The sequence below is a fragment of the Adiantum capillus-veneris genome, chromosome 22, assembly GCF_014529385.1.
Source record: "Adiantum capillus-veneris isolate H3 chromosome 22, ASM1452938v2, whole genome shotgun sequence".
Lineage (NCBI taxonomy): Eukaryota > Viridiplantae > Streptophyta > Polypodiopsida > Polypodiales > Pteridaceae > Adiantum > Adiantum capillus-veneris.
Window position 1 is genome coordinate 146,823,193 of NC_140952.1, and position 128,307 is coordinate 146,951,499.

Sequence of the window (128,307 nt, forward strand, 5' to 3'; positions counted from 1 at the left end):
GAGGTACACACCTGGAACATACACAACATGCCTCTCTATAGCCCAGGATAATCATAGCACCCCTAACCACTGGAGTTCACCTTCAAAACTCACACGACTCACCAGCAAACCACCATTTGCAACCACCGTACACACATACTCTATGTGACAACACAAACAAATCCCACCATCTGCACAACTCAATTCAAGCCCTTCACCGCACACACAACCTCTATCAATCTCTCTATGCACAATAGACCATCGGGGGGGCACAACTGCCTACCCACGCCCAAAAAGGCACGCACACAACAAATAAGAGAAGGGGTAGGGGAAATCGACGCCAAATGCACAATAATGATGGCTTCCTTTCAACAAATCCGACCATATAGAGCTCTAACTCCTAGCCGTCACAAGCATCGGCGAGCCTAACACAAAAATCTAGCAGCCCTTCGGCTCCGCATCATCTCCATAGCCGCACCTCAATAGCGTACTATCCGGCTCGATGCTCGATAGTGGAGCAAAGTGGCTCAATTCTCAATGCTCGATAGCGGAGCAAAGTGGCTCTTCAAACCACAAAATGGCAAAAAGTCCTTGTAAATGCACGTGAACTCCCTTTTATAGGGTCTTTTTACAAAGCAAAAAGACTAAAAATGTTTTTTTCATGGCTTGTCATGTCAACCTCGAGCACTTTTTGGCATTTTTTGCATTTCCAACACATGTCATACTCTCGTTTTAGCATCTATGCATGGCTCGGACACTTGGCCGACTTTTTGAGTTTCATCTCCCTCTTCCTCTGCATGTGAACCACCTCACGGATCTTGGCACCTTGCTCTCCTCAACTCAGCACATGAAGCTACCCTAGAGGAGGCACCGACGGCGCCATCGGTGCTCTCCCTCTCTCTCTCTCTCTCTCTCTCTCTCTCTCTCTCTCTCTCTCTCTCTCTCTCTCTCTCTCTCTCTCTCTTCAAAAGTGGACGGCGCGGGATAGGCCCCTACTAAGTGCCACAGCAGCACCTGCCTTGCGAACCACTATCGCTTATGGGCGCCCACTACCACCACCAGCCATGCTACCGTACACTTCCAAAACCACCCATGCCTACCAACTAGCGCCATTGATGTCGTCCTCAACCGGCACAACAACGCCCCAAGAAGACACCCCAAGAAGGATGCCATAGCCACCAAGGCATGGAGCTCCACGTGCTCCCTTGTGATGCATAAAGGAGTGTACACAGTGTAGGCTAATATCCTCGCTTTCACGCTCTTGCCATTTATATGGGATAACGCGATAACACGTGGCATCACCACAGTGGTCCGGTCTCCTAAGCTCCAAAAAAACCCCATATCTTTAAAAAACTTCTTTTTTTGCTCCCATTTCCATCCTTTGTTGTCTGATGCCCGAGGATCGATTTTCTGAGCCGAAAAAACCCTTTGAAAGCCACCGTTCGTGACTCTGAGCTCTTCCATCTCCATGAAACTTTGACTTCGTCGAGCCACTCAACTGATCCAATCAAAACTGGTAAAAATTAATCTGCTACCAATTGATCGGCTACAACCAATATTTTCAACTTCAATATTCGATCGACCCCATGCCCAATTGACGAGCCATAAACTCCCATGGCCTTTACTTGTTGCATAGAATGCATACAAAACCGAACAAAACTCCAAAAAACTTAGATGGCACATCTACCAAGGCACCCAACTCGACACAAACCTAGCCCCGGTGAAACTTCAACTGCTAATATTTCTCTCATCTTGACTCTGATTGCCGATCTAAAAAGACCAACAGCCTCCATAAACCAAGCACTACACATCCGTAGCTCCGAATTGGTTTGAACTACTTGGCATCACCTGCCCTATCCGGCTAGAATCTGCAAAAATCCCCAACTTCAAACTGCCATAACTTGGGCACCGTGGCTCTGTTTGACGGGCTGTCTGGACCTGCTCCTTTGGCACCTCAGCCTCTACATCCCCAAGAAAAAAACCAGCATAGGGAACCTCCGTCACTTACCACCCTATTTGGACCAATCCATAGCCCATCTGGTCTAGGAAACCACTTAAAGCATACGTCTCCGTTGCCAACAATGTGCCCAGGCTTTTTGTAGCTACCCCAGCCCTTTGCCATGTACCTGCTAGCCTGTATATACCTGCTTGTGTCATCTTTTATGGTCAACACACTTTGCTTGCACCATCATTACCCACCCCCTCGTTGAACAGTTATGTTCAACCACACTTTCTATTGCCAACTGCACAAACCTGCTAACACTATTAGCAAACCCAAAAACCATATGTACAATTTTATTATGTCCTACTGCCAAACCTTCAAGTGGGTTGCCCCACCCCCTGCATTGCATAGATCCCACATGGATCAAAAACCTACCATTGGCCTCTTCCATCCACTTGTAACACCACACCATAGTGATGTTCCCCAGCACCTAGCTCCTTATGCTTGTAGACCGCCCATGGCCTACTTCCATCACTCCGAGCATCCACCGGCATACTATCCATTCCATATCAAGTAGCATCAAGCATATTGTCACCCAAAGTGAACGTACCTGACCAATCTGACAACATATCTGACCCTCCCTCCCATCCAAAAAAAGTAGGGACCTCTCCCAAGGATTTTTGCACATGCTGGATCATCCATTGCATAGTGGTATCTACCACCATAGCCATCACCCAAAACTCACATACCTCTAGGGGAAGCAAAGCAACTGCTTGGAATTCTCCTTTTTCCACCATAGACACCGTCTGCTGCACTGGAAGCATCACAATATTTGACTCCATGCTCTCTCCTTCATCAGCAATGCCCTTGATCTTTGCACCATCAAGCACTTTTTCTTCAACCTGCTACTCTTCAAAGTTGGTTTACTCCATTGGCTTGTCAGTTCCAGCTGCCTGCACTTCAACCACCTCTTACTATCGCTGCATCATGTTCTACCAAAGTGGAGAGAAACTCTCCTCACACCGCATCATCCTGGTCTCCATCAAGCATACCATCTTGTATTGCTCCCTACTCTTCACACATGTCCATCATAACTTCAAGCACTTGCAAAAGACCGAACTCTTCATACCTTGACTAGGTTGACTCTGTCTCCCAACTTGTATCTACATCTGTAGAAATCACTTGGCACATCCTCGTCCTCGATCTCAAGCTCAAGAATTTCCTCCAGCTTCATAGCTTCGGCTTCATCTACAAACTATACTCTCTGCTCTCTAGCATTCCTCAAAGGAGATTGACCATCCATACCTTGGCTTGACAGCACTTCTCTTGCTTGATCTGGAACCTTCTTCATCTCTTGCATAATTGGAGCCACTCTCATTGGCATTCTCGGCATGGGAACAACCCCATCTCTCTGCAGCCACAACACCCTTGGTTCTTCTCGGACATGCATCTCCCTTTGCACCGTTTTTGGCTCAACTCTGACAGGTTCAATTTGCTTTGGCATCACCGCATCTAGCAAACACTGCCTCGCATGTCGTTTCTTCAATATCTTCTTGGTCCGCCCTTTTGCTAGAGCCACCGCTTCATCATATGACATCAAGTCATCCAACTCCACCTTGTTTCGCACTTCCTCATGCAAGCAATCCAAAAATTTGCTCATCTTTAGAAAATCCACATTTTCAGTAGCAGTTACCTTGATTAGCTTCACCCAAAGGGCCTTGAACTCCCATGTGAACGCTTGGAAATTTGCTTCTAGACTCTGCTTCAAGCCATCCAACCTTCTCTTTACCTTGTTTGACCGCACATCTACTACAAACTTGCTTCAAAAAGCCTCTTCCAGTGCTTCATGATTGGTCTTTACTTCATCAGGAAGTTCATCAAACCACCACTTTGCTTTTCCATGTCCCAGGAGCGAGCACCGCACCGTCTTCTCTCAACACACCGCTTTCCAGCAGAAACAATCCATAGTCCTGCAACCATACCTCCGCGTCTTCAACACCTATAAAGATCGGAAATTTTGACCATGCCATGCTAGCAACACCTGCTCTCCAAATCTTGTACTATCAACATCAGCCAAACCGCCACTTCACCTTTAATTAGGAGCATCAGCCAGCTCCTCAGTGGAGGCACCAGAAGATGGGAAGGGGGAAGGGGGTACACACTCGGAACATACACAATATGCCTCTCTATAGCCTAGGATAATCACAGCACCCCTAACCACTAGAGTTCACCTTCAAAACTCCCACAACTCATCGGTAAACCACCGTTTGCACACCACCGTACACACATACTCTATGTGACAACACAAACAAAGCCCACCATCTGCACAACTTGATTCAAGCCCTTCATTGCACACACAACCTCTCTCAATCTCTATGTGCACAACATACCATCAAGGAGGCACAACTACCTACACACGCCCATAAATACACGCACACAACAAAGAAGAGAAAGGGTAGGGGAAATTGACACCAAATGCACAATAATGATCTCTTCCTTTCAACAAATCCAACCGTATACAGCTCCAGCTCCTAGCCGACACAAGTATCGACAAGCTCAACACAAAAATCTGGCAACCCTCTGGCTCCAGACCATCTCCATAGCCGCACCTCGACAACGTACTATCCGGCTCGACGCTCAATAGCGAAGCAAAGTGGCTCTACAATCCGCAAAATGGCAAAAATCCCTTGTAAATGCACGTGAACTCCCTTTTCTAGAGACTTTTTTACAAAGCAAAAAAACTAAAAATGTTTTTTTCCTGGCTTGTCATGTCCAACTGGAGCCCTATTTGGCATTTTTTGCATTTTCCAACACATGTCATACTCTCTTTTTAGCATCTATGCATGGCTCGGACACTTGGCCAATTCATCTTACTCTTCCTCTGCATGTGAACCACCTCAAGGATCTCGACACCTTGCTCTCCTCAACTCATCACACGAAGCTACCCTAGAGGTGCCTTTAGTGCTCTCCCTCTCTCTCTTCAAAAGTGGATGGTGAGGGATAGGCCCCTATTTGGTGTCACATCAGCACCTGCCTCACGAATCACCGTCGCTCGTGGGCGCCCATTACTGCCACTAGCCATGCTACCATACGCTTCCAAAACCGCCCAGGCCCACCCATTGGTGCCATCGATGTTGTCCTCAACCAGCACAGCAGTGCCCCAAGAAGGATGCCACAACCACCAAGGCATGGAGCTCCACGAGCTCCCTTGTGATGCATAGAGGAGTGTACACGGTGTAGGCTATATATCATTGCTTCCATGCTCTTGCCATCGTATATGGGATAACGCAATGACATGTGGCATCACCACAGTGCTCCAATCTCCTAAGCTCCAAAAAAACCCCATATCTCTTTTTCCATTTCCATCTTCTCCTATTTGATGCTCGAGGATCGGTTTTTCGAGCTGACAAAACCCCTTGGAAGCCACCGTCCACTACTCTCAGCTCTTCCATCTCCATGACACTTTGACTTCGTCGAGCCACTCCACCGATGCGATCAAAACTGGCAAAAATTCATCAGCTACCACCTGATTGGCTACTACCAACATTTTCAAACTTTAACATCCGACCAACCCGATGCCTAATTGACAAGCCGTAAACTCCCATGGCCTTTACTTGCTGCATAGAATGCATACAAAACCTGGAAAACTCTAAAAAATTCAGATGGCACATCTACAAAGGCGACCAACTCGGCACAAACGTGGCCCCCTGGTGAAACTTCAACTACTAATCTCTCTCATCCTGGCTCTGATTTCCAATCTGAAAAGACCAGAAGCCTCCATAAACCAAGCACTATGCATTCATAGCTTCAAACTGGCTCGGACTACCTAGCATCACCTACCCTGTCCGGCTAGAATCTGCAAACATCCACAAATTCAAACTGCCCATAACTTGGGCACCGTGGCTCTATTTGATGAGCCGTCTGGACCTGTTCCTTCAGCACCTTGGGCTCTACATCCCCAAACAAAAAACTAGCATCAAGAACCTCCTTCACTTAACACCTTGTTTGGACCAATCTAGAGCCCATCTGGTCTAGAAAACCACATAAAGCATACGTCTCCCACTGCCACCAATGTGCCCAGGCTCTTTGTAGCTGCTCCAACCTTTGCCATGTACCTTCTAGCCCGTATATACCTGCTCGTGGCATCTTTTATGGTCAACACACTTTGCTTGCACCAATGTTAGTTAACAAGAGCTGCTAAAGATTGAAGCCTTATGAATGCACATCAAAGATGAATATGAAGAAGCAGTGAAGATTGGAGTTACACACTTTTCACATTTTCTCAAAATGGCCATGTATTGTAGTTTCCCAATTAATTTAGTCATTGTGATAATTGTAACATGTTAGGGGATCAATGAGAGTTCCAAGATGTAAATAATAGGTCATTAGTGTGCCTAAGCTGCAGATAAAGTAAGTTGTGGAGCCTCAAAGGTCTTGGGCGCGTGGACATTACACATTTTAAACCTTGGCTAAGGTATAAAAGCCAATTTTTGTAACTTTGGACCTAAGTTTTGGATAATAAAAGTGAGTGTATGCTGCAGTATAGTCCTGTGAGCTCTCTGCTATTTCAATCTTTCGTGTCTCCCTCGTGTGGTGTTGCATTGAAAATCCAAGCATACCAACGCACTTGCAGGTGAAAGCTCTCTCTTTTTTTTGGTATTGTTGGTTTGATCATGTTTTCTGGATTCTTAACGTGGTGTTTAAGAAGGTGATTCCATCTACAACTGTCAAAAAACCCACGGATTTTGTTTAGTTCACCTGTGTTGTTTTCCTCAAGCGTGGTACTTACTCAGGCTATAGTAGAGCTTGAGTGGTATCTATAAGCTTTTTGCACATCTCCATTTGTTTGGATTTCATTTCAGGGTCCAGATAGGTTAGCACTCTTTTTTCCAAAGTTTGGTTTCTCTTCAGCCTCTCCTTGTAGTCTTGCAACATAGCATCAAATTACTCGTTTACTTTTTCTGCTAAGACTAATCTATCTGACACAATGTTTGAATCTTCCAACCACCTTGCATTTTCTATGCTCTCTTGTTCACGTCTAAGCTGTTACTTTGTTTGGATTAATTCCGTCTCCAAGGTTTTCTTTTCCTTTAGCCTCCTCACTTTCTTTCTTTTTTTGTTTGGATTTCCATGATTTCATTGAGTCCTTATCAACCCATTTTCAAATTCGGTTTATTCTAGAAGTTTCAACTCATTTGCCACCATTGGCTGGTTTTTTGCTTCTTTCTGAACTTGAGCTCTAGTCACCACTTTGATGAGAACTGCTGGCTCTGACTTGGATCCTCTTGAGCACGGTAAAATTCCAATGACATTGACAGCCGCTTTTCCTAGGTTGCCAAGATTCTTAGCACAGTGTTGAAGTAAGTGGTCTCTTCCACACCCCTCACGGAATCCAAAGATTTTTTTTCATTGACCCTTGTGTGGAAATCATCGTGCCCAATGGTTACCTCCATATTCAAGGCATGGGCCTTCTGGTTGGGCAGTTGTTGGTTCCCCCATTAGCTGGTCTATCCTAAGTGGGTATCCTCTAGGCTTATAGTCTTGGTTTGCTATAAATATAAGCATATTTTCATCCATCGTGAGTTGATTTTTGGCAGTTTAAACCACATATGAAAGTTCCATAGATTCATCGATGCTAGCCTAAAATGGACTATCCTCAATAGCATAAGCTACACCCTATGGTTCTCTCACATATGTTTTTGTAGGTTCCTCGTAGTTAACAATTGGTGGCATCATTTGCTGTGACTAGTGAGTGACTCAACTTGTTGTACGTACTGCACAATGGCTCAATTATCATGAGACAAAGGTGGTTGTTGGCCTCACAGGGGTTGTGGTTTTTTCCCTCCTTATACTATGTTATCGGGTCCAATCTGGTACCTCAGAGGTGGTGGCAATTGTTGCACTGTTGAAGGTCTAGATGGTCTTTCACTTACATAATTCCGGTTGTAAAAGCACTCATAATTATCATGATTGGTGTGTTTCTACTTAATGGCACACCACTTAAACACTCTTGGAGCATTAACTATTGGTGGTTATTGTGGTCTCAAATTGGAATTTTGTTGGTACATTTGAATCATTTTTCAGATCACTTCTTTGACAAGTTGATCCACATTTTGTATGATTGAAGTAGGAGCGTTACGTTTTGTGGTTGACTCACTAGTTGTAGAAGAGTCACTACTCGTGTTCGTATCTACATTCTCCGTTACCTCTCCATACATCGTATAGTTATCAACTAGGTACAATGCTTCCTTAGTGACTTGTTCAAATGTTGTGCGTGCTTTCATGTTTAAGTCCTTTTTAAGAGTTTCATTTCTCAAGCCCTCTAAGAGGAGAACTAATAAACAATCATCTTGCTGTAACTATGACACTAGGTATCTTTCAATGTATTGCTTTAAGCGAATAAAAGCTTCCTTCACCTTTTCATTCTCTTCTGCTTAAAAGCATAGATTTAGAAAACCTTTTTGAGAATTCCTCGGCAAGCTCCTCCAAAAGTTGATCAATGTTTAGGAAGTCTTTGCTATTTACTGGCTAGAACCAATTCAATGGCGTCCCTTCCAATGTCATCCCAAATCCTTTATACTATGTATGGAAATCCACGACTTGTTCCGCTCTTAAGACTTGCTTAAAAATGAAAACATATGCGTATAGATCCCCTGATCTGATGTACTTCTTTGGCACACACTTAGCTAGTTGAGAAGGTCACATTCTTTGAGCTTCTGCTACCATTCTCATCATCCTAGGCTCTCTTGCCACTACATCTCTTGGCTCATATCCACTGACAGATGGCCTTGAGGGAGTTCAATCAGTTAACCTCTCCTCTCCTCTTTTGTCTCTACCATCAGTTCTAGTATCAGGCTCCCTTGTGCTGAAAATCATGCCTAGAATGTCACTACCTTGATGTGTGTACATAGGGACTTTGGAATCTAAAGATTCCATCGGTCTAGGCTCAAAGAGATATGGTCGACTGAAAAAATCTTTCACACATGCTCTCAAAGAACTCAGTCTCGTAGTTTTTGGTCTTGTCACCACCACTTATTTTTGTATGTGGAAAATATTTCTTTATCAAAAGCCAATTTTGTGTCTTCCCTGCGGTTTTTGACTTGCAATTGGTATTTTGGTGATTTGGTCAACCTTTGGTTGTTTTTTACTAGGGCCCCCTTTACAAAAGTTTTCCCAATCATTATCAGCTACTCACCGCTCAAAGATTAGCTTCACATGTCTCATGGGGTCATGGATCGCAATCCATGTTCCTACACATCTAAACATGAAATTTGGTCAATTGTATGTCTCTACCCTATAGATGTTAGATTTCCACTTATTTTTTAATTTGGATTCCAAAAAGTAAAAAAAACCCCATTTTCTTATCTATTTTCAAGTTTTTTGTGCTTTTTGTCCAATTTCTTGATTTGGATGAGTTTTATGTGTCAAATTTTCACCAAAAGTGTACATCTAGTGGCAAGGAACCTCACAGGATCCTTTAATAATCAATGTCTGCCTAAAACGTTTCAGGTCATGGATCGCAATCCATGTTCCTGCACCTTTTGGCCTAAAACTTTTCAAATCAGCTCTTCCTGGTTTGGTTTACTCCTTTTTGCACTTATTTTTGGGTTTGTATCAGCTTTTGAGCTCTGACCATTCCTTTTTGCACTTATTTTTGGGTTTGTATCAGCTTTTGAGCTCTGACCATCAAAATTTCCAAATTTTAGAGCTTATGGTCTCAGTTACCAAATTATGGTTTTGATAGTTTTTCCCTAATCTCTTTTGCCCAATTGATGGTTGTAAATATTACTAACCTACTCCTAAATACTAAAATGAATCCTATGAATAGAAGCCAACAAATGGTGAAAATTGGAAGAAAAACGGTGGATAACGGAACAGTACTTTCAAAGCATCAAAAAATATGTATAATGAAATGCTCTCCTATATCACTCACAACTCCCAATACTATGATTGTTAATGATATTTGATTAGCTTGATCTTAACTAATTAGTAGTGAATTGCACTCTAATCTTGTGTGATTGTCCTCTATTCTTTGTGTGTGCATGTAGGTTTGATTGGAGTGTGGATGCTCAATGAATCTATGTGTGTGCACTTGTGATTAGTGTGTTTCATGATGGGATTACTGATGTGTGCATTGTTGCAATTAGTGTGTGTGATTGGGTTAATTTGAGGTGAAGTAAAGTGGATGTGGAGATTGCCAGACATTGTGGCTTAGCTCCTCCAAGGCCAAGAAGCTCACCTCATAGAGTGGCCATTCATGCTGCCATGATTAGCTCACTAATTGGGTGAGTGTTTCCATGCCCTAGTCGGGTAGCTCATCTCTTCGGATTGACAATTATTGTTGGTCATCGGAGCTATGCTATGATAATATCCCCAACATTTGGCACTGTTGTCGAGGAAGGATGGCCTACGCTAGTGTAATTATGGCATAAATGGATAGGTTTCCTCACTAATTTCTTCCCTATTTTCCCACAAAGTAAATGCATTTATTATTCTTGGAGACGGTCTTTGAGAGGTACAAAGAGAAAATATTATGTCTGAATCCTTGTTCATGGTCTGGAAAGGACAACCCCTAGGACATATTGTTTCCAAAAATGGTATTGAAATGGCCAATGACAAGGTTAAGTGTGTTTGTCAAGCTAGAACACCAATGACAGTGTCTAAATTGAGTTTTTTTTTGGAGTACACATTTGCATATGCTTGCAGCCAAAGCACTTTCTTTAAATAAATTAACCAAGAAAGGAAATAAGTTCATTTGGACCGAGGAATGCGAGCAAAGTTTCCAGTGTCTAAAGGATGCAATCAATAGGAAGCCAGTTCTTTGTGAGCCAGATTGGGATGTGATCTTTCATGTCCATGTTGTGCATTTGGAATGGCAATGGGAGACATACTGGCCCAGAGCCTGATGGAAAGGCAGACCACCCAGTCTACTTTGCCAGTCACAGTTTTAGTGTGGCTAAACAAGAATACTCTACTACTAAGAGAGAAGCATTGGGAATGGTGTTCAGTGCCATCAAATTCAGACATCATCTACAAGGAAAATTGTTTCAATTTTGCATGCATCATTAGGCTTTGCTTTGTCTGATCAACAAGGTCATTATTCAGGGAAGATTGATAAGATGGATGATGTTTTTAATGGAATTTGAATTCAATATCTTCCATAAGCCAGAGAAAACCCATTGAGGTGCTGACTTTCTTTCTAGAAGCACATCAGGGTGCTCAAAAGCATCATAAAGAGATGAACTAGTGGACATTGAACTATTCTAGAATCCAAAATGGAAAGAAGTCTATGACTTCCTTCAAAAGGGAGGATAGACCAAATTCGGAATAGTTGAGGATGGACCAGATCCAGATTGGCAAGAAGTCTATGATTTCCTTCAAAAAGGAGGATTTCCAGAGGTCTCAATCCAAGAAAGAGGAACTAATTATAAAGAGTCTTAAGTTTACCATTATTAGAGGAGCTCTTTATAGATTGGGTATTGATGGTGTGCTTTGAATGTTTGTGCCAATGCAAGGAAGGATGCAAGTCATCATTGATGCTCATAGTGGTGATGCAGTTGGACATTTCTCCATTGACATCACTAATAAGAAAATTTTACAAGCAAGCCTCTGTTGGCAAACTATGATGGCAAATGTCAGATCGTTCTACAAGACCTCTGAAACTTGTCAAAGGATGGGAAGGCCAACAATAGCTGACATGACACCTCTCACCCCTGTTCGGCCTCTCAAAGTATTTATGGAGTGGGGTTTTAGACTTTATGGGGCCATTGAATAAAGTCACTCCTAGAAAGAAGAGGTGCATCATTATGGCTACTTGTTATGTCAGCAAGTGGGTGGAAGCTAAAGCCTTACCAGATAACATTTCCAAATCAATACTTGTTTTCTCGTATGAGAATATCATTTGCAAGTATGGATATCCCATTGATATTGTCACAGATCACGGAACAAATTTCATAAATAAAATAATCCAGATAGCGACTGAGATCTTCTCAATTCAGCATAGGAAATCAATGCCATATTATCCAAGTGCAATGGCCATGCAAAAAGTAGCAATAAGACCATTAAGGCTATTCTCACAAAGATTGTTTAGAAAGAGCCACATCAGTGGGATGCCAAACTTTAGACATCATTATGGGCCTACAGGACTTCCTACAAGGTTACCACTGGCATGACACTCTTTAGAATGGTGTATCAAACAAAGGTATTAGCTCCAATGGAGTTTGCAATTCCCAGTCTCAGACTAGCAGTAGAACATAGAAGGGATTCAATCAGAATCTGAAATAGAGGTTGGATGAGTTGTTATCACTGGATGAACTCAAACAACGAGACATGTTGGAACAGGAGGTAGAAGGAAACACTGGCATGCCAGTAAAATCAGCATCAGGGAGTTCAAGAAAGGTGATCTGGTACTATTATATCATTCAAATTTGGGACCAAAGAAACCTAACTTAAAAATAGCTTGGTCTGGACCCTATGAGGTTGATTGGTATTTTCTAATGGAATAGTAAGATTAAGTTACTTATCTAGATTATTTTTATTTAGAGTGTAAGATGGGGCCAAGATCAAACTATATAATGCGAGATCAAAAGAAATCTCAATAGCCCCAGAACCAAAAAACCATTCTAAATCAGACAGTGAACCACTGAACTTGTTCCACATCAGGCTAGCTCAGGAGGTGTGCCAACAATGATAAGTAAAATGAGGTGGTGCTCAAAGCCACCACCTCATTGATAAGTACAATGAGGTGGTGCTCAAAGCCACCAAAATGGACTTTGATGCAGAGCTCCATCAAGTAAGTAGTAGATACTTTTGATCCTGAGCATGGAACTACAAAAATTAATCGTGGAGAAGTCTAGGCCACAATAGCAGCTCTAGGAAATGTTCTCAAAATTTCATACCGTATCAAGGCCAAGTCGTGCTCAACTGAGGAATTCAACAACACTTGAATGAAGATGCTAAATCCACAAAGAAATGGAAAAGGGGAGCTCAGGGAGTCCGAGTAACAATTCTAGAATTTGGGCCAATGTACAAGTTTATTGTTGAGACACTCAATCTGGAAAACAACACCACATATGTTGTCAATAAGTTTTTTGGCATATTGCTACATAGATTGAAGAATTCCAATGCAAAATTCAACCTAGCTCCATTTTTACACATAAGCCTAATTTAGCAAATTGCCAAAGTCAAAACCCACCGGCATGTATTCAAGGCATGGTATGCTTGGCAATTTTTATACTGGGTGACTTGTATCCCAACACACTTACATGCATAAAGATAGAAACAATAGGAGATTAAGAAGTTCGCATACCTCATTCATTTGATTGATTGATGTAATAGGGATAATCTTTAATGATTTTTTTATGTAGGTTGCTTAGTGAAGTAGATAAATCTTCTTGCGTGTCGTTGTAAACTTGTTTGCTTTGTTTGCAAATGGATACTCAAGTAGCTTTGTTTGCAAATGGATGTAAGAGTAGATTTGTCTGCAAATGGATTGTGATTAGAATAGAAAAAGAAATAGGTTAAAGTAAATAGAAGAGGAAAAAACTTGAGAAATGAAAGAGGGGGAGTAGAGAAAGAAATAGAGTTTTTTAAAAATAGATAAAAATAGTAAAATGAAAAGAGAAAAGTAGAGGGAGAGAGAGATTGAAGAAAGATAGAAGAGTTATGAAAAATAAATCATCTTTGGTTTACATAGATAAAATAAAGAGGGAAAAAGGGATAGAGAGAAAAAAAAATGTTGGAGAGGGAAAAAGAGGGAGAAAGAGAGAGAGAGGGAGGGAGAGGGAGATAGAAAAAGAAAGAGAGAGAGAGAGAGAGAGAGAGAGAGTGTTGGGGTCGGCTGCCAAGCCTCACCATATCAATGCTAGCAAAGCAAGAACCACAGATATAAAATGTCAATCCGTGGGACATAGCTAGTGCATGGAGGCTACAAGAGATAGCTCATCTCTCGGAAAATCCAAGTCTAGTGTGCTCTCACCTAGATCGGTCTCAGGTAGTGTCAGACACCAAAAGCCACTTTCCTTACTGCAAGATTGATTGATGAATTTGTATATCTATGGTGCTCCGAATGCAACAAAACTTAATGCCTAGCATGTGGCAGAGTATCCTCAACATCCCTATGTGCTCAAAAGTCATTTTTGACACTTAGGCAAAATTGTGCCTAAGATAAACAGCATGTTTACCAAAGTAATATGTTGATTTTATAGAGCTACAGTGCTCCAAATGCGACATAACTTACTACGTAGAATGTTCAGAGTATCCTCAACACTCTCATGTGCTCAAATGTCATTTCTGACACTCGAAAAAAATCACGCATAAGATAAACAGCCTATTTTAGGTCAATTGGTTTCAAACTCTGAAGCGCTCTATGGCTTCCTTAGGACGTGCTCTATCTATTCCATGGTTGAAAACCAGTTTGGATGTGTGTATGGTGTGTAAGGAACAAAAATAGCTTGTAGACGGACACGACTAAAACCACAACTTCATCGCGAGAACTTACGTAAAAAGAGAGAGCTTTCACCTATGAGCGCATTAGTATGCTCAGATTTGCAATGCAACACCACATGAGGGAGACATGAAAGATTGAAATAGTGGAGAGTTCACATGACTGTACTACAATTACACTCACTTTCATTATCCAAAACTTAGGTCCAAAGTTACAAAAAGTGGCTTTTATACCTTAGCCAACGTTTAAAATGTGTAATGTCTAAGTGCCCAAGACGTTTGAGGCTCCACAACTTACTTTATCTGCAACCTAGGCACACTAACTGACCTATTCTTTACATCTTGGAACTCTCATTGAGCCCGTAACATGTTACAATTATCACAATGGCTAAATAAATCGAGAAGTTAGAATACATGGCCATTTTGGGAAAATGTGAAAAGTGTGTAACTCCAATCTTCACTGCTTCTTCATATTCATCTTCAATGTGCATTCCTAAGGCTTTGATCTTTAGCAGCTCTTGTTAACCGACATCAGCTCAATTAATTCCCCCCCCTTCCGATTTTAGTGCCCGTCCTCGGGCACTATTGAGAAGTGTCTGTGGAGGCTGTGGAAGGTTTTGATTGGTTGTTGATGGACTGATTGTCTTCATTTGTCATTGAATTTGTTGATGAGGTTCATTCTGACGTAGCATCGTCATTGGTTTGTATTTATCTCTAATGTAAGAGATAATATCACATTTTTCTGTTGTAACAACATAATGAAAACCCTAGTGGATATGCGCATTATTAAAGTACTTATTAGCATGGGAAATATTAATAAAGTACTAAAGGGATTATTTACTGAGAGATATAGAATTAAAGCGGTAGCATATATATGGGTGGCATGATGAAACATGTGTTTGCCTACTGTCGTCCACTCAAGGTGTATAGGTGAAAGAAAAAAAGAGTGTCTAATGCATATGTCCAATGATGGGACATCCTATATGCATACACAAAAATGCATGGTAAACAATATGATGTGCAAGAAAGATGTTTGAGGGGTTCTTTAAAAAGAAGGTGTAGATATAAAAGCATATGACGTGGCTTTACAAGTTGTCACCACTTTAAGAAGGGTTTTCACTGTCGAGGATATGTGCTCTCATCTTATTGTGCACAGTATGTGAGTGTTGGACTCTACGTCACTCCACCATGATTAAATTAATAGACTTTGACTCTTGCGCTCATCTCATCCAGCATGAGCGACACGACTTAGATATGCTCAACTCTTTCAGCTTGAGCATAAGCCTAATAACTACGACTCTTAGCACGGACTCTTGTGCTCATCTCATCCAGCATGAGCGACACGACTTAGATATGCTCAACTCTTCCAGCTTGAGCATAAGCCTAATAACTACGACTCTTAGCACAAAGTTTAATGAATTGAAGCTTTGAAACTAATGCTTTGCTCATTTTTTCGCTCAGCAACCCGACTCTGACTATGCCAAAGAGTGTTTATTTCACCTTGGCGACTTGACTTTTTACATTCTTGAGCTTATTACAAACATTTCATCAGGTAAAAGTAAGCTTAAATCCTCAAAAAGAGGATTATTGAAGGACCAAGTTGGCATTGAAGGTTTCTTTTTCTATACCTGTTTTATCTTGGTATTTGCAGCTTTGTTGGTTGAGTTGTCCTTCTTTGACTGTGAAGACTCCATTGTCCATTTGATTCTCCAATTAGGCCTGTTGTAAGGAGTCTTTGATGCTGATGTAGCCCTTTTTTAGTGTCTTCATCTAACTTTTGACTCAAAGCATTGGAAGACTTAGGAATCCAAGTCTCTCCATCACCTTTGTAACTCCTTTGTTTACTTTGCTTAGCTCTAGTTCTTGTTGAGTTCTTGAGATCTTCATGTAGGTCTGGTGTAGTTGCAGTTGGCTTGTGGTTGACTAGTAGCCAAATCTTTGTATAACCTATGTAGAATCCTTGTCCAAGAGGAAGATTCTTTGAGATTCGTCTCTATTTTGTATCCTCTTGAGAGTTGTGGTAGACTTTAGCATCTGATGTCATTCTATTGTAGACTTGCTTCTTAGGTATCTTAAGATATTGTCGAGGCCGATACCTAGTAAGCCTTCTTTCTTGGGAGGGTCTTGATTTCACTTCATATGCTCTAACCTGTAGTTTTGGTACCCATAGTTGTATTTACCTATATAGTACTCCTCTTCTTAAAGCTCCATTGTGATGATATCCATCCCATGTGTTTGTCTTTCTGTGTTGATCTTTTGTCTTCAATCCACATTGAATCACTAACTTTTACTAAACTGCTCGAAATAAACACTTGCTTGACTTTCCTTTGCTTTCTTGAGTACTTTGGCTAATAAACCTTTGTTTTTCTGGGTGTCTTCCTAGAGGTTTTAGTTGGGTTAGAGCACATACTTAAATGTGTGTGTGTGTGTGTGTGTGTGTGTGTGTGTGTGTGTGTCTTCTGAGATTTTTGATTTTTTCTTTCAACCAAACTTGATCAGATCCATATCCTAATGATGCACAATCTCAGTGATTACTTTTCTACAAAATTGGTCTCTAGGGTACATGGATCACGATCCATGTTCCTCCACAAAATCTAACCAAACCATTGCCAAGTATCTCTCTCTCTCTCTCTCTCTCTCTCTCTCTCTCTCTCTCTCTCTCTCTCTCTCTCTCTCTCTCTCTCTCTCTCTCTCTCTCTCTCTCTCTTTGTTCAGTTGTTATTGAAGTGTTAAAAGTTTGTTCAGTTTGCTCTTTTCTATTGGCACATGGTGTCCGGCTTGTGACAGTGGTATCATTTGAAAGCCTGACTTGCTTGAAGAAGCTGATCCACGATGGTTCTTTGATGTAGAGGTATATGTTGTTACATCTTTTGTGTTAATTGGTGGAAGGTCCATTTTAGCTTTACCTTTGTCTGCAAGATTTGTCGTTGGTTCTTGTGACTTTTGCAACTCTGAATTTAGCATCAATGGTACTTGTATATGTTGCTTGCTATCTCTTGGAAATTAGAGTAGTAGCATTGTTTCTTCTCTATGGGGGTGAATTGGTCTAACCATTTATGTCCAAGGATGACGTCTACATGCATGTATTTTGAAGGCTTTACCTCAAACTTTACATGCTCTTCATGCTTTTGGATGCTAAGGGTAGCAACCATTTCTTCTTGACTTGTATGCATATCTAGCATTTTTTTGCTGTCTTGTTTGCATGGAGTGATCTTGAGGATCCTTTGAATGTTCTCTAAAGCCATATTGCACTTTGCTTCTTTATCCAGTAGAGCATTGCATCTAACACTAGCTCCATTTGCGCTACTGAGGACTATAGCTATTCTCATTGGAGGTGCTCTTGAAGGTTTATGTCCTGCTTTTGCCATGGTCTTATCTTGATCTAACTTTGTCCCTATGGAGGGTGGCTTGAGACTTTGTTTTCCAATCCAACTTACATCAGTTGATTCAGCTGGCAATGAGTGATTAATCTTTGGACTTCCTATTGTGCTTCTTGGTTTTTTGCAGCCTTGTCCTTAACTTCTAGCTTTGATGGCATTCTCTGCTCAATAGCTTCCATGGTTGCTCTTTGCTTTGTTTGATCTGCACTTGCTTTTGCTTGATCTGCTTTAAGTTCTTCTGAGGTTTTGCTTGATGGAGATGATTCATCTTCAATAACCTTTGCTTTGGCATCAGTCTCCATTTTAATTGTGCTTGAGGAGTTTGTGATGTCTTCCGTGGGTGACCAATCTTGGTCTTCATTCTTTGGTGTCTTTGACGACTGCATCTTCATTGAACTGTGTATCTCTAAAATCTTCTGGGCCATTGGCATTCCCACTATGATGTCGTCTGGTATATCCTTTGTTGTGATCTCATGAAATTGGGTTGTGATGATCTATGAACCTACTTGAATGGCAGTGGAGATGATTCCCCAACATTCTGCTCGTTTGTTTCTAGATATGCTCATGAATTGTGGTGCATCTTCAAGCAGTAGTTGGCCACATTTTTTCCACGTGCAAAAAGACGTGAGGTTCTTGTCTAGATGAAAATCTAACTTTACTTCACTTGACAGCTTCTCTTTGTTTTCACCAGTAATGTTGCACGATGTTCTCTAGATTTCTATTGATTTTGATGTGGTTATGTCCTTGGATTGAACCTTTTTTGTAGTTTCTCTCTTTTGACCACCTGTTTCAATTGATGTTGACTTGTTTGCTTGTGTTGTTGCACCTTTTTCTTGCAACTGTTGAGCATTATCGGCCTGCATCTGAGTAACCTTTGATCTTAGAAGATCCACTGTACTTTTTGGTAGAATCTATCTCTTTGAAGGAGATTTCAATGGTGACCTTTGTTTAGCCTTTTGAGCTTTAGCTTCCTTTGATTTTGACTTTTTTTGTCACCTTTTTTGGCAGTTGGAGGCTTTGCATCATCTGGAGATAATCTTTAGCTTAAGGTTTAGCAATTGTAGGGGCTTGTACAAGGCCATGAACCTGCTGGTATTCATTGCTATCTGCATCTCGGTATGCATATGTGAGCTTGGTCACATGCAATTACTTGACCACTTTTGGATTTGTTGGCTTTTGACTTTGACTTGTGGAGATAAACTAAAACTTCTATCCTTGATGATCTTCATAGAAGCATTTGTTTGCAATTTCTAAGGGAATATGGGTCAACTAGAAACTTTCAACAACCATATGATTTTTTAATGTCTTCTGATTTGAAGAGGTCTACTGGCTAGAGGCTCTAGGGCTTCTAACTGCTACTGTGGTTCCTGGTACAAGAGCTGAACTTGATAAATTTACAGCTCCCCCCTTCTTAGGGTGATCACTAAATCTTTCTCCAATATGAGAACTCAAAACTGTTTGGCTTTGGTTTGGTCTCACCTTTTGGGATTTTGAAGGCACATTGTGGATAGCACTATTGATGTTGGCATCTGTAATCATTCTTCATAGTTTCTTATGTATCTTCGTGAAACATGACAAATAATTCCCCAAGTCAAGCTGTAGATAGCATTATCTTCACCCTATTATTGTTTATCCCATGGGTCGCCTTTGATATGAGCTTCTACATAGTGGGAAAAAGTGTTCTATGCACACTTTTCATAATTCATATGCACACTATGTTTCATGACCGATTGCATCATAGATTTTAGACTCTCGTCTATACCTACGGTTGTTTTTGTCAAAGTAGATGCTCGTCTGGTCACAACGTCGAAGCTTGATTTTCGATGGAGGAGATTTCACTCGGGTAATGTCATTCAGCTCTAGAGAGGATGGGCTATAATAGATTGTATCCTCTGAAATGAACCATCCTTTCTAATCTATCACTAGACGTACTTCTATGAGCTGGTATGTGGGCCGTTCAAACACTGGTTTATCCTTTTTGTATAGTTTTCCTTTTTGGTCTACATAGTGTGCATATGAATTATGTGTACCATACAATGCTAACATCATTCGCCTTGATGTGTCCCTTAGACTCGTGAATGATTGAACACTAGTGGAAGTGGATGAAAAATCATTTGTGGCAGTGGATGCAGAATCACTTGCAAACGTTACACTCTTCTCAACTCATATATGGACGCTTTGACTGAATTCATGCAAGAATTTGTTGTTCAGAGAGTCAATTTTAAGCTTTTTTAGGTGTCTGTGTATCTTTATGCTGATTCTGAACTTGTTGTGCTTTTACTGGTGCTTCTAATGGTAATGCAAGAACATCTGATCACACCAAAAAAGATGAGTTAGATGGACTTACACCGCAACTTGCATTTCCAATTTGCTTCATGCTTTGCTTTGTGGTTGTCGTGTCCTGATTTGCTAGATTTCTTGGACAATCCTCTGAGAAATGTCATGATTTTCTTCCACAATTTGAGCAATACACCATTGCTAGTGGTATTTCAATTGGTTCGTCCATCGTAAGCTCTTGTTGAGAAGTCTTTGCTTCTGTACTTGCCAGGTTGGTAGCTTCTTCTTTTAAAACACTAAGCATCAGGTTGTAGACTACTCCATCTTGACCTTTGTACCATCTTTGACTTGGTTCTCCAATTAGATTGGTTTCTACTGGTTGGTTTGTTGGATGTTCCATTTTTGGATTTCCACTATACATCTGACCATTGTAATCCATGTACAACGATCCTGATTGCATATGCACCAACTGGATGGTTTGCTGGCTTGTGCAGATATCTAGATAAACTCTTGGGTCTATTTTTTGCACTTCTATTTGCACTTCATCTTTGAGCTTGCAATACCTGGCTCCACTAAAATCTGTGAACATCTGCGAGTTCTCTTGATCTGTCTTCACTCTAATCAATAGGATCGTGGCTCTTGTGCTACTTTTGTTGTTCATAAGATACTTATGGCCTTCTGAATTTGTATACAAGACTTTATTTTCATTGTAGCCATAGAGTTGTAAAACTTTCTTTGTTGCATTTGTGCCATTGCTACTGCCATTGACTAGCTCTGGTTCACTTGAACTTTTTGCTTGGATTGAATCCATGTTGTGTTTGGCCTGCAAAGCTGTCTCCTTGCAGATTCTATTACTGCATCGTAAAATTCCTCCTTCTCAGGTTGAAAAGATTTCTTATGCCAAAGCAATTTTGGGAGTTGAATACTTTCTAGACAGAAGAGTTGGGCATCTCTAGCTCAAATGCATTAGAATTGATTGCAACCCTTTGAAACAATGAAAAACTATGGCTCTAAATAGCTTGATCTGCAACCACATGTACCCTTGGTGATAACAAGCTATCTTTGGAGCCCCAAAGATAAAATTGCTATCTTGGGACAAATCTATATCTTCAGAGCGTTGAAGATAAAATTTCAGTATTTCAAGATATTTTTGCCCAAGGTGATGTTCCTAGGGCTTTACATGTAGTTTCAGGTCTCTCAATTGAGTTTCACAAAGTTTGAACTATATGTGAGTAGTTTACCATCCCTATTCGTCCCGTCTTGAAGGTTTCCACCTGTTTTGGTGTTTCGAGTCTTTACACAACTTCAAAGTTGTTCAAACTTGCTCAAGGGCTCTATGATGTTCAATGGAAGCTATGTCAATGAAAATTTTGCCAAAATCACCTTTCTGGTAGAGAATTTATCTTATGTGCACCTAAGATTAAATTCTCCAAAATTGAACTTTGACCACTTGAATAGGGTTCTTATGATAAGACAAAGCTAACCCTGGTGTCAAAATTAAAAAAATCACCTTTCTAGTGAAAAATCTATCTTATGTGCGCCTAAGATAAAATTTCCCTGTTTCAACATATTTTTGACCAATGTGACTTGTTAGGTTCTTATATGTAATTTCAAGCTTGTTCAATGAGTTTCACAAAGTCTGGACAATTTATCAGTGTTTTGTCACCCTTTTTAATCCCATAGTCAAGGTTTCCAGTTTTCTTGGTGTTTTTACCCTTGCACAACTCCAAATTTGATGAAACTTGCTTAGGAGTTGTATTATGGTCTAAATAGACCCTGTGAGTTGATTTTGGTAAAATACCCTCTTTGGAGAGATCTCTATCTTCGGCGCGCTTAGCATAAAACTATGCCAGATTTTGACCTTTTTCTTTTTTTTCTTCACAAATTGATTTTCCCATGAGTTTTAGGATTTATCCACACCCTGGTTTCAAGTTTTAGCCTAATTTGACTTTTCCTTGTTGATTTTCTCTACAGTATACGGTTTTTTTTTTCAATTTTGGGCTTGACCAAGCCATTCAGTGATCCAAATGCTTTAAAAATAAATGGGGATGGTGTAAACAAGTTGGTCTACCACCCTGCAAGTTTAGTTTTCCAGTTTTAGTGTTAGAAACCCCTTGTATATCTTCAACACACCAAAGATAGACTTGTCAATTTTTGTGGTTTTCTTCAATGCACGACCAGATGCAATCCTGATGGTTTTCTACTTACCATACTCCTACTGAACATTAAAAAAAAAAAGTATTGAAAGTAAAAAGTTCAACTTTCACTCTGAAATCCCTATCTTTACTTAGGTGATGCCCTTACCGAACACTATCGTCTCAAGGACCCTTTACCTAGTCCGTCCTACTAACTAAAGCTCCCGAGGTCCTTACCAAGTATCTCTACTCTCAAGCACCTCTCAGCCGTCGATAAAGATAGAAAATGTGTTACTCTAGCTGAAACTAGAGGAAGTAATGGAAATTCAAGTGAGTGTTTTGGGTTTTTCTCGTCTAGGTTGTCTCGTCCTCGGCAGCGGCGTCAAAATTTCGGTCGGCTGCCAAGCCTCACCATATCGATGCTAACAAAGCGAGAACCACGAACATAAATGTCAATTCGTGGGACATAGCTAACCCAACTAGTGCATGGCAGCTACAAGAGATAGCTAATTTCTCGAAAAACCCAAGACTAGTGTGCTCTCACCTAGATCGGTCCAAGGTGTGTGTCAGACACCAAAAGTCACTTTCCTTATCGCAAGCTTGATCATATGAATTTGTATAGCTACGGTGCTCCGAATGCAACAAAACTTAATGCCTAGCATGTGCAGAGTATCCTCAACATCCCTATGTGCTCAAAAGTCATTTCTGACACTTTGGAAAAATCGTGCCTAAGATAAACAACATGTTTACCAAAGACTAATACATTGATTTCATGTAGCTATAATGCTCGAAATGCGACAAAACTTACTACCTAGAATGTGCAGAGTATTCTCAACACTCTCATGTGCTCAAATGTCATTTTGACACTCAAAAAAAATTGTGCATAAGATAAACAACCTACTTTAAGTCAGTCAATTTCGGACTTTGAAGCGCTGTATAGCTTCCTTAGGACGTGCTCTATCTATTCCTATGGTCGAAAACTAGTTTGGATGCATGTAGAGTGTGTAAGGAACAAAAATAGTTTGTAGATGGACACGACTAAAACCACAACTTCATCGCGAGAAACTTATGTAAAAGGCTAAATCTCTTGAGATCCTCAATTCTTGAAATGGATGAGTTGTGGCCCCTAGGAGACAAGCAAAAACAAAAAAAAAGTCAAAAGCGCCATGCTGCTGTTAGCACCAATCCCTGAGGTCGACATAGATCATGAAATGTATCCGAGGATATTCAGTCATTATATGGGAATGCAGGTACGAAAGTATCTATGGAGAGTAAATCAGCATGTTAGCACCAATCCCTGAGGTCGACATAGACCATGAAATGTATCCGAGGATATTCAGTCATTATATGGGAATGCAGGTACAAAAGTATCTATGGAGAGTAAATCAGCAACCATAAGGACTTTACCATCTTTTATAGGGGAACACAAGACAAAATTTGATGTAAAAATTGTACCATCTCAATGAAATCCGATTCCACAGACGGCGGATACAAAGAGCTTACATGATTTGATGTCTTCTCCTATTAGATGCACCATTACTCTCGCTGAACTTCTACAAATTAGACCACTTGTGGGGACAAATGAGCAGAAAACTAGAAAAAATACGGTTGCAAAACCATCCAAAAGATAGGCTTGTAGGTGAAATTATGGAAACAAGTCAACCAGAGAAACCCAAAGCAAAGCATGTACCAGTGAATAAGGTGGATGATTATTGCAAAGACGAGAAAGGAAACACCACCTTAATGCTAGAGTACAAGGGACTAAAGATTATAGCGATACTTTTGACAGTGGAGCTAGAGTAGCCATTGGTACAAATGGGATCTCGGAGAAATAGGAAAGAACAGCTCTTAGAAAAAGGCACATAAAATTGCAACTAGCATATGAGTATATGGAGAGACCCTTAGGAATGTTGAAACAATTCATTGCATCCTCTTTCGGAATAAAGTAGGAACATACCTTTTTTGTGGTTGATTTTGGAAAAGGCAACAACTTTGTAGTTATTTTGGGTTGACCATTTTTGCATCAACTCAAAATGGTTCATGATTGGGGCTATGAAAATCTCTATTTGCGGCATAACAGTATCACAACCAGAGTTAGCATGAAGGATCGTAGTTACAGAGATGTAAACCGAATCCCTATAGAAGACTTTGGTGTAACTACAGATTCAAGAACACAGTGGCCTGCTTGGTTAATGAAAGATGCACATATTTGGACGCGCAGAGCGTTGGAATGCAAAAGCCCAAGAAGAGAGGATTTCATCCTAGAGCACTCATTAGAAGATAACTATTATGTGAAAGAGCCATTTCCAGAGGAATTGTTTGAACCCTTTGAATGGGAGAAAGTATTGGTGACTCTAGATGTTTGTGTAAACGAGGTAACCATCACGACCTTTTACCACAAAGACGGTTATGACATCATTCCCTTCCAGATAGTGAATGTTATCTTGACTTTAGAGGATAAGATAAAAACAACAGAGACCAACGAAACAATCAATTGCAAATGAATAGTGGACGAAGTTTCTTTTAGAGATCTAAGTGATGACAAAGAGGAAAAATTCCACGCTTGAAGAAGCAATGATTTTGGAAACGATGCTGAGGACGAACTTTCAAGTGGCTCAAAAAACAAAATTGCATCAAAACCGGACAAGCCGATCTTCTATGAGTTTCCTAACCAAAAAATGAGGAGACAAAAGAGATATCAAACAAGAGAAGGAATGAAAAAACAACGAAACAAATTTGAGAATCCAATGCCAAAGTTGATGACCAGAATGCAATATCTTATGCCCGTGGGAGCGGATGACTGTGTCCGAGACAAAATAACAAAAAAAACCCCTTAAAAGTGATAAATTTTTTATTAAATTCAAAGGAGCAGATAAAAAAGAAAACAAGGGACACGATCGAAACATCAATGAAGATGTCCAATACCAAACGTAAAAATGAATACCAAAAGTTAAAAATGAACATTGAAAGAGGTTTGAACAACGGAAATGGAGAGTGACAAAGGTTCTAATACTAAAAAAATTGTTGCACCCTCTCACTACAAAAAGTACACAATAAAAGTCCGATGTATTGTGGCTAAGCAACCAATGTGAGAATGTAAAGAGCCAGGAACATTGTATGATGGGCCTGAGAATGCAAAGAGAATCGATCTTGCTGAACAGGGAAAGAAACGATACCGAATTATATAGCCACGGATCTCATTGAAGAGGAAGAGAAGCTTTTAATAGCTACTCTCAAGGAATATAGAGATGTAGTGGGTGTTGCCAATTGTGGTAGTGCCCAAAAAGAACGGTAAATTGCAAGTGTGCAAAAATCTTAAACAGGTCAATGCTGCCACGATCAAAGATAACTATCCCTTATCCATCACAGATCATGTGATTGAGAGAGTCGTAGACAAGGAAGCTTACAGATTTCTTGATGGCTTTTGGGTTATAACCAGCTCACTATCAAGCCATACAATCAACACAAAATGGCTTTTGCAATAGAATGGGGTATATTTGCTTATAGGGTGCTACCATTTGGCCTAACCAATGCATCTACCACATTCCAAAGGCTGATGGATCACACATCAAGGATTATCTAAGATAATTCTTGCAGGTTTATATAGATGATATGTGTGTGCATTCTCTACGGAGAGATAAACATTTAGAACACTTGAAAAATATATTTGATAAGTGCAAAAATTATCGCATCTGCTTAAATCCTAAAAATGTGTTTTCATGGTAAGACAAGGTAAGATTTTGGATCCAAAAATGGCATTTCTATAGATCTTGAGAAGATTTAAACGATTGTTACTCTTCCAAGACCAACCAAAGTTAGAGAGGTACAAGCCTTAATGGGCCATTGCATCTATTATCAAATATTTATTTACATGCATGCAGTTGTTGCAAAACCTCTCTATGCTCTCATCACATAATTTGAGTGGAATGAGGAATGTGATAAAGTGTTCCAACAATTAAAGCATAGACTTGCTTCTGATCCAAATTTGAAGGCTTTTGATTGGAACAAGATCTTCCACGTTCATGTAGATGTGTCAGTCTATGCTATTGGATGCATCTTGGCTCAACTTAGAGAGAACAATAATGGATTTCTCAACCTATTACTCTAGTAGACAACTCAATAGTGCGGAGAAAATTACACGATCACACAAAGGGAAGGCTTGAGAATGATCTATTCATTCAAAATATTTAGATATTACCTTCTCGCAAACAAATTCGTATTCTTTCTGGATCACCAGTCACTGTTGTATTTAGTGAACAAACCATCCAATATTAGCCACATCGTTCAATGGTTCATAATATTCCTAGAGTTTGATTTCACCATAGTGGACAAGAAAGGGACTACTCATCAAAGGGTAGACCATTTTTTGCAAATGATACATGGGGAAACGCCTTTAGGGGGTTGATGATGACTTGACTTATTTGTATCCTCTCAATATCTAGATGGTACCGAGGTGGAGCGAACATGTGATACCGTTGCTCACCATTGGTTCTATGAAGACTGGACATTAGCCATCACTCATTGAGCAATCTCGCTCATTGGTGCTTTATAAGCATGGAAACGATGGAATATTGAGGCTATGCATAGAGCCATCCAAGAGAGAACTGTACTTGAAGGAAGCTCATATACAAACGACGAGTTTTCACAATGCAAAAACACAGACATACCAGAGGTTGATGAGACTTAGTGTTTATTGGCCTTATATGCAGAAAAGCATCAAGACTATGTTAGTTCATGTAATACATGTGCAATCCAGAAACCCATCAAACATGCTATACTGTTCCGGATAGCAGAAGCACCCAAGTGGGGAAAGTACATTATGGAATATATTGAACAAAGAGTTTTGCCAACAAATATGAGCAAAGCCAGACTACGCTCAATCCATCAAGAAGCAAAAAAGTATGTTATCGTTGAAAATAACATGTATCAAAGAGGTATAGATGACAATTTGAGCATTTGTGATGTTGAGCATGAGTACTTATTGATACTTGAGTAAGCACGTGCCGGACTAGCAGGGGGACACTTTTTGATCGACAAAACTGCGAAAGCGATACTCCTTGTAGGAATCTAGGGGCTTACTCTATTCGTGGATGCAGAGCACTATGTCAAACAATGTGATGGTAGCCAACATACTGATGTAGAGAAGAGGGTAACTGACTAAACTCCCTCAAGGCCACCTATCAATGGATACAAGCCAAGAGATGTACTAGCAAGAGATCCTAGGATGATGAGAATGGTAGTAGAAACTCAAAGAATGCAACCTTCTCAAGTGGCTAAGTGTGTGCCAAAGGAGTAGAACGAATTGGGGGATCTATACGCACATGTTTCCATTTTTAAGCAATTCTTAAGAGCGGAACAAGTTGTGGATTTTCATACGTAGTATGAAGGATTTGGGTTGACATTGGAAGGGATGGCATTGACTTGGTTCCAACCACTAAATAGCAGAGACTTCCTGAACACTGATGAACTCTTGCAAGAGCTTGCCAAGGCCAATGAATTCTCTAAAAGGGGAATCAAGCACAATACAATTTTCCAAATCTATGCTTTTAAGCAGAAGGAGAATGAAAAGGTGAAGCAAACGTTCCTTCGCTTCAAGCAATACATCGAAAGATATCTAGTGCAAGAGCTACCGCAAGATAATCGCTTATTAGTTCTCTTCATAGAGGGCTTCAGAAATGAAACTCTAAAAAAGAACTTACACCTGAAATCATGCACAACATTTGAACAAGTCACTAAGGAAGTATTGTAATTAGTTGATAACTACAAGACGTACGCAGAGGTAACGAAGGATGTAGATACAAACACGAGCAGTGCCTCTTCTATAGCTAGTGAGTCAACCATAAAACATAGTGCTCCTACTTTGATCACACAATACGTGGATCGACTTGTCAAAGAAGTGATATGCAAAATGAATCAAACGTACCGAACAAATTCCAATTTGAGACCGCATCAACCGCCAGCAGTCAATGCTCCAAGAGTGTTGAAGTGGTGTGCCATTGAGTATAAATACTCTAATCATGAAAATGATGAGTGCTCTTACAACCGGAATTATGTGAGGGAAAGGCCATATGGACCTCTAGCGGTGCAACAATTGCCACCACCTTCAAGGTAGTCCAAAACGTAGGTTTTCATCTCAAGTTTTTTGTTTGTCCTCTGTCTTGAAGTGATATGATTTTTGGCACGAAGTGACTTAAAAATTTTGATCCACAAGTTAATTGGAAAGACAACTCTCTCTCTCTCTCTCCCTCTCTCTCTATCTCTCTCTCTCTCTCTCTCTCTCTCTCTCTCTCTCTCTCTCTCTCTCTCTCTCTCTCTCTCTCTCTCTCTCTCTCTCTCTCTCTCTCTCTCTGGGTCGAAGGTGCCTCTCCCATGGTTATTTGCTGTGAGAAGAATATTCCATCTTCGTTATAGATCTCTCACTCTCATGTTTTGAAAGAGATAAAGCACACATTCCCATAGTCTCTTTGTAACAGACTTGGACACCCCAAGTCAAGAATCTGGCATGACCCACGAGAGAATCAGTAAAAACACTTCACAAACTTTATTACAGTTAAATAGAGTCGACATGGCCAGACATAGTTCCTTGCACACAGGTATTGGCCCCAAAGTCTAGCGCCCCTTTTGGTATTTCTTTAGCATTAATCATTGCCAAGTACAACTCTCGAGGGACCTCTTCTCTCAGACTCTGTGTCTAGATGCTTTGCAAAGCGAGGCCCCAAGGGCTCTTATAAACAATAGAAGGGATGCCAAAAAGCAGAGCCCCAAAAGCAGTCAGTGCAAAAGCTTCAAGTCCCAAAAGCATATGGCCCAAAAATAGCCAGCGTGAATTGCAAAAATCTGTACAGTTCGCCACATCAGCATGTCAGCGTAGATTTTGGGTATGTTCGTATAGTTTTTCCATGTCATCAATTTGTGACATACCCCCCTCTTGAAAGAATTGCAATCACCCTTGATTACGCCTGCAAAATCAGACATAAGCCATAAACCAGTTCAGTAGACAATGACTCTAACTACCGACGCACTAGACGACACAAATCTAGCACTTGCACAAGACGATAGTCACTGCACATTCACATCACAGTCAAATCATATCACATAGAATCCATCCAAATCTAGGACCATGATTCCTGGCAACGTGTTTCGTAATCACATTTAGATCCACACCGGACCTCGCAATGTTGGATGAACTAATTCTTATCGCGATCTATCCATAGATTTCTTAAGACCAAAATGTTGCAGTCATTTCGTCTTTCAATCCTACACTCAAACAAAATCACGCGAGTGAGTACTCAAAAATCAATTTCATTTTTGGGAATTCTAGCTCATCAATCACACACTGAGTTCATACTGAACAGAGTGTTCCAATTATTCAATCTAGTCATTTTATTGTTGTGTAGCCATCTCATCCCTTGGGAACTATTGATGCGTTCACCACAGTATCCAATCATCTCATTCATCATCAGTCATCATCATTCAAAATTCATGATTCTTATCGTGATCAGGTTTATTCTAGAGCTGTCATTGCTCCCAATTGCATTCATATGCAAATTCCTCAGCATTTCATTCTCAATTTCACGTGTTATTTGTACACAAATAGCAAGATCTTTCAAAAACATTAATTCCACACATGCTGATTTTTTTTTACAGAAACCCTAATTTTTCAAAGTTGTTGGATATAAAATATGTTTGCGTCAATGTGAAGACCTTGTTGAGAGGATCAACTTTATCTTCTGTCACATATCAAAATTCTCAACCGTCGAAGAGATGTTTAAAAGTCTCTGCAACACAGAAAAGAGCCAAAAAGCATTTTTAGGGAAAAACGAACTCTTTCTTCTCTTGCAAGTGATCTTGAATTCCTTACGGCTTATGCCATGTAAGACAAAGCGATACTGATGGGAGCGTGCCCGATACAAATGAAGTAAGGGTGGGAGTGGCTAATGAGTCCGGGTCGGGGCACAAAGATTCTTTAATAGAATTTCCACTAAACTTTGGAAGTGCCATCTTGCTATGTTTTCTCTTTGGTAGGAGCGGTATGCTTTAAGAAAAGCACACGTCTAAAGCTTTGATACCACTCTAATAGACTTGGACACCCCAAGTCGGGAATCTGGCACGACACACAAGAGAATAAAAGAAAAAATCTTCACAAACTTTATCATGGTTAAATAGATTTGACACGGCCCGATGTAGTTCCGTGCCAAGAGGTATTGGCCCCAAAGTCTGGTGCTTCTTTATTAGTAATCATTGCCAACTCTCGTGGGACCTCTGCTCTCAGACTCTGTGTCCAAATGCTCTGGAGAGTGAGACCCAATGGTGTGGGGGAGCAGGAGAGAGAGCCCACTTGCTGTCCTATGCAATGAGAGTGAAGGAGGAGAGGAGATTGGCGCAGAAAGAGCACACGCAGAGAAGAACGTGAGAGAGAGAGAGAGAGAGAGGGCTCGTTGGATTTTGGGAAAAAGCCACGCTATGTATTATTTGGGCTTCACCTTTGAGTATATGAGTAAGTGACTAGGGGGCCATTCACACTTGGGCCCCCTCACTTATAAGTCTTTTTAACTTATAAGTTATAAGTACAAGGCACTTAGGCCTTTATTCCCTAACAACCTCCCACCTAAAGGCAATGTACCTTGGGAGATCAAAGAATCAGCTAACTATGATACAACAGCTGATCATGCACTTACTCATCCAACACCATCATCTGACGGCAATATGCAAACCGCTCTGCTGGAAGACTCTTGGTCAAAAGATCTGCAGGATTGTCATCTGTGTGCACCTTGACAAGTGTAATGCTCTTGTCATCAAGCACACTCCTGATAAAATGATACTTCACCTCTATGTGCTTTGTCTTGGCATGAAAAACAGGATTCCTTGCAAGCATAATAGCACTCTGACTATCACAGTGTAGCACAGGAACCGGTGACTTAATGCCAAGCTCTTCTACCAAACGCATGAGCCACAAAGCTTCTTTGCATGCCTCAGTGGCAGCCACATACTCAGTCTCAGTGGTAGACAAAGCAACACATTTTTGCAGTCTGGAAATCCAAGAAACTGCACCTCCTGTGAAAGTAAACACATATCCAGAGGTAGACTTCCTACAATCTGGATGTCCAGCAAAATCTGCATCTGTAAAGCCATGCACAGATGTCTCACTCTTCCCAAAACAAATGCACAAGTCTTTAGTGCCTTTCAAGTATCTCAAGATACACTTCACTGCTTCCCAATGCTTTTTGCCAGGATTGCTCATGTACCTGCTTACTACTCCCACCGCAAATGCAATGTCCGGACGTGTAGCAACCATAGCATACATCAAACTGCCAACGGCTGATGCATAAGGAACCTTGGCCATTTCAGCCCGCATATCATCTGTGTTTGGGCAGTCATGTGCAGTCAGTTTTACATATGGAGGCAGCGGAGTACCAAGTGCCTTTCCCCCATCCATATGAAAACGATGTAGCACCTTATTGACATAATCTCGTTGAGATAGATACAGAAGCCTGTTGATCCTATCTCGAGAGATACGCATGCCCAAAATATGATTAGCATTACCAAGATCCTTCATGTCAAAGCGATTCTTTAAGCTTTGCTGTAGTGCATCCAACTCCGTGATATTGTTACCCGCAATAAGCATGTCATCAACATACAAAATCAGCAATAGAAGAGATCCATCACTTGCCGTTTTGATATACAAACAGTGATCAGAATTACTTCTTTTGTATCCTTGAGACCTCATGAATGTATCAAACTTGTGATACCATGCACGAGGAGACTGTTTCAAACCATACAAGCTCTTCAAGAGTCTACATACTTTCTTCTCTTGCCCCTTTGACACAAAACCTTCTGGCTGCATCATATAGATCATCTCAAGCAAATCGCCATGCAAAAACGCTGTTTTGACATCCATTTGCTTTAACTCCATATCTTCAGAAGCAACCAGGCCTAGAACAAGACGTAATGTGGCAAGCTTTACAACAAGAGAAAAAATCTCATCAAAATCAACACCATGCTTTTGCTTGTACCCTTTAGCAACCAAACGTGCCTTGTACTTAGAAGAAGCATCAGATGTGACCTTGGTCTTGTAAACCCATTTACATGGCAGAGCCTTATGCCCTTTAGGCAAATCAACCAAGTCCCATGTATGGTTTTTCTCCAAAGACTGCATTTCCGAAACCATTGCTTTGAACCATTTCTTACTGTCTTCCCGTTGCATAGCCTCTTTATAGCAAGACGGCTCACCACAATCAGTAAGCATGACATAGTCCAAAGACGGTTCATATCTATCGGGGGGCCTTGTCACCCGAGTAGACCTACGCACCCAATGATCCATAACAGGTGGATTTTCAGCCTGTAAACCATCAAAAACAGCAGGCTGTTCAACCGGTTGTATCGCAACAACGGGCGGTCTAGGAGCATCAACCTGTTCCCCTACCTGTGGTGCATCAATGGCAACTTGTTGGGGCTGATTTTCAGCAGCTAATGGCTGATTTTCAGCACCATTTTCAGCATGTAAAGGCTGCTGAACATTGGGCCTTCTTGGCTGTCCATATGTAACATCTTCACGAAAAACAACCCGGCGCACTTCCTCGACCTTTGTGGGCTGTTTGTGCATGCAATTCTCATTGAAGATGACATCATTGCTGCGTATGATTTTCCGTAATGCAGGATCCCATAATCTATACCCCATTTCACCATCCTCACCATATCCTAGGAAAATGCATTTATGAGACTTTGGTTCTAGTTTGGTGCGCAGTTCACTCCGGATGTGAACATAGGCCTCACAACCAAACACTCTTAAATGTGCATATGAGGGTGGCTTGCCAGACCACACCTCCTCAGGCACCTTTCCACCCAAAGCCTTGCTAGGTGAGCGATTAATCAAGTGAATAGCTGTTTGCACAGCTTCTGCCCAAAAACCATGAGGTAATGCAGCATGTGACAGCATACTCCGAACTTTCTCTTGGATAGTCCGGTTCAACCTCTCTGCAACTCCATTCTGAGAGGGATTAAAAGGAGCCGTGAGCTCTCTTTTAATACCTTTAGTAGCACAAAAGTCAATAAATGCTTTTGATACATACTCCCCCCCATTGTCTGAGCGCAAAGACCTAAGCTTCTTGTCAGTTTGATTCTCAACAAACGCAAGAAACTTCTTGAAAGTATCCAAAACATCGCTTTTAGCCCGTATTGGATACACCCACACCTTACGTGTAGCATCATCGATAAACGAGACAAAATATTTCTTTCCCCCTAAGGACAACTGTGGCATTTCACATACATCGGAATGCACTAAGTCTAACCTGTCAGACTTCAAAGAAAGTGACCTTTTGTGCGGTGTTTGACTGTGCTTACCATAAATACAGTGCTCACAATGAGAAAAATCAGCATACCTCAAACACGGCAAATAACCACAACGAGACAGAGTTTCCATTCCTCTTTTACTCATGTGTCCCAACCGGCCATGCCACAAAGAAACACTTGGCTGCTCGGTTACGGCGACAACATGGTCACGCACACTAGATACATGCAAAGGATACAAAGTGTCCGATTTACAACCCTTGGCTACAATCCGGGCCCCTTTACAAATTTTCCACTTACTATCACCAAAAGTGGTGTGATAGCCTGCATCATCTAGCTGCCCTGTACTAATCAAACTCTTCTTGAGTTGTGGCACATGACGCACTTTGTGCAAAACAAAAGTCATACCATCAGCAAAAGAAAACTGGACACTGCCAATACCTGCAATGTCACATGCATAGTTATCTCCCAAATAAACAGTGCCCTGCACCTCACCTGAGTACTGTGTAAACCAATCCCTATGAGGTGTTACATGAAAGGAGGCACCTGAATCAAGAATCCAAGTATGCATGTCCACATCAGAACCCATAGCAAGGGTATGTGCATCCACAGAAGAGGCATTGAGTACATCAGTGCTGCTGTCACTGTCACAACTACTAGCAACATTGATTTCCTCAATCAACACAGTGCTCTTCTTGGCATTTCCCTTGTCCTTTGCATCAGTTTCAGCACCCTTGTTCTTCTCTTTCTTCCACTCATAGCATTCCCGTTTATAATGCCCTTTCTTTTCACAATGATGACACACAACATCTTTCCTACGAGATTTGCTGCGTGCCCTGTCCTTACTGTCAGATTTCTCCCTCTGTTGAGACCTGCCTCTCAAGTGCAATGCATTAGAAGACCCACCTGTGGTGTTCTTCCTGTTCATCTCTTCCATCAGGAGAGAACTCTCTACATCTGCATACTTAAGTGACGCACTTGAGTTACTAAGAGCTGTCCGGAATACATCCCAACTCTCGGGCAATGTGCATAGCAGAAAAGTAGCTTTGAACTCCTCATCAATCGTGAATTTCAGCTCAGTCAGTTGGCTGAAAATAGAATTGAATTCATTGAGGTGCACCGACATGTGCGTGCCCTCCTTCATGCGGAGATCCATAAGCTTCTTGAGCCAATACACTTTACTGGCAGCACTCTGCTGTGCATACAACTCGTCTAAATGCTTCCACATGCCCCATGCTGTCTGCTCATTCTCTACATTGAAGAGTAAATTGTCAGACACCGAAAGCATGATCGTGGAGCGAGCCAACTCGTCCACTTCTTCCCATTCTTCAACCTCCATATCGACCGGTTTCACACCCTGTAACTTAATAGGTTTCGCCTGTTCCTTCTGCAACATCACATTATAACATTGCTTCTTCCATATAGCAAAGTTATGGGCACCTTCAAGCTTGCGAATGTGCAACAAATTGCCACTTTCACTGCTAGAAGCCATTCTGAGTGATTGCAAACACTGAAACCCTGTTTTGCCGACCTAAACACGCCCAAATGTGCGCAATCGGGCAAAAAACAGCTTGCTGTTACAGAAAAACAGCGAGCAAATTTCACGCGAAATCACCCCAAAACAGCGTACATTCACTGTCAAACCCTTACCAAAGGTTTCCACAAGGTGTATACATCATTTGCTTGCTGAAATTCCCTGTTTTAGGGCAAAAATCAGACCTGTAAACACCTGTTTTGCTGAATTTTCAGAACCTCGTTGGTGGAAACACCTGTAAGATTGACCTGTGAGACTTGCCCTAATGAAATTACATCAAATTGACCCCGAAATTGGTCAATTTCAGCAGAAATAGGCTGCTGTTCGCCAGTTTTTGAAACCCTAATTTTGGGGAAACTGTCACCGGAGGTCGATTCTACACGGTGAGAGGATCCCTTCGCGACAGAGTTGATCGAAAACGGTTGAGTATCCTTCCCGCAGCGAGCAAAAACAGAATTCTGATCTGTGTTGCGAAGATGGCTCTCTTGGAAACCCTAAAGCTCTGATACCATGTGTGGGGGAGCAGGAGAGAGAGCCCACTTGCTGTCCTATGCAATGAGAGTGAAGGAGGAGAGGAGATTGGCGCAGAAAGAGCACACGCAGAGAAGAACGTGAGAGAGAGAGAGAGGCTCGTTGGATTTTGGGAAAAAGCCACGCTATGTATTATTTGGGCTTCACCTTTGAGTATATGAGTAAGTGACTAGGGGGCCATTCACACTTGGGCCCCCTCACTTATAAGTCTTTTTAACTTATAAGCTATAAGTACAAGGCACTTAGGCCTTTATTCCCTAACAAATGGTTCTTATAAACAGTACAAGGGATGCCCAAAAGCAGAGCCCCAAAAGCAATCTGTGCAAAAGCGTCAAGTCGCAAAAGCATCTGGCCCAAAAATAGCCAGCGTGAATTGTGGAAATCTGCACAGGCTGCCATGTGGCACAACAAAAAACACAAAAATCCATACTGCTGCCACACTAGCATGTCAGTGCAAATGCCGGGTCTGTCCGTACATTCTACCACATCATGAGGTCCGTACAGTTCTACCATGTCACCAATTTGTGACACTCTGAGTACACAGTCCATAAAAGAATCAGTCATTGCATGATAAGGAACCTCTCTCTACCATTCATTCTCTACAGCCTAAGAAGTATTTTCTGCATTATATAAATTTAATTGCTAGTAAGGATCATCAAACCTTCAAGTGGCTCGAGTCAATACCGAGTACACCTTGGAGTGACCGTCAAGTTTGATGGTTTCAGTCTTGTGAGCAATATGGTGACTTGATTGATAATGTTCCTAGTAAAGCTAACCCAATTGCAGATACGATGAGTCACGAAGGACAGATCTTGGCTCTTGAGTCAAGTTCCACAGTATCCATTCAGGAAGTATGTTTTATTCACATGAAGAGTCAGTATGCATTTTTCGTATCTCTCATTCGTAACGGTCTGTTGTATTTTCATCATCGTCTTTGTGCTTTACCTTCTCGTAGGAGATCCATATTGTACAATGCATATAATTCACTTACAGACGAGCACAACAGCATGAATCGCACCTTAGGAAAGGTAGAAATTTTGCACTCAAGGAATACACAATGTTGCACCATTGTAGATCATGTTGAGAGTGCACGGGGAAATGCATTGGAGGTTGGTGAAGAACAATGCTAAGTAGTGATGAGGTTACAAGCTTGTCTAAACCATGATTTTTTCTTGAAGTGTTGGGCCACAATGAAAAAGAATTCAACCATTATAGAAAATGCAAGGGTTGTGCCAATGCTGGTTATGAACGGGGATATTATTATTGTTATTGAAGTGCATGTATTCCACATTACAATGTGTGGCTTTGAAGAAAAGCACGTGATTTATGCACAAACACTTTGTGACTTTCTCATATGTTTATGCATGGATTTTTCACAAAGAGATGCCAATAAGAATGCGTACATCCCTTGCAAGCATATGTACTAGATCTACATTGTTGTGCTAGATTGAACGAGGTGGTTCACACTTCCATGCATTAATCTACACTAAAAAAGATTGATTTGTTTTAAGCATTGAGAAGGCGAAGGAACATCTCATGAATAAATAATCAAACCTCACTTATGATCTTGTATTAGGTGATAGATTACATAGTATGATGGAATTATCATTTAACAAAAATATCTCCTTCAGTTAATTTTACACACTAGAATGTGTTTTTATAGTCGATGACACGGTTCAAAGTAGGCTCAAGAATTTTTTTGCGTTCCATTTTAGCTTCTATAGAAAAGCTTTTTATATAGTTTTGATGTGATTTGATAAAGCAATATGTTTGCCCTATAAGATGTGTGAGATCCTTAATATTTAACTATTTGTGAAGGTTGGGAGTCGGGGGATAGAGCATCCTAGCCCTTCAAGCCCCCCCTCCCCCCCCCACCACGTGCTTCATCCTCTATGCCATAAGCCTACGGATGTAGACAGTGGCCCAAGCCCAAACCCCTCCTCTCATCAATCTATATCAATCTAGTAAAGGGTGTACAAAACCATCTAGGAAGAAAGTCTTACACTTGGGTGGCGAGGATGTGCAAGAAATTGCAATGACAACTCCATCGAAGAAGGCGAGGGTGTCCAAGAAGAAGGGTGCTATGGAGCTCGAAGATGACGAAGACACCATCCAAAAATCCAAGGGCCAATGGAGGGACTTGTGGGTTGACCAGCTTATCCATGTGAGGGGGGGTATGCACGAGGAATTCAACAATCCTTAAATTCAAAGGGTCGATCTATGGGCAAAAGTGGCTGCACGGTTGGCCTCCACATACCATGACTTTGATAAAGATAGCGAGGCATGCCCAAAAAAGTGGGGCTCTGAACTTGTCCAATATAGGCTAGATAAAGCACACAGTGCTACATCTGGGAATGGTAGAAAGCACACATGTAAATGGTATGATGTGGTAGATGAATACTACCATGATAGAGCCTCTGTGAACTATGTTAGTCATGCCTTCTCTACAACCTAGGAAATAACACGAGTGAGTTTCCAGGGGAAGAAGACTCCAAAGCCTCCCAAATCAAAGGTCAAGGCACAACAACAACCAATGGCAAGCGGTCTACTCCAAAGGTTGAGGAGTCATTGCCACAAATGGCGAATTTCGCTTGACCACTTGAAAGATAGCTCCAATCGGCAAGAGGCGCTTGAAAACAAGCGCTTGGATTTGTTAGCTAGCTTTTGTGACACCATGGTTGGGTTCTTAAAGCATGCTAATAATGACAACAATTGACGAGCTACTAACTAGTGAAGCCTATGGACTTCAAAGCTTCTGTCATTTCTTCTTGCTATCTTTTTGTTTTTAAATTTTGTCATGACTATGGATATTTTATTTCTCTTGAAGTGAGCACATTGTGTACACGTCTGTTTTTCTTTTCTTTGACAAGTTATGATTGCTTGTGTAAACCTACATATTACGAGAATGATGTCTACAGAGATAGCGCTTCATTGTGCTTGGCTATGCTCTTTAGCAATTGCAAAATTGCTAAAGGATGGCCCCAACCAAGATGATGTGGCCTTCTTGCAAACATGGTTGCATTTAGTCCAATGTATGGGCCGATCGGTCAACATCAACATTGACATAAGAAGAGTTCACGAACATAGGAAAGCTTGGGCTTATGCTGGGCCCCAAAATTTTGTTGTCATCTTTTTTCTAAAGTCTTTCTCAGATAACATGTTTCAGAGACACCTTCAAGTTAGCAAGGACACCTTCCATTACATTTGTGGAAAGGTGGCCCCTTTCATGTCAAAGTGCACCATCGACCTTACTATGCATGTAACGATTGCTATGCTAAGAATAGTGTTGGGGTATAGGCGTCTGTGCCTTGCCCGGCCGCCCAGAGTCTGGGCGCCCACTAACTTGTATACCTTATACATAGCATAAGTGTATAGGGGGCTGCTCACTCTTGGAGTCTCCCCACCCACATCGTGTCTGTCTCCTTCTCTCTCTCTCTCACTCTCCGTCTGTGGTGCTCCCCGATCCCCTTCAATTGGTATCAGAGCTATGGTGACCGCGGAGAGCACGACGGCTTTGAGAGCTTCGAGGCGATAGCTCGCTCGCTCTCGACGGTGGAGTTCGATCGCGGAGTTTCACGGAGAGCGATTTTAGCTTGAGGAGCATTGTCTTTGGAGCTTAGGAGCTTGGTGTGGTCAAGCTTGGTCGAGGAGGCGGTTGCGGCTTCCTTGGTGAGAGGAGCTTTTGAGCTCAGTGGAGCTCGTTAGAGAAGTGCTCGGCGGAGGAGAGCTTGACATTCGAGTGCTTGGATGCTGTTGTGGCAGAGCTCTTGTGTTGGATTTTGCATTGAGAGGACATTGCATCACGCAGAGTGGAGCAGGAGCAGGTTCAAGACTGTGTGCAGCTCGTTTTTGCCATTTTCGGGCTCTAAAACGCAGTTTTTTGCGTAGCTCCGTCATACAGAGTCAGCTCTACATGATCCAGGAGTCTAGGTCAGGGTTTTGGCACGCTCCGGACGCGATGGTGATGTCTATTTGCTGAAATTATGCTTTGAATTACAGCAGGTACAGCAGCAAGTTTATTTGTGCACTTTCGGATCCCAAAAACACTGTTTTTGGCATAGCTTTCACACCCGGACTCGGATACATATGATCCAGGAGTCTACCTTGGGGTTTTGGCACGCTCCGGACGCACTCGTCATATTAGAATTGTAAAATTCTAAACGCTGAATTTTCTGCAGCAGTAGTTGTTTATTGTGTGTCGAGGATTCCACACATGGTTTGCTCTCAGATGTGAGAGTGATATTTGCTGCAAGTTTCCTCACAGGTGGGAGGATACGATGTATGTCTTATGTGGTTTGATGCTCAGGGAGACTAGTGATTGCATTTTGAGCTCGGCAATGTATGCCTCGAGCATGTTTTTTGGCAGTCACAGGTAGAGCAAATATTTGTGTACTAGATTTGCAGGTGTTTGCAATGATGTATGCAAAGTGTGGAGATTGGTGCATGAATTTGGAGTGTGGTTTGATGCGCTTTGGTTGCTCATGGTTTTGAGCGTGCAGTCAGTTTGGTTACTGGTTTTGTGGCCGTTTTACTGACGAAACTCTGGCGAAATTTTCCCAGGAGTTTTATGCGCATCATTTATGCGATCTAGGTAGAGATTGCGGGTTGCACTCAGCATTTGTGTGCGGTGTTCTCTGCAGGTGGGAGATTTGTGCGTGTGTATGCATCGATACCGCACATTGTGGGCTTGGTGATTAGCTCACGGGTTTGACAGGCGTACAGTTATCTTGGCACACTCACAGGAGTGAGTATTGTGATGTATGCTTGTGTGGCTACGAGCTAGGTAACCGGATTCGAGCACTAATGGCTTGAGGTTTTTCAGCAGGTTTCAGCTACAGGTTTACAAGTTTACAGGCAGGTTTGAGGGCTTATTTGGGTGCTGAATTTTCAGCCATTGTTTCCTCTTTGCAGGTGTCCATGTATGGCTCAGTTGTAGGCTGATTTGGGACACATTTGTGACTTGTTTATGCAGCTGTTTAAGAGCTGAATTTTGGGGCTGTTTTGGGCTGATTTGCAGCCATATTTGCAGACTTTTGTTGATGCAATTCGAGCCAGTTTAGGGCTGATTTGGTTGACATTTGCTACTCATTGTTGGTTGCTCTTTGGCGAGCATTATGGCTGATTTTTCATTTGACTTCCAGCGTTATGGTCTGACACAGTTTGATGGTACAGATTTTGTTGCTTGGAAGGAACATATGCTTGTTGCATTGACAGATTTGGGGCAGGATAAACCCTTGCGTGGTTTATCGGCGAAGCCCAAGTCTATGAGTGATGATGATTGGCAAGATCTTGATGAGTTAGCAATGTCTACGATTCGTTTGCATCTGGTTGAGTCTGTTTACTGGCAAGTCTCGAGGGAGACTACAACTCATGCTTTATGGCAGAGTTTACATGCTATGTACGGGACATCCATGTCTACAGGGAAGTCTAGTCCCACTTCTATGTCCATGGGAGAGATTGGTCCCACACGCAAGTCTCGACGGCATAGAGACTTAACATGTTGGCATTGTGGACACAGAGGGCACATTAGGCGTCGATGTTTCAGGCGTTTGAGACAACGGAGGCGACAGATGCGTGATGCAGATTTGGGCATGACAGATGCTAGTGAGATCAGTACGGTGGTTACTGAGTATGCTTGTGACGGCGATGTCACATTTACATCTAGCTTGTCTTCAGACAATCTTATGTCTACGGATTGCATATTGGATTGCACATTGTCTTCACATTGGTTACTAGATTCAGATGCTACATTCCATGTCACGTCGCATCGTGAGTGGTTTAGCACGTTTTCTAGTGGGAGACTTGGTTGTGTGCACATGGCTGATGGTGCTGTGTATGACATTGAGGGTACAGGAGACGTATGTTTGTCCTTGCCCAGTGGTATGAGATTTACCCTGCGTCATGTGCGTTATGTGCCAGATCTGAGACGGGATTTGATCTCAATCAGACAGTTACGGGATAGTGGATGTCAGATTTCGCTACGAGAGCGAGATTTTGTGATGCATTTGGGTTCGCTAGTGATTGCGAGAGGTGCCAGGAGTGGTACACGTTACCCATTGCATGTGGATCACACGAGAGACGGTGTTGTCTCTGTGATCACGCAGCCAGGTAGAGAGCGAGAGAGCAGGCGAGTCTCTTTTGCTTGTGGGTTGCAGGATGCTTTGCATGGAGTGCAGAGTAGTGAGCTCGTTGTGCACACAGTTGGGGCACGACTTGAGCAGTCACACAGAGAGGTGACAGAGTCAGACATGCATGCTTTGCTAGTGACTGAGCAAAGCAGAGACTCAATTGTGCTAGATACTTCTATGCAGGATAGACAGGTAGAGCGGTCTTGCTCTAGTGAGTCACGACAGGAGGACGTTGTGCAAGAGTCTATGCATACGGAGTTAGAGCATGAGAGCTCTAGTGAGTCACAACAGATTGAGTGTTCATGTTTGCAGTGGATGATTGCAGAGGAGGTTGAGATGTCAGCGATTATGCAGTCATTCCTTTCTATGCTCGACAGTGAGCATGGGGATATAGTTGTGCAGGATATGTCTTCCAGCAGACACCTAGAGCAGCTGGTTTGCTCTGAGGTTGCACGACAGGTTGATGCGTCTTTTGCGGACAGTCAGGAGATGCATGTGGCTGACACGCCTTGTCAGTCAGAGATGCCTATTGCCAGGGACATATATGTTGATGCATGCTCCGTAGAGCTAGCAGGGCCCGCTAGCATTGCATCGGCATTCGGTGGTCTCATGTATGAGATGCTGATCTTGAGACCGGATATCGCAGCTGCAGTGGGAGCATATGTAGTTGGGATTGTCAGTCGTTTGTTGACTGATGATGGCATAGTGCACGAGGGAGATATGCAGGTATTGTGTACATACTTGCAGTACGTGTGCGGTACGTCTGGTGGTGTATGGACTTACACGGGAGCAGGACAGCCGGATGCACACGATCACAGCCAGCCAGTGGGCATCGGTTGAGAGCGGTTTTCTCTCGCCTTTTGTAGTCTTTAGACTATGTTCTCTTGCTTAAAGGCACAGTCGCCTTTAAGTGGGAGGTTGTTGGGGTATAGGCGTCTGTGCCTTGCCCGGCCGCCCAGAGTCTGGGCGCCCACTGACTTGTATACCTTATACATAGCATAAGTGTATAGGGGGCTGCTCACTCTTGGAGTCTCCCCACCCACATCGTGTCTGTCTCCTTCTCTCTCTCTCTCACTCTCCGTCTGTGGTGCTCCCCGATCCCCTTCAAATAGCTTCCTGGCACACACTTGGAAGTCTTGTGTGACTTGAATGGGTGTGCAAAGAGCATAGCATGTGGAATAGTCCTTGATTTTTGCTAGGCCATCATGAAATTGGGTCTAAGAGATGTTGGCCTTCTCCGTCATACTTTGAAAAGCTGGTTAGTGAATTTGAAGCTCTCCGAGGAATACCCTATGTTGTTGGTGCCATTGATGGTTCACATGTTCCAATCATTATCCCAAAGGAGAACCACGTGGATTAATTCAACCAAAAAGGCTTCCATTCAATCTTGTTGCAGTTAACAGTGGCAACAGATTTTTTTGTATGGAACTATGATGTTGACTCCCTGAACTTCACTTGTGGTGAGTTTGGTAAAAAATGTATTAGAGGTGAGCTTGGCAATTATTGTTTGGTGGGTGATTGTGCTTATCCAGCTTGACCATTTATGTCGTTGCTCAAAGGGTGCAAGCAAGGCTTGTTGCACAAGAAGTTTCATTGGAATTTCATACAATCCATCACAAAAATGCAAGTGGAGCGACCATTTGGCATGCTAAAGGCAAGGTTTCACCTCTTGTTAAAGAGATGTGACATGGATCTACATCATGTGCCTGATTTGGTGGCCGCGTGCCTCGTTTTACACAATATTTGTATACGACATGGTGATGCTTTGGACATGGAATGGGTATGCTGAAGCTAGCCTATTAGTTGGAAATTCACTCGAAGAAAGCCAAAGAACCACAACATATTCTATAGTAGAAATTCAAGCTCTTTGTTCCACAAGGGCGGAGGTTGCAATTGAGCGAGCTCAAAGAGGTGATGAAGGAGGTGTTCAAGGAGGAGTGGCAAATGACCTTGGTTCAAGTGCTAATCGCTGTGACAATCTTGCAAAAACATTGTACCAAGAATATGCTAAGACAAAAGCACAGCAAGTCTTTGGTGATGCTATGTTCGATGAGTCATCGTCATCAACTTTCACTCGAGCTCTTGTAATATGGGTTGGGATTTACACCATGGTTTTTATGTTTTGATGTTTTGATGTTTGTAATCTCGAATCAATTTAGCAATTTGCCTTTTTTTGTGTTCTAGTATTCAAGTGTAATCAAATTCAATTATTTTCTACAATTGGATGATTAGTAGTGCCTTTTGTTAATAGATAACTCGAACTCGGTGCTATCTGTGAACATTCCCCAAGTTAGATGTTTTTAGTCGCCTTCGTGTGATGGGGCGTCTGAATTTGCTTCCGTCAGGCTCGTGTGAACAAAAAGGGCGGTTGAAATTGCCTTTTTTGTGATGCTTCCACCTGGAAACACACTTTTCCACCCTCCATTTCCACCGTCATTGTGTGAACCCAGCCTATGTCCCTTATTGGTTGGGCTAGCTGCTCGCTTTTTTTTTGGCCTGCCCAAAGGGCAAAGGCTATAGAGATCACTTCTCTTTTTGCTAACTAAAATATTTTTTCTTTTTTTATGGTCATTTTGTGGTTTTTAATCAAGCACCGCTTTGTGGCATGATTAAAGTGGTGGGGAATGTGGCCACTATGAGCACAAAATGGGTATCCTAAGTGGTTGGTAGAGGTAGGGATATGGGTTGGCGATGTGTAGCATTTTTATTGGCTTATGATGATTTTTGGAGGGGTTATAAGACACGCTGTTTAGGTTTTAAAGTAGCCCATCATTTGGGTGTGTAGCCACTGCCGCAGAGGGATGGCGAGGTCGAGACGGTTGCTTGGCACTCTTGTGCAAACGTCTTCAAGGCAGTGAGGCCCATAGGGCCTGCCCTAGGTAAGGTCATCCTGCCATCGCCGCCCTTGCGAACTGCCTTGCTGCGCAATACACTTTCGCTCACACAGAGATTCTCTCTCTCTCTCTCTCTCTCTCTCTCTCTCTCTCTCTCTCTCTCTCTCTCTCTCTCGCTTTGCATTGGCTTATGTGTTCTTCTTGTATCAGGTATCAGGTATGGGGCTTCTACACTACGATGGGTTTGCACGGTGTCAGCCCCGCTACCTTTGCTCGACAGCTTTAGCGTGTGTATAATCCGCTGCTGAAGCTGCCTTTCAATGCCAAGACAACTCGCCCAATGTGCAGAATCAGCCAGCGTGCGTAGATTTCTCTGCTCACCCATTGGGACTTGCCTCCTGCCGCTTCCACAGGCCTGAGTTTAATGCGTATTTGCCTGTGAAGAACATCTCAAGAGCTTGTGTTTGAAGATGGTATTCTTCTGCTTTGGTTGATGCGCATATTTCTGGAGAGCTTTGCATTTACCTTTCGATTCAACGTGTCATGTCTATCTTACTTTGCTTATGCTTTTTTATTTTGTGTTTGTAATCGTTTCGGACTGCAGGGCAGTGGTAGCTATCGAGTTGGCTGCTGGGACACGACTGCCGAGAAGAACTGGGATGCAATGCGAGCAGATTTAATTAGGATGTTAAGTTCACTAATTCTGCCTTTAGATAATGTCAAAGTTTACATAATGTTGAGGCTTACATAAAGTTGAGGTTTCGGGTAGAGACTGGGGCCGGATATCTTTGGCTTTGTTTCATGTCCCTGTCTTTATTTATTTACTTCTGCTTTGGTTGTTCTTCTTAGTGTTCTAAGTCTTGAGTACATTCGGATTTGATAATTCTTGTTATCTATTATACCAACCGTCTGGTTTGACTCTGCAGATCTATTGATGAAAGCTTTTATGGAGTACCTGCACACATGTTGATCTCTAGCCATTAGCTTGGCTAATTGTACAGCTCTAACCATGTTCAAATCTGGTTTGCGGCTGCTAAAGAAGCCCAAGGCTTTTCTTGTATGCACCAGTTGCTAATATGGAGGACTGTTTTTGATTAAGCTGAGTGACGAGAACTATTTATGTAATCAAGAATTTTACTTTGATCTCTCAGTTTCGCAAGGCTGATCTTGGAATAGTAAAGAAATTTGCCTTTTAGTTTTCTGTGAGCATCTTCGATGCTTAAAATTGGTTATGTTTTTTATATAATTACTTCTTCATGATGATGCGAGATTTAGTAGCCTTTTGATCCCCTACTGTCTTGTCCTTATGGTTAGCTTTGTATGTTGTATGTGTCAAGTTCCTCCGTTGTAAAGTAAAGTATTTTTGTTATGCCTCTTTAGGCAAAGAAATATATAGCCTTTTATCTACGGCTTACTCTCATTTTAACGGGGATATGCCGTGATGTCTGCTCATTTGCTATTCATATCTACATGAATAGAGATGGAATAAAAACAGACTGAGCATTAAAACGAATGGTACTACTGGATAAGCTGTGATGATGACCATATAGCCAACTATGGATTTACATCCTTCATGTTGGGTATTCTATTCTGAGCTTATGGGATAGGGAAAGACAAATGTCAAGCTTATGAGATAGGCCGAATTTAATTGCTCTTGTACATAATTTTGTTTAGTAATTTCTTATGAAAATATGTTGTTGCTAATTTTTTTTCAAACTTAGTATAGAATTTTTGAGCAAAATAATCTTTTTGGTATTATAACACATTCAATATTGATCAAAAATAAGAAAATATTATTGTACCGAATCTTAATTTTGATATTATAAAACAGACAGGTTTATATTATTTTTGAGAAACATGTATTTATTAAAAGATTAGGGTTTTGAATAGAACTAGGTTCTTTTAATGTAGTCAACAGCTTTTAATATTAACAATAATAATTCTAAATTATTTTTTTAAACTTTTGATAATTTTAGAATCTCTTGAACCAAACACGTCGCCCATGATAAGTACTCCGTCATGGTATATATATGTTGACTATAATGTCATTTTATTTAGATTTATTGTGAGATATCAACTTACTCTTTTAAAAGCATAAAATAATTAGAGCTTACTTTCATTGCCACGTAGTCGGGTAATAAAGTTTCCCTCAAAAAACGTGCTCTCTTACTTTGAAAACGTGAAATGATACCTTCTCATTTATGAAAAGATATTGCATCATTTTATTGCAATCTCTCTTGGTCTTGGCCAATCTCTCTTGCTGAACGTGAGGCATTGGCTCTCATTATAGAAATCTCTCATTTTATTGCAATCTCTCTTGCTGAACGTGAGGCATTGGCTCTCATTATAGAAACACATGCACTACTCCTCTCCTCTGCCACTCATGCAGCTCCTATATATATAACTATTCCTTGCACAATATACATATGCTTTTCTTGAGTCCTTAGCTCTCCTTGCTCACAGCTGCTTGCAATTCTAGCTTTATATACCTCATACAATGGATACTCCCATGAAGGGTGAGTACTTTAACAAGATTTTATTTGAGCTGTGATTACCTTGAGCATGTGATCTTGAGCATTGACATGAGCATATGTTTGTAGATCTTAGCTTTGATGAGGCACTGTCTGAGCCCGAGCGTGTAGAAGCACCTTCCTTGCAAGTAGAACTTCTTGAGAGTACGAAGTGTAGCACTGCATGCTGATTTTTCACCTTTGTCTCGAAACCCCAATCAAATCTCTGAATCTTCCCCGCACAGCAAAAAACTTAGCCCAAGAGGAAAGTTGAACAAAGCCTCTTCCTCAGCTATAAAAAAGGCTTTGCTCGCAGTTAGAGGTAATGTTTATTGTTTTTTCTGTTGATTGATAGAGTATTTTGCTCACACAAATTGTTTTTTTTAGGTAAGGCGAGTAGGTGCTTGGCAAATACCTCATTCTCGTCCCCTTTCATAAAAAATATAGGCGAAGAGAAAGATGAGCTAAATGTTGAATCTTTCTCTTCACAGATAGCCATAACTCCTGCCCTAAGAAACTTAGCTATCTCCGAGTTGTCAGAGACTGCAAATTTTAGATTTGCATTAGAAGGGAAAGTGCTCTGTAAGTATGGTACTTATAAAATACCCAAGTCTAACTTTGGTAGATACCTACGTGCAGACCTCCTTGACAGAGAATCTCGCCATACTGTGACTTTTGTTGTGACTGAGATATACCTCTCAGACTTTATTGAGGCCTTTGCTGTCCATGATTATGTGCGCATCGAGGGGGCATGTGTAAAAGGGCTGTTGCAAAAGACGGCGGTACCTGTTTGTGGGCTTTGTATGCAGATGCAACTACTTTGGTTGTTAAGGCAAAGCCTTTTGAGTGTTGCCTCTACCTTTATCCATAATAGAAGATCAAAGAGCTGTTGGCCCAAAGTTCCAATGCCAATGAGTCGGTGGCAACAGTTGCGTTCATCGTCGTCAAAATAGAGAATGCAACTAGAAGTGATGGCACTCCTAGTTTTCGATTGACTATTGCAGATGGTCGGCCAACAAGTGATCGAGCTAGTGTAAGTGTTGGCTAGCCTTTAAATTTATAGTGCATATCTCTTTCCTGAGACTTGTTTTATGGCAGCTTTTGTTTGTCCCAACACGGTGCCTTGACTATCAACTTATGGTCAACGAGGTTAAAGAAAAGGGATTTTACACTTGTGTTGCTCGTAACATCAACGTCTTCAAGCACCTGTCGAACACTCTAAGTGTTGTCGATGCTACAATCTTGTGTCCATTGCCTCCTTCATTGGATGATGTCTTTCAAAATTACTTGCATAAACAAGTCTCGAATTTAGGCTTTGGGAAAAAGGTAAATTTTTTATTGCATATCAAATCAAAATCGCTTTAATCCTGATTGGTAAATGTGAAATTGGTAGGTGTTTGGAACTTTGGAGATTGTGAGTGTGAACAGCTTGGATGTGGAGTTCTCTTGTGGCACATGCAAAGGTTTGAATGTAAGCCGCCAAGCTAGCAATCCATTTTGCTACTCATGTGGAAGACAATCTACAATCAATAAGCAACATGTGTTACCTGCCAAATTATATCCTCAAGATGGAGAGGCTGTTGGTGTTATTTTACAAGGTGCTCTAGTCAACTCCGTACTTGGATTCTCTCGTCCATTTCTGCATCTCTTTGAGCAAAGCTTGGTGGATTTAAAATCTTCACTCTTGAACATTAAGAAGGCTGGTTGGTTCACTATTGACAAGTCAGGTCAGGTTACTGCTTTCAAAGGTGCTTAGTTGTGTTGCTCTTTGTTACACTATACTTTTTGTGAAATGGCAAGTGATCTCACTTTGTGGGCAGAAAGTAAAAGATTGTACCTTGATCCCATATTTATATGCAACTTTCTGAGCAAAAAAGATGTTTTGCTAAGCTTACTTCATCTTTTAAACTTGAGCATCTCGTTGCAATCTCTTGAGTCCAAAGTAGTTGATGTTATTATAGAGCAAATAGCATTCAGAAATGAAGACATTTTGAAAATTTGGGTGCAGCCTTGGATCATAAGTCTTCAATCGCCCTCTTTTGATCAAAGAGAATTTAAAATCTCTCTCTTGTCTAGTCGCCAATCCTCAATGATGTTAAGCGTACACTTGGTTGGTATAATGTGCAGGATGTTTTCTGCTGCGTGTAAACTTTACTTTTACCAAGGCGAGGTTATGCGGGAAGTTCGCTCCTTTGCTGCACATGACTGTCCATCTTCATCCACTTTGTCATCTTTGGTCGTGTTGAGTTTGCATGGTGATTTTTTATGGTTTCCTGCTGGTTTTGATCAACCTAAACGTAAACGATGTGTATGGACTAAAGAGGCTAGTTTGTCTCTAGCTTCACTTGTCGAAAACCATACTGTTGCTGCTCAGCAAATTGCATCTATTTTCTTGAGTCTATATCCCGACACCTTTATGCTTAAGCAAGTCACAACCAAAATTTACAATATGTCCAAGTCATCTCAAAAACATCAAAGAATCTCTATAGTTTCATCTAGTAGAACTTCACAATATGCGAAGATCATAGAGGATACCCCTTCTTTTGATTGTGCTTCATGTGGTTCACTTATGTTTCGTCAAAGTTTGCATGGCATGTCAAAGGTGGAGTTATTGCTTCTCAAAAAAATAAAATCAATCGCGGTAGTTGACGATAAGGTGCTTTGAGTGTGTCACCCGTGCAAGGTCGCATTGAAAAAACAAGAGGAACCACTATTTTGCATGAGAAGAGAGATGACTTTTAGTGTCAAAATATCTAGTGTAATTGAAAAAACAAGAGGAACCACTATTTTGCACGAGAAGAGAGATGACTTTTAGTGTCAAAATATCTAGTGTAGAAAGGTTGAATTCAGTAGAGAGTCGTCTTGTATCATTGCGCATACCATTCGCACAAATTCGAGAACTCAACTTCGAAGGTCAATTTGGTTTACGCGGAAGCATTGTGAATGTAATGGCAGATTTGTCGCGAGTACAAAGAGTGTTACCACGCTTGTCTAGTGATCAAGCTTCAATTCTAGTTGAGATAAAGCGTAAGCTTGATTATGATCATGCTTACTTGAGTGGCATTGTGCGGCCAAATTGTGTACTTCAAGCTTTGGTTGACCTATTGAGCACTTCCTTGTACATTGAGCATGGTGTTTCTATCGATATGTCTTGGTAATCTAGTTTCACAATCCATGCAGATGTGTGTCGCAATCCACATCAAGAAGATCTTGAAGACGATAATGATTCTACAGACACTTTGGTGCACGGTATTTACTCCGCTCAACAAGTTGTGGACCATAATTCACAAGTTGCAAGTATAGCACCTTGTGAAGGATTCAGCCCTCTGAGCATTTTCGATGATGAATCTTGTGAGGAGTTGTCATTCCCAACATTGTTTTTTGGTCAAAGAAGAAAGTATCATGTGTTGGCGAAGAAAAAATACCAAAAAGTAGCACAATGGGAGCTTAAAAATGTGGATAGACAATTTGCAAGCAACATTAAAAATTTATTCTTCAAAACAATGAAAATTATTATTGCGAAAGTGCTTGGATCTATATGGGTGCGCTTACGCAAGGGAAAACTCTGTGTCAAACAATTGCAAGCAAAAGATGTTCAAGCTAGCACTAACATAGAGCAGCTACTTTCATCCGAGCTAGGGTACCACGACTTCCAATCACTACGTACTTCAATCGATTACAAGGTGAAGCTTAAGCGAAACGTGTTTGCAATGATTCGTCAATTGGGCCAGCCGACTTTCTTTGTAACATTTTCATGTGTTGAGCAAAGATGGGACCCTTTGAAAAAATGTTTGTGTGCATTGAATCCTCAAATTAAAGAAACAGATTACCCAACCAAAGCCTCATTCATTCGTGCACTTGTACGTTCTGAACAACGCGATACTATGTCCATAGATTTCAAGCAATGAAAACGGAATTGAAACGCAACAATGCCATCTTGGTGAGTTGACGGATTACTTTTTTGTGACCGAGTTTCAAAATAGAGGAAGTCAACATGATCATGGATTGCTTTGGGTAAAACATGCACCTCTCTTTGGTATAGCGCCGGAGAATGAAACAATACATTTTATCGACACACATATTGCTACCGACAAGAATTTGTTAGAAGAGTCTCTTCGAACCGTGCAAGCCCACTACCATCGTAAAACATGCAGAAAACGTAAAAGCTTTTGCCGGTTTGGTTTCCCACGTCCACCCTCTCGAGAAACTATGATTCTATATCCAGCCACAGTGGCACAAACGGAGAAAAACGCATTGTTAGCCTGCAAAAAGTGCATTGACGAACAATTGCTTGCTCTTGGACATGATTCAAAAGTGTCATATGATGAATGGTTGACCTCTTTGGGAATGACTGAAGAAGTGTACATTAAGTCCCTTTGTGTGAACATCATAGAGCCAACACTACTCTTGAAAAGACATCCAAAAGACATTTACACAAACAATTTCAATAAAGAGTTGTGTAGTCTATGGGATGCAAACATTGACATTCAATTTATATTCAATGGCCATGGCGCTGTTGCATATTGCACATCATACATGACTAAAAACGATTCGACCACAAGCAAAACAATCAAGCACATATTGCAAGATTGCAAGAATACAAGTGCGTCAACGTTGGATCGGTTGAAAAAAATTGGTGGTGCTTTGATCAATACACAAGAGATGTCATCACAACAAGCCACATATATTTCTCTTTCATTGCCTTTACATAGTGCGAGTAGACAATTTGTGTTCGTCAATGCAAATTTCGAAAGCCAATGCACATTGTTGTTGAAAAGAAGAGCTGCATTGAATACTTTGAAGCCTAACGATTCTAACATTTTCTTTGACGATATTGTCACCAAGTACACCCATCGTCCAGATAACCTTGCACACATATGTTTGGCTGATTATGCAAGTAACTATCGATGTGTGTGTGGCTCTACCCGCAAGTCTAGGAACCCTCGAGTGATACGGTATGCTAACTTCATTCTAGAGAAGGATGTAGAGAGGCATTTTCATGAGCTTTGCTTATTGTTCCTTCCATTTATCGGCGATGAGAAAACCTTTGAGACAAGTGTTGATTGTTGGAAAGACAAATTTACCACAAACTATGCAATTATAGATGACAATCGTCAAAAATATTGTAGGGTCGAACTACGTGCAGTAACCTCAAACACACTTTCATTGCCCTCATCCTCAAGATCTAAGCCCGGAGAGTCATACAAATATGAGTTGGCACTTGATATTCAACCAAGCAAGCCCACTACAAGATCCTTACCAACATTTCAAAAATTGGCATTGTGCAATGAGGAGTATCACTCCCTTGTGTCCAAGTTGAACATCGAGCAACGTTCCCTTTTTGACGACATTATAATTAGAAAGCGCTTGCAACCAACTCAACCAATCCATCTCTTCTTGACTGGTGGTGCAGGAACGGGGAAAACTTTCACTTTGCAAACAATCGTGCAAGGCTTGATTCGTCACTACAATGCCTCCCTTGAATTAGATGTACATCTTCCCTCAACATTGCTAATGGCATATACAGGAAAAGCAACTTTCAACCTTGGAGGGACAACGATTCACTCAGCATTGCGTTTGCCCCTTGTCTTCCAACCAAATGTTTCTCTTTCTTCTGAGAGCCTTGCCGAGCTCTCGCAACTGTATAGAAATCTCAAGCTTGTTGTGTTTGATGAGGCATCTTTGATTGGGAATAGACTCTTGCGTATCATAGACATAAGGCTACGATCAATCAAGCACAATCACATAGAGCCATTCGGTGGTCTAGATGTCATCTTTTGCGATGACCTGTGTCAAGCAAGCCCGGTTCGAGATTGTTGGATATTTAGCGAGCCACAGGATTCTCTGCAACTGCTCTTGTCTTCATTCTGGCTCACCCATATAAAATGCCACGAGCTCACAAAAACAATGCGTCAATCAGATAATGACTTCATTGCCATTCTCAATAGAATACGCAAAGCAAAACACACAACCGAGGATTTGTTGCTCTTGAATACCAACCATACCAACAAGGTCTTTAACAAATTGACAACACCCCATTTATACTTCACCAACAACTTGAAAGACTCACATAATCGACTTGTTTTTGAGGAATTGCCTACTCATGCATACATAATCCATGCGAGAGACAACCACCATAAAACTTGCTCAAAAAACCTAGTTGTTCCAAACAACCCACAAACACAGCAGGCTTGTCCTCAACCTTGGAGCTCAAAGCAGTAATGATTGTTGAACTTTGTGGTGGCAATATTGATATTTCCGACGGTCTTGTGAATGGCGCAAATGGAATTGTGAAGCTTGTGGACAGTAGAGCTAACTGCCCTATTGCATGGATAGAGTTTTTTGATTCCTCAACAGGCTGCAAACAATGACATGTGAACCAACACCTTAATACGATTCCCATTGGCCCTCAGTGGACACCAATTTTTCAAACAACAAAAGAATTTCAAGTTGGTAAAAATGCATTGAACACTGTCTCTCGAACTCAGTTTCCAATACAAGCAGCGAATGCACGCACTATCCATAGGTCACAATGCTTGACAATGAGCATAGTAGCCTTTGATCCAACATCAATAAACTCACATGGATTGGTTTACACAGCTCTTTCCCGCATCAAACATCCATCAAACCTCCACATTCTCAATCCGATTCATCCAACTCAAATCAAAGTCGACAAAATTGTGCTTGATGAGCTTGACCGCCTCAACAATGATGCCAAATGGGAGTATTTGACAAAATTTCCATTCGCATACAAACACACACATCATATCATTCAATCATTGAACATCGTTTCTAGTCACAAATATCTCAAACATATCAAAGACGATTTGAATTTTACAAGTTCTGATATTCTATGCCTCCAAGAAACAAAGCAGAAAAATCCTTCCAATGATCTTGCACTAAAGTTTCATCATGTCCATCACCATAGCAAAATAGGTGTTTCAATCTACTACAAGCCTAGCATCAAGCTCCACTTTGCAAAAACATTTCTAGCTCCAGGAATAGAAATCATTCAAGTTATATTAGCCATTCATGAACACCTTGATTGGGAAATCATATGCGTCTACAAATCACCAAACACATCTTCAACCGCATTGGTCACACAACTCTATACCTTGCTGCAACAATCCCATTCTACACGGATGAGTGTCATCATGGGAGACTTTAATGTAGACAATGAGCCCACAAACAATCAATATCGTTACTTGGAGGAGAAGCTCCAAGCACATGACTACACACAACAAATTCATGATGTGACCACTGTGTACAACTCAAAGCTCGATCATGTTTGGATTAAAAATCCCCCTGCATCGTTCATCATAGGCACACGGTTTTGCTTCTGGTCCGATCATTCATCCACACATCTAATCATTCCTAAATGATTCTTATACCTCCCTCCCTCCCTTTTTTCCGTCATCTCTCCCTTCCCTCATCCTGTCCACAAAAAAAAACCATGTTTTCATATTCTATGCCTACCTTTATCCTGAAAAAACGCAATTTTGCTACTCTTCAACCCTTCATTGAGACCGACATTCTGTAATGTAATCTGCTAATCACTTTCTCAAACAATATGACTTTCGTCCTTGCGCATTTGTGTTTCCCTTCCATGTTCTTAATTTGTTTTATCTATTGGCAGGCCTTGTGATTTTATCACTTGTTTTTTGAAAATTACCTACAACTTTGGTGAGTCTTTCCGAGAAGGTCATCATATGGACTAGGGGAACACCCCCTAAGGAGGGGTTTGGCTACTGCTTTTATTTCATTGCGGGTGTTTTTTTTCGATCTCGTCGCAGCATTTAACGTCTAAATGCACACTGAGGGGGGAAAGAGATGGCAATGTGGAAAGGAGCAGCTGCGAAGCTGCTGATGAAAGATAGCCGGTGCAGGGAATTTTGCAGCCGGGCAGAGGTAAGCGTGTTCTGGGATCTCAACAAATGCGGCGTGACGGATGCGGACGTGGAAGGTGATGGCGAAAGCGAGTGCGAGGCCGCGATGGTTGCATCCAATATTGCACCCAACGTCGTCAAGTCGCTGCGCAGCAGTGGCTTCTCGGGCCCCATCTCTATTCGTGCGTATGGCAACACACGCTCCTTCAGTAATCACCGCATCATGCAAGCTCTGCTCGCTACTGGAGTGGACCTTCACCACACCTCTGCAGGTATACTTCTTTTGCTTTACTTGTTGCTACACAGATAAGGAAAGGGTTATGGAAGGTACCATTGCGATGATTCAAGACTAAAGGAAGACAATGCGCTTTATCACACCATTGAGTTAGATTTGTGAAATGTAACCTATTCCTTGAAAATAGTGTAGAAGCTTTTACGTTTGATCTGGAAGCTTCAGCTACATATTGTGATAGCTAACATTTAGACTAAGAGTATAGCATCAAGTACTTCTTTTCTTTGTTTGTAATGAATAATTCAAAGTTTTTTGAGGGCAGCACTTATCAATTCCAAGGAATTCTCAAAGAAATTTATCACGAAGAAAAAATAAAATCCTCCCTTACTTTTTTTTTGCTGTGATGTTAATGTCCAAACTTTCAGGGGAAAATTACTCAATAATATATGTCGCTATAACATTGATTCAGCAAAAGGACAAAAGTAGCCTACATTATCACACTATTGAAAGGAATTTAGCAATATTTATCACACTATTGAAAGGAATTTAGCAAAAATTTAATACACTGAATAGTAGAAGGGGACAATTTATTCCTATCAAAAAGTTCATTGACTATTCGTGTTTCAAATAGGTGTGCTATGTGGGTTTGCATATTATGAACCTCATTAGCCAAGACTTATCATGTCCAGACTTAAGTGTACAAAGAAAAAAGAAAGCAAAAAGTCATATAAATGTCCTTTTCAGGCCAAAATCAACCGACCCATAGGAAAAATCAGTAGATTTGAGCTACAGTCCACTTTGGGTATCAATGCCATAGAGACATATTAAAAAGAAAAAAAAGAAAAAATTTTATGGTGAATCTGGGCTTATCCTGGAATCATCTAGTTATATTTTTTAGTCGTATAGCGGACATGTAGACTTCACAATGTGAAGTTTTTGTCCAAGTTACGACCAGTTGATATAGTGCTAATTTTTTCTATCTTTCGTAGCAGATTTCTAAAAATTGCGTTGGCATGATGACGTGGTAGGCTGTACGGATTTCCACGTTTTGCATTGGTTGATGATGTGGCAGCTGTACGGATTTCCATGATTTACGTTGGCAGCTTTTTGGCTTTGCTTTTCGACCAGATGCTTTTAAGTTTGAAGGCTTTTTACTGTAAACTGCTTTTGGGGCCTAGGGCCTTTGAATATGAGGTTAGGGCTCATTCTTTGGCATGCTTCCTAGAGAAGGTGCAGAGTCTGGAGTACCGGCTTGTACTGTGTTGATGCAATATAAAGAAATACCCAAAGGGGCGCCAAGGTTTGGGGCCAATACTCTTTGGGGTGGAATTCCGCTACTCCGTGTCGCGTGTCGTCTCTCTCTATATTTCAGTTCAATTGTTATTAAAGTGCTAAAAGTCTGTTCAGTCTGTTCTTTTCTATTGGCACGTGGTGCCCGTTTTGTGACAGTGGTATCAGAGCATCAGGTGTGTGCTGAAAGCATACGGGTCCTCTAAAAGAGCAGACAGATCTATTGAAATTTTTATTTGAGGTATCTTCACCCTCCAACCCGAACTTATTAGCCACTCCCACCCTTACTTCATCGCGCATCGGGCGCGCTCCCGTCTTCACCGCTCATGTCTTGCAGGGCATAAGCCAATTAAGATCACTTGCAAGAGAAGGATCCAGATTTGTTTCAAGTCACTGTTTTTCTCAGAAGCAGTGCCTTGCAGATGTTGATGTCTACAGTTACCAAGCAGCATACTCCAAGTACTTGGCAAGCTTTCAAGAAAAAAAATAAAATTGCCCGAAGTTATATGGTTTCTGACATCTTCCTGCGGAGTACAACTTCTGGTAGAGTGGGGTATCCTGAAATGCTTGCCATGGAAACCCTAGCAGATTATAACTTGAAATTTCTCGACATCTATCAGTAGATGTCTCTTCACGAGCAGATGACCTTGGAGGTCTAGTGCGATTGCTATCTTGGGACTCTACCATCGTCGCCAAAGAAACACTGTTTGTCCAAGAGCTGATGGACCATGTGTGCTCGGCTACGACCCTATGGAATGAACCTAACCCTAATTTTTTGGTGTAGGTTTTAGGATGGAAAGTCAGTCGAGTTTTCGAGCTCGATTAATGTTGAGATTGCTTTTTTTAAGTTTGAAATATGTTTGAGAACTTGTTTGGTGATCCTGTTTGAAATTCGTTTGAAATGGATGGTATCTGTTTTGGACCTGTTTTGGTACCGATTTGAATTGTTTGACTCTGGTTTGATACTGGTTTTAATGATTGGTGATTTTACTTCCGGGTGGAGAAGTGAGAAATAGTGTTTTGGTATTGTTTGAACCTCGGAACGACACAGGCCGATGCGTGGGGAGCGTTTCGTTGTATGCTAGAAAACCTCTGAACGACGCAGGCTAATGCCTGGGAAGCGTTTGGTTATATGCTTGAACCTCCAAGCGACGTAGACTGCAACTGGGGAGCATTTGGTTGTACAGTCCTCTGAGCTCAGGGCCCGGACCTTTTTAGGTTATTTGCGGGGGGAGTGACGAGGTAGTCGTTGAGTAGCTTTATACCGCAGACCATTTGTCTCAGGGGAGTGCTCAGTTGCGCTGTTTGTTGTGTCTTGTAACATACATATGTAAGCATTTGCGTTGCATTGTGATGTGCCAACTACTGAATATTCCTGATTGGATGAGATTGCTTGGGTATGTAATTTTAGTGCATCAAGACACTCGTGGAAGATCGGTACGGTCTGGGTGTGATGGCTAATTTTACTACGCCGGATTATCAAGAGTTCGGATCTGGACGAAAGGAGAAGCTAACTCCTTGATCAAAAGAGCAGAAAGGAGAAGCTAACTCCTTGATCAAAAGAGCCAAAAGGAGAAACTAACTCTTTAATAAAAAGAGCAAACTGATTGTCCCTCGGAACGTCCCTCGGAAATTTTTGAACTAACTTGAGCTGTTTTGCAGATATGCTGTAATCGAGGACGATTACTCTCTTTCAAGAAGGGGAGATGTAACAAACTGCTGACGTGTCAAAGCCTAAAGATTGGAGCCAACTTACAGATGCCGGCCGAGGGGACTAAACCCTAAGAAGAGCAAGTAATAAAAGAAGTCCTACCAACTTATGGGGACCCCGTCCGATGGGGCCCCAAGTGACATAAAGGATTAAAATAAAGCAGGACCCGCACACACACAAATACTGATGACGTGGCAGATTTTCGAAAATTGCGCTTGGCATGATGACATGGCAGGTTGTACGGATTTCTGCGTTTTGCGCTGGCCAATGACGTGGTAGCTGTACGGATTTCCGTGATTTACGTTGGCAGCTTTTTGGCTTCGCTTTTGGACCAGATGCTTTTAAGTTTGAAGGCTTTTTACTGTAAATTGCTTTTGGGGCCTAGGGCCTTTAAATATGAGGTTAGGGCTCATTCTCTGGCATGCTTCCTGGAGAAGGTGCAGAGTTTGGAGTACCGGCTTATACTGTGTTGATGCAATATAAAGAAATAACGAAAGGGGTGCCAAGGTTTGGGGCCAATACTCTCTGGGTGGAATTCCACCACTCCGTGTCACGTGTCGTCTCTCTCTATATTTCAGTTAAGTTGTTATTAAAGTGCTAAAAGTCTGTTCAGTCTGTTCTTTTCTATTAACACTGGTGCCCGTCTTGTGATAGTCTCTGCAACATCCAGCTCTCTCAACATCTCCTCTGCAGTATCATAAAAAACTGTCTGATGATGGGCAGTCCTAGCATTGAAGTCTCCTAAAATGATGATGTCACCGTCTCTAGAGAACTCCCAGATGTCATTATCCAAAATAGAAAAGGGGGATTGTCCTCTCGATGGTGCATACACTGACGTACTCGAGGGAAAGTAGCAAATAGCAATGTAAAGATATCTGTTTGTCTCTGCTCTCAATCTCACCCACATGTACCTAGCTTGCGCGTCCCTGCGGGCTATATGTATCAATGGTTGCAAACTCCTGAATAACATTGTCACTTCTCCTGAGCCCCGCCCTCTGTGCTCTGATCGTGTCTCCATTCTACAGGCGGTCTCCTGTCTGTATCCACTAATGTGAGGCATAGTCTGCCCAGGGGCCTAATGTGTCTCTGAGTAGAAGATGATGTCTCTACCACTAAAACTTTCCTCAAAAGCACCCACATCAAGACGCATAGATCCATTACAATTCCAGGTAGCAACTTTGAGTATTGTCCCATAGGTCTCACACCATCGTGTGGAGCGTGGCTCCAGTATCACCACTCTTCCATCTCGGTAAAAAGCAATCTTATGTTTTTCCCTTGCCGCTCTAATCTCTGGTATTACCTCCTGCATATGAGTGATCTGTGAGAGGGTAAGATCATCCCCGAGAAAGATGCCCGTTTTCTTAAGAGTTGGTCTCTTTTTCAGAAAGTCCTTCGCTTCCATGGAGGGAAAATGAAGGATGAATGCCCTTTCTTTCGAGGTTTCCCTCTTGCTCCCATTTTTCTTGTTGCCTACTCTCCATGCTCTTGAGTGCATCGGCTCATGAACCCCCATCAAAGCCATGAGTTCTTTTACCTCTTCATCCACATTATCTTTGTCTTTAAGGTTGCAAATTCTCACATGTAGAGAGAGCACACGCCTTCTTTGCTCCTCTTCTAGTGTCAGGTTAATTATGTTGGGTGTGGACTGTTACCATATACATGTGGTAGTGATGTGTGTGAACACACTAGGACCGCCGGGGCATTTTTTCCCTCTTTAGGAGGTTTTTTCCCCCGTGCATTGTATATACGCCCATCACTCTAGGGCTATCAATCTTTCCATTGCACACTAAGTAACACACTCTCTATTGTGTGCCTTGAGCTTCCTTCGTCTTCTCCAAGCTGTGTGTGTTTCTTTGCAACCCTAATTCCAACAATTGGTATTAGAGCAGGTCACGTCCTCCAGGGCTTAGTCGCCAGCTGCTCCAGCATACGCCTGCTCACTTTCTCCGATTTCAGTGAGCTTTGGCGAGCGTTCGCAGGTCGACAAAAATTTTGGGAAAGCTTGAAGAGCTTGGTCTACTCAGAATTTTGATTTGGGCTCATTTCGGCCTCCGTTTCCACTACAGGCAGTACTGCACAGGCTATTTCGTCATTTTGTGCAAAATTTTTGTCAATGCCGTTTTCTGCATAACATAACAGGTGCCTTATAGTCTTCTACGGTTTGTGCTATATAGCACAAGTTGTTCCCGCTCCATTTCTCCTATTTTCGGGCAGTTTTCACATCAGGTGCAGCATTTACCATGGCTGACAACAACACAGATGTGTTCAAGATGTTTGCTGCTGAGGACAGGTTGGATGGGGACAACTACCCTATGTGGGCTTATATGATGCAACATGTTCTTGTGTCAAAGGGTGTCTGGAACATTGTGCAGGGCATTGATGTACGTCCTGGTTCTGAGGATGTAGGCGATGTTGAGGATGTTGCAGGTCTTGCTGCAAGGATTGCAATTGTTAGAGTTGTTTTGCCTTTTGCAGAACAAGCTCGTTGGGATGTTAAGGATGCGCAGACTCATGCATTGATTGCGTTGTCTGTGAAGCGCACCATTGTTCCTCACATCCGTTCAGCAAAATCTACAAAACAGGCTTGGGATATTCTAGCAAGTCTTTATGCAAGCCGCAATGAGGCTAAAATTGCTTTGCTGCGTAAAGATCTGGAGTCGAAGATTATGTATGAGGAAGATGATATGGACACTTTCCTTGCTAGTGTCAAGGATATCAATGAGCAACTTATTTTTGCAGGTTAAGTTATTTCAGACAGTTCCCTTGTGCAGACTGTTCTTGATGCCTTACCAGATTCTTACCAGACTTTTGCTAGTACTTGGAGACTTATGACCCAAGGAAATCTAGAAGTTGTTAAGTTTGATGCATTATGCACATTGCTGTTGCAAGAGTCACTTTCCAGAAAAAACAGGACTAGGTAGCTTGCAATTGAACAGGCTTTTATGGCTTCTCAAAGAAAGGGTGGTAACAGTAATGCAGCCACTTCCTATGGTTCTGCTACGAGTGGCAAAATTTTTGTTCCTAATGCTTCTGCTGGCAGCACTTCGTCTGGCAATTCTGGTGATAAGGGCAAAAAGAAGATGCGTTGCCATTATTGTAAAGCCAATGATCACTTGATCAAGTCGTGTCCTAAGTTGAAGGCCAAAGAGGCTAAGAAGAAGAGAGGGTGGTTCCACTACAAATGCTGGTTCCACTACAAATGCAGCCATTGTTGAGTCTTCTCTGAAAGGAGTCTGTGTTGCTGATGTTGATGCAGAATGGGCATTTAGCGCAGAGTGCACTTACAATCCTGCTGTCCATGATGCATGCTTGTTAGTTGCTGCAGATTCACATGTGTGGTATTTCGACAGTGGTGCTACAAAGCACATTACCTCACATCGTGAATTGTTTACCTCTCTCGAGTCTGTCCCTCATGGGAATTCAGTCACTTGTGCCAACAACGCCTCTTATCCAGTTCAGGGAGTTGGAAAGATTGTGCTCACTGTTGCTAATGGCAGTTCCTTTACACTTGTTGATGCACTTTATGTACTTGGGATCAAGAAGAATCTCTTGTCTGTATCCGCACTTGCTAGACTTGGACTTGTAGTCAAATTTGTGGATGATAGATGTACAGTTCATGATCTGAGTTTTGGTGATGAAATTGTTGCATCTGGGCTTTTGTGCTGTGGGCTGTATAAGCTCACTTTGTATGACAAGTGTGGACAAAATTTTGCAAATGCTGTTGCAGATTCAAGGGCTATTTCAGATGCAAAACTTTGGCATGCACGTTCTGGTCATCTGAATTTTGCCAGTTTGCTGTGTTTGCAGAAATCTGATATGGTTGCTTCTTTGCCACCTCTTGAAGCACTTGTCAAACATGTTTGTGAAGGCTGTATTTTGGGTAAGATGCAGCGTTCTAAATTTCCAAAGGATGGTTCAGTTCGGGCCACATGCAGGTTGCAGCTTGTGCATAGTGATGTTTGTGGGCCCATGCAAACTCCGTCCTTGGGAAATTACCCGTACTTCGTGACTTTCATTGATGATTACTCCATGCATGCATGGGTATTTCCGCTTAAAGCGAAGTCCGAAGTCTTTATGTGCTTCAAACAATTTCTGGCTATGGCTGAAAATGTCTCGGAATATACTCTGGGCACCCTCCGTTCAGATCGAGGGGGGGAGTATATGTCTCATGAATTTAATGCATTTCTGGCTAGTCGTGGGATAAAACACCAATGTATAGTGCCTTATACGCCTCAGCAAAATGGTGTTGCTGAGAGGAAAAACAGGTCACTGACGGAAATCGCACGATGTATGGTCAAAAGTCAAGCTTTGCCGCATTCTTTTTGGCTTGAGGCCATCATGTGTGCCACTTATGTACTAAACAGGTGTCCTACGAAAGCTTTGCAGTCTATCATTCCATATGAAGCATGGCATGATAGAAAGCCTTCTATTGAGCACATGCGTGTTTTTGGCTGTTTGGCATATGCTTTGGTGCCACAAGTGCAGCGCAGAAAATTGGATGATAAGGCTGTCAAATGTATTTTTGTTGGTTATAGTGCTGAAAGCAAAGGTTACAGGTTGTATCATCCGCAAACAAAACGTATTCTGGTTTCTTGGGATGTAGTGTTTGTGGAAGATTCTGTTCAGCCCTTGCTGTCATGTACTAGAGACAGTAATGTAAGCTCACAGGACATTTATGACACTTTGTTGCCTCTTTTCAGTGGTGGAAATACGAATGTAAGTTCCAATGAGGCAAATGTACAGCCTATGGGGGTTTCTGAAAATGTTTTAGATAAGCCTATTACTGATGCAGATGTACATGATGTACTTGATGAGGAAAGGGCTGAAAATGAGCAGGCTAGAGGTATGCCAAAATGGTTGGTGCACACTTTGCATGACAGTAAATTGGATGCACCTTTGTCTAGTCGTACTCGTTCAGGCTCTCGCCATGCATCTTATGCATCAGATTGTTATGCTTTGGTTGTGTCTAGTTTACATGATGTTGAGGAGCCTCTGTCTTTTGATGAAGCACAGAATTGAGAAAATTGGATGGCTGCCATGCAATTAGAATATGATGCACTTATAGAGAATGACACATGGACTTTATGTGATTTGCCTCTTGGCAAAAAGGCCATTGGTACGAAGTGGGTTTACAAGTTGAAACGCAAGCCGGATGGTGAGATCGATCGCCATAAGGCTCGACTTGTTGCAAAGGGTTATGCACAGCAAAAAGGCATAGATTATGAAGAGACTTTTGCTCCCACTTGTCGTATGACTACTGTGCGTTTTCTATGTGCATTGGCAGCTCATTTTGGTTGGGATGTACATCAATCAGACATTGTTACTGCTTTCTTGAATGGTGACATATTTGAGGAAGTTTATGTAACGCAGCCTCGCGGTTTTTCATAAAAGGACAAGAGGACAAAGTGTGCAAATGTAACAAGGCTTTGTATGGGTTGAAGCAATCTCCTCGTGCTTGGTATGAGAAAGCTGACACTCATTTGGTCAAACAAGGCTTTCGTAACAGTCCAACAGAAAGCACATTGTATGTAAAGCGTGAGGGTGATGTACTTCTCATTGTGGTTCTTTATGTTGATGATTTGCTGATCACTGGACCAAATGAGAGACATATTGCTGAATTTAAGGCTGATTTGAATGCTACTTTCAAGATGAAAGATTTGGGGTTGTTGCATCATTACTTGGGTATACAGTTTAAGTAGTGTGATGGTGGTATTGCCTTGTGTTAGAAAAGTTACATAGAGACATTGCTATGTAAGTTTGGACTTGAGGATTGCAAACCTATTGCCACTCCCATGGAAACAGGTTTGAAGTTGAGTCTACATGATGCTGGCGATCTTGCTGATGTCACTCTTTACCAAACTGCTGTTGGCTGCCTCATTTATGTATGCAACACGAGGCCAGATATTCAGTTTGCAGTCTCACAGGTCAGCAGATTTATGCATAGCCCAGGGTCTAAGCATTGGCAAGCTGTCAAGAGGATTTTCCGCTACCTTAGTGGCACTTTACATCTTGGCTTGTTTTATCCCAAGGGGGGATCATTGCCGCCAGACTTACATGCTTTTTCGGACTCAGATTGGGCTGGTTGTTTTGACACGCGAGTGTCCACAAGTGGTTTTTGTTTCATGCTTGGCAGTTCATGTATATCATGGTTGAGCAAGAAGCAACCTACCGTGGCCACTTCGAGTTGTGAGGCTGAGTACAGGGCAGTCTTCACAACTACGGTTGAGTGTGTATGGCTCAGACGCCTTATGGCTGATTTGGGTGTCGGACAGGACACTGCCAACACTATCTACACTGACAGTCAGAGCGCATTGGCAGTTGCGAGGAACCCAGTTTTTCATGCTCGCACAAAGCACATTGAGGTGCATTACCACTATGTCAGGGAGAGGCTCTCAACAGGAGAGATCAGCTTGGCTTATGTGCCAACACAGGACAACCTTGCCGATCTTTTCACAAAGGCATTGTCTCGTGAGAAGCTTGAAGCTTTCCGCAAAGCTTTGGGCTTACTCCCCTTTGTGGACTGATCCTGTCTTCAGGGCATGGCACTTCCCTTTACTCATGTGCCAGCTCTCGTTCACCGCATCACTCCAGGGGGGATTTGTTACCATATACATGTGGTAGTGATGTGTGTGAACACACTAGGACCGCCGGGGCATTTTTTCCCTCTTTAGGAGGTTTTTTCCCCCGTGCATTGTATATATGCCCATCACTCTAGGGCTATCAATCTTTCCATTGCACACTAAGTAACACACTCTCTATTGTGTGCCTTGAGCTTCCTTCGTCTTCTCCAAGCTGTGTGTGTTTCTCTGCAACCCTAATTCCAACATGGACGTTGTTGTTTCCTTGCTTTTTCCCTTCTTGGCAACCTCAATCTATTTCTCTGCCTCATCTGCCTTCTGTTGAGTCTTGTGATAACGTCCACCCAAGATGTCGTCAGTTCTTTGTGCTGCTCTTCCCCATCTTTGATGGCTCGCACTTGTTCTTTGGTCGTGTTGAGCTCTTCGATTACTGAAGGTTGCAATTCTCCTTCTTCAAGTGTATTTCCTGATTGTGCCTCAGCGAGCTCCCTCTTGAGTGACGCAATCTCTTCGTCTTGGGCCGTCACACGATCTCTCAATGCAGTGATCTTGCTTTCTTGGGCAGAACCTGCTCTTGTTGTACCTAGTAGGTGGCGGTTGATCTTGTTAATGGTCTCGACCATTTCTTCTTTGCACTTTTGGGCTGCGTCCTCTAAGGGGTCGGGTTTGTCATTTTACTTCCTCGTGGTTGGACATTACTAACAAACAAACAAATGAGACGAAGTGTTGTGGAGATCTACACACACCGGGGCTTCCGCATTATGCATACATGTTCCCACATTAAGCATACATGGCGCATTCAATTTCTACAATTTTCTGTGATTTCCTAAAAATCTGCAATTTTGCAATTTCTGAGTTTTGATGAAATCTTCTATTTCCTGCTCTGATCTGTCCTGCGATAATTCTGCGCAGAAAACTGCCTGTTGTAATTGAGAAAATCTACTCGATGAAGTCTGTAGAATATGAACAAATTCGATTTGAAAAAAAAATCTGCGGCAGCAGGGGGGGGGGGCGGCTGGGCGGGGTGTAGTTGGTGGGGGGGAGAAAGTGGCGCGAGGAGGGGGGGGGACTGGATTGCAGGGCAGCGCGAGGGCAAATGGGGGCAGGGCTGCGGGACTGCAGAGAGCGTGGGCAGGGCTGCAGCGTGAGCAGGCAGCTACGAGAAGGGGGGGGGGGATTATAGGGCAGAGAGAGAGAGAGAGAGAGAGAGAGAGAGAGAGAGAGAGAGAGAGAGAGGGGGCCTCCTCCGTCGTAAATTCTAAACCAGTTGTACCACATCAACCTACCAATGGCCAGTTATGGGCACTAGCGATTGACACACAAGGATGTCCTCTCGAGTGCAAGACATACAGGGGTTTCCCCTTGAGGGCAACTCAGAGAGCAACATGTATCTTCCAACGTGAGTTAAGGGGGGCTGAAACAAGGACAATGATGAAGGGCAGCGACACACTCACGTAAAATAAGCTTTTAGGTGAGAGAGAGAGAGAGAGAGAGAGAGAGAGAGAGAGAGAGAGAGAGAGAGAGAGAGATTAACGTCAGGGGAGGCTGAACTTGATCTATAGGACAAAGATATTTCATTACATTCCACTTCGGGTGTCGATAAAAAGAAAGTCAAAAATCAAAAGAAGGGATTGTAGTATCCTCCTCGAGACTGTTATGACTCATAAGAGTTTACATCACAATGGGATATAGCGTGGTGAAAATAGTTATAAATTCAAGTAGGATGTGGATTCACCCCCTTTCGGGAGTGGGGTGTGGAATTGTCCGATGAGTGCTTTCCCAGCTCTGTATATTGCCCATTTGCCATTCTTCCTTGCTTCTCTGATTTTGGCCAACTCTGCTGGCCTATCTTAAGCTGCAGTGGGGTTAGTTCATGAGCTATCCATACCTTTGTCCCTTGGAGGGACCTTGTCTGCTTCATGATTGCTATTTTCTCAGATTTGCCCCAATATAAGACCTTTACCTGTGTGCCTTTGACTACGATGAAAGTGGGTTCCCCTAAGTCCACGAAAGGAATGATTTTGCTTAGCTGTGCTTTAAGAACATCTGTTTCTAATACATAATCATCTTCAAGCTTTGGGCAATGTTTTTCGTATCCCAGCCTAAGGGAAGCCCACCTATTTTGACTTGATTTTGTATGCCTTCGACCCTTTCCTTTTCTTTGATTACTGACATGAACTCTTTAACAAAATGTGCCAAGTTTGATGAATTTAGCTTTATCACATGACTTGTTATTTCTTTTTGTAATGTCTCTGTCATGGGGCCTCTCCTGCTTCCTGTTGGTGTGTCTTCATGGTCAGCATTTGTGTTTGCAACTCACTGATCTGTTCATCCTTCTTGATAATTTCCTTCTTCATGTCTGCCATTTCTGCTTGAAGTTTCTTCAACTTTTGCAGGAGAATGACTCCCATGCCGACGGCTTGGATGATGGAATAGATTGTGTTAATTAAGGCTGTGGCAAATGTCTTCTTCTTCTCCATCTGTTGCTTCTTCTTCTATCTGGAGGAAGGGGAGGCTGTCATGGAGACCTAAGTGGATCCCCTCTCCCCCCTTAGGACAGCCGCCCTACTACTGTGGCCTAAAAAGCAGCAGACTGGAGTGCAGTGAGCTTGAGGCGGGGGGGGGGGGGGGGGGGGGGGGGGGGGGGGGGGCAGGCGGTGCGCAGGCAGGAGGCAGGAGAGGGCGCCCCCCTTGCGCGCGAGAGAGAGAGAGAGAGAGAGAGAGAGAGAGAGAGAGAGAGAGAGAAGAAGAAGAAGAAGAGAGTTTTAACATCGTAGGAAACTATCCCAAGAGACCTTAAAGATCTAGCCGACGAGGAGTTGTACTCAAGGCCTGTTATTCAAGAGGGAAATTGCATAACCAATCTACCACACTTGGGTGATAGAAAGGTTATACCATTTTCCTCTTTTTATTAGCACGCACACACACACACCCGAGAAGAAGAAAGAGAGAGAAGAAGAAGAAGAAGAAGAAGAAGAAGAGAGTTTTAATGTCGTAGGAAACTATCCCAAGTGACCTTAAAGGTCTAGCCGACGAGGAGTTGAACTCGACCTGTTATGAGAGAGAGAGAGAGAGAGAGAGAGAGAGAGAGAGAGAGAGAGAGAGACCTGATGGGGTCCCAACCAACCCTCTCAAGGGCCCCCACATTGTTACCATTGTGTTATTTGCTTTTGATTCCGTAAATGGAATGTACACACATGCAGTACCTCAAGTGCAGACTCTACTAACTCGAATGGGGATGTCACCTCGGTAACTCTTCAAGATGAAGCACCTCTGGGGCTGATTTGATGCACCTTTCGCTTCGTCTCGATGTGGGATTGCCGATCGGGGTAGATCTGGGGTTGATTTGTGTTCTTGATGAGAGAGGAATGAAGGGCTGAAAAGGCAGATCTCGATGATGCCGATGATGGACAACAATGGGAGCACTCGATGCGGCGAAGGAATGGTCGAGAAGAGGCTCAATGGGCTGCCGAAGTACCGGACTGCATTTGGATGGCTGGGTTTAGCAGATCTCGCACATCTCCTGCGGAGAAGTCGGATGAAACCTGAAAACGCTAGCTGATCTGGTAGCGCTAGGGCTGGTCTGCTACTGGTGCTAGCTGCAATTGATGCCAGAGAGATGGACCAAGCTCCTCCCTTTATAGGTGAGTTTTATTGGTTATAAACTCCTCGAGGCTTAGGTAGGGAAAAACCTTTGTCAAATTCTTATAAAATAAATCATTAAAATGATTTATTAACAAGCTTGATCAGGGCTAAGTTTTTGGGTGAAATTGTCGCACATTTGCTGAGCCAGGAATTCGATTGACACGGGGAATGGCTCGTTGAATTCCTCTTAACGTAAAACTACATGCAGTCATGCCAGATGCCCATCGTAGTGTAACAACGCCTGTCAAAATGCTATTACAATCCATTTATGCAAGAGGGTTCCAAAACTGGAAAACCTAATCTATTGAGCTCGTTCGGACATGCATGCCTTGTGAACATGCTCACAAAATTTCCGGTACTAATCCTCCTAGGATTCTAGACACTTCTATCGAGGGATAGATGCAAAATTGGCTCTGGAAGTCGATGAAGCATGTTCATGTGGCACACACAGCCATGTGCACGTGACATGGGATTTGAATGCTCTTCATCCTCCCGCAAACCAATAGTAGGACGGATGTGTTCCTCTAACGGATTTCATTGCTGGAACCCATGTGTCAGCGCTGTAGAAAGTTGGATTGGATCCTCTGTAGGAGAAGAAACGTTTGAGCTTTGATACCATTGTAACCGGCTTGGACAGCCAAGCAAGAAACAATAGCAAGACTCGAATAGAAAGTGGAACAAACTCAACACCGGAACTGATAGTAGAGAGAGAGAGAGAGAGAGAGAGAGAGAGAGAGAGAGAGAGAGAGAGAAGAGTCAACATGAAATGGCGGAGTTCTGTTTCTAGATGCACTGGCCCCAAAGTTTAGGGCCCCATCCAGTATTTCTTTCTTTATTGATAATTATGGAGTACAACTGTTAGAGATGGAGACTCTGCAACTTGCAACCATGCAATGATCTGCTAGACTCCCCCTCAAGGAACTCTTTTATAGACCCTAAACTGGGCACCCCCAAAAGCTTGCAACTGCTAAAATCAGCCGGCCTGAAAAGCTTCCAAAATCCGCCGTACAGGTGCCATGTCAGCAGCCCGTAAATTGCGGTGCGATTTGCAGCAGCCTGTACGGAAAATTGCCATGTCATCAGCTTTTCCAATTTTTGAGCTTCAGTTTTTGGTCCTGCCTTTAATGTACAGTGTTGGCTAGTGTGACACGTCGTCAAAGTTGTGACATTATTACCTATACTGGCTTATGTTTATAACACAAATTCGCATACTCATGCTTGCTGAGAGATACCAATCATGCACATACACATACTTATGTTTGAACTTTGATTCCTGGCAACAACTTGACTGTTCTGTGTGTAATTGGTAACCAGTTCTATAGTAGGAGTCTCCATAGTTGCAAGATAGGCGTATGCCTACTGCTATGTCCTGTATGTGCTTTTGATACAGCTCAACAAGTTGTTCTAGTGTTTCTTTGTTCAGTGGTATTGGTGATGGCATATGTACAGTTTATTCTACATGGAGGGCATTCAAGTCAGGAATTTTAAAAAATGTGGTTCATAGGAGTAAGATATAGAAATATATGCTCCTTTGGATGGATGGTAGATATTGAGGGCATTGGGGCAACTCTTTTCAGACATCTTCATTCTAAGATATGTTAAAGACTGCTTGCCATGTTTTGGATAACCTTTGGAGTTACATATAAGTAATCAGATGATAACTTGTTTGGCTGCACGACAGATTTGGGGCTACCTTATTATGATAGAAGTTCGTTGAAACTTTTCCAAAACGTTTTCAAGTCAAGGGATTTTTTAAAACTATCCCAGGTACATGCAGCATACGAAGCTTCAACTCTCAGGAGGCTTTTAAATCTCATCTACTTTATTCATAACAATTTATGCACAATGACTTATCTCAGCAAGCTCTGTTTGCCTATATTTGTATCTTGTCACTAATTGTTAATTGTAACTAAAACTCTATGGTGACGTTTCAAACTTTGCTGAAACCCTTTCAGAACTTTTATAAAACTTGTTTCAGACAAAACTTTCAAAATTTGATGGCAACTATGGATTGGAACTTGGGAGCTCTTGCACACGCACTCAATCAGGGGTTGGATTTAGACAACTGTGACAATCACAGACAGAAGCATTGAAGATAATGTTTGGATGGAAAGAAGCATTGCTATGATATTATGGTCTTCTCAGGGTGCTTGCCGCTCTCTCTTGATGAGAAGATTGATTTTTTTGGTCCTGTGGTATGCTGTAACAGCCATATAGGTGCAAGCAGAGGAACTCCTTTACTTAGCCATGCTGTCAAGGTTTAATTGGCAGCCCTTATCTCATGCAGTCTAGCTTAAACCTTATGCATGTGAGTCTCTGCAGATTGTTGTGATGGATTGTCATCTTGATGATATGAAAATTATTCGAGGAAGTTTATGGCTATGAATTTTATTTTCCTTGTGTAAGGCATGCAATGCAGTGAAGCAAGCATCAATTTTACACACATGAAGCAATTTGCAGTGCATGAAGGTGGTTATAATGGACATCCCGTACAGCTTTCCATTCTTTGGCCTCTGGTCTTTGGTCTTTTCGAAGTTTGGTTATATCTTGGTCGGTCTTTGGTCTTTTCATTTGTTAATGATTTTGAGACATACTGAAATTTTCTTGACTTTTGCAGGAAAAAATTATTTGTCCAAGCACCTAATTCTCGATTTGCTTTTGTGGGTGAGAGAGAATAAACCTCCTGCCCATATGCTTCTCATTTCTGGTGATAAGGAGTTTTCAAGTGTTCTGCACAAACTTCATATGAGAGGTTATAATGTTCTCTTGGCTCACCCTGAAGGAGACATTTCTAAGGATCTTCTTAGTGCTGCAAGTAAAGTTTGGGTGTGGGATAAGATGATGAAGGGTACAGAGGTATCTGCATTGTCACCAAACTACAACTGTCTGCCACAATCCTATAGGGCAGTTAACCCTACCAAATCACGGTGCTGTTATCACCAGGAAGTCCAACCTGAACGTGTTGATGTGGACCAGGATCCTACAAGTCATGGTTTAAAGAGAAAACCACTGAACATTCCAAAGAGAATTGTGGAACAGGTTCTTGATATTATCAGATCAAGACCTAGTGGTTTCAGTGTGTCAGCTTTAAGGCGACAATTGGTCAGGTCGAATATCACTCTTGACAAGGATCTTTATGGTCATAAGGATTTACTGTCTTTCTTACTAGCGATTCCAAATTTGAAAGCAAGGCTCCTTTGGACTAGTGATAAAACCAGAACCTTTTTTTTCACCGAGAATCTTGATGAAAGCACAAACATAAATGAGGATAGCAAGGGTGCACTTTCTACCAGCCCTGATAGCAAAAATGCGAAGCAAGAGATGTTTAATTCTATGCTGGGAGAAAAGTGCTCGGTTATTAAGATGAAAAAAGTTTCTTGCTTGCAACAGCTCAATGATAAATCACCACTTGATCAGTGTAGTGAGGAAAGCATTGCAGAAGTTTCCTCTGGTGTCGGCTTGTTACTTAATGACAAGGAAACAAAATCACCAGGATTTTTCTCAGGTGGTGTAACTGCACTTTCATCTCTATGGAACAAAACACAGTTCAAATTGATGGCTTTGAGAAATGCTTGGCAGTTTGTCAGTCCTAAAGCTTCCAAAAAACAGCAGATATGTTCAAGATTATCTTTTATCGATAAGGGTAAAGAAAGCAAGCCTATAAATGAGAACATTAATGCAGAGTCACATATCAGCTCTGTTTCATCTTCAAGTCCAGAAAAGGAGAAAAAGGTTGACATTGCCTACAGCAACATATCAAACGAAACCATACAAGGGGACAGACACAAGATTGTGCGTCAGAGTGGTGGTTGTGCAGCTTTAGAAGATGAGCAAGAGGACGGCAAATCACAGTTGCTTGGAAAGAGGTATGTGTTAGGTAGCCCTGATTGTTTTAGAACACAGCAGAGCATGACTGGAACAAGTTTAGGATCAGACAGGCGAGGAAGGCAATGTGGGCGGCATAATGAGGATGGTGCTACAACTGTTTTGCACAAGGACAACTTTGCCTTTACTGATCCAAGGTTGATAGATGAATTGTGTGAAGATGCAATTTTATACGTTTGGAATGAGGGCTCTACTATGTGCACCAGATCAATCACTGCGTAAGTCTTGTTGACTTTCTCATCGTTTTTGGTCTCAATAGAGATATTGAAGTAGTGAAATCTATTCTCTTCAGTAATGTATAGCCCATTTTTGACTTGTTTTTATTTACTTCCCCGCCCCAAAAACCCACCTTAGACTTCATGGAGAGACTACATCTCCGTTTCATGCATTGTTATGAATGCTCTTGGAAATGAAGAAGGAGCCTGCACTTTATTTTCTGGCACATAAAAGATCCCTATATTAGTTTGTAAAACTGGCTAATGGGCTACTGCATTGTTATGAATGCTCTTGGAAATGAAGAAGGGGCCTGCACTTTATTTTCTGGCGCGTAAAAGATCCCTATATTAGTTTGTAAAACTGGCTAATGGGCTACATCACCCCTATCACTATACAAAGAGAGGAGACTCTCCTAGAGTAAATGACAAAAAATGTACAATGTCTTCATCAAAGAATGGGAGGGGGAAAGAGCCAAACATGAAGAAAGGTCCTTGCCTAAGCTTCCTTGGATGGTGTCATGCTGTTTGTTGAGTGTGCTAGAAATCGTGAACCGTCACCATGGGTGGCTCGGGTAGCTCCTCAAAAACATGAAAACACCGAGCCCTTACCAGAGGCCTAGGCTGCTGATTAATTCCCATCTAAGGTCTTTCTCTTGAGTCCATGTCATTTTTGAAAAGTGTGGCATAAGGCACTCCTTAGGGTGCCCCTCTTGTAGTCTAATGACTAGGCTCTCCTTCTTCTGTCTCATAGCCAAGTGTTGGCCCTGAGCTAGCTGACCATGCCATCGGCCCCAATGAAAACTGTGACTCGAAGGAGGATGAGAGCCATCGCACAACCAAACTTCTTGTGCGTGCGGACTGTCCCATACACAATGATGCTGTGTCTTAACTGGATGCCCACACCCAAGGCAAATCAAGGAACAATTATTGTAAGCTAGCCAGACTTCCACCGCTGCCCCTCTGTCTGCAATCAACCACTAATAAACAGAATTCTGCGAGTCTCACAATTCGCCCAGAGTCGTTACCAGTATCATGTACAATGTCTTCGGTGATGCCTAGTCGTTGCCAATGCTGCATTGTCGTCGGTATGGTATCTTGCCTAGACATCAAAACATGACTGCCAAGCTATGCAGTGTGCTACAAGAAAGGAACCCCAAGATCGATGCCCGGGGGGCGGGGGACGGAGTATTCCTGCCACAAGCACTCCTCAGGGTCCCACTGTAATTGTGCTAAAGGCCGTTTTCCAAAAGCCCATAATCTCCAGCGTGCCTGACTACCTTCTGAGGAGCTGGTCAAGAATCCACCGACTCTCTGTCGTTGCAAGAACTTTGATCTACTGGAAAGTACACTCCCCCTTACCTGTCATGTTCTGACTGCAATTAATTCTTCAACCTGTGTGAAAGCCCCCATCCATGGTGGCGCCAGGAGCGCAAAAGAACGTGCCAATGCGCTGGAATCTTTGCCTGCTCCATAGTCAGACATCCTCGCATGAGGTCCAATCAATCACACTGTACGTCCTCTAGGACACTAAAACACTAGATTCTCTCCCCATAGCTCTTTATAGGGCCAACAGCCATGGGACAAACTACATGTGAACGGCTGCCACGAGCTGCCAAGCCTCCTTCAATGCTCCATGCATATCACGGTGTTCCAAAGCAAAGGCTACCAAAGTCTCTTCTCCATACAAGAGAGTTGTCTCTTGCTCAAGCAAGGGCGAAGCAGCCCCAGGCCCTTGAAATGCTTAGAGTAATTTGCCCTCCCATCCTTGCCTCAACGCGACTTTGCGCATCTCCTCCACGAAAATTTATAGAATCTTTTGGCCACGTTGGCCATTTTAGTAGAGAAACTTGAGCTTGAATCCAAGAAGCTCCTTCCACGGCTCACCACCAGGAGACCACAAACAATGAGTTTCCCTAGCAGTACCTAGCTTTGAAATGCAAGGTCTATCACGAGGCTGTGACAATCACTAACCTTAGTTGTTGGTTTCTTTCCCTTGATTTTTATTTAATTTTTGGGACCCTCTTTTTGAAGTCACAAATGGCCGGACATTGTATGGCCAGTGTGAAATGGCTGACGGCCGAGGCCGCAACAGTAAAGGCCAGGTCGCCACGAGTTGGTCGAACAATTCGGCATTGAAATCTGAGCAGTGAAAGGTTGGGTCAGAGTCATTTAGGCCCCACACGACGCTTATATAAGTTGGTGGGTACTAGGAAATCAATGCAAAAGGGGCAAACTGGCAATAGGAGAGCAATGTGCAAGCCAACACACACTCCAAAAGCTCTTTCCAAGAGGGGGCGCCAAAAACTGAGAGGAGGCCGATTTTCATCATTGTGAACTACAATGTGTGTGTGAGTAGGGGGTACCCAATTGTAGAAAATAAAAAAATCAATCATTAGTGGAAGGTGGGAAAAATAAAATATTAGTGGAAGGGTGCTAAGTAGAGTTAGTTTTAGAAATTAATCTGCATGGAATTATCGTGGTAGCGTAGTTCATGAGTGCCGCTGTGTGTGTGTGTGTGTGTGTGAGTAGTGGTGCAGGTGATTACAGCTTTAATGGAAACCTTGCCTTCTCCCTTGTCTCATGTAGCGCGATGATTTGCTCTCGTGCATCTCTCTCTCCCCTTTGCACATATGGTAACGCCCCACTAGTAGGGCTTCTCAAATGACCATGTATAGTTCTGGGGTTTTTATGCGCGTTTGCCAAGGGAAGAGTCTTCTGTACATGAACCGATTAGCTAATTGCTAATCTCCCACAGGTATGCACAGTTCCATGGCAAAGGATTGCGAAAACGGAGAGTTTTCTCGCATGAAAACTTGTCCAATTCAAAGCGGAACTGTCCCATTGCGTACGAGAGCATTCGAGACACGCGTAGACGTGTTCGCTCCGCTCAAAACAATCCAAGGCAGAAAATTGCAGCCTGCTGTGTTTTTCTGCAGGTTTAGGGTTTCGCACCTACATTGTAAGAAATCACCAACGGAGCCTCGGGATGCTTAAACAGGGCTTTGGGCACCTGACAATGACAAAAGAGGGAATTACAGCATGCTGAAATTGACCTGCAGCTCACCGGAAAGCTTCTAGAATGCAGGGGAAAGTGTCCTAGACGTGTACTTTTGAGCCGCAAGGATTTTGGCGCCGTTATGTCACCGAAATTTGGTCAAAAACCTGCAATTACAGCCATGGACAGGTTTGGACCGCTTGGTGAGAGTTAAGTGAAAGCGTTCGGATCGTTTGTTTGCAATAAGAAGAACGAAATACCGAAAGGGGCGCCAGTCTTTGGGGCCTATAGGGTGTGACTGTCTCCTTGGAAGCACTCTAGCTACCAAGCTGTGGTTTGTTTGAAGTATTGAATTCAAGTTACATGTTTATTCAAGTATTGCTTTGTGTCATAAAGTCAAGTAAAGATCGGAATGAAAGCTAAAGTATACCATCCTTTAGCGAGTCTACGGGCTGGTTTCAAGGTTCCATCGTTGGCACAAAATCACCTTTTCCTCAAGAAGTGAGCCTTAGTTGGTTTTTGGCGAAGACACAAGGAGCGGAACTTGGAATTACACTATGGTTGACAGAGTGAATGGCACCAGAGAAGAGGGTTTCTCTTCACAGGGGAGACAGGCTGTTCCTCCAATGTTTGAGGTTGGCGAGAGTTCACGGCCACCATTGTCTGTACCTTTTGTTGATGTGAATGCTCCACAAGTTTGAGGGTTTATGTCTGGGCAACTAGACGAAGATGCGTTCAAGACACAGGACACAGTTGGTTGTTACTGTAAATGTGTTTTCTTGGTTGGTGCGAAATCCTAGGTTTATGGAATTTCTGCAAGCTCCACCAGTGGCACAACAGACAAGGCAACTTTCTCATGCAGTAGAGCCCGTTGAGGCTCATGCCCAGGTCCCTTATGTGTCTATGTAGGGCAGGGAGCATTCACGACTCACATGTTGCGGACTCAGTTGGGGCTTCAAGACAGATTCCTTCTGTTCACGAACAGGTGGTTAGGACGACTATTCCACTGGCTTTACCAGTTTAGCCAGCCATCTTTCAGAGCCCAAATGTTGGATTTCTAGGCTATGCAATAGGTTTTTCCACCACCACGATACATCCTAGGTATTTCAGGGGTGGATTTGTGTTGCAAAGCATGGCTCATTGTGCGCTTGGAAACCAGCAATACATGCCAAGAACAGTCTTTGGGGGTGCCAAACTCCATGTATGGTAATATTGGCCTTCAAGCAAGGTTTGAGTGTAATCAGGGCCAGTTTGGGGTGTCATAGATTGCTTTTGGTATGGTTGGTTTTTTCGACCAACAGACAAATATGGCACCAGGGAACCAAAATGTCAATGGCTGAAACCGGCCGGTAGGGTGGTAGACGTAGGCTTTCACCCGAAACTTTACTTTAGACTTTAGGACACAGAGAAACTTTGCAAAAGAAAACCTATAACGGGAATTCATACTTCAAACACACACGACTTGGAAGCTAGAGCGCTACCAAGCAGACGCCGACACCTGTTGGCCCCAAAGACTGGCGCCCCTTTCGGTATTTCTTTATTGTGTTCAAAGAGGGAATAAAACTTGTGATTTCCTACGAGCTGTCCTGCATAATCCGAGCTGAAAATGACATGTTCAAGCCCGATTTCGGCAGCATAACTGTACTAGGATGCTTCACAGACAGTATCCCCACGCAATAGATGACTTTCCCGCCGCATACGGACACTTTGCAAAACCTGGCGAGAATCTGCAGCACGCTGAATTCTCTGTTTTCTGCCCTAAAGATGCGCCAAATCACCTGTACAGCGGTCCCCTTGCGTCCGCGGACCTCTTGGGGATATTAGGGACCGTTCAGGACCGAAACCATAAACCTGACAAAAATACACAGCAGGCTGTATTTCCTTGTTTTGGGCTCCGTTTCGCGAGCCGGTCGCATCCGTAGCAAGTCCTCGAGCTCTCGCACCTATAGGGCTACTTGCTTTTTGAATTGGATGAGATTTCTCACGTGAAACCTCTCCGAATGCACATGTACGTGCGGGGGATTAGCAACTAGCTAATCCAGTACCTGTGCAAGAGGCTCTTGCCTCGGCAATCGCGCATGAACCCACACAACTGTACATAAGTCAAATGAAGAGGCCTCTTGTGGGGCATCACATAACTGCACGGAGGGTGGAGAGAGAGCAGTGAATGCTGTGCAAGGCTTCAGTTCTTGCACTTCACTGTACATAGAGAGTAGGCAAGCACACAATAGCTTTGGTACCTGCAACAATCCACCATACGGTTGAAAATGCAACCCACGTTTTGTTTTAATGCTTCTCTCTCTCTCTTAAGTTGGAAAAATACCCAAAAATGTGTTGTGGCACTCATGCATTAATTCCCTGCGTTGGACCTTCTCGTCTAAAAATATCTCAACCGGTTGCTCAGTTGACTTAGCGGCAGAGTAATAAAATGTTCCTCTTGTCATTCTGGAGCTAATGACACGAATAGATTTCGTGGCCCAAAATAGCTATTTCCTAAATTTTAGGAGATGCTTCCATTGGACTCTCACTGGTCATCTGACTATCTTTCACCACTGGGACCACGTCCAAAAGTGCAATGTAGCCCAGCTCTCGGGTGATTTTCTCGGGGTGACCCCACCTTGTCACTGTGTCTCTATGGAGTTAATTTCCTAGTATCCACCAACTTGCCAAGTGCGATGGGGGGGCTTACATGATCTTGAACTGAGCCTAGACATTCTTTTACTATACGAGTTCCAGTGCCGACCAACTTCCTGTGTGCTGGTGAAACTACCGTTCACATTGGCCATACAATATCCGACCATTTGCAACTTCAAAAAGAGGGTCTAAAATTTATTAAAAAAATCATTGAAAAGAAACCAACAACTAAGGTTAGCAGTTGCCACGACCTCGTGACATACCCCCCTCTTGAAATCGCAAACGTCCTCGATTGCATACCATAAGTACATGCCACTGATGATCTTGTGTTGTTAGCACTCTTTTATCATCGCATGTATCCGCAACAAAGGTCGTAACACACAGATACAAATGACTTAATGAGACCATCATACTTTTGTCATTTCCACCTATTACATTGAATTCATATGTACATTTGATGTGCTAGCTCTATCATTACCCCTCCTTTGCTTACGTTGGGTTGGGGCATACGTAGGCTGTAACCCAAAGGCTTCAAGGTAAAGCTGCAATATATTTGGTGCCTCTGACTGTTCATACTCTTCCATCCACTTTGCATCCATAGGTGGATAGTTCTTGAACTTCACCAAGTAGCGTCTTGCAACCTGTCGTTTAACTTTTCTGTCCTTATGTACCAAAAACTTGCTCAGATACTAGGATCTCATCAACTTCCTCAACTTTTGGCTGATCCTCATCTGGCATATCTTCTGGCACATCACCCACGAAGGGTCTTAGAAGACTCACATGAAACGCATTGTGAATCTTCATGCATCAGCCAATTTCAGACTATAAGCCACATCGCTGATCTTATCAAGCACTTGAAAAGGCCCATAGTAACGCATGCTGAGCTTAGGAAACAACCGTTCCTTGCCCTTCATCTTCTTTAACCTTGCCTTCTCAAACCTTAACAGAACCCAATCACCAGTTGATAACAACAATTCACGACAGTGACGATGAGCATCCTTTTTCTGCTTTGCCCGAGTCTTCTCCAAGGCAACCTTAATTTTCTTGTACATTTCATCCATGTTCTCAACATTTTGATCTGCCTCAAAGATTTTGTCCTTTGTATGTAAAATGGGAGGAACCTTTTTGCCGCCTTCAACAATCTCAAAAGGTGCCTTGCCAGTCGACGAATGCACCGTATCGTTGTACGCATACTCAAGCATAGGCAAATACTGTTCCCACTTGCCCTTATTATCTGACACATAGCATTTGAGTAGATCTAAGACAATAGAATTAGCCTCTTCTGAGTGTCCATCAGTTTGTGGATGAAACGAAGAAGAGAATTTGAGCATAGTGCCCATGTTCTCAAACAATCCTCTCCAAAACAAACTTGTCATGCGAGGATCACGATCACTGATAATCGATTCTGGCATACCATGGTACTTAAACACATCGTACAAAAAACGTGCCATCTGAATCCTGATCAGATTTTATCTTCTTCCTAACAGGGATAAAATGGGTCTGCTTGCTGAACTTGCAGATAATGGTCCATATAACATCATTCCTTGTTGGCGTTCCTAGAAGATCAAAGATAAAGTCCATAGGAATGCTTTCCCATGGCTTATCCGGAATCGGCAATGGTTGTAACAACCCTGGTGCCTTTTGCCTATCAAACTTGACCTTTTGGCAAATCAAGCATGCTCGCACAATGGCATCCACATCTCTCCTTAAGGTAGGCCAATAGAAGAATGTCTCTACCACTTTAACTGTTGCATCAATACCACGATGCCCTACATACGGTGGGACATGACTCTCTACCATGACCTTATGTCGCAATGGCCTAGTGACACAAAGTCGGCCATGCATCATCATAAAACCATCTCTGAGGAGGTAGTGCTCATGATGTTGCCCCTCTTGTAACTGTTCAAAGATCCTTGCAAAATCTTCATCAGTAGCATACTGTTCCTTCATGTCATCAAGCTCATGATGATAGGAATTTACACTGCTGAAATTTGTGGCTTTCTTGATAACATATCAACCACAACATTCTTCTTGCCTTCCACATGCATAATCTGGAAGTGGAATATAGAAAGAATGTTTGCCCACCGCATATGCTTTTCGGATAACTTTGACTGTGTCTAAGAAGTATCGCAAGGTTTGATGGTCTGTTTGGACAACAAAATCAACACCTAAGAGGTAGTGCTTCCAACTAGAAAGCGCATGAATCACGGCCAAGAGCTCTTTCTCATAGACTTGCATAGTCTTCTCTGGCCCTTGCAAAATTCAGCTTCCATAGGCTACTACCCGTCCATCTTGCATTAGCACTGCTCCGATGCTACCGCCACACGCGCCACACTGGACCAAAATGACTTCCTGAGATCTGGCAAAATAATTATTGGATCTGAAGTGAACTTTTCCTTTAAGAGACTAAAAGCTGAAATCTCTTTTTGGTTCCATGTGAAAGTGACCTCTTTCTTTTGCAATGCGTGAAGAGGTGATGCTATCGCTGCAAAATTCCTGATAAACCTTCTATAGTAGGAACACAATCCCAAGAAGCTTCTGACAATGTGCATAGTCTTCAAGTCTGGCTATGTCTTAATAGCTTCAACCTTTGCGGGATCCATTCTGACACCATCCTTTGACACTATGTGGCCAAGAAAGTGGATTTCTTCCAAGAAAAATTCACTTTTCTTAGGATTGACAAGTAACCGGTGACTGCACAGCTCTTCGATGGCATGATATAAAATTCTTCTGTGTCTACATATGACTGAATATGCAAATGTAGCTTTCCAATGATGGGATAACACACTCTGAGTGGCAAGGACATGCCAACCTTGCCTCTGCCGTGTACCCCATCTCTTCAGCTCTGATGCCCAGCTTCATAGCTAACTCTGGTGAGATAAAGTTTGCTTTGGCTGAACAGGCCGGTAGACTTTACTTTAAACCTTGATTTAGCTTTCACCCATTATTAGTCGTCTATTTTACCTGTACTTTCAAGACACAACAAAGGGGAGAGGGATACAGGCTGCTAGATTGCACCTGTATGAGTAGACAGACACCAGATTGGCCCCTAACTTAGGCGCCCCTTTCGGTATTTCTTTATTGTTCAAAAGAGGGAATAAACGCTGTGGTTCCTACAAGCTGCCCCGCACAAACTCGGCTGAATTTCCACTGTTCCAGCCCGATTTCGGCAGCATAACTGTACTAGAACCTTTCACGGTCAGTATTCCCACGCATTGACTAACTTTCCCGACGCATACGAGCACTTTCCAAAACCTGGCGAGAATCTGCAGCACGCTGAATTCTCTGTTTTCAGCCCTGAAAATGCTCCAGATCGCCTGTACAGCGGTCCCCTTGCGTCCCCGAACCTCCTGGGGGTATTAGGGTCCGTTTAGGGCCAAAACCCTAAACCTGCAAAAATACACAGCAGGCTGTAATTCACTGTTTCGGGCTCCGTTCCGCGTGCCGGTCGCATCCCTAGCAAGTCCTCGAGCTCCCGCACCTGTAGGGCTACTTGCCCTTTGAATCGGACGAGATTTCTGGCGTGAAACCTCTCCGAATTCACCTGTACCTGCGGGGGGATTAGCCGCTAGCTAATCCAGTACCTGTGCAAGAGGCTCTTGCCTCGGCAATCGCGCATGAACCCACACAACTGTACATTGGTCAAATGAAGAGCCCACTAGAGGGGCATAACATACTGCCAAAGGGGAGAGAGAGGGCAGTGCGTAGCGTGCAGGGCATCACTCCTGGCACCGCACTGTGCATAAGAGGGAAAGCAAGCACTCCATAGCTCTTAACCTGTGACAGAGACTTGCAAAATGAGCCTCCCAGCTATAAATCACGTTTTTGCCTTCTCTATAAGTAGTAAACTGGCCTCAAAGTGCCAAGTGTCACTCATTTGTGCATTTTCCCGCTTTAGACCCTCGGGTCTAAAAATATCTCACCTGCAGCCTCTGTTGACTTGGCCACAGAGTAACAAAATGATCCCCATGTCAAACTGCACGTAATGACTCGAAGACATTTTCAGGTCCCAAAATAGCAGTTCCCTAAATTTTAGGAGATGCTGCCATTGTATCTTTCTAGGTCATCCGACCCTCTTTGTACACTGCGGCCACATCCAGAACTGAAATGTAGCCTCTGTAGCAAAGGATTCCACTTTGGCTAGTCAATGACCCCACTTGGCTAACCATAGTCCTTGTCCAACCTTAGTGCTCTCTTGCCCTCAGGCCTGGACTCCCTCTGGACAGTTCCACACTAGCTATGCAATGCAGGGCAGTTAGATTTCCCGAGGGGTGTTTCCAAAAAGTGAAAGTAAATAGATAATAAGAAAGAAATCAACAAAAAGGATAGATAGTAGTCACACGCTGGTGACACCTGGATCAAAGAAGATGAGTGCCGTCTGATCTCTAACTTTTACCCCATGCTTTGCATAACTCGCTGGTAGCTGTACTGGGCCTGTCACCCACCATATCTGGCACCAAACCTGCTGTGGGTTTATGCTTCTTGCATTTTTGGTCCTCTCTTATCAGCTGTTCTTTTCCTTTGTGAACAATTTGTTGCAAAGTGACCAGGCTGCTCGTATATAAAGCATTTGTTTTCAGCCATTAAGACCTTTGCCTCGAGCGACTTACGCACAAAAGGCTTCCTTTTCTGTTTCTTTGCCTGCGCTCCAGAAGCCCCGACTGAGTCTTTATCCTTGTTGGCCTTTTCTGATCCCTGTGACGCTTCAGGAGCCGTTTTCACAAAGGGCTTCTTCGCTGAATTTTTCTTATGCTGCCCTCCTTTTTTGTTGCTCGGAAACCCACTGTCCTCTCCTTTCAACAAGGCAAGAACAGTGTTAGCAACTTCCATGAGCTGCGTGAGGATAGCCACTCTGTTCTTGGTACAGTAGTCTCGAAGCCCTTTAGGCAGCCCACAATAATACTTCTCTATCTGCTCTGTCAATGGCACAAATCTGTAGGAGGTCACTGAGAGTAATGCTTTGCAAAACCTCCGATTGTACTCTTGTACACTCTTCCAAGTAGCCGTAGTGAGTTGGTGCCAATCTGTCATGACGTCGAGCCAAGCAGATGCAAACATTTGCTTGAAGTAGACTCATGTGGCGGGTGCTTGTTCTTGCATTAACAATGTCGTCCACCATGTAAGCGCATTGTCTTTCGAGAAAGTGGCAGCTTTCCTGACCTTAGGGGCCTCTGTAAAATTCCTTCTTGCATAAGCTGTATCAAACTGCTCGAGGAAAGTAAGAGCCTTTGCCTTATCCTCAAAGCCGTTGAAAGTGCTAAACTTTACAGCTGCATTACCTTCTTTGTAAGCTTTCGGCTTTTCCAGTGTCCCCAAATTATCATAAGGAATGGCTTGCAATATGGGCACTTGTTTGGTGCAGCGGATTGAATGTTTGCGCTTTGCTCAAGATGAGTGCTCCGAACTGTGCTCAAGGTTCCTTTTGTTCTTATGGAAGGGAGAGCCTTCCGTTCTTAATGAGAGAATGCTATGATCACAAACAAAGTGAATGGACACTGTGCGTGCAAGTGTATGAGAGTGAGCGATAGAGAGAGAAGAGAGATACGTGTTAGGTGTAGCGGAATGATTGTTTGCGCTTTGCTCAAGATGAGTGCTCCGAATTGTGCTCAAGGTTCCTTTTGTTCTTATGGAAGGTAGAGCCTTCCGTTCTTAATGAGAGAATGCTATGATCACAAACAAAGTGAATGGACACTGTGCGTGCAAGTGAATGAGACTGAGAGATAGAGAGAGAAGAGAGATACGACACCAGAGACGTAAAACCCTCCTCCGAAGGCCCCATTCTCGTCGGCGAGAGTGGTCTGTTTATGATTGCACAATCTGGTACAAATGGTATGCATGAGACTGATGCAAGTCTAGGCTATGTTGACGATGACGACGGGGATGATGAAGTCGACCTAAGGACTGAAATCTGCAATCTTTCTACTTCTGTCCAAAAATGCTATGGGGTGAAATTTGCGACTGAGCCAAAAACGCTGATTTTGGGGGTGTTTTCTGTGGGTTCTTGTCGCTGAAAATCTGCAGGTTTAGGGCTGAAAATTGAGGATCTTCAAGGCTGAAAACTGAGGTCTTTCTGGGGCTGAATCTGCTACTTCTTCATGGGCTGAATCTTGATGGTCTTTTAGGGCTGCAAATCACTGCATGTGCCGGATCTGCAAGGCTGAGGCTGAAACCAAAAACGCTAGGGATGCTGGTCTTTCCAAAAACGCTAGCCTCTGTGCTTTCTACTGATGGGAGAGGAAAACGCCAAGGTTGATGGTGCTTGAGGGGTTCTTGTTGAGAAGATGCCTGTTGAGCGGGGAGCTCCTGCTGCCTCTTTTGCCAGAAAGTGTTAACTTGGGTTTGCTTATATATTTTCTTAGCAAAATTGCCCTACCTACCTTTGTTGGGAAGTCACTTAAAAATAATAAGTGAAAAATGTCAAAATAGGGGAAATAGGACGCTGACTAAAATACAGGAAACGATCACGAATGAAACATTTGAACAATGCGTGCGTATCAATCATGCGAACACATAATACTTCCTGTGAGGGTTCTTTGGACCTAGGCTCGAGAGCCAAGATCGATCCTTCGTGATTGATCGAATCAGCAACGAGGTTAGCTTTGCTAGAAAAAGCATCAACTAACACATCATCCTGGTGAACAATCACATCTTCTTCATGCAACTCATCATGCTTGTGAGAAATCACATCTTGATCATGCAAATCATCATGCTTATCTTTATCATCTAAATCATCAGGCTTATCATTGTCAATCAAATCATCATGCTTGTCATTCAAATCATCATGCAAATCATTGTCATTCAATTCATAATGCTTGTCAGTCAAATCATCATGCTTCTCAGGATCATGCAAATCCTGTGTATCATGCTTTGGAGAAGAAGAGACTGAGAGAGTCTTCTTTTCCCAAATCTCTTGCATCTGTGCCTGAACTTGAGAATAGAGTCGCCATAACTCTTTGTTTTGTCGGTCGCTCTGTTCTTGTATTGCTTTCAAGTCGTACTGACGCTGTATGGCTGCCATTCCTTCTTTGTAGTCACGATCTATGGCTGCCCTTTGTTCTTCGTAGGCCTTTCTTTCTGCTTCTCTTTCTGCATGTCTGCGTTCCATTTCTGCTTTTCTTTCGTTGCATTCACGATCAATTTCTGCCATTCTTTCTGCATTTCTTGCTTCACGTTCTAAATTCAGTTCCATAAACAACAGCTCCAACTCCTCCATTGGAGTTAGTGCAATCGGTGTCGTAGATGGGGAAGGGGGAGGGTCGGAAAAACCTCCTGGTGGGGAAAATTTTTCTTCGCCTCTCTCATGCTCATCATCTCCAAGCGAAGTATCCATTCCGCTTCGAGTGATGACCATTCTGAAGTCGTGGGTTCTTGTGGTCTTTGGTTCTTAAGTTCACGAGGAACTTGGGTTCTTGGGGGTCTTGGGTTCTTGAGGTTCTTGAGGTTTTCTTTCGCTTGCAAACCGCGTTTGAGAAGGATCTTCTCTTCACCCGAGTTCTACTCCTTTCTGCGGGCGCACCCCTTGGCGGCCTTGCGCTCACACCAAGGTTGCTTTTTCCCACCTCACGTCGATTGGCCGGCCGCTAAGTGCACGGTCCGCTCTCAATGAGTGAAAAGAGACACAAGGGGAGGCTGGACAAGCCCTTCTTTCTTGGGATTCTTGTCACTCTTCAAAAACACGATTAGGAATCGACACGCCCAAGCGAACTTGGGTTCGTACGACCGCAACAAGCAAAAAAAAATCTTGTGATTCTTGTGGTTCTTTCCTTGAGTGATACAAAACACTGCCAAAGCTCTGATACCAATGTTAGGTGCAGCGAAATGATTGTTTGCGCTTTGCTCAAGATGAGTGCTCCGAACTGTGCTCAAGGTTCCTTTTGTTCTTATGGAAGGTAGAGCCTTCCGTTCTTAATGAGAGAATGCTATGATCACAAACAAAGTGAATGGACACTGTGCGTGCAAGTGAATGAGACTGAGAGATAGAGAGAGAAGAGAGATACGGCACCAGAGACGTTGTAAAACCCTCCTCCGAAGGCTCCACTCTCGTCGGCGAGAGTGGTCTACTTATGATTGCTCAATCTGGTACAAATGGTATGCATGAGACTGATGCAAGTCTAGGCTATGTTGACGATGACGACGGGGATTACGAAGTCGACCTAAGGGCTGAGATCTGGAATCTTTCTACTGCTGTCCAAAAACGCTATGGGGTGAAATCTGCGACTGAGCCAAAAACGCTGATTTTGGGAGCTGTTTTCTGTGGGTTCTTGTCGCTGAAAATCTGCAGGTTTAGGGCTGAAAACTGAGGATCTTCAAGGCTGAAAACTGAGGTCTTTCTGGGGCTGAATCTGCTACTTCTTCATGGGCTGAATCTTGATGGTCTTTTAGGGCTGCAAATCATTGTATCTGCCGGATCTGCAAGGCTGAGGCTGAAACCAAAAACGCTAGGGATGCTGGCGTTTCCAAAAATGCTAGCCTCTGTGCTTTTTACTGATGGGAGAGGAAAACGCCAAGGTTGATGGTGCTTGAGGGGTTCTTGCTGAGAAGATGCCTGTTGAGCGGGGAGCTCCTGCTGCCTCTTTTGCCAGAAAGTGTTAACTTGGGTTTGCTTATATATTTTCTTAGCAAAATTGCCCTACCTACCTTTGTTGGGAAATCACTTAAAAATAATAAGTGAAAAATGTCAAAAATAGGAAAAATAGGCTAAATGCACTGGAAAATTCCCTCGACTGAATTTGATGGATTCTGAAGGGAATACTGATGATCATGCTGTGTGCAACCAGAGGATATGCATCTACACTAAGTGACTTGGCATGCACGGTCTACGAATAGACTCACAAAAGTGCCAAATCACTTCTAATCTAGACTTGACTGGACTGATTGAACCGTGATCATGCTGTAGCTTGTCCACGGACACATAGGGTTGGATGTGTCACGTGACAATACGACACCAGAGACGATGTAAAACCCTCCTCCGAAGTCCCCACTCTCGTCGGCGAGAGTGGTCTACTTATGATTGCACAATCTAGTACAATAGGAATGCATATGACTGATGCAAGTCTAGGCTATGTCGGCGATGACGAAACCGGCCGAAGGGCTGAAATCTGCAATCTTTTATCTGTTGTCCAAAAACGCTATGGGCTGAAATCTGTGGCTAGTCGTAAAACGCTGATTTTGGGGCTGTTTTTTGTGGGTCTTTGACGCTGAAAATCTGCAGGTTTAGGGCTGAAAACTGAGGTTCTTACCGGGCTGAATCTGCTACTCTTTAGGGCTGATCTTGATGGTCTTTTAATGCTGAAAATCGCCAGGGCTGAACTTGCAAAGGCTGGGATCTGCAAGCGCTAGGAATGTCAAAAACACTAGGTATGGGATCTGTAAAAAACGCTAGCTGCCTTCAAAACGCTAGGGGTTGTTGAAGCTCTACCGGCAATTGTTTGTTGATGCAAGCGCTAGGACAAGGATCTGATGAAAAAACGCTAGTTGAGGGAAGGTCTATGGCGATGGTTCTTGTTGGAGGGAACGCTAGTGATGGGTCTTGCTTGGAGGGAAGTCCACCAAGGGGTCTTGTTGGAGAAGTTGCCTGCTGAGCTTGGCTCCCGTTGCCTCTTCTGCCAAATAGTGCTAGTTTAGGTTTGCTTATATATAAACTTACTCAATTTGCCCTACCTACTTTCCAACTAAAGTCACTTAAAAATAATAAGTGAAAAATGTCAAAAATAGGTAAAATAGGCTAAATGCACTGGAAAATTCCCCTGAAGGATTCTGATGGGAATGCTTATGATCATGCTGTGTGCAACCAGAGGATATGTATCTACACTAAGTGACTGGGCATGCACGGTCTACGAATAGACTCACAAAAGTGTCAGATCACTTCTAATCTAGAATGACTGGACTGACTGAACCCTTGTCATGCTGAAACTTGTCCACGGACACAGAGGGTTGGATGTGTCACGTAACAGCACTGTAGTAGGAAGCATCGCCGCGTCTTGGCCATTGACATTTTGTGTCATAGGTGCCATATCTGGCTGCTGTCCAAAAAAACAAGCCATGCCAAAATGACCCTGTGGCACCCGAAACTGGCCTTGGTTGCTTTGAAAACCTTGCTGCATGCCGATGCTACCATACATGGGGTTTGGCATCATGCCTTACATACCCCCAAACAGTGTTCCTGGCATGTACGACTAGCTTTCAGGCGCATAACCAGCCATACTCTGGAACACAAATCCACCTCCAAAATACTCAGGGTGTACCGTTGCTGGTGGAAAAACTGGATGTATTGCCTGGTAACCAGTTCCGTATCCATTCAAGACAGCATGCGGGCTCTGAAAGGTGGCGGGCTGAACTCGCACAGTCTGTGGAATAGGCGTCCTAACCACCTGTTCAAAGACGGGAGGAACTTGTTTTGGAGCCTCTGACTCCGCAACATGCGAGTGTTCCCTATCCTGCTGAGACGCATGAAGTACTTGGGCTTGAGCTTCAACAAGCTCTGTTCGCGGTGTCGGTTGCCTATTTTGCTGTGGCACTGGTGGCGCTTGCAAGAACTCCATAAACCTTGGGTTCTGCACCAGTCGTGAAAACACATTCACCGCGGCAACTAACTAAGTCCTAAACGCATCATCCTCAAGTTGCCCAGTCATAAAGCCCTGTACTGGAGGAACATTCACATCAACAGGAGGTATAGACAGTCGTGGTTGTGAACTTTCGCCACTCTCGAACACCGTAGGAATTTCTTGTCTGTCCTTCGAAGAGGAACTCTCTTCCATAATGCCCTTTCCTTTGTCTGCCATAGTGTAATCCCGAGTTTCTGTACTCTGTGTCTTTATCCCACTTCTTGAGGAAAAAGTGATCGGTGTCCCGGCAACGGAACCATGAAACCGGCCGGTAGGGTGGTAGACGTAGGCTTTCACCCGAAACTTTACTTTAGACTTTAGGACACAGAGAAACTTTGCAAAAGAAAACCTATAACGGGAATTCATACTTCAAACACACACGACTTGGAAGCTAGAGCGCTACCAAGCAGACGCCGACACTTGTTGGCCCCAAAGACTGGCGCCCCTTTCGGTATTTCTTTATTGTGTTCAAAGAGGGAATAAAACTTGTGATTTCCTACGAGCTGTCCTTCATAATCCGGGCTGAAAATGACATGTTCAAGCCCGATTTCGGCAGCATACCTGTACTAGGACGCTTCACAGACAGTATCCCCACGCAATCGATGACTTTCCCGCCGCATACGGACACTTTGCAAAACCTGGCGAGAATCTGCAGCACGCTGAATTCTCTGTTTTCTGCCCTTAAAATGCACCAAATCACCTGTACAGCGGTCCCCTTGCGTCCGCGGACCTCCTGGGGATATTAGGGACCGTTTAGGACCGAAACCATAAACCTGACAAAAATACACAGCAGGCTGTATTTCCTTGTTTTGGGCTCCGTTTCGCGAGCCGGTCGCATCCGTAGCAAGTCCTCGAGCTCTCGCACCTATAGGGCTACTTGCTTTTTGAATTGGATGAGATTTCTCACGTGAAACCTCTCCGAATGCACATGTACATGCGGGGGATTAGCAACTAGCTAATCCAGTACCTGTGCAAGAGGCTCTTGCCTCGGCAATCGCGCATGAACCCACACAACTGTACATAAGTCAAATGAAGAGCCCTCTTGTGGGGCATCACATAACTGCACGGAGGGTGGAGAGAGAGCAGTGAATGCTGTGCAAGGCTTCAGTTCTTGCACTTCACTGTACATAGAGAGTAGGCAAGCACACAATAGCTTTGGTACCTGCAACAATCCACCATACGGTTGAAAATGCAACCCACGTTTTGTTTTGATGCTTCTCTCTCTCTCTCTAAAGTTGGAAAAATACCCAAAAATGTGCTGTGGCACTCATGCATTAATTCCCTGCGTTGGACCTTTTGGTCTAAAAATATCTCAACCGGTTGCTCAGTTGACTTAGCGGCAGAGTAATAAAATGTTCCTCTTGTCATTCTGGAGCTAATGACACGAATAGATTTCGTGGCCCAAAATAGCTGTTTCCTAAATTTTAGGAGATGCTTCCATTGGACTCTCACTGGTCATCTGACTATCTTTCACCACTGGGACCACGTCCAAAAGTGCAATGTAGCCCAGTTCTCGGGTGATTTTCTCGGGGTGACCCCACCTTGTCACTGTGTCTCTATGGAGTTAATTTCCTAGTATCCACCAACTTGCCAAGTGCGATGGGGGGGCTTACATGATCTTGAACTGAGCCTAGACATTCTTTTACTATACGAGTTCCAATGCCGACCAACTTCCTGTGTGCTGGTGAAACTACCGTTCACATTGGCCATACAATATCCGACCATTTGCAACTTCAAAAAGAGGGTCTAAATTTTTTTTAAAAAATCATTGAAAAGAAACCAACAACCTCGTGACAATGGCCAAGGGGCTCAGATGGTCCCCACCATTGTACCCATGTTGCAGTCAATTCCCTATGATAATTTGGGAGTGCTAGAAAAATCAAAACCATACAAAGAAGGTGGTGCAGTTGTGGAGTTTGATACTTTCACGGATTTGAAGACAAGACGCAGGTTCTTACTTTCCTCCAACAGTTTGATACGGCTTATGCAGGGGGGAATTTCAGAGAGGCTTCCAAGGTCAAGAAAGCTGCCACTTTCTTGAAGGAAATGCGTCAAATAAATTTGAAGCCAATGTCATGACAGATTGGCATTGGCTCAATCGGCTTCTTGCAAAAGCTTATGAGTACAATCAGAAATTTTGTAAAGTGTTTCTCTGAGTAACTTTCTACAGGTTTGTGGCATTGACAGAGCAAGTTGAGAAGTATTGTCGTGGGTTGCCTAAAGGGCTTAGAAACTATTTACAAAGAACAGAGTGGCCACCCTTACTCAGCTTATGGAAGTTGCCAACATCGGTCATGTCTTGTTGAAAGGAAAGGACAATGGACTTCATGGCAATGTGAACGAGAGCCAGCCAAAGAAAAATTCAGCAAAGAAGCCCTTTGTTAAAGCAACTCTTGAAGCGTCCTAGGGGTCAGAAGAGGGAGAGAAAGCCAAGGACTTAGCTGAGTAAGGGTGGCCACTCTCCAGGACAGGCAAAGAAATAGAAAAGGAAGCCTTTTGTGCGCAAGTCGTTCAAAGAGAAGAAGGCTTTAATGATTGAGAACAAATGTTTTATTCCCGAGCAGCTTGGTCATTTTGTTGCAGATTGTCCATAGAGAAAGAGGCCAGCTGACTCAGAGGACAAAGAGGATAACAAATGGAAGAAGCCCAAACCCACGGCGGTTTAGTGCCAGATATGGTGGGTGATAGGACGAACTCGGATGCCAGTGAGTTATGCAGAGCGTGGGGTAAAGTTAGGGATCAGATAGCACTTATTTTCTTTGATCCAGATGCTAAGGCAAACTTTATCTCCCCAGAGTTATGCAGAGCGTGGGGTAAAGTTAGGGATCAGATATCACTTATTTTCTTTGATCCAGGTGCTAAGGCAAACTTTATCTCCCCAAAGTTGGCTATCAACTGGGGCATCAAAGCTGAAGAAATGGGGTACACAACAAAGGTAGATTTGGCATGTCTTGGCCACTCAGAGTGTGTTACTCCCATCACTGGAAAGCTGCGTCTGCATATTTAGTCGTATGTGGACACAGAGGAATTTTACATTATGCCATTGGAAGGGTGTGATGCGTTGTTGGGAATCCTGTGGATATTTCGTATACATGGATGTTTCGTCTTCAACAAAAAGATCACCCTTTAGCATAGGGGCAAAACTCACAACCTGGATGTAAAGCTTAAAGGGGAGTCTGTCCCTATTGTCTCAGCTTCAACCATCATTTTTGTAAATAAGAATCATCTTTTTGCATACTTGATTTGTGCATGTGATGTTTCGAATAATTGTCAGTCAAATTTATCTGTGTTAGGTAAAGAAAGGTCAACATTTTTGCGAGAGTTTAGTGATTGTTTTTCTGATTCATTACCGTCTCGATTGCCGCCGAAGAGGCTTGAGGATCATGGATAGATTTGGTGCCAGGTTGTAGCCCACCCAATAGACCTCCCTATAGGGTTAGCGCGCTCAACAGAAAGAGATTATGAGCCAAGTAGAGGAGCTATTAGAAAAAGGGATGATTCAACCTAGTTCTTCACCCTTTTTCTCCCCAGTGCTTCTAGTGCAGAAGAAGGATGGCTCTTGGAGCATGTGTATTGATTACCATGGGTTGAATAAGAATACCATCAAGAACAGGTTTCCTGTGAAGAACAAGCTTACTATGTGTGTTTATTCATAAGTGAACTTAGATAAAAACTGAAATTGAAATAGAACTAGATTGAAATCTGTTACAAGGGTGTTCGTATATAGAAATTGAAGAGACACGATGAAAAGACCATACATCAAGAGACATGACTCTAAGCCGATAGTTGTGTCCTGTTGTAGAGTCGTGACCCTTCACGTAAAGGTGCATCCATTGGCTGAAGAGGCATGGCTATTCGCTGAACAGGTGGGACTCTTGGGCAAAGAGACGCATCGTTTGGACAAGCGGTGGTCTTGGATCCTGTGCGTCTTCGTATCTGTAAAAGAATCAAGTGAAGAAGGCAATACAAAGACAAAGAATACGTCACAATCGTGACATTCCCTCCAATTTAAAATGAGAGCCTCCATCAAAGAAATGACTTCTGATGTTGATAGAACTCTGGGAAAGCATTGAATCTTAGAAAACCTTCAGTCTTTGAGTTATCCGAAACCTTTGTCTTGAACCTTTGCTTCTTGCAAAACCTTTTGCTTTGATTGCTAAATCCCATGTCATTGCATTGTTCAAAGACTTTTTTGAAGAATCTAGCTTAATCAGGTTGACTGCAAAAAGGGATTGATCTTCAAAATCCTTCATGTGATATAAGACTTCTGGTTCAAAATCTTCCAATAACTGTGAAATATTTGGTGAAGAGGAAATCTTCTCAAGACATTCTTCAGAGAGGGTAACTTCATCTTTACAAATCATTGGAGAGGATTTTGGATTGAGATTGCAATCATCTTCCAATAATGAATCCCATAATTCTTTAGAATCATCTTTAGATAATGTGACTTCATGACTTGCAATTGGTATATCATCGTCCAACAAAGAATCAAAGGAAGCATAATCGTCTTCTGACTCAAAATCTGCAACTATGTTCGTATCTTTGTCTGGGAATGAAGTATCACTTGGAAAAACTTCTTGCTCGAAATCATCTTTGTCTTCATCAATTAGTTTAGGAGAAGTTAATGAACTAAAAAATTTATCAATAATAATTTCTGCATCCGCATCGGAAATCATATCGCTTCATAATCCACTGTATCATGCTGTTTGACTTGTACACGTGAGGCTTGAATCACTCGTTCCGCATGATAAAGCCCGTGTAAAACCAATCCACGTCCATCTTTGAACAAATTGATAGTATGTCCTCGAAAGCTCGAAATCATCTTTGTCTTCATCAATTAGTTTAGGAGAAGTTAATGAACTAAAAAATTTATCAATAATAATTTCTGCATCCGCATCGGAAATCATATCGCTTCATAATCCACTGTATCATGCTGTTTGACTTGTACACGTGAGGCTTGAATCACTCGTTCCGCATGATAAAGCCTGTGTAAAACCAATCCACGTCCATCTTTGAACAAATTGATAGTATGTCCTCGAAAGCTAATAGCTGGTCATATTGGAATAACCAATGCCGACCAAGAATCATGTCATAGTAAGATAAAGACATGACCTGGAAATCTAGTTGATCTGCATAATTTTGAATATCAAATTGCAACTGTTGAACGGTCTCATCACAAGTTAAAATTGATCCATCTACTAACTCCACATCATATAAGTGAGTTGTCTTTTGAGTTGGCAAGCCAAGCTGTTGAACTATCTGAGTGCTAACAAAATTATTCGAGCATCCGTTGTCCACTAAAACATTGATGGAGTGACCATTGAGAGTTCCAAGAAGGCTCAAAATTTGCTTTGAAAGAGGTTCCAAAATTGAAGAACCACACTGAGCACGCTTCATAAGAATAGTTGTATTTGAGACACGAACTATATTGACCACAGATTTTCCTTTATCTTGAGTAGAAGTAGGTTGTTTGGAATTCGATGATGTTTCCGCGTTGGATTTTTTTTTCAAATTAGACGGATTTGGTTTCTTTGGACACATGTCACATACCATCTATGGTCATCACCACAAATTGTATATAATCCATCCTTCTTTGAAGTCGAAGAAGCATTTGATGAAGAGCCTTGTTGAGTATTGGAACGCCGATCTTGAGAAAAATCACGTCCTTTACCATGATCTAGTGGAGCATTCGAGGGAGATCTGCTTTGAGATTGTCAATCTTGAGAGGAGAATCTTGAAGTTGAATAAGGCTCTGTTGCATGCTGTCTTAACTGAGATTGGTGCTTTTGACTTTGGCTATAACGTTCTGTGCGATCATGTTGTGAAAAGCAAGCGCTATTTGAAGATGTGTCACCAGGGAGAAAATTCCCGTAGGGCGCCGATTATAGCCAAGACGCTTTACATAGGCGATTGCAGCATCCAAGGTGGTAGGGTTATATTTGTGTATATCGTCCTTCAGGGTTGGTTCAAGCCCGTCAATGAAACTGTGTAGTTTATCAGAGGGGCTGAGATTCTCTATCTCTAGAGTTAGTCTCTGAAACTCTGTGATGTACGTGGCCAAGGAACCTGTCTGGCTCAGGCTACGAAGAGAGGACCGGGCATGAAAATCCGCATTGGCAGGTTCAAACGCTTTGCGATTTGCGCGCGGGAATTTATCCCAAGAAGGTGTGTGTTTACCATCTGCAACCCGTCCGTTGCCACCAAAGAAATGCTGTGTCCTTGAGCAAAGAACTAGCAAGTGCAACCTTTTTGCTCTCTACTAAGTCGGTGTTGAACAAGTAGATCCTCCATTGGTCCAACACGCACTTGGCGCGGTGACCATCATAAGGCTCAGGCAGTTTAACATCTAGCTTCTTCTTTTGAGCAACATTAAAATTTTCATAAAGTAATTGAAGTTTGCGATTGTCTACCTCGTCAGTTGGATCTGGTTCGTTTTGTTCGTCCACTGAAGCTTCGGAAGAAGTTGGTGAAGAAGCATCATTAGTCGTCCAAGAAGTAGTAGGACGACTCCGAGAAGTGTTTTGCGTCTGCATTTGATCCAAGCGAGTGTCAAGTGATGCGAGACTTGTGGAAAGTGCTACCATCTGCTGCATCATTTGATTGACCTTCTCCGTCCTGAGAAGTCGGCATGGTTACGCCTCAAAGGGAACTTGAACAGGTGCAGGAGCAATTTCTGGGACGGTTACTCCGGGAGTTGAAACTATGTTTGGAATGGGTTCCGGCTTTGGAGTATCTCGAATCACAATGACTTCGGGTTATGGAGTATCTGGGATAATGATCACTTCACGTTCCGGCAGAACCTCTTCGGGTGTAACAGACTTGGACACTCCAAGTCAAGAATCAACCGCGACAGCACCAAATATCACAATAGATTTGCATTGGCCCGGCGGAGTTCCGTGCCTAGAGATATTGGCCCCAAAGACTGGCGCCCCTTTCGGTATTTCTTTTTATATTAATCAGTTCAAAATACAAGAGAGTGGGTTGGGATTCACTCTCAGACTCTGCGTTCAGATGCTCTGAGAAGTGAGGCCCTCACCACTAATTTAAAGGTTACAAGGGATGCCCAAAAGCAGAGCCCCAAAAGCTTCAAATCAAAAGCAATTGCTCTCTCTCTCTCTCTCTCACAGAGAGTCAAAACTTGAAAGCAAAAGCATTCTCTCTGAAAGCAAAATTTGCATCGCTCATCATTTTTAATTTTTTAAATTTTTTTTTCAGCTTCCGCGATTTTCCAAAAATTAGGGTTTTTGCTGTCCGCCACGTCATCACTTTGTGACATACCCCCCTCTTGAAAGCATTGTCATCGACCCCGATTACGCCTACAAAACCGACAAAAGCCATAAATCGTCTTAGCAGACACTGACTGTTAGTACCTACGTACTAGGAACACACATCTAGCACAAGTACAAAATCGACAGTCACATCACACGACATCACAGGACATCACCAGACATCACAGTACATCACATGACATTCAACATTCATTCGGAAATGATGAGCGACACAAATTTTGCTTTTAGAGAGAATGCTTTTGCTTTCAAGTTTTGACTCTCTGTGAGAGAGAGAGAGCAATTGCTTTTGATTTGAAGCTTTTGGGGCTCTGCTTTTGGGCATCCCTTGTAACCTTTAAATTAGTGGTGAGGGCCTCACTTCACAGAGCATGTGGACGTAGAGTCTGAGAGTGAATCCCGACCCACTCTCTTGTACTTTGAACTGATTAATATAAAAAGAAATACCGAAAGGGGCGCCAGTCTTTGGGGCCAATATCTCTAGGCACGGAACTCCGTCGGGCCAGTGCAAATCTATTGTGATCTGTGAATTGTTTTGAAGTGGTTATTTGGTGCTCGCGGTTGATTCTTGACTTGGAGTGTCCAAGTCTGTTACATCGGGAATCTTGTCTATGTACAAGAGGTAGGAACTTGTCTGTGGCGTCCGTCGACCATAGAGCACGCGGGGGAGTGCGTGTGCGAGTGACAACGCGAAGGGGAGGAGCGTGGGCGTGAGAAGAAACCTCCAAGTTTAATGTAAGTCTTTTGATGCCTTTTTACTTGTTACTTGAAAGTGTGGTTTCACATGGGGTTATTAAGTAGGGGCTGACCAGCCAAGTTGGGCACCTTTAATAATTAAAAACTTATATGGCTGCCAGCGTAAAAAAAAATGTCCAGCGTAAAGACTTTGACGAGCTGTCGCTTGGGGGAGATGAAACGTTGCGCATTAAGGCCATATGCACGCGACCCTTGGGGAAAGGGTGCGAGCGATTGTGTAGCAACGAAGAGGTGCCAGCGATTGGGTGTCAGCCAACAGCAAGGGACTTGAACGAATCAGCCCAGCGATTCAGCACCTAGGGTCATACCCCCTCGGAAAGGGTGGGAGCGCAAAAGAAAAAAGGGGGGGCCATAGCTGACTGCACTTTTTCTTTTCACATGAAGGGGTGCAAGCTTGAACTCGAAGAGGCACATCCCCGTGAATAGCCTCATGAAGAGTCACGAGCATCACCGGTACGCCCCCACATAGCTGTAACGCTGTCCTTCTGTGTGTTTTTTAAATAGTATTGAAACATAAGTAAATTTAGGCTACCTCATATGCTCGTGTGTGTGCGCGTCACCGTTCAGTTGCTTTCATACAACTTCTGGAGAGGGGGGGAGAGGGTAGTGGCGAGGGTGAGAGGCTCACAACCTTCGTGTCCTAGAAAAAAAATTGCTCTGATACCACTTTGAAGAACACACTTACTTGTGTGTATTCATAACTGAACTTAGATAAAAACTGAAACTGAACTAGAACTAGAGACCATAGTTACCCGGAACGGGAACGGGGAACGGGAACAAGAGGGTCCGGAACGCGACGGGAACGGGGAGGAGGAGGGGGCACCGGAATGGGAACGAGGCCGGAACGGTCCACTAAAGTAAGGCTTGAATTACCTCCATTCAGCTTAGTCCCAAATAAACTCCTAAACAACCCCAAATCTGCCCCTTAACCTGCTCTCAAACTGCACTAAATATGTTCCCCAGATAGCCCCAAATCTGCCCCCAAAAGCCCACTTTTTTGCCCCCAAATGCCTACTTTGTCCGTTCCACCCCGCGTTTCACCGTTCTGCCTCATGTTCCGCCTCGTTCCCTGCATTCCGGAACACCGTTCCGGTTACACCCCGTTTGGGAACGGTGTTTCCTTCCCATCTCCGTTTCCGGAACGGGACTCGTGCGGAACGCCGTTTTGAAAAGTTTGGGCTGTGTTCCCCCTGTTCCCTGTTACACTGCTAGAGACAAAGACTCAAGAGACTGAATGTGTGTTGATTGATTGAAATTTGTTACAAGGGTGTTTCTAGATAGAAATTGAAGAGACATGACGAAAAGACATGACTATAGGTCAAGAGACATGACTCTAGGCCAATAGTCGTGTCCTTCTGTTGTAGAGTCGTGACCCTTCGGCGTAAAGGTGCAGCCATTGGCTGAAGAGTCATGGCTATTCACCGAACAGGTGCGACACTGGGCGAAGAGACGCATCCTTTGGAGAAGCGGGGGTGTTGGATTTGGTGCGTCTTCGTATCCGCAAAAGAATCAAGTGAAGAAGTACAAAGACAAAGAATACGTCACAATGGTGACATTTCGTATTCAAGGATTAATGATATTCTTGACCGTTTAGAGGGTGCTGCAATTTTCAGCAGGATAGACCTTTCTTCAGCAAAATCATGGCTGATCACAAAGAACACTTGCAGATTATTTTGAGATATTACGTACAAATGTGCTGTACATTAACAAGAAAAAGAGCGAATTCTTCAAGGATCGCGTGGAGTATCTTGGACATGTGATTTCTGCTACAGGGATTGTAGTGTACCCCAAGAATTGGCCTTTACCTCTCACTATTTTAGATGTGCGTTCTTTCTTGGGACTTGCCAATTTTTATCACACCAAAGTTCACAAGTTTTCGAATATTGCTTCTCCTTGGACGGAATTGACAAAGAAAGATAAGCTACATTGGACTCCTGAAGTAGATAAGTCGTTCACCGCTCTTAAACATGCTTTGACGACAACATTAGTCTTAGCAGATCCTACTCAACCATTTGATGTAATGACAGATGCTTCTGATCAAGCGTCAGGTGCAGTCCTTACGCAGAATGATCGCGTCATAGCTTTTGACAATCGGAAATTTTCAGCAATTCAGATGCAATGTCTAGTATGTGACAAGGAATTTTTGGCTATCATGCATGCTTATCGCACTTGGAAACAATACCTTCTTGGCGTAAATTCAATGGTTAAAATCGATCATCAGCCTTTGATGTATATTTTCACTCAACCTATGATGAATCCTCGTCAAGGAAGATAGGTTGAATTTTTGGCAAATTTCCACATGGTAATTCAGTATGTGCTTGGTTTACAAAATGTGGTTGCAGATGCTTTGAGCCGCATGCCTCGAGCAACAAATTATGCCTTAAGTGACGTGCAGATGGAAATTCTTGCCTGTTTCAAGAATGAATACTTAACAGATCGAGATTTTGGAGACGCGTTTCGAGCTCTCAAGTCATCTTACACCTAGCTCACCCAAAGGCAATGCTCAAATTCTAGTGGTGGTTGATCGGTTTTCCAAAATGGCGCATTTCACTCCTTGCAAGAAAACGGTTTCTGCCTTGGATGTTGCAACACTGCTCGTACAACATATTTTCAGATTGCATGGATTGCCAAAATCCGTCATTTCAGATAGAGATCTGAAGTTCACAGGACATGTTTGGATTTCTCTATTCAAATCTCTTGGCACCACCAATTTCTTGTTCAGTTCAGCTTATCATCCTCAAACAGATGGTCAAACAGAAAGAGTGAATCAAATTCTGGAAGAGATGCTTCGACATTACATTCAGACTTGCTTAGCATCTTGGGAGGATTACTTGCCCCTTGTGGAGTTTGCTTATAACAACTCTCCTCATTCAGTGACTGGAATGACCCCCTTTCAAGCAGCATATGGACACACTCCTCTTGTGCCTACGAACTTTGTTCTTCAACACAAAGTAGCGTTAGTAGATCAGTTGGTTCAAGAGATGCAAGATGTGCTCATACAGATTCGAGATAAACTAGTTCATGTTTAGCAAAAATATCAGAAGCAGACCAATAAGCATCGTCGTAATGCAGAATTCAAAGAAGGAGATTTGGTTTTATTGTATGTGGCACCCCATCACTACAAAACAGTCAAATCAGTCTTTTCCAAGTTACGACCTCGCTTCTATGGACCTTTCAAGATCATCAAGAAAAATTCGGCTGTCAGTTACAGGTTGGAACTTCCACCTTCATGGGGGAAGATACATCCGACATTTCACATTTCTTGGCTCAAATAGTATATTCAAGGAGATTCGCATGTTGCAGACTTATCTTCTTATTTACCAGAAATGGAAGATGAACATATTATTATGGTTCCAGAAAAAATTCTCAATGTTCGTCAGAAAGAAACAAGACAAAAAATTACAACTGAGTTTCTTGTTAAGTGGATAGACTTGGATGAGTCAGATTCTACTTGGCAAACAAATGAAGACATGCAACAATACCCTCACCTACTTCAACAATTCTTTGACAAACAGTAGATATTCATTTAATGCATGGGTTATATTTAAAGAGGGAGGGAATGTCATGATTGTGACTAATATACATCATATACATACACTCACAAATGCCGATAGGCGAAGTGCCATGCCAAGGAGGACCCCTACGCTTGGATGGTTATGACTCTTCGCCCAAAAGGCATGCCTCTTTGCCAAAAGCCACACTCCTTCAACGATTGGTCACACCCCTTTGCTCTTTGGGTGCGACTCTTTGCCCAATGGTTGGAGCTCTTCGCCGAAAGGATGTATCTTTACGTCTAAAGTCATGTCTCTTCACCAAGAGACATGCCTTTTCACTAGTGGCTCTTCAATTCCTATAAAAGGAACCCTTTGTACTCAATTATCATTCATTCAATCAAACACAGTCTCTTGAGTCTCTTGTCAGAGTTATCTTTCTAGTTCTAGTCTTGTGGAGAAATATAATAAACGCATATGAAGTAATACATAGTTCTTCACAGAAAAGATGACTTAGGATCCAGTAATTGCTCTACCAGATCTCAGGAAGTCATTTGTGGTCCAGTTACCAGTGTGATATGTGTGGCAATAGTATTGGGGTAGTGTTAATGCAAGATGGTCGGATAGTAGCTTACGAAAGCAGAATCTTGCAAGGGCCAGAAAAGACTATGCAAATCTATGAGAAAGAGCTACTGGCCGTGATTCATGTGCTTTCTTGCAAGGGCCAGAAATGACTATGCAAATCTATGCTAGTCTATGCAAGTCTATGAGAAAGAGCTACTGGCCGTGATTCATGCGCTTTTACATTGGAAACACTATCTGTTAGGTGCTGACTTTGTTGTTCTAATCTATGTTCCACTTTCAGATTGTGCATGTGGAAGGCAAGAAGAATGTTGTGGCTGATGCGCTATCAAGAAAGCCACAAATTTCAGCTGTGTCAATTCCTTATTATCATGAGCTTGATGACATGAAGGAACAATATGCTACTGATGTAGATTTTGCAAATCTTTAAACAGCTGCAAGATGGACAACACCATGAGCACTATCTCCTTAGGGATGGTTTTATGATGATGCATGACAGACTATGTATCACTAGGTCATTGCGACATAAGGTTATGGTAGAAAGTCATGTCCCATTGTACGCAGGGCATCGTGGTATAGATGCAATAGTGAAATCGGTAGAGACATTCTTTTATTGGCCTATTTTGAGGAGAGATGTGGATGCCTTTGTCTGAGCATGCCTGATTTGCCAAAAGGTTAAGTCTGACAAGCAAAAGCCACCAGGGCTATTACAACCACTACCTATTCAAGATAAGCCATGGGAAAGTATTGCTATGGATTTTATCTTTGATCTTCCAAGAAGGTCGATAGGGAATGATGGTATATGGACCATTATTTGCAGGTTTAGCAAACAGGCCCATTTTATTCTTGTAAAAAAGAATATAAAATCTGATCACATGTCACGATTGTTTATGTACAATGCGTTTAAGTATCATGGTATGCCATAGTCTATGGTCAGTGATCATGATCCTCGTATGACAAGCCTGTTTTGAAGAAGCTTGTTTGGAAACATAGCCACTACACTCAAGTTTTCCTCCTCATTTCATCCACAAATCGATGGATAGTCAAAGAGGCTAATTCTACTGTCTTAGATTTGCTGAAATGCTATGTGTCAGATAATAAAGGCAAGTGGGAACAGTATTTACCCATGCTTGAGTATGCATACAGCAATACGGTGCATTCGTCAACATGCAAGGCACCTTTTGAAATTGTTGAGGGTGGCAAAAACTTTCCTCCCATTTTGCACACAAAGGATAAGATTTTTGAAGCAGATCGATATGTAGAGAACATGGATGACATGTATAAGAAAATCAAGCTTGCCTTGGAGAAGACTCCGGCAAAGCAGAAAAAGGGTGATGATCATCACCGTCGTGAACTCTTGTTTTCACCTGGTGATTGGGTTCTTTTGCGGTTTGAAAAGGCAAGGTTAAAGAAGATGAAGGGCAAGAAAAGGTTGTTTTCTAAGCTCAGCATGCGTTACTATAGGCCTTTTCAAGTACTTGATAAGGTCAACGATGTTGCTTATAGGCTGAAATTGCCTGACACTTGGAAGATTCATAATGCGTTTCACATGAGTCTTCTAAGACCCTTTGTGGGTGATGTGCCAAAAGATATGCTAGATGAAGATCAACCAGAAGTTGAGGAACTTGATGAGATCTTGGTACCTGAGCAGATTTTGGCACATAAGGAAAGAAAAGTTTAGGGAAAAGTTGCACAACGCTATTTGGTGAAGTTAAAAAACTATCCACCTATGGATGCAAAGTGGATGGAAGGGAATGAACTTTTGGAGTCACCAAATGTATTGCAGCTTTACCTTGAGGCCTTTGGGTTACGTAGGTAGGCCTTTGGGTTACAACCTATGTATGCCCCAACTCAACGTGTTCAAAGGAGGGGTAATGATGGAGCTAGCACATTATATGTACACACGGATTCAGTGCAATAGAAGTATACATCGCTCAACAAGTGTTAAAGGTACAATACTCACTTCTATGATAGATGGAAATGATAAAAATATGAAGGTTTCATTAAGTCATTTGTATCTAGGTTCCATGACCTTTCTTGCAGATACATGTGATGATAAAAGGGTGCTAACCACGATCCACACTAAATCATCTATGGCATGTATATCTGGCATGCAATCGAGGACGTTTGCGATATCAAGAGGAGGTATGTCATGAGGCTGTGACAACCGCTAACCTTAGTTCTTGGTTTCTTTCCCTTGATTTTTATTTAATTTTCGGGACCCTCTTTTTGAAGCCACAAATGGCCGGACTTTGTATGGCCAGTATGAAACGGCCGACGGTCGAGAGTTTCACCCGCAATAGTAAGAGCTAGGTCACCACAAGTTGGTCGAGCCAGTTGGCATTGAAATCCGAGTAGTAAAAGGTTGGCTAGGCTCAGTTCAAAGTCCCACACAACACTTATAAGTTGGTGGGTACTAGGAAATCAACACCTTTGCGAGGTGGGTAAGGTGATGACCTTTTATGCAATTATGGTGTGTGTAGACTGTCCATCTTTATTTGACAATGAAAAATTCTTGATAAGCTGCTGGTTTTGGCCTATACAAAAACTCTCAAAATCAAATAATGCACAACACCGTTGTCAAAAGCACATGGTTGGTACCACAACCCTCCCTGCCAAGGAAAGATGTGTCGAGCTCTAGTGGAGGTGCTTCCTCCAGATGCTTAGGAGGGGTGCAATGTGCTATTTTGGCATTAGATCAAATCCAACCTCCACACCCAAGTATTGCACAGGTGCTTGAGGTGCAACCCAATGAAAACCTGATTGAGGGGACTAATGAGGGGTGGGTTTGCAGTGTGAATGGGAATGGATGGAACATAGCCCAAGCGTTCCGAAACGGCGTTCCGGACGAGTCTTGTTCTTGAAACGGAGTCGGGAACGTAATGCCGTTTCGAACGGGGTGTAACCGGAACGGTGTTCCAGAACGGGGGGAACGAGGCGGAACAGCGGAATGCGGGGCGGAATGGGCAAAAGTAGGCATTTGGGGGCAAAAAAGTAGGCTTTTGGGGGCAGATTTGGAGTTGTTTGGGGGACATATGTGGTGCAGGTTTGGAGGCAGTTTTGGAGTTGTTTAGCAGTTTATTTGGGACTAAGCTGAATGGAGGTAATTCAAGCCTTACTTTAGTCGACCGTTCGGGCCCCGTTACCGTTCGGGCCCCCCCTCCTCTTCCCCGTTCCTGTCACCCTCTTGTTCTTGTTCCCCATTCCCGTTCCGGGTAACTATGTGGGTTTGTCCTCTTTTGTTGGCCTTTGGTTGCTGATGATAGCAGATGCTGGTGAGAGGCTTCTTGCAAATTTTGGATTGTTGTTTCTCCAAGATAGCCTTCACCCACTGTTGGCCTCACATTGTTGTTGCGGCCCTTGGAGCATTCTTGAGGTGGTGATGTCTCTTTTGCTGCAATGCGCTGTTGTATACGGCCTTGGAGATCTGGAGTTGGCTATCGCAGATTCTTTGGTGGAGTTTTTGGCCTCCTCTCGATGTCATGGTGGCCTAATTTTGCTCAGCTCTCTGCTACTTTCTTCCCTCGCTCCCTTATTCCTACCTTTTGTTGTATCACCTATCTTCCGTAACTTTGCATCGCTGGTAGTTTTTCGCCTTTGGTTTGTAATCATTGAATGGTTTTTTTTCAACTATCAGATCCGTGTTTGCAATTTTGATGACGTAATAGAAAAAGGTACCAAGCCCGAGAGAGAGAGAGAGAGAGAGAGAGAGAGAGAGAGAGAGAGAGAGAGAGAGAGAGAGAGAGAGAGAGAGAGAGAGAGAGAGAGAGAGAGAGAGATTTTTTAACGTCCATAGGAGGCTGAAATCGGCCTATGAGACAAATCAAAGTACATGGGGTGGGTGTCCTCTGGATATCCTGTGAAGGATGAAAAGGTACAAAGCAAAAATAGCTATCCTGTGTAAGGACTGAGGGAGGAGGGAGGTGGTACAAGGGTGGGGTTCTAAAAACAGGGGAGAGATGCAATCCTATATGCTGGGGTATATACAATCATGAAAGAAATGCCATCATATCTCTAGCTCCATCCAGTCCCGTAATCAGGGTGTAAGACATGATGCATGGGTGGGTGAGGTGTGAACAATCCCCGTAGGATGGCGGCTGGATCTGCAAAAGCTCAGATGCGTCTCTCCTCTAGAGATCTGTAGTAGTGCTCCTGGATCTCTCTGTGGTGAAGTCGGGGTGCCCTACGCCCATGGGGACGTGGACATCTGCGAGCTCGGACCTCCTCGGCCTGCTGTAGAGTCACTCCTCTCTGAGTAGTCTGGGATGGTGGTACTACTGTGCCCCTCTGGAAGAAATCTGTAAGCTGTCTTGCGCTCGTCTCTCACGACTGATGATGTCTGAAGGAGAGAGTCCCGGTGCTGCTGTGCCTCTATGAGGAAGCGACCGAAAAGTCGCTGGTCTCTGGACTGAAGAATCTGGTGTAAGGTGGGCTGATCTGCAAACAAAGTCGGATATCTGCCTCTGATCCCCTCATATGCTCTACATCTGCACACAAAATGCTCCTCACTCTCAATGTCTGCTGTGCAAAGTCTGCATATCCTCTCTGCCCTGGGGACATGTACAGCTCTCCCTGCCTCAATCTCTAGCTGGTGTGATGATACTCTGAGCTGTCCAATGACGACCCGTGCTCTATGTGGCATGTGGACATCCATGTATCTCGGTCTCTGGATGAAACCATCTGCTAGGATGGTCAGGAAGTGGTCTCTGTAGTATTGCCTCTTCGTAGGAAGAGGCTCTCTGGGTGTGATCCATGTCTCTCGGATGTACAGCTGCCAGAGATCCTGTCTGAGAACTCGATGCCTCTCATGGTGTGAGAGGTGTATGTATGGGGAGTCAAGATCATACCGAAAAGGGGGCAAGTGTGTGATGTCCAAGCCATGGGATGTGAACCACTTTGTGACCTGTGAGTACCATGCTCTGGTGTCCCCCTCCTGATGTAGCTGTATCGATGCCTCGAAAGCTCTGCGTGTGAGTCTATCTGGTGGAAGCTCTCGTATGCGTTGGATGAAGTAAACTGTTTAGAAGAGGGCGTCTACTAGCATCGGGGGTGTCGCTAGCTCTGCTCTGATGATGTCGTGTGGTACTGATGGTTTGCTATGGAGCAAACAAGAGATCATAATGATCTGTGGGCGCTCTATCTGTGTCCAGAGAGATGTTGAGAGTCCTGGTGCCCATACTGCGGCAGCGTACATCATGGCAGGTGTAACTAAAGTGTCAAAAAGCCACCCCTTGGTGTGGGGCTCCTGGAAGTGGGCCTAGTGGCATCTGTGCTCTAAGGTGGCCAATGCTGCATATCCTCGTGTAAGCCGGTCTCTGGCTGCCTGGGTCATGGAAAATCTGCCCGTGGTGCCAGCGAAAGTCACCCCCAAATATACATATGAATCAACTACCTCAACCTGTCCACCTGCTACCATGAGCACTGCTCTACTCCGGAGTGTCTTGGAGGTGTGGAAGATCATGACTTTGGTCTTGCCAAGGTTCACTGTGAGCCCTCGATGTGTGCAGAAATCATCCAAGGCGTGTAGGTGGCTCTGTAGTCCCTCCTGTGTCTCAGAAACTAGAATAATATCATCTGCATAGAGCATAATATGGACTGGTGTACTTGCCAAGTCGGAGCCCGCCCCGCCTGCTCGTAGGATGTAATCTGCTATCTCGTCGATGTAGAGGCCAAATAGGGTCGGGGAGAGGGGGCATCCTTGCTTCACACCAATGGTGCTAGCAATGGGGTCCGATACTCCACCTGGGCACCGCACTCTACCTACGACCTGTGCATACAAAGAATGAATGGCCCATATCATCTCAGATGGTATCTGTAGCTCTTGGAGACGCTGAAAGAGTCTCTCTCTAGGGATGGTGTCAAAAGCCTTGCGGAAATCCACAAAGCAGCAGTAGAGTCGCCTCTTTCGTGCTTTCGCTCCGTCGATCAGGCAACGAAGCACGAAGATGTGATCGATGGTCGAGAAAGTGCGTCGAAACCCTGCCTGTCGTGGTGCACGTAGCCCTGATGCATTTGCGTATGTGCTGAGCTCTGCCTCAAGAACTGCCCCATATAGTTTGGCCAATGTGGGGCCAATCATGATAGTCCTGTAGTTCCGTGGGTCCAAGGTGTCGCCAGATTTGTGGATCGGCACAATGGTGTGCATGGTCCACTCCTCTGGTAGTCCCTCAACCAAAGCGCGGTTGAAGAGACGTGCTATCAAGGGGGAGAGGGTGTCTGCTGCATAGATGAGGTGCTCGCTCTGTAGTCTAGTGTGGTCTGCTGAGCGGCCATGCTGGAGGCGTCGAATGGCCCTCTTCTCCGTACTAGCTGTGAAGAAAGTCGAGGTGGTAGGTCGAGGGTCGGGTGGCTCCGGGATCAGTGGCTGCCTAGGTATCTGGTATAGGCGCTCGGCGTAATCATTCCAGATCTGAGGATCCTCCAGGGGGGTGGTAGGACGTGGCTCTCTGAGAATCCTCCATGCGGTGGCGCAGTCTGTACTCATGAGAAGGTGGTATAGCTCAAGCTCCTGTGCCTCTTCGAAGGCCCGCCGTTTACGGCTTGTGATGGCCTTCATCTGTTGCCGGACCTCGCTCTCAGTGATCTCCTCCAAGGCTTGTCGAGCCCGTAGCTGCCTGTATAGATCCCTACACTCCTCGTCGTACCATCGGTTCTGGGGCATCGTCCCAGAGGGTGGAGGTCTACCAGTGTGGGTAGTATTTGGAAAGCAGCTGAGGGCTGAGGTGTGTAGAACTGCGGAAAGCTGGCTAGTGAGTGTAGAGAGTGGTGTATCTTGGTCGAGAGTGTAGATCCCCTCGTAGACATGTGATGAGTAAACTCTGGCTAGCTCATGTGTGAAATGTATGGTGGTGTGTGGTGTGAGTGTGGGTGGTGTGTGTGAGATGGGTGAGCCAGTGAAAGAGAGGGCAAGATATGCATGGTCAGCCCCAATAGGTAGTGGTGGGATGGTGAAGGATGTGAGTAGGTGAGCTGCCTCTCTGAAGCCAATGATGTAGTCCACTGTACTGCCGCTACTGGGTACTGATGGTGGTATGCAAGTCAGGCCTCCAGATGATGGCCATTGCGTCATCCCGTTGTAGATAACGAGACGGTGCTGTGATCCCAAGCGAAGTAGATGTCGCCCGTACGGTGTCGGTGTGGTGGTGTCTCTAGAAAACCTCTCTGCCTCTGTGTTCTCCATGGTGGAGAGTAGCTCTGGGTCGTCAAAGTCGTAGATGTCACACTGTCTACTCTGTGTCCTGGCGTTGAAGTCTCCCGTGAGGAAAACTTCTCCAAGCCTGGAGTATTCCATGATCTCCTCCCTTAGACATGCATACGGTGAAAGTGTATCATCCTCCTCCTCTCCGCCCTGCGTATGAGCCTCATCTGTCTCTCCTCCGCCTGTATGTGCAAATCTAGAACCACTGGGTGCGAAGTAGCAAATGGCAATGTAGAGAATGTGTTCATCAGAGAGCTCAATCTGCACCCACATGTAGCGTGCTCTTGGGTCACGGGCTACTATCCGTATCCTGCTATGGAGTGAGCGACGGTAGAGGACTACTACTCCGCCAGATCCTCTAGTGGTGTTGTGCCGTGTGCACTTCCTGTATGTAGACTCCCACTGATAATCCTGTACTCGGGGTAGACCTCTCTCTGAGCTCTCATGTGTCTCTGTGAGTAGAATGACGTCTCTGTCATGTATCACCTCCTCCAATCTCCCTGGGTGTGTCCACAGAGAGCCGTTGCAGTTCCAAACTGCCATGTGTATCTCCTCATATAGTGTCCCATAGGCCGCGAGTCCCTATGCTATGGCCTTGCCATCGATGATGACCCAGCTGTCGCGATAGGAGGCTCGTTTTCCTTCATTGCGTGCTTGTTGGATCCGGGGCATGCATGCTCTTCTATGCTCCACTTGCATTTTTGTGAGGTCGTCATCTAGGTAGATGGGGGGGCCCGTGAGACCTCGTAGGATTACCCTCTTTCGGATGAAAAGGGTGCGGGGTTCTTCCGATGGGAATTGGAGTATAAGAGGCCTCTTCTTGGTGAGGTCTTTGCCGGCTCGCCAAGCTTTGGTGAAGGGGGTTGGGTCTTCTACTTTGTAACCAAGTGTGTTGCATAAGGTTTTACCATCTTTCTCGGGGGTGGATTCCTTCCCTTCTTCAATGCCGGTGACTCGTATGTTGAGGCGACGGGCATTCCGCATCTTCTCCTCTTCAAGGGTGGTGTGTACAAGGAGAGCTTCTTCCTTGTGGGCGTCCTCTTTCGCTTCTTTCTTGGGTTCTTCTTGACCACTTCTACCCATCCCTCCTGTGTGGCTTTGAGCTTGTCTTCCAGGCTCTCGGTAAGGGCTTTAGTGAGTTCTTCTTTGGTGGCCTCCTTTGTGTCCTTGTTGAATTCCCCTTCCTCGGGGGTAAGGGATGCGATTGAGGCCTTGAGGATGGCCATTTGCTCATGCATCTCTTCCTTCTCTTTCTTCCATCCCTCAAGCTCCTTCTTTTTGTCTTCCTTCTCCCTTGCCCATTCTTCTTTCTCTTTGTTCAAGACTTCTACTTCTTTCTCAAGTTTGGAGAGGCGGTTGATGATAGTGGTGATGGCGGAGTCGGTCAATTTCTTGTTTTCTTTGATCGTGGCGTGTAGCTTGTCCTCCATCTTGGCCATTTCATCCTTTGTGGCCCCTTTTGCCATAGCCGTTCAGGGCAATTCAAGGGGAGTGACTCAATGGGTGAGGTCCCTTTGTATTGAAGGTTGAAAAAGGTGAAGAGAGAGAGAGAGAGAGAGAGAGAGAGAGAGAGAGAGAGAGAGAGAGAGAGAGAGAGCTTTTCCACATGTTAAACCTTTCTCACCTTGTTGGTTTCTCAACCTGTGCACACAGAGAGACGTTTTCTTGGAGATCCCTCCAGTCCACAATCATATGGCAACCCTCCTTCAGATCTTCTTCTATGGTGGATACTACACCGCTTATGGAAACCACTACGGCTGCTCCTGACCCCTCCCTATGGGCCTACGATATCACGCTAGAGGATATTGCTACTATCAAGGATGCTACTTGTTACTATGTTAGTATGTTGGATCGACTTTTGTTGGCCTCATGGTAGAACATTCTCCCTTTGGCTCAAAGTTCACGAGTGGCTTCAATTTTGCACTTGGAAGGTTCTGAGGCAATATTTTGGAGCTCATCATGACGGGCCACGACGTCTTCTTGGTGAATTGGGCTAAATTGCTGGCGATGGGGTTCTGGTGGAAAAAACGCTACTACTTGGTGCTCCTTGCTGAGGCGCTGGCTGCTCCCTGTGGGTACTGTTCTCATGATCCAATGAGTGAGCCAAGGGCTCTTTTATATGCTTCTAGAAAGAGAGGCCGAGTAGCAGGAGTGCCCCCACGACTCCACATAGTGGATTTTTTTGTTTTAAAGGTTCACTTATTAATATTTTAACTTATCAATAAGAGGTGATTCACATGCACTAAACTACCTAGGCCAGTTCTAATGATTAGGGTCCTAAATGTGAACAATTTTGATGCCCATTGTCTGTGGGACACCTAATACTGCCCTGCAATGCAATCATAGGGTATGCAACTAACTAAAGTGCTCGGGCATGCATGTCCTGTGAACAGGCTCACAAGGTTGCCATAACTCTTCCTAGGCTGTCCTAAACCTAGAAGTAGGAGTTACAACTTGTCCACATGCACATAGAGGTAGATGTGCACGCGACAAATCCCTCTTTCAATGTCACTTGCACATCTAACCCTATGTTCATGTAGACAAGCAACTTCTATCTCTAGGGTTTAGGACAGCCTAGGGAGTGTTTTGGCACGCTTATGAGCCTTGACTTAGGACATGCATGTCCATGCACTTAGATTAGTTGCATACCCTATGATTGCACATGAGCACAACGAGTGTCTGCTGGCACTGGGGAGTGTTCCCATACAGTTGCATTAGTACCCAACTTGAAGCACCTCTTATAAGTAGTTAGTTAACTCAATAATAAGCGACATTTTAAGAAATTACGGGTTTATAGTGGCATTGCTCGACCCAGATTTAATTCCATAATATAAGTGACCCCATGGGTCATGTAGTAGGAAGGGCACCACGTGCCAACCGAAAAGACTTTTAGCACTTCAAACGGAAAGAGATGCACAACACACGAGACACGGAGTGGTGGAGTTCCACCCCAAGAGAGCACTGGCCCCAAACCCTGGCGCCCCTTTTGGTATTTCTTTATATTGCTTGAACTCAGTACAATGCCGGTACTCGCGCTTTGCACCTTCATCCGGAAGAGTGTGAGAGTATGAGCCCTCTGCACATTTTTAAAGTTGTCTCAGGCCATCCAAAAGCAATACATGAAACCTTAGGCCATCCCAAAAGCAGTACATGAAAAGCATTCAATTGGTCAAAAGCTCAGCGCAAAAGCAAAAAATCCGTATGTTGCCACGTTAGCAATTGTTAGCGCAATTCGTGGCGTCTGTACAGCCTGTCAGCGTAAAATGCGGGGCATCCATACAAGTTAGCCATGTCATCAAATCAGCTACGTAGGGGTTTTTGTGTGTATATGTGAGGGTCTTGCTTTAGTTAAATGACCGTAGGCACTTGGGCCCCCATCGAACGAGGTCCCATAAGTTGGTGGGAACTTCTTTAAGTTTTAGGCCACTCGGGATGACTTAGTAAGTTGGTAAAACTTCTTCTATGTTTCTTCTTCTTGTGCTGCTTCTTTTTAGGGTTTAGATCCCTCAACTGGGATCAGTCGGTCGGCTAGGGTTGGGTCTCGGAAACCCCAACGTGCCGGGTCTTTAGTGGCTTGACACGTGAGCAATTTGTGACAGGTCACTTCTCAAGCATAAGTTAGTATCCTCAATACAAGCACCAAGTACCCGCAGTACAAGCACCCTCATCCCCATTACCATGGCGTTTTTTCATAGCATCAGCCGGCAAGACCAGATCAGCCCTAGCGTTAGCAGATTTCAGCCATAACCTCGTCATACCGTCGCAGATCCAGCCATCGGTACCAGCGTTTTCAGTTTTCAGCCCAAGACAGCAGATCAGCCATCGTTTTCAGATTTCAGCCCTAGCCTCATCTTGAGATCGCAGTTTCAAGTCAAATCAGCCCTAGCGTTTTCAGTTTCCAGCCCTTAGCCTCGAAATCCAAGTATCTACCGCAAGATTCCATCAACATCTCAGCATCTAGGACCATTGTATCATCATTTGTGTACTCTAAAGAAAATATCTCTCTAGTGATAGAGAGGGGGTCCCTTGGAGGGGGTTTGGGACCCCATTTAGTGTTAAGTCTCCTTTCTCTCTCTCTCTTTCACTCGCAGAACCTTCACTCACAGTATCATTCTCTCTTCTCTCTCTAGTCTTTTCACATCTCTCATGAAATAAAAAGAAATTTGAGTACACACTGAGTACTCATCCTGAGCATTCACCATCAATCACTTCCGCTACACATTACATTCAAGGTGAGGTACTGATACCGAGCTGCGTGGGCCTTCCTTGTGGTATGCCAACAACTCCAGGTAATCTGCAAAGAAATCTTCATGGACCCACACTGCCTCGTGGGTTCTGCGATCCTAGAACTTCAAAAAGTACCTTGCTTGCTAAAACAGTGCCGAAAGTAATGTGAGAAAATTTTCTCCGGCTCCATGACTTCAGCTTCGTCTACGATCTCAGGCTCATCTTCTTCGAGAATCTCCTTTGGGAGATTTCCCTAAAACAACTTCAACCAAGAAACATGGAAAACATTGTGCATTTACCATGAATTAGGCAACCGCAATTTTATAGACATCATTTATCATTTTAATGATTGGAAATGGACCATATATCCAAAAAGACAACTTTGGACACTTCTTTTCTACTTATTTAAGCCTTTAATTCATGATTCTAAGATACACCCAATCCCCTTCCTTGACAGTAACATCCTGACGATGCTTGTTAGCCTGCCTTGAATAAGATTCTTGAGCCTTGCTTAGCCGAAGCTTCATACTCTCAGTCGCCTTTTCCAAGGAGTGGCTCTCAGCATTGGCATCAAGCAACTGACATACCGATCTAGTCAACAAAGACTGGAACGACTGCCAAATGTTGCCTCATACAGAGTTCTACCAATGGCATGGAATACGAGTCATTCAAAATGTTTGTACTAATGAGTGCTACTGTTCAAAATGCTTGTACTAATGAGAGCTACTGTTCCCAATGAGAGTGTTGATCATGCATATATAACTGCAAAACATCAAAGGTTGACTGATTGTAATCCTCAATTTGACCATGTGATTGTGGATGAAATGCAGATAAAAAATTTAACTTAGTGCAAAAATTTTCAAAGGATACTTGCCAAAAATTTGACGTAAACATCTCTGAAATAATCGACTTTGAAAAACTACAAAAGGAATACCAATTCTTAATGACAAAACATGCTACATCTTGTGCTGTGACTATGGCCCTACAAGGAATCAACATGCAAGACTTATTGAAACTATTAACAATGGTTAAACATTATCTATTCCTTGAATGCAAATTAGGTGGAAGATTAGTCTCAAAATCCATGGAAATGTCCTAAAACGGGCCTTTGGGAAGAGGTAACGGCATCAAAAGACCTTGCTACTGACCCCTAGGGGCTCAACTTTTGACAAATAGAACAAGGCATAACATATCTAAACACCTCTTTTCACATTTTAGGCCAATAAAAGAGTCTTTCTACTTTTTCTAACAAGTGGTATTCCCTCGGTGCAATATGGCTTCTCTAAGAGAAGGTAACACACAAAGATGATGACAAAAATACAAGAGACCATCATGAATGAGATAGTTGTTGGGCCTTGTGTAGCAAGAGCCTGCAACCATTGCTTACCAAACTTGAAATTTGCATACTGCTATCAAAAGATACCCTGTTCAGGGAGACTATGGACCTTGATTCAAGAGCCAAGATTTGTCCTTTACGACTTAATGTACGTGCAACTGGGTTAGCTTTACCTGAGTACCTCTCTATAGTCTTCAAGTCCTTAGCCATTAAAGTGACATAAATTAAAGCCGATTGAACTCCTCTACGTAGCTCATGCTTGGCCTGCACATGAGAGATTAGTGGCGAAGACGGAATGCCCTACTCATCTCGAATGACCATGGGAGAGGGACCCTCTTGAGAGTGTAATGTGCAGCGGAAGTGATTGATGGTGAATGCTTAGGATGAGTGCTCAATGCGTACCCAAGGTTCCTTTTACTTCATGTGAGAGATGTGCAAAGACTAGAGAGAGAGAAAAGAGAATGATACTATGAGTGAGAGAGAGAGAGAGAGAGAGAGAGAGAGAGAGAGAGAGAGAGAGAGAGAGAAGACTAACATCAGATGGGGTTGCAAACCCCCCTCCAAGGGCCCCCCCTCTCTATCTTTAGAGAGGTAATTGCTTTAGATTGCACAAATGCTGATACAATGATAATAGATGCTGAGATGCTGATGGGATCTTGCTACTAATGCTTGGATCTGCGAGGCTAATGGCTGAAAATGCAAAATGCTAGGGATTTGAGGCTGGATTTGCAACTTGACGAGGCTATGGGCTGATCTGCTAATGACGATGTTGAGGGTGCTGATGATAACAATGTAGATGGGCTGAAATCTGAAAACGCTGGCTGATCTGCTGTCTTGGGCTGAAAACCAAAAGCATTGGTATTGATGGGCTGATCGGGTGCTGTAGGTTGACAACGCTATAGTGGTACTCGTGTTGCTGGGTACTGTTATTGCAAGTATTGCTTCTCTGCCTGGAGAGGAGACCCCTAGGGTCTCCTATATAGCTAATAAAGCTTGGAACGGGCAGTGTCAATTTGAGCCCCCCCATGACTTTATCAAATGATGCTTCACAAAGGCAAAAGTAGGAACTCACAAAAGGACAAAGGCAAAGGTAGAGATAGCGGCGATAAAGATTTGACAAAGGAGATCGGCATGGCACACGTGGTGGCGGCCACAATGGCCACGATGCCAGATTTCTAGTGAGGTGGCGGTTGCCGCAACTAGCTTCATGCTTGTGAGCAGGAGAGAGGGGCAAGAGAAGCTCCTACAAATGATTTGAACCCATGTGTTGGATTTCAAGTTATCGGTGTTTGAACTTGTGGGTTGGAGTTCAAGGCACATGTGTTTGGCAAGGAATCAATGTGACATATAAAAACACTATGGATGAGTGCACCAATCAATTGTTGTCGGCCGGATTCTGGATAGGATGTATTTCAAAGTTCATTATCTAGGAATGTTTGGATGTGATGTGTTACAATTCATGAATGGGGATTGTTGGAAGTAGGGTGGTCTATAGTTCAATTTTCTATGAGGCAAACGGTGCTCAAGATGACATTCCAAGGTAAAAAATCAAGATGGCATTCTTCCAAGGTAAAAAGATTGGTGGCTGCATAACGGAGGTGTATCCCATTAGTAGGCATACTACTGGGGTGTCCATGATAGCTTCTCATCGACTTGGCCTTCCTACATATGTGCACTATGAGCTGCAGAGAGGGTGTCAAAGTTATAGCATCTCAAGTGAATGGAGTGTGATCCCAATATTTATTTTGGCTTTAGGTATTTATTTTACTTATTTGTCAAACTCTGGGTAGGGCAATTTGCAGACTGAACAACTTTAAGCACTTTAAATAACAACTGAATTGAAAGAGATGCACGACACATGAGATGGGGAGTGGCAGAGTTTCATGCCGAGAGAGCACCGGCCCCATACCCTGGCACCCCTTTTGGTATTTCTTTATATTGCTTGAACTCAGTACAATAGCCTGAGGCTCTTGCTTTGCTTCCGCTCGTGCGAGAATGCCAGAGAAGAGGTCCTCAAGTGATATTTAAAGGCCCTTGGCCTCTCAAAAGCAATTACATGAAAAGCTTCAAGTTTTAAAAGCTTTTGGTCCAAAAAGCTGCCAGCACTAAAAACAGTCAACACTTTTTGCGGGATTCCGTACTGCCACGTCGGCAGACTGTCAGCTCGTTTTTTGGGCGTCCGTACAGTCTGCCACGTCATCAGCGTGTTAGTGCGACTTGCGGGGGCTCCATACAACAGTGCCACGTCATCATTCTTTACGCTGGGGTTGTAGTGTGTGGGTGCTGCTTTGGGTCACTTGGGCCCCATCGGATGGGGTCCCATAAGTTGGTGGGAACTCCTCTTTAAAAATAGGCCACTTGGCAAGACTTTGCAATTTGGTAAACTTCTTCTGCTGCTTCCAAGGTTGAGGCCCCTCGGCCAGGATCTACAGGTTGGCTCTGTTCTTCAGTGGCTTGATATGTCAGCAGTTTGTGATAGTAGGTCTTCTGGGCTTGACACTCTAGCTGGATAGGTATCCTCTTTTCTTCAAAGCTATCCTTTGAGCTACACGCTCCCTCTCTAGAGCCACTCTTTCCCTTTCAACTATGGGCGATTGAGCCTCCTATTGTAGCCTCATCTCCACCATTGACTTGATCAAAGCCTCCATAGAGGTTGGTGCAATCCATGGCAAGGAAGGAGACAGAGGAGACGCCTAAAACCTCCCGCCTTGTGTAGGGAGTTTTTTTTCAACTTCAGACTCATCACCTTCATGCAAAGTATCCTATCGGCTTCGGGTGATGACCATGCACTGAGTATTGGGGTACTGTGTTACTCGGGGTACTCTGGTACTGGATCCTTGGTATTGCTTGGAATCTGTGCTTAAGAATGCATTTTCTCTTACCCAAGCTCAGCTCCTTGTGGATGCACCCCTTAGTGGCCTTGGGCTCACACCAAGGTTGCTTTTTCCCACCTCACGTCGATTGGCTTGTCGTAATGTGCAAGGTTTGCTCTCCATGAGTGGAAGTGAGGATGTGTGAGGAGGTTGGACAAGCCCTTTTTTTTTAGGTTACGGTTTACCTGCCACTCTTCAAAAGCATAGATTAGAGAGATGGACACGCCCAAGTTTTTCTTGGGTTCCATGCCAATCACAACCAATGCACTAACCTACCTAGGCCAATTCTAATGATTAGAGCCCTAAATGTGAGCAGTTCTGATGCCCATTGCCCGCGGGACACTTGATACTGCCCTGTGCAATCAAAGGGTATGCAACTAACTAAAGTGCCTCGGCATGCGCATCTTGTGAACAAGCTCACAAGGTTGCCATAACACTTCCTAAGCTATCTTAAACCCTAGAAGTAGGAGTTACAGCTTGTCAACATGCACATAGCATTATATGTGCATGTGACAATTATGTACCATGACGTGTTTTTTTCACCTTTGGTTGTATCTAGAGGCTGGCTACAGACATATTTTGTAACTGGCAATTGGCCTCTTTGTCATGACTCATTAAAATGGTACAAGCCCATGAGAGAGAGAGAGAGAGAGAGAGAGAGAGAGAGAGAGAGAGAGAGAGAGAGAGAGAGAAATGAAATGAATGAAATGAAATGTTATATTAACGTCTTCGAAAGGCCAAAGTGACCTATGAGACCAGAAAGTTACAATGTGGTGGATCTGATACAAAGGCAGAGTCAGAGTAACAAGATGACAAAAATGAAATGACAAATGTCACAATAAAATACTATGGAATCCTAAACTACTAGGTGTGAACTAAGCAGCTAGCTGGGATAGCTAGATCACAAGAGATCCAGCATCGGTTGCTGTCGGATCTCATCAATCTCCTCCATGGTCAGTAGTTTGACCGGGCGTCGTGCATGTCGAGCCAAAGTGATCCGAATCCTTTGATGTAGCCTCCACCGATGCTGTGTAGTCCTCCGCAGTCGTGGGCGTCTGGATCTCCCCAGCTCAGTCGCTCGGTCGATCAGTGTGCCTCTGGTGTGAGACGACGAGTTGTGCTGTGGTAGTAACTCCTCCGAGCGTCCAGTGGCAGCTCTAAAGAAATCTGTGATCTGTCTCTGAGACTGGCTAGCCTGTCCTCTCATCAGGCTCTCTCTGTGTCTGCGTAGCTCGAGCAAAAACAAACCCAAGCATCTCTGATCCTCGTATTGCATGACTTTGGAGAATGGTCCAAAGCCCTCTCTGAACAAGCAATGGAATTGGCCTCGTATCTCGTAGTAGACGGGGCAGTGGCATGTGTAGTGCAACTCTGTCTGAGGCTCGATCTCACATAGGGGGCATGTCCTGGCCTCTGTTGGTATTCCGCTGTATCTCCTAGTCTCGATCCGCAGCTGGTGTGAAGATGTGTGTATCTAGCCGATAGCACATCGTATCCCATGAGACAACTGGGTGTCCATGTATCTGGGCCTCGTCACAAAACCATCAATCGTAAGCTGGAGGAGATGCTCTTTGTAGAAAGCCATCTTCGTGCCCAGCTCCTGTGCTGGCTGTATCCATGTCCTCCTGGTGTCTAGCTGAGTCACGTCCTGGCGAATGAGCCTGGTGATCTCGGATTGTGTAAGAGTTAGAGAGGGTGCATTTAGTGAGTACTCGAAGGGAGGCAATCTGTCTATGCTGAACCCATGCGCCTGAAACCATGATGTCATCTCCCCATACCAGCATGTTGTATCTCCGTGCATGGCTAACTGTTGAGAGGACTCAAGTGCAAGGCGGGCATATCTGTCTCTGGGAAGTTCCCACATGCGGTGTATGAAGGAGACAGATTTGGTGAGCGCCTCAACCACTAGTGGGGGGGCAGCTAGCTCTGCTCGAACAATAGCACGTGGTACTGAGGCGTTGGCTCTAATGAGCCGCGAGATCATAGAGACCAGAGGCTTCTCCATGTCCCCCCCATCCATCACTGCTGCCTGTCCTCCCGTGATGATCCAATGAAGGTCCCCAAATCTCAGCTCCATAAAGCAATGCAGAAGCCACCAAAGTGTCAAAGAGCCAAAGCTTCGTCCGAGGCTCCTGAAACTGAACCTGTGAACACATCCTTTCCAATCTACCCAATGCTACATGGGCTCTGGTCAGTCTAGTCTCTGCTGCCCTCCTCAATGAAAATGCTGGCCCACTAAAAACCACTCCGAGGTAAGTGTACGCATCTGTATACTCCACATTCTCCTGGCTGTATGTGAATGCTGGCGTTGACCTCCTGATCCACTGTGGGGTGGTATTAAATACCATGACCTTGGTTTTACCAAGGTTGACGGACAAACCACTTTCCTAAGCAAACCTATTCAAAGCATCCAAGTGACGTTGCATCCCCTCCGGAGAGTCGGAGATCAACACAATATCATCAGCATATAACAATAATGGAATCCATGTCCCTGCCAGCTGTGCACCTCTATCACCATCTCTCTCAATGTAATTAGAAACCTCATCCACATACATACCAAATAGAGTAGGAGAGAGTGGGCAGCCCTGCTTCACCCCAATAGTGGAGTGAATCGGTGTGGATAGACCCTCTGAGGTGCGTACCTGCCCCACTACTGACCTGTATAATGCCATGACCCCCCAAATGAGCTCTGTGGGTACTCCCATCTGCTGTAATCTGCGCATCAATCTAGCTCTAGGCATTGTGTCAAATGCTTTGCGGAAATCCACAAAGCTACAATAGCTCCGTCTCCAGCGCGATCTACCTCCTCAATGATGGCTCTGAGTGTCAAGATATGATCAAGAGTAGAAAAACCCCTCTTGAACCCTGCCTGCCCGGCTGCGCGTATCGCCTCCCTCTCTGCCCATCTACTCAGCTGCTGCTCAAGAATAGATGCGTACAACCGTGCCAATGTGTGTCCAATCATGATAGTGCGATAATTCCCAGGCTCCATAGGGTCTCCCGACTTGAAGATAGGTACAATAGTAGATAGGCTCCAAGTAACAGGCAAGCCCTCACACATGGCACGGTTAAACATCACTGCTAGAAGCTCTGCTAGTAGATCTCTGGCATGCGTGAAATGCTCAGCCACTAAACCATCATGATCGTATGCTCTCCCAGTCCTCATCCTGTCAATGGCCTTCCTCACCATCTCCGCGGTGAAAAAAGCACCTGTGTGTGGGCATGGATCGGGAGGGTCGGGAAGGGGGGGTTGCTCAGGAACTGTGTACAGAGATGATGCGTATTGGCCCCAGTCCTCTGTAGAAGTGATGGCGGGGGGGGGAGAGTGCTCCTGAAAGAGCCGCCATGCCTCACGTGAGTCTTGACTCAAGAATAGCTGATATAGATCCTGCTCTAGCCGGGCCAAAAATGCCCTCTTCTTCCGCCGCACTAGGCGTCGGAAGTCAATCTGTGACTGTCTGTGAGTGATGTCCCCCAAAAGCACCTCCCTCTGAAGTCTAGCTCTAGTGTCACGGCATTCCTCATCATACCAACTATTCTGGGGCATGCTCCCCGAACGGCGTCTCTGCTCAGGCTGGGTATGCCTCTGCTGCTGCATCATGTAGTGTCTGTGTCAATATAGTAGTAAGCTCCTCCAGAGGTCGCCCTTGCTCCTCTGTGCATAGGCGTCTGTAGATCCCATCTATGTATACAGAGTCTGTCTCCCGTGTGAAGGTGTAGCGAGTAGAGAGAGATAGTTACAGGCATATTTTGTAACTGACAATTGGCCTCTTTGTCATTAAAATGGTACAAGCCCATGAGAGAGAGAGAGAGAGAGAGAGAGAGAGAGAGAGAGAGAGAGTTAGTTACAGGGATGATGTGCTCAAATTTCTGGTGGAGAGTAACCGCAAATGCGTACCTAACCTAAAACAGGAGGAGCTGATTCAGCTGTCAAAGGTTTGTCATGCAAAGATCATGTTGCAGATAGAGAGAGAGACAATGGGCAACAATAACTCGAAAGGTAGCAAGGATGAAAAAGTATCAAAGGGAAAGGGAAGTAACTCTGCTTCGACGGCAACAAAACAGAATGACACATGCCAGCTAACTGATAAAGAGATTGGCAAAGCCATGACTATGTCTCAAAACGTGGAAAAAAAGTGTTGTGGAAATTCAATGTTTGACTCGTCCATTGAGCATAGTATGGATGATGCTGATGTACATAGTGGCATACCGAAAACAGACGTTTGTAGCGAAATGTTTGCAGTTGACATTCGCAACGACCTGAAGAAAATGCTCTTAGATTTGTTACAGAATGACAGTGAGGTGGAACTTGTGTATATCAAGCCCAACTTCAAAGCACGGTATGGCTATGCACTAGATAACAAAGTTTTGGGGCATCCTTCTCTCTTGTCCCTCCTATCCTCACTGGAGGATGTCACCGTCATTGGAAGACATGATAAGAAGGTTGTTTTGCGCTCATCTGAGTGTGCAAGTGACAAACGAGAGGTAAAAGAGGAAGTAACCCATGGCACAAATTCTGTCAGGGACATGACCGTGACTAGTGGGTCATTTTCCTGAATGTCATAGCAGAGCAATTCTCAACCTTGCCAATGTATCGATTACCCAGCCAAGCTAGCTATAATGTAATCTCTCTCTCTCTCTCTCTCTCTCTCTCTGTGGATAGATCTGTGAGGTCTCTTTGCATTGTATCTTCTTCCTCTCTCTCAAAACAGGTCTGATAAATCCTTTTGTGTCATTTGGGATTGTTCCACAACGTTAAAACTTCTTTTCTTGTTCAAAACAGGTCTGAGGTTTAGTCTCGACGGATACATCTTTGGGTCTCTTGCAGGAAGTTAAAACTTCTTTTCTTACTTGTGTGAAGAGCCAAATTGAGTATCCTTTTGGAACAACCGATCTTGAGTTCAAAACTCGTCCTGCTGATCTTAAGAGGTCTTGGATTGTTCCTATAGGCCTTGAGTTCAAGACTGGTCCCGCAGATCTTTGAAGTCTCTTGGGATTGTGCCCGCGGTTGTACACAATTTTAAGGCTTATTTGAAGCTATTTTAGATGCTGGTTTTTCAGCGTTCCGTGCTTGTAATAAAAATAGAACTTGCGTAAAACAGGCTTGCAGTTGCAAAGGAGGAGTGCAAAAGAGAGAGAGAGAGAGAGAGAGAGAGAGAGAGAGAAAAGAAGAAGAAGAAGAAGAAGAGAGTTTTAACGTCGTAGGAAACTATCCTAAGAGACCTTAAAGATCTAGCCGACGAGGAGTTGAGAGAGAGAGAGAGAGAGAGAGAGAGATATTACATCTCCCATGTGTGGTAGCCATTGCCCTCTCAAGCAACAAGTCTTGAGTTCAAGACTCGTCCTACAGATCTTTGAGGTCTCTTGGGATTACTCACTTTTTCTATCTGATGTCTTAAGAAAAGTCATCAAATTTGGACCGAGAAATGCATGTCGGCCTGCAAAAAGTACTTGCCAAGTTTCTCAAGTCTTAAATGCAGACGCCATATACTCTTATCTGGCTCAGTGCTCCAAATTCAAGACCTACAGGTAAATTTTAAGATCTGTAGCTGCGATTACGCTACGGACACTCCCTATTCCATGAGTTTTGTCATAACTTTTGCTTGCTGAAGGTGTAAACTATGGCAGTCTCTTCATCTTCTTTTGGTGTGCGTTTTTTTTAAAAAAAACTTGCTTTCCCTCTATACGTCAGGGACTTTGGAAATTTCTCTAGTAAGTAGGTCTCCCCAATCTAGGAAAAATAGAAATTCCTTCAAATAGCTTTAAAGGGTGGATAAATTGGATGGTTGAGCAGTACGGTGGAATTTGAAAGGTTGACGGGTAGGGATGAATGGTGAAAGGTGAGTGTAGGATACATAAATAAAAAGTGAAAAAGGGGGGGGGGGGGGAGAAGCAGGAAAGAACGTGCAAGCTTTACGTCGAGCAGACCCGGCTTCGTCTATATTTTGCAAACTTTACGCCTTGTGAGCTTCAAGCTTTACGCCTTTTTGAGTTTTGACAGTAGATTGTGAATGCGGATTCATGGATTATTGGGGGTGGTACAAACATTTGAAGATTGGCGTGCGGTATTAATGTGTCCTTAATTTCGGATTGTGATGTATGGACATGTGTTGGCACAAACCAATGTAGCTCATCCAAATGTCGTCTAGTCAGTGAGTACGAAGTATGTGTATCTCCAAAAAGTTAGAGAAGTCCAATCTACAAACAAGGGTTAAATTGAGTGCCATGAAGCGTCAAAAAATCACCTCCAAAAACGTTTTTAATAACCACATGGTCTTAAGAATGTGACCCAAGTAAAAGGACTATTTCTTAAGTCCTTGCATGTCAAAGTGACATCATAACCTCACTCTCGTTGTCACGATTCATAAGTTTGTTTTTGTTGATGCTTTCAAAATTTTGCTTAAGTGATCACTTTGCATGGTGAGGTACGCAAGCTTCAAAAGATTGACATTTAAAAATATCTTTGTAAACCCCATTGGTTATACTTACCTTTTAGGTTCTTCTTTAATACGTATAGCATGAAAAGGAAGAGTTTATTTGGATCTTGACAGAGATCACTTGTACCTCGTTCAAGTGTCTTGACAAAGATCACTTGTACCTCGTTCAAGTGTTGAATTTACTAGCCTTCAACTGATAAACAAAAGCACCTTACTCTTCAAAAGTCAAAGCATGTCGTCCTCTTCCCAGTGGTATCGTGTGAGCATGCAATCTAGCCATTGTGATTGTTTAGATTGGGGATCCAAATGCAAGAGTCAATATGGAATTTAGCTAATAATTGAAAAGCACTTTTCTCACCTTCTGTTTATTTTCGAAGTTCTTGATAGCATGCATTGGGCATTGTGTTTGGTGTAGATTGTGAATGTGGATTCATGGATTATAGGGGGTGATACAAACATTTGAAGATTGACGTGCAGTATTAATGTGTCCTTAATTTCGGATTGTGATGTATGCGTATGTGTTGGCACAAACCAATGTAGCTCATTAGAGTGTGGTCTAGTCAGTGAGTACGAAGTGTGTGTATCTCCAAAAAGTTAGAGAAGTCCAATCCACAAACAAGGGGTAAATTGAGTTCATTGAAGCGTCAAAAAATCACCTCCGAAAACTTTTGTAATAACCACATGGTCTTAAGAATGTGACCCAAGTAAAAGCACAATATTTCTTAAGTCCTTGCATGTCGAAGTGACATCATAACTTTACTCTAGTTGTCACGATTCATAAGTTTTCTTTTTGTTGTTGCTCTCAAAATTTTGCTTATGTGATCACTTTGCATGGTGAGGTGGGCAAGCTTCAAAAGATTGACATTTTAAAAATATCTTCAAAAATGCAAGAGTCAATATGGTATTCGGCTAATAAGTGAAACAACCCACTTTTTTCTTTCTCACCTTCTATTTATTTTCGAAGTTCTTGATAGCATGCATTGGGCATTGTGTTTGGCAATAGATTGTGAATGTGGATTCATGGATTATTGGGGGTGATACAAACATTTGAAGATTGACGTGCAGTATTAATGTGTCCTTAATTTCGGATTGTGATGTATGCGTATGTGTTGGCACAAACCAATGTAGCTCATTCAAGTGTGGTCTAGTCAGTGAGTACGAAGTGTGTGTATCTCCAAAAAGTTAGAGAAGTCCAATCCACAAACAAGGGGTAAATTGAGTTCATTGAAGCGTCAAAAAATCACCTCCCAAAAATTTTGTAATAACCACACGGTCTTAAGAATGTGACCCAAGTAAAGCACAATATTTCTTAAGTCCTTGCATGTCGAAGTGACATCATAACCTTACTCTCGTTGTCACGATTCATAAGTTTTCTTTTTGTTGTTGCTCTCAAAATTTTGCTTATGTGATCACTTTGCATGGTGAGGTGGGCAAGCTTCAAAAGATTGACATTTCAAAATATCTTTATACACCCCATTGGTTATACTTACCTTTTAGGTTCTTCTTTAATATGTATAGCATGAAAAGGAGGAGTTTATTTGGATCTTGACAAAGATCACGTGTACCTCGTTCAAGTGTTGAATTTACTAGGCTTCAAGTGATAGACAAAAGCACCTTACTCTTGAAAAGTCAAAGCATGTCGTCCCCTTCCTAGTGGTATCATGTGAGCATGCAATCTAGCCATTGTGATTGTTTGGATTGGGGATCCAAATGCAAGAGTCAATATGGAATTTGGCTAATAATTGAAAAGCACTTTTCTCACCTTTATTTATTTTGGAAGTTCTTGATAGCATGCATTGGGAATTGTGTTTGGCAATAGATTGTGAATGTGGATTCATGGATTATTGGGGGTGATACAAACATTTGAAGATTGGCATGCAATATTAATGTGTCCTTAATTTCGGATTGTGATGTATGCGTATGTGTTGGTACAAACCAATGTAGCTCATCCAAGTGTTGTCTAGTTAGTGAGTGCGAAGTGTGTGTATCTCCAAAAAAGTTAGAGAAGTCCAATCCACAAACAAGGGGTAAATTGAGTTCATTGAAGCGTCAAAAAATCACCTCCCAAAAATTTTGTAATAACCACACGGTCTTAAGAATGTGACCCAAGTAAAAGCACAATATTTCTTAAGTCCTTGCATGTCGAAGTGACATCATAACTTTACTCTCGTTGTCACGATTCATAAGTTTTCTTTTTGTTGTGCTCTCTCAAAATTTTTGCTATGTGATCACTTTGCATGGTGAGTAGGCAAGCTTCAAAAGATTGACATTTCAAAATATCTTTGTACACCCCATTGGTTATACTTACCTTTTAGGTTCTTCTTTAATATGTATAGCATGAAAAGGAAGAGTTTATTTGGATCTTGACAAAGATCACGTGTACCTCGTTCAAGTGTTGAATTTACTAGCCTTCAAGTGATAAACAAAAGCACCTTACTCTTGAAAAGTCAAAGCATGTCGTCCTCTTCCCAGTGGTATCATGTGAGCATGCAATCTAGCCATTGTGATTGTTTAGATTGGGCATCCAAATGCAAGAGTCAATATGGAATTTAGCTAATAATTGAAAAGCACTTTTCTCACCTTCTATTTATTTTCGAAGTTCTTGATAGCATGCATTGGGCATTGTGTTTGGCAGTAGATTGTGAATGTGGATTCATGGATTATTGGGGGTGATACAAACATTTGAAGATTGACGTGCAGTATTAATGTGTCCTTAATTTCGGATTGTGATGTATGCATATGTGTTGGCACAAACCAATGTAGCTCATTAGAGTGTGGTCTAGTCAGTGAGTACGAAGTGTGTGTATCTCCAAAAAGTTAGCGAAGTCCAATCTACAAACAAGGGTTAAATTGAGTGCCATGAAGCGGCAAAAAATCACCTCCGAAAACTTTTGTAATAACCACATGGTCTTAAGAATGTGACCCAAGTAAAAGGACAATATTTCTTAAATCTTTGCATGTCGAAGTGACATCATAACTGCAGTCTCGTTGTCACGATTCATAAGTTTTCCTTTTGTTGATTCTCTCAAAATTTTGCTTATGTAATCACTTTGCATGGTGAGGTAGGCAAGCTTCAAAAGATTGACATTTCAAAATATCTTTGTACACCCCATTGGTTATACTTACCTTTTAGGTTCTTCTTTAATATGTATAGCATGAAAAGGAAGAGTTTATTTGGATCTTGACAAAGATCACTTGTACCTCGTTCAAGTGTTGAATTTACTAGCCTTCAAGCGATAAAACAAAAGCACCTTACTCTTGAAAAGTCAAAGCATGTCGTCCCCTTCCCAGTGGTATCATGTGAGCATGCAATCTAGCCATTGTGATTGTTTAGATTGGGGATCCAAATGCAAGAGTCAATATGGAATTTGGCTAATAATTGAAAAGCACTTTTCTCATAGGGAGTATATGCAGTTTGAGCTCAAAGTTATGGAATTTGCGGCCCTCCTGATGATCATGCCAGATTAGGTGGTAAACTTCTACAGCCATGAAATGATTTCCCTTTCCTCTGATGAAGTAAGAAGCTCTTTTGTGGAAAAAGAAACTACTACCTACACTCGAGTCAAATCACATGAAGGACTATAGAGATGTACCAGCGATAGCAAACCAAGTACTAACCATCCTAGAGAATCAACCCCTTTGGCAAGAGAAGTGGTTTGAAAAGCAGCCACAAGATGAGACGTTCTACAAGAATTCACCATAGCATCTCAGGATCGACGCTACTTTTTGTCCTATCAATAGAAGGAAATCTTGGGATAGCTTCTACACATGGCAAAGCAAATGATCGACAATATTGAATTACTCTATCTTATCCAAGCTGGCCAACAGCTTCTCACCATCAGAAAGATACATGGTGGATACCTTACAAAGAGTCATCAAGCAAATGAGAGATGTCCTAGACTTGACATGTCAGATGCCGATTAAGATTGCCAGGATGCTCATTTTTAGCATCACAACTTTTGAATACATAGAGGCAACATAACACCCTTGGCAAGTGTTCTTGGAGGGCACCAAAGGCTTTGCTGGAACCTAGAAATGGAGATTTCCAGTCGTAATGTGACCATGGGGTATGATGCTCGAATCATGTTTTTGCTCTCCCAGGACATGCAAACATTTGAGGAGGCGTTCATGACTAGGTTCTTTGAAGTGGACTCCACTATCTTCAACCACATGACCAAATATTTGCATGCCCTCCATCGCCTATCAAAGCACATTAATGAAAAATCCCTTCAAAGAATTAGCAGAAAAGGTGGAAATTGAAGCAAAGGCAGATAAGTTCAAGCTCCTCACCCGAGCATTGGAGAGGCACACATTGGATCACTAAAAAATCCAACAATCAAAGTGACAACTAGTAGCTAACACAACCAAGGACAAGGACACAGTGAAAGATAAAGACAAAGATGAAGACCATGCCCCCGTTTGCATGAGGGCGTGCAATTACTAGGAAGGGGGGAATGTTCATAGTCGAACCAAACGGGTGCCTTCCTAGTCGACCCCTTCTTCACGAGCCCTAAAATTTTAAATGTCCACCATTAAGAAAAATATGGACTTCCTTGTAAGGAATCCTAATTTTCAAGGATTAAAGCTAATGTTGTGTAGGGTTAAGGGGACAAGGGTATTCAAAAAGCTAGTTTTGAATTGGCTTTTCTAGCCTTTTTTTACGCACATCTAAGATGTGGACCTAAGAGGTCATTTTCTCTCTCTAACTTTTTGAAAGTGAAGGGAGTAAAGGAGTGTGGCCACATTAGCAAAAACGTGTGTCACTAAGGACCAAAAATTGACTTTTTTCAAAAAAGTCAATTTTACTTATTTTTTAACTTAAAACCCTCCCCAACATATATGCATATAAAAAAACCATTTTTGACTTTTTTTTGACCTACAAGCATTGAAAGTCCACTTTTTCAAAATTCTTTTTCCAAAAAAAAAACCTTTGTTCTCTTCTCTTCTCCTCCTCCTCTCCCTCCATGCCCCTTCTCTCCTTCTCCTTCCTTGTCTCTCCCTCTCCCACCCCCCCCTTCTCTCCTCCCTTCTCCCTCCCCCCTCTCTCTTTTCATCCTTTGCTTCCTCACCCATCAGCTTCCATGGTGCTCACGGACATCACAAATCGTGTGTTTCCACCACCATGTACTTCGTACACCAAAAGCGTACATATTCGCTTGCCCATGGAATTTGCACCAAAGGCTTCACATGAGGGTGAGCAGAGGTTATCACAGGAACGTCGCACCATCGATGAGACGAATGTCTACATTTGGGTGGATGGCCATTTGTACCCGTACAATCCTATCAACGGCTTTCATCCATCCTTTAATAGCCTTTTGATGTTTCTTCAATATCTAGGGAGGGGATAAGCAAGCTTGTTAGGATATTTCAAGCGGTTGTTTATGAGTGTAGGTTCTTCTTTACCTTCATGGATACACGAATGTTAAGATCTTTACCTTAAAATAGTGGCATTACAAGAAAGTATTG

At 43.2% G+C, this 128,307-nt stretch overlaps 2 protein-coding genes and 1 pseudogene across 10 annotated transcripts; 2 read left to right on the forward strand and 1 right to left on the reverse strand.

The window, feature by feature from the left end:
* Nucleotides 1-49,108: 49,108 nt before the first annotated feature.
* Nucleotides 49,109-49,645, forward strand: LOC147430393 (uncharacterized). The gene has a single exon (XM_086495134.1). The coding sequence runs from the start codon at nt 49,109-49,111 to the stop codon at nt 49,643-49,645; it is 537 nt and encodes a 178-aa protein (XP_086351260.1).
* Nucleotides 49,646-54,756: 5,111 nt separating this feature from the next.
* LOC147430394 (uncharacterized) lies at nt 54,757-121,467 on the forward strand. 9 transcript variants are annotated; one of them, XM_086494850.1, is made up of 5 exons: nt 55,000-55,138; nt 70,301-70,630; nt 70,729-70,791; nt 70,940-72,425; nt 120,256-121,184. In XM_086494850.1, the coding sequence occupies exons 3-5, from the start codon at nt 70,731-70,733 to the stop codon at nt 120,959-120,961; spliced, it is 2,253 nt and encodes a 750-aa protein (XP_086350976.1). In that variant the 5' UTR covers nt 55,000-55,138; nt 70,301-70,630; nt 70,729-70,730; the 3' UTR covers nt 120,962-121,184. The 9 variants fall into 9 exon arrangements, 8 of the variants coding, with proteins under 8 accessions (XP_086350981.1, XP_086350982.1, XP_086350975.1 ...); XM_086494852.1 differs by having other exon boundaries at nt 55,003-55,138; nt 70,278-70,630; XR_015185785.1 differs by lacking the exons at nt 70,301-70,630; nt 70,729-70,791 and adding an exon at nt 121,188-121,467 and having other exon boundaries at nt 54,760-55,138; nt 120,256-121,026.
* On the reverse strand, nt 104,738-107,497 carry LOC147430395 (uncharacterized; annotated as a pseudogene).
* Nucleotides 121,468-128,307: the final 6,840 nt, after the last annotated feature.

What these genes read in the sequence shown, in the direction of transcription:
- LOC147430394 (XM_086494849.1), top strand. Translation starts at nt 54,811, where the DNA reads ATGGCAATGTGGAAAGGAGCAGCTGCGAAGCTGCTGATGAAAGATAGC. An exon ending in CCTTCACCACACCTCTGCAG is followed by an intron (nt 55,139 to 70,939) that starts GTATACTTCTTT and finishes TGACTTTTGCAG; the next exon opens with GAAAAAATTATTTGTCCAAG. An exon ending in TGCACCAGATCAATCACTGC is followed by an intron (nt 72,426 to 120,255) that starts GTAAGTCTTGTT and finishes AGTTAGTTACAG; the next exon opens with GGATGATGTGCTCAAATTTC.
- LOC147430393 (XM_086495134.1), top strand. Translation starts at nt 49,109, where the DNA reads ATGTTTTCTGCTGCGTGTAAACTTTACTTTTACCAAGGCGAGGTTATG.